General features: G+C 46.0%; 1 protein-coding gene across 1 annotated transcript; it reads right to left on the bottom strand.

Annotated features, from left to right (window-relative positions):
* Nucleotides 1–62,848: 62,848 nt before the first annotated feature.
* On the bottom strand, nucleotides 62,849–141,893 carry CILP2 (cartilage intermediate layer protein 2). The gene is made up of 8 exons (XM_089670838.1): nucleotides 141,673–141,893; nucleotides 113,274–113,543; nucleotides 111,004–111,186; nucleotides 109,492–109,641; nucleotides 104,238–104,516; nucleotides 96,836–96,944; nucleotides 67,340–67,497; nucleotides 62,849–67,261 (listed from the first exon to the last, which is right to left on the bottom strand). Exons 1-8 carry the CDS (start codon nucleotides 141,725–141,727, stop codon nucleotides 64,893–64,895), a joined length of 3,573 nt encoding a protein of 1,190 aa, XP_089526964.1. The 5' UTR covers nucleotides 141,728–141,893; the 3' UTR covers nucleotides 62,849–64,892.
* Nucleotides 141,894–144,179: the final 2,286 nt, after the last annotated feature.

Genomic DNA, 144,179 nt, shown 5'->3' with positions numbered 1-144,179 from the left:
ACACTTCACATGTTCAGTCCAGCATCAAAGCTTTTGGAACAAGTGAGGTAAACACATAGAAACCGCAAAGCAATGAAGTGTAAGTTATTTCCATGGCAAGGCATTGAGGGTCCATCTGTTAACTATTAGAAACCTATTCATAACCACTTCTAAAATGGTAAAACAATAGAAGTGCTTTTGAGCCATATTTCTTTGTATATGAAAACATCTTTCCAAATAATGAGATAGTAGTATAGGTTCAATGTTAGTGATCCCTAGAGGAGTAATGATTCATAGTTAAATAGTTACGTAGTTAGTCTGGCTGAAAAAAGACAAAAGTCCATCCAGTTGAATCGTTAAAAAAAAAGTTATAATCTTATACCCACAGTTAATCCAGAGGATGGCAAAAAAACCCAGCAAAGCATGATCCAATTTGCTCCTGCAGGGCAAAAAACTCCTTCCTGATCCCCTGAGAGGCAATTGGATATTACTTGGATCAACTTTACCTATAAATGTTAGTATCCAGTTATATTCTGTGCATCTAGGAAAGAATCCAGACCTTTTTTAAAGCAATCCACTGAGCTGGCCAGAACCAACTCTTGAGGGAGTCTATTCCACATTTTCACAGCTCACACTGTGAAGAAACCTTTCTGTGTTTGGAGATTACATTTTTTTTCCTGCAGACGTAAAGAGTGCCCCCTTGTCCTCTGTGATGACCTCAGGGTGAATAACTCTACACCGAGTTCACAATATGAACCACTGATGTATTTATACATGTTGATCATATCCCCCCTTAATCTCCTCTTCTCAAGAGAGAATACATTCCTCTAATCTTTCCTTATAGCTGAGCTCCTCCATGCATTTTATTAGTTTGGTTGCCCTTCATAACTGTAATACAACAAACACAACCTGTATGTGGCTCAGTGCATATGAGATTTGAAAGGGATCTTCTACTCCAAATGTAAGATGGATATACAGTTTTATTGCTGCTTTCCTACCTTCCTAGAATATGTAGTCCATCTTCTGGTTGACTCTAGTTTCTGAGAAGCAGCATGTGTATTTTTCAAAACCTGGGGTTAATCCCCTGTGTCTGCCTGTTTGTAAGACCAGTGGCTTCTATGCCTTGTATTCCCCCAGTCACTGGTGTTGGCACATCTCTCCTGTAGTTCTTATCTAAACAAGCAGTGATGTAACTCCTGCTGGCTGTAGTGGGCGGACCAGACTGAGACTCCTGATCTAAACCACCCACAGAGGCAGTGTACCCTTCCTCCTCCCATCCAATAGTAACAGCTGTCAGCAAGCCTGGAGCTGCAAGCATTTAACTCCATACATGTCTAATAACAAAACAGGCAGGCTGGGGTAAAGGATTTCACTGGGGATTCAGAAGGTGCTGTGACAGCCCAGCAGGGGGACAGACATCAGTCATCACTATTAACGGTGCTATAACCCCCCCCCCCACACACACACATAACCCCCCCCCCCCACACACACACACACACACACACAGGGAGAGAAAAGGGAATTTTTTGGCCACTCTGTATAAGCAGAGGAGAACAGGGGAGGGAGCTGAGCTGCTACACAGACTTAACCCTATAGCTGCTGGGGAGGGAGCTGAGCCCGTGGCTAACAGTTAACCCCTTTACATTGTACTATTAAATGCACCACCTGATTAACTTAAAGCAGATCTCCAGTCAAAACATTTATTTTCTCATGCATTAGGGCTGTGCCCACACTGCTCGGGTTAAGTGCTTGTTTTGTCCAGAGGTTTAGGGAAAGGCTATACTTAACCCATCCTCTGATCCTCCAGAAAACTGCGCTCCCCCACTGTTCCTGCTGTCCTCTCATCTGGTCTATCAGCCTGGTGATATCAGGAACAGTCCTTTCACAAGACTGCTAGAGTGTGGGGGGCAGGAGCGGAACGGTCTTGTGTTTGGAGGATCGGTGGATTAGGTAAGTAAATCTTTGCTTTCTGAACCCCTAGACAAAAATGAGCATTTAACCCATACAGTGCAGCCACCAATTGTGCCTGGAATTCTATTTTAACTGTCTGGCAATTGAGGGGGTTAACTGTTAGCCACAGACTCAGCTTCTTCCCTGGGATGGTATGGGATGGTACATGTGTGCAAAGAGAGTAAAGCGATGGAACATGCGTGCAGAGAGAGTACAAGGATGAGACATGCGTGCTGAGGGGACGCAGCGATGGAACACGTGTACAGAGAGAGTACAGTAATGGAACATGGAAGGAAAGAAAGAAAGAAAGAAAGAAAGAAAGAGAAAGAAAGAAAGAAAGAAAGAAAGATGCCCCACAGCGCTGGAGGAGAGGAGGATGGGGGGCGCTGGAGGAGATGAGGAGGGGGGGGTGGTCACAGGTGGAGCATACAGGAGCCAATTGCATGCAGGAGATGAATAGGAGAGGCGGCACGGTCCTCTATGTGCCGCCTGGCCGCCTCTCCTATTCAGGCGGCCCCGGCCCACTGAGCAAATGTCTGGTGTGCCCTATGGCCAGTCCGGGCCTAGGTACAGCGATGGAACATGTGTACACAGGGGGTACAGCAGTGGAACATGTGTACAGAAAAAGAACAGCGTTGAAACATGTATGCAGAGGAGATACAGCGATGGAACACGTGTGCAGAGAGAGTACACCAATGAAACGTGCGCAGAGAGAGTACAGTGATGGAACATGTGTGCGGAGAGAGTACAGGGACTGAACATGTGTGCACAGGTGGTACAGGGATGGAACGTGTGCAGAAACAGAACAGCATTGGAACATGTGTGCAGAGGGGATACAGCGATGGAACATGTGTGCGGAGAGAGTACAGCGATGAAACGTGTGAAGAGAGAGTACAGCGATGGAACATGTGTGCACAAGGGGTATAGCGATGGAACATGTGTGCAGAGAGAGTACAGCGATGGAACATGTGTACAGAGGGAGTACAGCGATGGAACATGTGTGCAGAGAGAGTACAGCGATGGAACATGTGTGCAGAGAGAGTACAGCGATGGAACATGTGTGCACAGAGGGTACAGCGATGGATCATTTGTGCAGAGAGAGCACAGAGATGGAACATGTGTGCAGAGAGAGCACAGAGTTGGAACATGTGTGTAGAGAGGATACAGCGATGGAACATGTGTACAGAGGGGATGCAGGGATGGAACATATGTGCAGGGAGAGTACAGCGATGAAACATGTGAGCAGAGGGGTTACTGCAATGGAACATGCATGCAGAGGGGATACAGCAATGGAACATGTGTGCAGAGAGAGTACAGCGATGGAACGTGTGCAGAGGGGATACACGGATGGAACATGTGTGCAGAGGGGATACAGGGATGGAACATGTGTGCAGAGAGAGTACAGGGATGGAACATATGTGTGCAGAAGGGGCACATCAATGGAACATGTGTGCAGAGGGGGTACAGCAGTGGAACATGTGTGCAGAGGGGGTACAGCGGTGGAAATGTGTGCAGAGGGGGTACAGTGGTGGAACATGTGTGCAGAGGGGGTACAGTGGTGGAACACGTGTGCAGAGGGGGTACAGTGGTGGAACACGTGTGCAGAGGGGGTACAGTGGTAGAACATGTGTGCAGAGGGGGTACAGTGGTGGAAATGTGTGCAGAGGGGGTACAGTGGTGGAACATGTGTGCTGATAGTGTAGTGGTAGCAGAACAGATGTACAGTAGTAATGGAACTTGTTTGCAGGGAGGGTACAGTAATGCTGGAACAGGGACATTTTTCCCACTGACCACCAGTGTAAGGGGGACATTCTTCCCACTTACACCAGAGAAGAACTGCTTTAAAATTTATAAGTGATGTAGCATAGAACAGCTGCCTCTCCAGCTACCGTAGAACTGCAAGTCAAGCTGACCCTGCCACCTTATACCGTCTACCAACTACTGGTACCTAAAACAGTCTTTATTGACCCCACTGGAGAGAGACTTTCTGTTTCGGTGACCCCCACTGGAGGGAGACTTCCTGTTTATTTGACCCCACTGGAGGGAGACTTCTCACTTCCTATCCCTGTGACACCACTGGAAGGAGACTTCCTGTCCCTGTGACCCCACTGGAGGGAGATTTTCTGTTTCTGTGACACTACTAGAGGGAGACTTCCCATCACTTCCTGTCCCTGTGAACCCACTGGAGGGAGATTTTCTGTTTCTGTGACCCTATAAGTGGGAGACTTTCCCTCACTTTATGATCTGTGACCCCACTGGAGGGAGACTCCCTGTTTCTTTAACCCCAGTGGAGGGAGACTTCCCCTCACTTCCTGTCCCTGTGACACCACTGGAAGGAGACTTCCTGTTTCTGTGACCCCACTGGAGGAAGACCTCCCCTCACTTCCTGTCCCTGTGACACCACTGGAGGGAGATTTTCTGTTTCTGTGACACTACTAGAGGGAGACTTCCCATCACTTCCTGTCCCTGTGAGGCCACTGGAGGGAGATTTTCTGTTTCTGTGACCCTATAAGTGGGAGACTTTCCCTCACTTTATGGTCTGTGACCCCCCTGGAGGGAAACTCTCTGTTTCTTTAACCCCACTGGAGGGAGACATCCCCTCTCTTCCTGTCCCTGTGACCCCACTGTTGGGAGACTTCCTGTTTCTTCAACCTCACTGGTGGGAGACTGGTTGTATCTGTGACCCCATTGGAGGGAGACTTCCTGTTTCTGTGACACCACTGGAGAAAGTCAAGAGGCACCCTTTAAAATCACTGACAGTCTTGAGGCACCCCATTCTATAATGTGAAAACCTATTCTAATAGTTTTATATAATGCAGCAACATCCACACAATAGGCCATCCAACATTAGAGGTGATTTATTCTTCCAAAGCAAATACACTTTTGCACACTGCTACTGACTAGTATTCCAATGTTTCTCTTCTCCCTCAGTTTTTCTCCATCACTGAGCTAGTGTGACCCCAGTACTGATGGAAAGGGGCAGGGGAGAGTCAAACAAGAATGCTGTGCAGGCAGCTGACATCCACCTCACCAACTGAAGATGTCATTGGTTGTCAGGACTCCAGCAACTAGAAGGTCAAAATGGTGCATGATGGAAACCTGTGGCTTTGTATAACTAAAAGGCGACATTCTTACACCCACTGGCTTGTATACAAGTTTTGGGCAATTTTTAGACATTTTTCCAAGGCACCCCTGAAGAAACATCAAGGCACCCCAGGGTGCCTGGGCACCCTTATTGAGAAAGGCTGCTCTAAAACAACAGAGTCTTGTGTCCCTTCGAGATACAGTTTTGTGTTTCATAGTCTTGTGTCTCAAGCTACAGGGAGTCTTGTGTCCCTACAAGATACAGAGAATTTTTGTTCCATATTGCTGCAGGGAGTCTTGTGTCTAGAGATGAGCGGATCGAACATGGCGAAGTGGAATTCGTTTCGAAGATTGGGAAATATTCGATTCGCGCCGAATCCGAAAATTTGCCAACTTCGGATGCGTGAATCGAATTTTCCCAAAAATGGCGGCGACATGTGTGGCGACGGAGCGGGGATCTCTGGGAAGGCGCGCAGACAAGGCGCGCTGACCCATAATGCATTCATTCATGACATGTGATCGCATTAGCCAATCAGCAGCCAGCCAGCCAGCACTGTGTAATGGTGGAGCTATAAATCGCGGCCATCTTAGAATTCTCCATTAGCCTCCGGTCATTCAAGAGAGACAGACCTGTCTGTATGAAGGGACAGAGTTAGGGCCACAGAGACTTTAGGGCCACAGAATCGTTACTCAGGGACACAGAATCGTTACTTAGGGACACAGAATCGTTACTTAGGGACACAGAATCGTTACTCAGGGACACAGAATTGTTACTCAGGGACACAGAATTGTTACTCAGGGACACAGAATCGTTACTCAGGGACAGACACAGAATTGTTACTCAGGGACACAGAATTGTTACTCAGGGACACAGAATCGTTACTCAGGGACACAGAATTGTTACTCAGGGACACAGAATCGTTACTCAAGGACACAGAATTGTTACTCAGGGACACAGAATTCTTACTCAGGGACAGACACAGAATTGTTACTCAGGGACACAGAATTGTTACTGAGGGACACAGAATCGTTACTCAGGGACACAGAATTGTTACTCAGGGACACAGAATTGTTACTCAGGGACACAGAATTGTTACTGAGGGACACAGAATCGTTACTCAGGGACACAGAATTGTTACTCAGGGACACAGAATTGTTACTCAGGGACACAGAATCGTTACTCAGGGACACAGAATTGTTACTCAGGGACACAGAATTGTTACTGAGGGACACAGAATCGTTACTCAGGGACACAAAATCGTTACTCAGGGACACAGAATTGTTACTCAGGGACACAGAATCGTTACTCAGGGACAGACACAGAATTGTTACTCAGGGACACAGAATTGTTACTCAGGGACACAGAATCGTTACTCAGGGACACAGAATTGTTACTCAGGGACACAGAATCGTTACTCAGGGACACAGAATCGTTACTCAGGGACACAGAATTGTTACTGAGGGACACAGAATCGTTACTGAGGGACACAGAATCGTTACTGAGGGACACAGAATTGTTACTCAGGGACACAGAATTGTTACTCAGGGACACAGAATCGTTACTAAGGGACAGACACAGAATTGTTACTCAGGGACACAGAATTGTTACTCAGGGACACAGAATCGTTACTCAGGGACACAGAATTGTTACTCAGGGACACAGAATTGTTACTAAGGGACACAGAATCGTTACTCAGGGACACAGAATCGTTACTCAGGGACACAGAATCGTTACTCAGGGACACAGAATCGTTACTGAGGGACACAGAATCGTTACTCAGGGACACAGAATCGTTACTCAGGGACACAGAATCGTTACTCAGGGACACAGAATCGTTACTCAGGGACACAGAATCGTTACTGAGGGACACAGAATCGTTACTGAGGGACACAGAATCGTTACTCAGGGACACAGAATCGTTACTCAGGGACACAGAATTGTTACTCAGGGACACAGAATTGTTACTCAGGGACAGACACAGAATTGTTACTCAGGGACACAGAATTGTTACTCAGGGACACAGAATTGTTACTGAGGGACACAGAATCGTTACTGAGGGACACAGAATCGTTACTCAGGGACACAGAATTGTTACTCAGGGACACAGAATTGTTACTCAGGGACAGACAGAATTGTTACTCAGGGACACAGAATTGTTACTCAGGGACACAGAATTGTTACTGAGGGACACAGAATCGTTACTGAGGGACACAGAATCGTTACTCAGGGACACAGAATCGTTACTGAGGGACACAGAATCGTTACTCAGGGACACAGAATCGTTACTCAGGGACACAGAATCGTTACTCAGGGACACAGAATCGTTACTGAGGGACACAGAATCATTACTCAGGGACACAGAATCGTTACTCAGGGACACAGAATCGTTACTCAGGGACACAGAATCGTTACTGAGGGACACAGAATCGTTCATCAGGGACACAGAATCGTTACTCAGGGACACAGAATCGTTACTGAGGGACACAGAATCGTTACTCAGGGACACAGAATCGTTACTCAGGGACACAGAATCGTTACTGAGGGACACAGAATCGTTACTCAGGGACACAGAATTGTTACTCAGGGACACAGAATCGTTACTGAGGGACACAGAATCGTTACTCAGGGACACAGAATTGTTACTCAGGGACACAGAATCGTTACTCAGGGACACAGAATTGTTACTCAGGGACAGACACAGAATTGTTACTCAGGGACACAGAATTGTTACTCAGGGACACAGAATTGTTACTGAGGGACACAGAATCGTTACTGAGGGACACAGAATTGTTACTCAGGGACACAGAATTGTTACTCAGGGACAGACACAGAGTTGTTACTCAGGGACACAGAATTGTTACTCAGGGACACAGAATTGTTACTGAGGGACACAGAATCGTTACTCAGGGACACAGAATTGTTACTCAGGGACACAGAATTGTTACTCAGGGACACAGAATTGTTACTCAGGGACACAGAATTGTTACGTTATTTTTGGGGTGCTTATTGAATTAAAGAGTATGTCAGACAACACGCAGAGGAGTGGCAGAGGAGGCAATGTTTCAGGAGCGAGCAGACGTGGCAGCAGAGGAAGGGGTCGAGGCAGCACTAGTTGCAGCCAGAGGCAAGTGCTCCTGGTGTCATCCAGCGGTCCTGTCTCCACCGACAACCCTGCCGTCATCGATTGGTTGGCTCGGTCGTCTTCCTCTTCCCAGGTCACCTCTGACACCTACAGCCAACGGTCCGTGGGTACGTCAGACACAACCGTTAGTTGGCATGGCCCGGGAGCAAGCCCACTGAAATCACGTGTCCTCTACCTGCCCCTGTCCTTTGGTGTTCCCTCACCAAGCGAAGTATCGCATGCTGTGGGCTCAGCCCCACTGTACAGTGAGGAAGAGCTAACAGAGGGCGGTCAGGAACGGGGGGAGACATCCGCCTCTTCAGCAGCCAGGCGAAGAAGTACTGGCGAGGAGAGTGGCTCGGTAGCCGGTCTAGAGACAGGTCTGTCTCCTGACCCACACGCAGCCGAGGGGGCTAGTAGTGAGGCGGATACCCTAATTGATGATGATGAGGCTGATCGCACTTGGCAGCCTCGTCGTCATCAGGCTATTGCTTCCGCATCATCAGGAGAAGAGGTTGCCAGCTTGGCAGCGAGCAAAACAGTCGGTGGGTTGCCCAGGAGGCAGCAGGGTCGCAGCAGTGTCAGTGGAGGCAAACGGCCACGGAGTAGAGCACCAGCTCCACTGCAGCCTACCACCACGGCCAGTAGTGGTGCCGGTGTGCACGGAGGAAGTAGCAGTCAGCCAGTGAGGAGTAGCGGGGGCAAAGTTTCCTACTCGGCGGTGTGGCAATTTTTCGTCAAGCCGCCCGAGGAAGTAAACGTAGCCGTATGTCGACTATGTGGCCAGAAAGTCAAGCGTGGCCAGGGGGCCCATGTTGGGACTACAGCGTTGCGTCAGCATACGTAGCGTCGCCATTCGGTGGCCTGGGAAAACCGTGATAAAGATACGGCGGTTCTGCCTGCCCCAGCCTCCGCTCCATCACCCGCTCCGTTACTTGCTCCGTCACCCGACGTCAATCGCCCTCTATCAGCCAGTCAAGGCTCCAACACCTCTGCTGAGGGGAGTTGTCGCTCGTTGGCATCTTCCGCTCGTTCAGATGCTCCTTCTTCTGCTACTCCTCTTCACGGATTCCGTCAGCAGTCTTTCTTGGAATCCGTTTCCAAGAGACAACAGTTTGCGAGCACGCACCCGACGGTGCAGAAGCTGAACGTCCTCCTGTCCAAGTTGCTGGTGCTGCAGTCCCTCCCTTTCCAAGTGGTGGACTCAGCACCTTTCCGAGAAATGATGGCTTGTGCCGAGCCGCGGTGGAGAGTGCCAAGCCGGCATTTCTTCGCCAAAAAGGCAGTGCCAGCCCTGCATTCACATGTAGAAGAGATGGTGGGCCAGTCTTTGAGCATGTCGGTCTCTGCCAAAGTGCACGGCAGCGCCGACGTGTGGAGCTGTAACTACGGTCAGGGACAGTACATGTCATTTACAGCCCACTGGGTGAACGTGGTGCCGGCACAGCCGCACCAGCAACTTGGACAGGTCACGCCGCTTTTGCCTCCACGTTTGCACGTCCTTGGTCCAGCAAAGATGTCCGCCTCTACCACCTCTTCTTCCGCCGTGTCCTCAGCCGCCACCCCCGTGCCAAGTCCCTTTACCCGACCGGCATATCACATGTGCAGGGCGCAACGGTGTCACGCTGTGCTGCACCTGGTATGCCTTGGCGAACGTAGTCACACAGGGGAGGAACTTCTGAGTGTAATGAACAGAGAAATCGACAGATGGCTGTCTCCTCGCAAACTGAAAATCGGAACCATGTTGACCGACAACGGAAAGAACATGGTGTCTGCTCTGCGTCAAGGAAGGTTGTGCCATGCGCCATGCATGGCTCACGTGTTCAATCTGGTTGTCAAGCGGTTCCTAAAATCCACCATCCCACTGCAAGACATCCTTAAAATGTCACGTAAACTTTGCATGCATTTCAGCCATTCCTACACCGCAAAGCACACCCTCCTTGAGCTGCAGCGGCAGAACGGAATTCCACAGCATCGCCTGATCTGCGACGTTGCAACAAGGTGGAATTCAACCCTACATATGTTAGACCGCCTTTACGAACAGCGAAAGGCCATCACCGATTTCCTGATGTTACAAGCGGATAAAGGTACTCCCCTGTGTAACTTAGATGTCAGCCATTGGCAGCTCATGCGTGACACCTGCCGCTTGCTCAGGCCCTTTGAGGAGGCCACGCTATTCGTGAGTCGGCAGGACTATGGGATGAACGACGTCATTCCTCTGTTGCACGTCCTGGAACAAATGCTGTTAACAATGGCTGGTCAGGGTGCGGTAGACGTGGCGCACAGATCTCAACGCCACCTGACCCCTGTGGGGGCAGGACAGGAAGAAGAGGAGGAGGTAGAGGGGGACATTGGTGCTCAGGAATTATTGAGTGAAATGGGTGGTTTTTCCACTCAGCGGACAGGAGTGGAGGAGCAGGAGCATCTGGTAGAGGAGGAGGAGGAGGAGACAGAGGACCCAGACGCACCGTGGCAGTATGCTGTGGAGATGGAGGCAGGGAGTCCCTCGCATTCCTTGGCACAAATGGCCCATAGCATGCTCGGTTGCTTGCGTAGCGACAGCCGAATAATAACCATCAGACAGAGGGATGACTTTTGGCTGTCCACCTTGTTGGACCCTCGCTACCGTTCAAAAATGGTGGCCTTTTTCACACCTGCTGAGAGGGAGGCCAAAATAAAGTACTATAAAAACCACCTATGTAGTCAGTTGGTCTCTGCCTTTCTGCGCCAACGTCCATCCTCAGACACTGTGGGCCCTGTGCGCTCGCGTTCCGCTGCCATGGCAGCAGGGGAGGGGTGGGGTGGTAGGAGCAGTGGCAGCTCCACCAGCAGCGGCTGCCTCAGTCTGCAGTCGATGATGAGTAGCTTTCTTCACCAGCGCAGTGAGGAAACTACTAACCAGCCGCAGCAGCAGCAGCATCAGGTGGACCTGGAGCAGGACCTCAAACAACAGGCTCTGGCCTACTTGGACAGCACCCTGCCAACCGAGGTAGACAATCCCCTTGACTACTGGGCAACAAAACTTGACCTTTGGCCCCAACTAGCTGAATTTGCCCTTGAAAGGCTGTCATGCCCGGCCAGTAGCGTGGCATCGGAGCGCGTGTTTAGTGCGGCAGGAGGTATTGTAACTCCGCGGAGGACACGACTGTCCACCCAAAGTGTGGAGAGACTCATGTTTGTGAAAATGAATCAGGCGTGGATTAGTCTGGATTTCAAACCACCAGTTCATGACACAACTGACTAAATCCGCCATGAATCATGTCCCAAACATGTTATTATTTTTAACATAGGCCTCTGTATGGCCTTCAATTTAAGCTGCTTACGCTTCGCCACTCTGCCATGGGCCCCTGTACCGCCACCTCTTGCTGCTGCCAGGTCCAGAGTGTGTCATGGGTCCCTGTACGGCCTCCCATTGCTGCTGACTTCATCGCCAGACTCTGCCATGTGCCACTTTCAGGTCTCCTTACACTGTTGGTGTGTTCCATTTTGTGATAGGGTGCTGTATGGCCTTCCATTGCTGCTGCCTCCACCGCCACCCTGCACCATGTGCCTCTGTCGTCTGCTCACGCTGCTGACGGCTTCCGCTTTTTAACCGAGGCCTGTGTTTGGCTTCCGAATACTGCTGCATCCACCGCCACCCTGCGCCATGTGTCTCTGTCGTCTGCTCACGCTGCTGACGGCTTCCGCTTTTTAACCTAGGCCTGTGTATGGCTTCAGAATAATGCTGCCTACACCGCCACCCTGCGCCATGTGCCTCTGTCGTCTGCTCACGCTGCTGCCAGGTCCATACTGATTCATGGCCCCCTGTACCGGCTCCTCACGAACGTGGTTCAGCGGGTTTGCATCACTTAACGGCAAATCGTTGACAAACGCTGGGACGTTCAGTGTTGTGCGCATTAAGCCAGACACCAAAGGGCAGCACAGACCTGTTATTACTCGCTCAAGCATGGCTGAACAAAACCAGTCTCTACCACAAATTGGACCCAGACCTGCCCAGGGTCTCGTAAGTAGATTGCACGGAGGAGTAGAGTTCGTTATTGGAATTAACTGTGAGGGACTTTTTAACCTAGGCCTGTGTATGGCCTTCAATTGAAGCTGCTTCTGCTCCGCCACTCTGCCATTGGACTCTTGATAGTCGTCTCCCCACGCTGCTGCTGGGGGGACTTTTTAACATAGGCCTGTGTATGGCCTTCAATTGAAGCTGCTTCTGCTCCGCCACTCTGCCATTGGACTCTTGATAGTCGACGACTATCAAGAGTCCAATGGCAGAGTGGCGGAGCAGAAGCAGCTTCAATTGAAGGCCATACACAGGCCTAGGTTTAAAAGTCCCTCACAGTTCATTCCAATAACGAACTCTACTCCTCCGTGCAATCTACTTACGAGACCCTGGGCAGGTCTGGGTCCAATTTGTGGTAGAGCCTGGTTTTGTTCAGCCATGCTTGAGCGAGTAATAACAGGTCTGTGCAGCCCTTTGGTGTCTGGCTTAATGCGCACAACACTGAACGTCCCAGCGTTTGTCAACGATTTGCCGTTAAGTGATGCAAACCCGCTGAACCACGTTCATGAGGAGCCGGTACAGGGGGCCATGAATCAGTATGGACCTGGCAGCAGCGTGAGCAGACGACAGAGGCACATGGCGCAGGGTGGCGGTGGAGGCAGCAGTATTCGGAAGCCATACACAGGCCTAGGTTAAAAAGCGGAAGCCGTCAGCAGCGTGAGCAGACGACAGAGGCACATGGCGCAGGGTGGCGGTGGATGCAGCAGTATTCGGAAGCCAAACACAGGCCTCGGTTAAAAAGCGGAAGCCGTCAGCAGCGTGAGCAGACGACAGAGGCACATGGCGCAGGGTGGCGGTGGAGGCAGCAGCAATGGAAGGCCATACAGCACCCTATCACAAAATGGAACCCACCAACAGTGTAAGGAGACCTGAAGTGGCACATGGCAGAGTCTGGCGATGAAGTCAGCAGCAATGGGAGGCCGTACAGGGACCCATGACACACTCTGGACCTGGCAGCAGCAAGAGGAGGCGGTACAGGGGCCCATGGCAGAGTGGCGAAGCGTAAGCAGCTTAAATTGAAGGCCATACAGAGGCCTATGTTAAAAAGTCCCCCCAGCAGCAGCGCGGGGAGACGACTATTAGCCTCCTCATGCTGCTGCCAGGTCCAGAGTGTGTCATGGGTCCCTGTACGGCCTCCCATTGCTGCTGTCTCCATCGCCACACTCTGCCATGTGCCACTTTCAGGTCTCCTCACACTGCTGGTGGGTTCCATTTTGTCATAGGGTGCTGTATGGCCTCCCATTGCTGCTGCCAGGCCCGTAATCTGCCATGGGCCCCCGTACCGACTCCTCATGCTGCTGCCAGGCCCGTAATCTGCCATGGGCCCCTGTACCGCCTCCTCATGCTGCTGCCAGGCCCGTAATCTGTCATGGGCCCCTGTACCGCCTCCTCATGCTGCTGCCAGGTCCAGAGTGTGTCATGGGTCCCTGTACGGCCTCCCATTGCTGCTGTCTCCATCGCCACACTCTGCCATGTGCCACTTTCAGGTCTCCTCACACTGCTGGTGGATTCCATTTTGTCATAGGGTGCTGTATGGCCTCCCATTGCTGCTGCCAGGCCCGTAATCTGCCATGGGCCCCCGTACCGACTCCTCATGCTGCTGCCAGGCCCGTAATCTGTCATGGGCCCCTGTACCGCCTCCTCATGCTGCTGCCAGGTCCAGAGTGTGTCATGGGTCCCTGTACGGCCTCCCATTGCTGCTGTCTCCATCGCCACACTCTGCCATGTGCCACTTTCAGGTCTCCTCACACTGCTGGTGGGTTCCATTTTGTCATAGGGTGCTGTATGGCCTCCCATTGCTGCTGCCAGGCCCGTAATCTGCCATGGGCCCCCGTACCGACTCCTCATGCTGCTGCCAGGCCCGTAATCTGTCATGGGCCCCTGTACTACCTCCTCATGCTGCTGCCAGGTCCAGAGTGTGTCATGGGTCCCTGTACGGCCTCCCATTGCTGCTGTCTCCATCGCCACACTCTGCCATGTGCCACTTTCAGGTCTCCTCACACTGCTGGTGGGTTCCATTTTGTCATAGGGTGCTGTATGGCCTCCCATTGCTGCTGCCAGGCCCGTAATCTGCCATGGGCCCCCGTACCGACTCCTCATGCTGCTGCCAGGCCCGTAATCTGTCATGGGCCCCTGTACCGCCTCCTCATGCTGCTGCCAGGTCCAGAGTGTGTCATGGGTCCCTGTATGGCCTCCCATTGCTGCTGTCTCCATCGCCACACTCTGCCATGTGCCACTTTCAGGTCTCCTCACACTGCTGGTGGGTTCCATTTTGTCATAGGGTGCTGTATGGCCTCCCATTGCTGCTGCCAGGCCCGTAATCTGCCATGGTCCCCCGTACCGACTCCTCATGCTGCTGCCAGGCCCGTAATCTGTCATGGGCCCCTGTACCGCCTCCTCATGCTGCTGCCAGGTCCAGAGTGTGTCATGGGTCCCTGTACGGCCTCCCATTGCTGCTGTCTCCATCGCCACACTCTGCCATGTGCCACTTTCAGGTCTCCTCACACTGCTGGTGGGTTCCATTTTGTCATAGGGTGCTGTATGGCCTCCCATTGCTGCTGCCTCCACCGCCACACTGTGGCTCCACACTCTGGTTTTGGCCCCGTGACTGCCCAAATGAGTGAAGTGTGCGGTGATTCTAAGATCGACGGCACTCATCTGCATGTCATACTGACTGACAGTATTATTTCTCTTCCCCAGCAGACTCCAAGGGCATTTAAATTAAAGGTACAGTGTTCTGCACTAATATAAAGGCTCTCTGAAGCCTAGAAACACCCTTTTTATAAGTTGAATTCGCAGCGAATATATTTGACTCGAATCGAATTTATTCTGCGAATTCGGCGAATCAGCCGAATCGAATTTTTGAATACTTCGCTCATCTCTACTTGTGTCCCTTAGAGCTATAGGGAGTCTTGTGTACCCAGAACTACAGAAAGACTTGCGTCTCAAGCTACAGGGAGTTTTGTGTGCTCTAGAGACTGTGGGCTGAAATGTAGCCCTTTGCTTGCTTTTGTCTGGCCCTTGAGGCACTATTCCTTCTATTGACACCAACAGCTTTCACTGACACCAACAGTGGGAGAACTGTTTTTGCCACTAATACCAGTGATGGGGCACTATTCTTCTCACTAATACCAATGATGGGGCACTCCTCCTCCTACTGACCACATTTTTTAAATCCCACTGACGACCAAGCCTGAGGCATTGTGGACTCCCATTGATGCTGGGGCATTTTCTACTTTCACTGGCCACAGTCCGGCGCCCCTAAAGTCTGAAAAGCAATAAAATAGCCATTTGTTTAGGAAGTTTGGAGACCCCTGCTCTAGAGCTACAGAGAGTCTTGTATCTCCATGAGCAACAGAGAGTCTTGTTCCGCCTCAGGTTACAAAGGAGGAGTAGAGGGGGAACAAGACTCTGCATATCATACTCATCATGCATATTTTAGAGCACAGTACTACAGGACATTGTTCCTCAACCTTTTCCCAGTCACTGCACCTTTTAAAAGTTTGCAAAATCTTGAGGCACCCAATCAAAAATGTGAATTTAAAAAGAATAAATGTTACTTATCAATGGGAAACCTGAGTTTGAAATGATGCACACAACAGCCTTGATGATATTAACATCAGAAGCCCCCCTTCACATCGGAGGTCCTCCCATCACATCAGAGATCATCCCCATAGGTCAGAACCCCCCTTAATAACAGAGGTCATCCCATCACATCAGAGGTTCCCCTATTATGTCAGAGTACCCCCTTCACATTAGAGGTTCCCTCATCATGTCAGAGCCCCCCCCCCATTATGACAGCGTCCCCTAGAGCGTTATTGGATGTTATAGTGCTGATGGTTCACCCCAGCTCATGACAGTTATCCAAGGGGAAACCGGGTCCTGTGTTCACAGCACCCTGGGGGAACCTAAATGGTGCCCAGTTGAGGAACACTGCCACAGGATCTAAATGCGGTCTTGTCCCAGGAATTATACTGCAGTGAGATTGCCAGCCTTTCTAAATTGGATATATTTTTTCATTGTATTTCATACGGGATTTCAATAAAATTTTGATTCCATTCAGCCTCAGTGGAGCTAATTAGCTACTTTCTGTAAAAGGCACCAACATTATTTCAGACCTGAGAGAATTTATAAAGTGAACATTTCAATACAATTGACAATATATCAGCCTATTGTGCAATGCTGTGATCATTCATCATTTAGGATAGATATGCTTTAAAAACACAAATGAATCCAATGTGAAAGTGGCAACATGTTAGAACATGCTACAGATCTTACTTTTTAGTTTGTAAAAGGTCAGACAGCTAAGCTTGCAATACTTACTGTTCTTGAGCAGTGTTGTCTTACTTGACTTGAAGATGAGGGACAGAAAAAATTTTTTATGTTATCTTTTTTTTTACCACCCCATCTTTCTCTACTGTTTGTTGGATAAATAGAGAGTAGAGTACATAGCTCAATCACATACAGTTGCAAGAAAAAGTATGTGAACTCCTTGGGATTACGTGGAGTTTTGCATGAATTGGGCATAAAATGTGCTCTGAACGTCATCTAAGTCACAACAATAGAAGAACACAGTCTGCTGAACATAATACTACACAAACAGTAGATGTTGCCATGGTTTAATTGCACATAACATGTAAACATTCACAGTGCAGGGAGGAAAAAGTATGTGAACCTTTGGACTTAATAACTGGTTGACCCTCCTTTGGCAGCAATAACCTCAACCAAACGTTTCCTGTAGTTGCAGATCAGACCTGCACAATGATCTGGAGTAATTTTGGACCACTCCTCTTCACAAAACTGTTTCAGTGTAGCAATATTCTTGGGATGTCTGGTGTGAATCGCTCTCTTAAGGTCATGCCACAGCATTTCAATCGGGTTGAGGTCAGGACTCTGACTGGGCCACTCCAGAAGGCGTATTCTGTGCTGTTGCAGCCATTGTTTTGTTGAATTACTTGTATGCTTTGGGTCATTGTCCTGTTGCATCACCCATCCTCTGCGGAGCTTCAGTTGGCGGACAGATGGTTGTACGTTTTCCTGCAAAATGTCTTGATAAACTCTGGAATTCATTTTCCCATCAATGACAACAATCCGTCTAAGCCCTGAGGCAGCAAAGCAGCCATAAACCATGATGCTCCCTCTGCCATGTTTTACAGTGGGGATGAGGTTTTGATGTTGGTGTGCTGCGCCTTTTTTTCTCCACACATAGTGTTGTGTGTTCTTCCCAAACAACTCAATCTTGGTTTCATCTGTCCACAGTATATTTTGCCAGTAGTGCTGTGGAACATCCAGGTGCTCTTTTGAAAACTTCAAACGTGCCGCAATATTCTTTTTGGACAGCAATGGCTTCCTCCGTGGTGTCCTCCCATGTACTCCATTCTTGTTTAATGTTTTCCTTATTGTAGATGTGTCAACAAAAATGTTAGCATGTGCCAGAGATTTCTGTAGGTCTTTAGCTGACACTCTGGGATTCTTCTTTACCTCATGCAGCATTCTGCGCTGTGCTCTTGCAGTCATTTTTACAGGACCACCACGCCTAGGGAGAGTAGCAACAGTGCTAAACTTTCTCCATTTGTAGACAGTCTGTCTTACCGTGGACACATGAACATCAAGGCTTTTGGAGATACTTTTGTAACCCTTTCCAGCTTCATGCAAGTCAACAATTCTTGATCGTAGGTCTTCTGAGAGCTCTTTTCTGCGAGGCATGGTTCACATCAGACAGTGCTTCTTGAAACCAGTAAACCCAAAACAGGTGTGTGTTTTTTAAGGGCAGGGCAGCTGTCAGCAACACATCCAATATCATCACACTGATTGGAGTCAAGTTTGGCTCACTCCTGGCTCCAATTAGCTCTGGGAGAAGTCATTAAGCTAGGGCCTCACATACTTTTTCCTCCCTGCACTGTGAATGTTTACATGTTATGTGCAATTAAACCATGGCAACATCTAATGTTTGTGTAGTATTATGTTCAGCAGACTGTGTTCTTCTATTGTTGTGACTTAGATGACGTTCAGAGCACATTTTATGCCCAATTCATGCAAGGCCCACTTTCATTTGCCCAGGGCACTATTCTGCTTAAATTGGCCCTATTGGCCTTGAAGTGGTACAGGACTTGGATAACTTTCCACAGAATGTTGCCTTTGCTTGGCCTTACGATATCAAGTACCTGGGCTTTAACTGTTGGAAGGTGACACTGGAGAGAATATGTTGGGCAATCTGCAGCTTTATTCTACTTGGGATAACATGACTATGTTTATTGTAGTTCCAAATTATGTAAAAAATGATCATATCAAGCAATGGCATGGACACACTTTTAGTTTAAAACAGACATATCTTTGAAGACTTCATCAGGTATTTTTTGATCAGGCAATTTTTCATGAGTTTCCTGGTCTTATACATTCTCCAGTATCTCAATAGTTGGCAACTTGCAGACATCCTTCTGTGAGTTCAATAAACTGCCAGTAACATCAGATCTTCCACATTAAACATATTGTCTATAGGGATAGTTAAAAACGATTTGCAGAGAGTACAGCAGTAATAGGGGCAGTGACAAGAAAATAGCAGTGAAAAAAAAAGTGAAAACTTTCATATGTCTTACATTTTTAAAATGAAAAAAAAAATGTATGTGCATCACTGCTCAAAATGTGTTGTGAATTTTAGTGATTATCTTTCAGAGGCCTATATTTTTTGTCCAAACCACCAATTTGGAACTTAGAAAAAAGGCTGTTGCATTTTAATGAAATCTGTTTTGCGAGAAATATTGAAGCTACTTTTGCTGACCACCCTGGCTGTCTACCTGTCTACAACCAGTGAAGCCAGGGGAAATTTAGAACTTGTGATCTAAATTCTTGTTCCCATTCAGTAACTCAGGAAGCATTTAAGTCTTTGGATTAGCATAACAAACCATCAAACCTGTTTGAGCTTGATGGACATCCAATTCCAAAACCACATCAGTATGTAGTTGTCTCACTCCTGTCCCAACTTTGCAGTCTGAACTCTTCTGGGAAGGCTTTGCAAAAAGTTTTAAAGTGTGTCTGTGTGCATTTGTGCCCATTCAGCCAAAGGACCATGTGTAAGGTCAGGTGCTGATTTTGAAAGGGAAAACCTGACTCGCAATCTGCATTACAATTCATCCCAAAGAGTTTAGTGGCATTAAGATCAGAGCTTTGTGCAGGCCACTCAAAAACTTTCACATTTTTCACAGCCATGTCTTAAAGGTTCATGCTTTGTGCACAAGGACACTGTCCTGCTGGAACAGAAAAGGAGCTTCCCCAAGCAGTTGCCCCAAGTCTGAAAATCCACAATTATCCTAAATCTCTTTAGTGTAGGTATGATCACCGGTTGTCCACAATTTTTTAGCCATATAGGATAAATAGCCAGGGCTATATTTTCCATAAGGCATTAACTTCTATGACTGGGGAAGCAGGGTTCAATGAGGCAATACAAGCACTTTTTTTGTTAATTTGTCCCCTTGTCTGTCAACCTTTGGAATTCTGCAGAATTTATTGAAAGGATTAACAAGATTCTGCAGATCCAACCACCCATCCTTCTTATTTTGTTTGGTGTAAAATACAGTTAGATTAAATTCTGTCTCTGCAAATAAATTGGAAAGCACAAATATTTATCCTCTCAAAAGAAACAATGGTAATGATAAATTATAAAAATGGTGGGCCTTGGGCAAACAGCAATCTAAATCATGTATGCCTTGGACAGAATGATGTCTAAATTCCACCATGATTACATCATTTTCAAAAGAAGAGATTTCCAAAGGCAGCCTGCAGACTTTTTTTTCATATAAAGGTTTCCTTTAATGAGACGACTCCTTTAGTTGCGCCCCAAAGCTACCAAAAGAAGCCTAGCCTACCACATCTGTAAGAAGTGCTGTTTAATATCTCAGCATACTTAGCTTTGATGCCAAGACACAGGAGAAATCTGGAATGTCTGCTTGGCTTCTGCACACAACCAGTGAAATAGATTTTCACAGTTCAGTCATTAAATACTTCTAAGCTCATTTCCTGATGTCTTTTTGAGACAAGTACAAGGCTGTTGTCATTTATCTCAGAGGAAATGCCTTGCCATAGCCAGATGATCAGGTAATGAATATTAAACAAAGAAATGAATACGAGAAATCCTACTGAAAGAATATATATATATATATATATATATAAGTAATCACACTATATTGCCAAAAGTATTGGGACACCTGTCTTTGCACGCACATGAACTTTAATGGCATCCCAGTCTTAGTCCGTAAGGTTCAATATTGAGTTGGCCCGCCCTTTGCAGCTATAGCAGCTTCAACTCTTCTGGGAATGCTGTCCACGAAGTTTAGGAGTCTAAAGGTCAGAGGTCAGGACTCTGTGCAGGTCAGTCAAGTTCCTCCACCCCAAACTCGCTCATCCATGTCTTTATGGACCTTGCTTTGTGCACTGGTGCGCAATCATGTTGGAACAGGAAGGGACCATCCCCAAACTGGTCCCACAAAGTCGGGAGCATGAAATTGTCCAAAAAGTCTTGGTATGCTGACACCTTAAGAGTTATCTTCACTGGAGCTAAGGGGCCAAGCCAAACTTCTGAAAAACAAACCCACACCATAATCCCCCCTCCACCAAACTTTACACTTGGCACAATGCAGTCAGGCAAGTACCATACTCCTGGCAACCGCCAAACCCAGGCAAGGCCATTAGGTTGCGAGACAGAGAAGCAGGATTCGTCACTGCAGAGAACACTTCTCCACTGCTCTAGAGTCCAGTGGCAGCGTGCTTTACACACTGCATTCGACGCTTTGCACTTGGTGATGTAAGGCTTGAATGCAGCTGCTCGGCCATGGAAACCAATTCCATGAAGCTCTCAATGCACTGTTGTTGTGCTAATCTGAAGGCCACAAAAAGTTTGGAGGTCTCTAGCTATTGACTCTGCAGACAGTTGGCCACTTCTGCACACTGTGCACTTCAGCACACGCTGACCCTACTCTGTCATTTTATGTGGCTTACTACTTCGTGGCTGAGTTGCTGTTGTTCCCAGTTGCTTCCACTTCATTTAAATACCACTAACAGTTAACCGTGGAATATTTATTATCAAGGAAATTTCATGGATGGACTTATTGCAGAGGTGGCAACCTATCACGGTACCATGCCTGCATTCACTGAGCACCTGAGAGCAACCCATTCTTTCACAAATGTTTGCAGAAGCAGTCTGCATGCCTAGGTGCTTGATTTTATACACCTGTGGCCATGGAGGTGATTGGAACACCTTATTTGGAGGGGTGCCCCAATACGTTTGGCAGTATAGTGTATGTATTTATATATATATATATATATATATATATATATATATATATATATATATATATACCATATGAATCCATTTATTATCACATAGTTGTTTGGCTCCTTTTTGATTACCCAATAGCCTTGATCAAAAGTTTACATATTCTGAAATGTTTGGCCTTTGCACAGACACACAAAGGAAATACACACAGGTAAAAATGGCAATTAAAGGTAAATTTTCCACATATGTGGCTTTTTGAACTGCAATTAGTTTATGTGTATAAATAGTCAATTAATTTTTGTTGGCTTTTCTGTGGATGCACTGAGCAGGCTAGATACTGAACCATGGGGAGCAAAAAAGAACTGTCAAAAGACCTGCGTAACAAGGTAATGGATTTTTATAAAGATGAAAAATTAAAAAAGATATCTAAAGCCTTGAATTTGCCAGTCAGTGCTATTCGATCACTTATTAAGAAATGGAAAACTCAGGGATCTCTTGATACCAAGCAAAGGTCAGGTAGACCAAGAAAGATTGCAGCCACAACTGCCAGAAGAATTGTTCAGGATACATAGAAAATCCCACAGGTACCCTTGGGGGAAATATAGGTTGCTCTGGAAAAAAATGGTGTGGTTGTTTTGAATGAGTGCAATACGATAATACTTGAACAAAAATGAGCTACATGGTCGAGTTGCCAGAAAGAAGCCATTACTGCGCCAATGCCACAAAAAAACCTGGTGTGGCGTATCATGGTGTTGTTGAGCATTTTGTAACCGGGCTTTTTTGTGGCATTGACACAGTAAAGGCTTCTTTCATACGATCACTATCCTTAAATAAAAGACAGTTTTTTGGCATGATCAGTCATATTTTCAATATCAATGGCAACATTTCACAATTTCTGCCAGGGTATGCAAACCTTTGAACTGTATGTATATATATATATATATATATATATATATATATAGTATATATTATATACTGTATACAGTATAGTACACTATAAACATAGAATTTTTGTTTCATGATTAGGTGCCTTAGAAATGTCATTGTGCATAACTAAAAGAACAATTTGCTTGTCATATTTGCCTCTAAAATGTGGGCGCTCCCCAGAGTTACCAGTCATGTTGTAATCATGTCATCACTACTGTCACTACTGTATGACAGCTTGAGAATAAAGCACAAACAAAAGTACATGCATCATATATCATAGGTCAGAAGAATTCATTAGTCCCATGTGATTTTCTTGAATACTGACCATGTTCAATGCAGTTTTTTAATCACTGATGTTTGCTTCACAAATCCATTCAATGCATATGAAAAAGTCACAGTACTGTATTTGCTGTGCAGCAATCATTGTCTCAGTTAATTCATGTATATATGTTTTTTAAAATAAAAGATAATATGAATTTACAAGAATTGCTTGTTGATTGCTGGGTGACAAATATTACCTGCGTTTGTATGTACAGTTTGTGCAACGTGTATGTATATGTGTATATATTTTATCCTTATGTTGTTTTAACATCTCCACCCAGGCAATTCGAAAATTCACAACTTCGGTCATGTAAATCAAAGGATTAACCCCTTTGCAGACTTGCTGACATCAAGGATGGGATTATGTAACTAGAACAGGGTGGTTCCACAATTTCCACACCTCTCCTTCTGTTCTTGGACACTCAACATTGACCTTGATGTAATCCATGATACATAATTGAATTTTCTGTGCTACTTATGTTGATATAAAGGCTTTGTTGTATTCCAGACACTCATTAGAACTGAAAAAGTGCCTTCGGTAAACTATAAAACGTCTTCAACATTAAAGAACAAGTCCAGTTTAATGTTATTAATTAGAAAACCAATATAGTTTCCTTTAAGAAATATACTCACCTTAGCTGAGGGTATAAAGCAACTTTTCTATTAGCAAGACTTCATGCATTGCAAGTACAATTGTAGACAACAGAAACCAAGTATAACCTTATTTAGGACATATACGTTGACTTATTACAAGGCTTATAAATTTTCAGTATACACCGCGTTCCAAATTATTATGCAAATTCTATTTAAGTGTCACAAAGATTAAATATTTTGTTTTTCAGTTTAACTCATGGATGGCATTGTGTCTCAGGGCTCTTTTGATCACTGAAAACAATCTCGGACACCTGTGATAATTAGATTGGCCGGTGAGCCCAATTTAAGGAAAAACTACTAAAGGACGGTGTTCCACATTATTAAGCAGAGCACCATTTTCAAGCAATATGGGGAAGAAAAAGGATCTCTCTGCTGCCGAAAAGAGTGAAATAGTTCAATGCCTTGGACGAGGTATGAAAACATTAGATATTTCACAAAAACTTAAGTGTGATCATCGCACTATTAAGAGATTTGTGACTGATTCAGAGCACAGACAGGTTCGTGCAGATAAAGGCACATTGAGGAATATTTCTGCCAGATCCATGCATCGGATCAAGAGAGCAGCTGCTAAAATACCATTACATAGCAGCAAACAGATATTTGAAGCTGCTGGTGCCTCTGGAGTCCCACGGACATCAACGTGTAGAGTCCTCCAGAGTCTTGCAACTGTGCATAAACCTTCTATTTGGCCACCACTAACCAATGCTCACAAGCAAAAATGGCTGCATTGGGCAGAAAAATACATGAAGACTAATTTTCAAACAGTCCTGTTTACTGATGAGTGCTGTGCAACCCTGGATGGTCCAGATGGATAGAGTAGTGGATGGTTGGTGGACGGACACCCTGTTCCAACAAGGCTGCAATGTCAGCAAGGCGGTGCTGGAGTCATGTTTTGGGCCGGAATCATGGGAACAGAGCTGGTCGGCCCCTTTAGGGTCCCCGAAGGTGTAAAGATGACCTCTGCAAAGTATGTGGAGTGTATGACTGACCACTTTCTTCCCTGGTACAGAAGGAAGAACTATGCTTTCCGTACTAAAATCATCTTCATGCATGACAATGCACCATCTCATGCTGCAAAGAATACCTTTGCATCAATGGCTGTTATGGGGATAAAAGGAGAGAAAGTCATGGTGTGGCCTCCATCCTACCCTGACCTCAATCCTATTGAGAACCTTTGGAGCATCCTCAAGCAAAAGATCTATGAGGGTGGGAGGCAGTTTACATCCAAACAGCAGCTCTGGGAGGCTATTCTGACATCTTGCAAACAAATTCAAGCAGAAACTGTCCAAAAACTCACAAGTTCAAAGGATGCAAGACTTGTGAAGCTGCTATCAAATAAGGGGTCCTATGTTACAATTAGAGATGAGCGAATCGAAGTATCCGAAGTGGAATTCGAGTCGAATATCGGAAAAATTTCGATTCGTGCCGAATCCGAAAAACAGCCTAATTCGGACGCGCGAATCGAAATTTTTCCGAAAATGGCGGCTGACATGTGCGGCGACGGAGCGGGGATGTCGGGGAAGGCGCGCAGACAAGGCGCGCTGCCCCATAATGCATTCCTCAACGACATGTGATCGCATCAGCCAATCAGCAGCCAGCCAGCCAGCACTGTGTAATGGTCGAGGTATATATAGCGGCCATTTTGGAAATCTTCATTTGCCTGCAGTCATTGAACAGAGGCAGACCGCTCTGTACTAGGGACAGGGACAGAGTTAGGGCCACAGAAACGAGAATTGGGGACAGAGAGAAGTTACTTAGGGACAGAGAACCATTACTCAGGGACACAGACTTGTTAATGAGGGCCACAGAATCGTTATTTAGGGACAAAGAAACGCTAGTTAGGGCCACAGAATTCATACTCAGGGACAGACAGAATTTTCACTCAGTGCCAGAGAATTGTTACTTAGGGCCACAGAAACGTTATTAGGGCCACAGAATTTTTACTCAGGGACAGACAGAATTGTTACTGAGTGCCAGAGAATTGTTACTCAGGGCCACAGAATTCATACTCAGGGACAGACAGAATTGTTACTCAGGGACAGACAGAATTGTTACTGAGTGCCAGAGAATTGTTACTCAGGGACAGACAGAATTGTTACTGAGTGCCAGAGAATTCTTACTCAGGGCCACAGAATTCATACTCAGGGACAGACAGAATTGTTACTCAGGGACAGACAGAATTGTTACTGAGTGCCAGAGAATTGTTACTCAGGGACAGACAGAATTGTTACTGAGTGCCAGAGAATTGTTACTCAGGGACAGACAGAATTGTTACTGAGTGCCAGAGAATTGTTACTCAGGGACAGACAGAATTGTTACTGAGTGCCAGAGAATTGTTACTCAGGGACAGACAGAATTGTTACTGAGTGCCAGAGAATTGTTACTCAGGGACAGACAGAATTGTTACTGAGTGCCAGAGAATTGTTACTCGCACAGACACAAAATTGTTACTTGCACAGACACAGAATTGTTACTCGCACAGACAGAATTGTTACTCAGGGCCACAGAATTCATACTCAGGGACAGACAGAATTGTTACTGAGTGCCAGAGAATTGTTACTCAGGGACAGACAGAATTGTTACTGAGTGCCAGAGAATTGTTACTCAGGGACAGACAGAATTGTTACTGAGTGCCAGAGAATTGTTACTCGCACAGACACAAAATTGTTACTTGCACAGACACAGAATTGTTACTCGCACAGACACAGAATTGTTACTCAGGGCCACAGAATTCATACTCAGGGACAGACAGAATTGTTACTGAGTGCCAGAGAATTGTTACTCAGGGACAGACAGAATTGTTACTGAGTGCCAGAGAATTGTTACTCAGGGACAGACAGAATTGTTACTGAGTGCCAGAGAATTGTTACTCAGGGACAGACAGAATTGTTACTGAGTGCCAGAGAATTGTTACTCGCACAGACACAAAATTGTTACTTGCACAGACACAGAATTGTTACTCGCACAGACACAGAATTGTTACTCAGGGCCACAGAATTCATACTCAGGGACAGACAGAATTGTTACTGAGTGCCAGAGAATTGTTACTCAGGGACAGACAGAATTGTTACTGAGTGCCAGAGAATTGTTACTCAGGGACAGACAGAATTGTTACTGAGTGCCAGAGAATTGTTACTCGCACAGACACAAAATTGTTACTTGCACAGACACAGAATTGTTACTGGCACAGACACAGAATTGTTACTCAGGGCCACAGAATTCATACTCAGGGACAGACAGAATTGTTACTGAGTGCCAGAGAATTGTTACTCAGGGACAGACAGAATTGTTACTGAGTGCCAGAGAATTGTTACTCAGGGACAGACAGAATTGTTACTGAGTGCCAGAGAATTGTTACTCGCACAGACACAAAATTGTTACTTGCACAGACACAGAATTGTTACTGGCACAGACACAGAATTGTTACTCAGGGCCACAGAATTCATACTCAGGGACAGACAGAATTGTTACTGAGTGCCAGAGAATTGTTACTCAGGGACAGACAGAATTGTTACTGAGTGCCAGAGAATTGTTACTCAGGGACAGACAGAATTGTTACTGAGTGCCAGAGAATTGTTACTCAGGGACAGACAGAATTGTTACTGAGTGCCAGAGAATTGTTACTCAGGGACAGACAGAATTGTTACTGAGTGCCAGAGAATTGTTACTCGCACAGACACAAAATTGTTACTTGCACAGACACAGAATTGTTACTCGCACAGACACAGAATTGTTACTCAGGGCCACAGAATTCATACTCAGGGACAGACAGAATTGTTACTGAGTGCCAGAGAATTGTTACTCAGGGACAGACAGAATTGTTACTGAGTGCCAGAGAATTGTTACTCAGGGACAGACAGAATTGTTACTGAGTGCCAGAGAATTGTTACTCGCACAGACACAAAATTGTTACTTGCACAGACACAGAATTGTTACTCGCACAGACACAGAATTGTTACTCAGGGCCACAGAATTCATACTCAGGGACAGACAGAATTGTTACTGAGTGCCAGAGAATTGTTACTCAGGGACAGACAGAATTGTTACTGAGTGCCAGAGAATTGTTACTCAGGGACAGACAGAATTGTTACTGAGTGCCAGAGAATTGTTACTCGCACAGACACAAAATTGTTACTTGCACAGACACAGAATTGTTACTCGCACAGACACAGAATTGTTACTCAGGGCCACAGAATTCATACTCAGGGACAGACAGAATTGTTACTGAGTGCCAGAGAATTGTTACTCAGGGACAGACAGAATTGTTACTGAGTGCCAGAGAATTGTTACTCAGGGACAGACAGAATTGTTACTGAGTGCCAGAGAATTGTTACTCGCACAGACACAAAATTGTTACTTGCACAGACACAGAATTGTTACTCGCACAGACACAGAATTGTTACTCAGGGCCACAGAATTCATACTCAGGGACAGACAGAATTGTTACTGAGTGCCAGAGAATTGTTACTCAGGGACAGACAGAATTGTTACTGAGTGCCAGAGAATTGTTACTCAGGGACAGACAGAATTGTTACTGAGTGCCAGAGAATTGTTACTCGCACAGACACAAAATTGTTACTTGCACAGACACAGAATTGTTACTCGCACAGACACAGAATTGTTACTCAGGGCCACAGAATTCATACTCAGGGACAGACAGAATTGTTACTGAGTGCCAGAGAATTGTTACTCAGGGACAGACAGAATTGTTACTGAGTGCCAGAGAATTGTTACTCAGGGACAGACAGAATTGTTACTGAGTGCCAGAGAATTGTTACTCAGGGACAGACAGAATTGTTACTGAGTGCCAGAGAATTGTTACTCGCACAGACACAAAATTGTTACTTGCACAGACACAGAATTGTTACTCGCACAGACACAGAATTGTTACTCAGGGCCACAGAATTCATACTCAGGGACAGACAGAATTGTTACTGAGTGCCAGAGAATTGTTACTCAGGGACAGACAGAATTGTTACTGAGTGCCAGAGAATTGTTACTCAGGGACAGACAGAATTGTTACTGAGTGCCAGAGAATTGTTACTCGCACAGACACAAAATTGTTACTTGCACAGACACAGAATTGTTACTGGCACAGACACAGAATTGTTACTCAGGGCCACAGAATTCATACTCAGGGACAGACAGAATTGTTACTGAGTGCCAGAGAATTGTTACTCAGGGACAGACAGAATTGTTACTGAGTGCCAGAGAATTGTTACTCAGGGACAGACAGAATTGTTACTGAGTGCCAGAGAATTGTTACTCGCACAGACACAAAATTGTTACTTGCACAGACACAGAATTGTTACTCGCACAGACACAGAATTGTTACTCGCACAGACACAGAATTGTTACTCAGGGCCACAGAATTCATACTCAGGGACAGACAGAATTGTTACTGAGTGCCAGAGAATTGTTACTCAGGGACACCTAATCGTTGAATTAAATAGTATGTCAGACAACATGCAGAGGAGTGGCAGAGGAGGCAATGTTTTAGGAGCGAGCAGACGTGGCAGCAGAGGAAGGGGTCGAGGCAGCAGTATTCGCAGCCAGAGGCCAGTGCTCCCGGTGTCATCCAGCGGTCGTGTCTCCACCGACAACCCTGCCGTCATTGATTGGTTGGCTCGGTCGTCTTCCTCTTCCCAGGTCACCTCTGACACCTACAGCCAACGGTCGGTGGGTACGTCAGACACAACCGTTAGTTGGCATGGCCCGGGAGCAAGCCCACTGAAATCACGTGTCCTCTACCTGCCCCTGTCCTTTGCTGTTCCCTCACCAAGCGAAGTATCGCATGCTGTGGGCTCAGCCCCACTGTACAGTGAGGAAGAGCTAACAGAGGGCGGTCAGGAACGGGGGGAGACATCGGCCTTTTCAGCAGCCAAGCGAACAAGTACTGGCGAGGAGAGTGGCTCGGTAGCCGGTCTAGAGACAGGTCTGTCTCCTGACCCAGACGCAGCCGAGGGGGCTAGTAGTGAGGCGGAGACCGTACTTGATGATGAGGAGGTTGATCGCACTTGGCTGCCTCGTCGTCATCAGGCAATTTCTTCCGCATCATCAGGAGAAGAGGGTGCCAGCTTGGCAGCGAGCGAAACAGTCGGTGGGTTGCCCAGGAGGCAGCAGGGTCGCATCAGTGTCAGTGGAGCCAAACGTCCACGGAGTAGAGCACCAGCTCCACTGCAGCCTACCACCACGGCCAGTAGTGGTGCCGGTGCGCACGGAGGAAGTAGCAGTCAGCCAGTGAAGAGTAGCGGGGGCAAAGTTTCCTACTCGGTGGTGTGGCAATTTTTCCTCAAGCCGCCCGAGGAAGTAAACGTAGCCGTATGTCGACTATGTGGCCAGAAATGCAAGCGTGGCCAGGGGGCCCATGTTGGGACTACAGCGTTGCGTCAGCATATGCAGCGTCACCATTCGGTGGCCTGGGAAAACCGTGATAAAGATACGGCGGTTCTGCCTGCCCCAGCCCCCGCTCCATCACCCGCTCCGTTACTTGCTCCGTCACCCGACGTCGTCAATCGCCCTCTATCAGCCAGTCAAGGCTCCAACACCTCTGCTGAGGGGAGTTGTCGCTCGTTGGCATCTTCCGCTCGTTCAGATGCTCCTTCTCCTGCTACTCCTCTTCTCGGATTCCGTCAACAGTCTTTCTTGGAATCCGTATCCAAGAGACAACAGTTTGCGAGCACGCACCCGACGGTGCAAAAGCTGAACGTCCTCCTGTCCAAGTTGCTGGTGCTGCAGTCCCTCCCTTTCCAACTGGTGGACTCAGCACCTTTCCGAGAAATGATGGCTTGTGCCGCGCCGCGGTGGAGAGTGCCAAGCCGTCATTTCTTTGCCCAAAAGGCAGTGCCAGCCCTGCATTCACATGTAGAAGAGATGGTGGGCCAGTCTTTGAGCATGTCGGTCTCTGCCAAAGTGCACGGCAGCGCCGACGTGTGGAGCTGTAACTACGGTCAGGGACAGTACATGTCATTTACGGCCCACTGGGTGAACGTGGTGCCGGCACAGCCGCACCAGCAACTTGGACAGGTCACGACGCTTTTGCCTCCACGTTTGCACGTCCTTGGTCCAGCAAGCATGTCCGCCTCTACCACCTCTTTTTCCGCCGTGTCCTCAGCCGCCACCCCCGTGCCAAGTCCCATTACCCGACCGGCATATCACATGTGCAGGGCGCAACGGTGTCACGCTGTGCTGCACCTGGTATGCCTTGGCGAACGTAGTCACACAGGGGAGGAACTGCTGAGTGTAATGAACAGAGAAATCGACAGATGGCTGTCTCCGCGCAAACTAAAAATCGGAACCATGTTGACTGACAACGGAAAGAACATGGTGTCTGCTCTGCGTCAAGGAAGGTTGTGCCATGCGCCATGCATGGCTCACGTGTTCAATCTGGTTGTCAAGCGGTTTCTAAAATCCACCATCCCACTGCAAGACATCCTTAAAATGTCACGTAAACTGTGCATGCATTTCAGCCATTCCTACACCGCAAAGAACACCCTCATTGAGCTGCAGTGGCAGAACGGAATTCCACAGCATCGCCTGATCTGCGACGTTGCAACAAGGTGGAATTCAACCCTACACATGTTAGACCGCCTTTACGAGCAGCGAAAGGCCATCACCGATTTCCTGATGTTACAAGCGGATAAAGGTACTCCCCTGTGTAACTTAGATGTCAGCCATTGGCAGCTCATGCGTGACACCTGCCGCTTGCTCAGGCCCTTTGAGGAGGCCACGCTATTCGTGAGTCGGCAGGACTATGGGATGAACGACGTCATTCCTCTGTTGCACGTCCTGGAACAAATGCTGTTAACAATGGCTGGTCAGGGTGCGGTAGACGTGGCGCACAGATGTCAACGCCACATGACCCCTGTGGGGGCAGGACAGGAAGAAGAGGAGGAGGTAGAGGAGGACATTTGTGCTCAGGAATTATTGAGTGAAATGGGTGGTTTTTCCACTCAGCGGACAGGAGTGGAGGAGCAGGAGCATCTGGTAGAGGAGGAGGAGGAGGAGACAGAGGACCCAGACGCACCGTGGCAGTATGCTGTGGAGATGGAGGCAGGGAGTCCCTCGCATTCCTTGGCACAAATGGCCCATAGCATGCTCGGTTGCTTGCGTAGCGACAGCCGAATAATAACCATCAGACAGAGGGATGACTTTTGGCTGTCCACCTTGTTGGACCCTCGCTACCGGTCCAAAATGGTGGCCTTTTTCACACCTGCTGAGAGGGAGGCCAAAATTACGTACTATAAAAACCACCTATGTAGTCAGTTGGTCTCTGCCTTTGTGCGCCAACGTCCATCCTCAGACACTGTGGGCCCTGTGCGCTCGCGTTCCGCTGGCATGGCAGCAGGGGAGGGGTGGGGTGGTAGGAGCAGTGGCAGCTCCACCAGCAGCGGCTGCCTCAGTCTGCAGTCGATGATGAGTAGCTTTCTTCACCAGCGCAGTGAGGAAACTACTAACCAGCCGCAGCAGCAGCAGCAGCATCAGGTGGACCTGGAGCAGGAGCTCAAACAACAGGCTTGGGCCTACTTGGACAGCACCCTGCCAACCGAGGTAGACAATCCCCTTGACTACTGGGCAACGAAACTTGACCTTTGGCCCCAACTAGCTGAATTTGCCCTTGAAAGGCTGTCATGCCCGGCCAGTAGCGTGGCATCGGAGCGCGTGTTTAGTGCGGCAGGAGGTATTGTAACTCCGCGGAGGACACGACTGTCCACCCAAAGTGTGGAGAGACTCACGTTTGTGAAAATGAATCAGGCGTGGATTAGTCTGGATTTCAAACCACCAGTTCCTGACACAACTGACTAAATCCGCCATGAATCATGCCTCAAACATGTGCCACTTTCAGGTCTCCTCACACTGCTGGTGTGTTGAATTTTTTGACATAGGGTGCTGGCAGATTACGGGCCTCCTATAGCTGCTGCCAGGCCCCTAATCTGCCATAGGCCCCTATATACCGCCTCCTCATGCTGCTGCTAGGTCCAGAGTCTCTCATGGGTCCCTGTACGGCCTCCCATTGCTGCTGTCTCCATCGCCACACTCTGCTGCCATGTGCCACTTTCAGGTCTCTTCACACTGCTGGTGTGTTAAATTTTTTGACATAGGGTGCAGGCAGATTACGGGCCTCACATAGCTGCTACCAGGCCCCTAATCTGCCATGGGCCCCTATATACCGCCTCCTCATGCTGCTGCCAAGTCTAGAGTCTCTCATGGGTCCCTGTACGGCCTCCCATTGCTGCTGTCTCCATCGCCACACTCTGCTGCCATGTGCCACTTTCAGGTCTCTTCACACTGCTGGTGTGTTAAATTTTTTGACATAGGGTGCAGGCAGATTACGGGCCTCACATAGCTGCTGCCAGGCCCCTAATCTGCCATGGGCCCCTATATACCGCCTCCTCATGCTGCTGCCAAGTCCAGAGTCTCTCATGGGTCCCTGTACGGCCTCCCATTGCTGCTGTCTCCATCGCCACACTCTGCTGCCATGTGCCACTTTCAGGTCTCTTCACACTGCTGGTGTGTTAAATTTTTTGACATAGGGTGCAGGCAGATTACGGGCCTCACATAGCTGCTGCCAGGCCCCTAATCTGCCATGGGCCCCTATATACCGCCTCCTCATGCTGCTGCCAAGTCTAGAGTCTCTCATGGGTCCCTGTACGGCCTCCCATTGCTGCTGTCTCCATCGCCACACTCTGCTGCCATGTGCCACTTTCAGGTCTCTTCACACTGCTGGTGTGTTTAATTTTTTGACATAGGGTGCTGCAAGATAACGGGCCTCACATAGCTGCTGCCAGGCCCCTAATCTGCCATGGGCCCCTATATACCGCCTCCTCATGCTGCTGCCAAGTCCAGAGTCTCTCATGGGTCCCTGTACGGCCTCCCATTGCTGCTGTCTCCATCGCCACACTCTGCTGCCATGTGCCACTTTCAGGTCTCTTCACACTGCTGGTGTGTTAAATTTTTTGACATAGGGTGCAGGCAGATTACGGGCCTCACATAGCTGCTGCCAGGCCCCTAATCTGCCATGGGCCCCTATATACCGCCTCCTCATGCTGCTGCCAAGTCTAGAGTCTCTCATGGGTCCCTGTACGGCCTCCCATTGCTGCTGTCTCCATCGCCACACTCTGCTGCCATGTGCCACTTTCAGGTCTCTTCACACTGCTGGTGTGTTAAATTTTTTGACATAGGGTGCAGGCAGATTACGGGCCTCACATAGCTGCTGCCAGGCCCCTAATCTGCCATGGGCCCCTATATACCGCCTCCTCATGCTGCTGCCAAGTCCAGAGTCTCTCATGGGTCCCTGTACGGCCTCCCATTGCTGCTGTCTCCATCGCCACACTCTGCTGCCATGTGCCACTTTCAGGTCTCTTCACACTGCTGGTGTGTTAAATTTTTTGACATAGGGTGCAGGCAGATTACGGGCCTCACATAGCTGCTGCCAGGCCCCTAATCTGCCATGGGCCCCTATATACCGCCTCCTCATGCTGCTGCCAAGTCTAGAGTCTCTCATGGGTCCCTGTACGGCCTCCCATTGCTGCTGTCTCCATCGCCACACTCTGCTGCCATGTGCCACTTTCAGGTCTCTTCACACTGCTGGTGTGTTTAATTTTTTGACATAGGGTGCTGCAAGATAACGGGCCTCACATAGCTGCTGCCAGGCCCCTAATCTGCCATGGGCCCCTATATACCGCCTCCTCATGCTGCTGCCAAGTCTAGAGTCTCTCATGGGTCCCTGTACGGCCTCCCATTGCTGCTGTCTCCATCGCCACACTCTGCTGCCATGTGCCACTTTCAGGTCTCTTCACACTGCTGGTGTGTTTAATTTTTTGACATAGGGTGCTGCAAGATAACGGGCCTCACATAGCTGCTGCCAGGCCCCTAATCTGCCATGGGCCCCTATATACCGCCTCCTCATGCTGCTGCCAAGTCCAGAGTCTCTCATGGGTCCCTGTACGGCCTCCCATTGCTGCTGTCTCCATCGCCACACTCTGCTGCCATGTGCCACTTTCAGGTCTCTTCACACTGCTGGTGTGTTAAATTTTTTGACATAGGGTGCAGGCAGATTACGGGCCTCACATAGCTGCTGCCAGGCCCCTAATCTGCCATGGGCCCCTATATACCGCCTCCTCATGCTGCTGCCAAGTCTAGAGTCTCTCATGGGTCCCTGTACGGCCTCCCATTGCTGCTGTCTCCATCGCCACACTCTGCTGCCATGTGCCACTTTCAGGTCTCTTCACACTGCTGGTGTGTTAAATTTTTTGACATAGGGTGCAGGCAGATTACGGGCCTCACATAGCTGCTGCCAGGCCCCTAATCTGCCATGGGCCCCTATATACCGCCTCCTCATGCTGCTGCCAAGTCCAGAGTCTCTCATGGGTCCCTGTACGGCCTCCCATTGCTGCTGTCTCCATCGCCACACTCTGCTGCCATGTGCCACTTTCAGGTCTCTTCACACTGCTGGTGTGTTAAATTTTTTGACATAGGGTGCAGGCAGATTACGGGCCTCACATAGCTGCTGCCAGGCCCCTAATCTGCCATGGGCCCCTATATACCGCCTCCTCATGCTGCTGCCAAGTCTAGAGTCTCTCATGGGTCCCTGTACGGCCTCCCATTGCTGCTGTCTCCATCGCCACACTCTGCTGCCATGTGCCACTTTCAGGTCTCTTCACACTGCTGGTGTGTTTAATTTTTTGACATAGGGTGCTGCAAGATAACGGGCCTCACATAGCTGCTGCCAGGCCCCTAATCTGCCATGGGCCCCTATATACCGCCTCCTCATGATGCTGCCAAGTCTAGAGTCTCTCATGGGTCCCTGTACGGCCTCCCATTGCTGCTGTCTCCATCGCCACACTCTGCTGCCATGTGCCACTTTCAGGTCTCTTCACACTGCTGGTGTGTTTAATTTTTTGACATAGGGTGCTGCAAGATAACGGGCCTCACATAGCTGCTGCCAGGCCCCTAATCTGCCATGGGCCCCTATATACCGCCTCCTCATGCTGCTGCCAAGTCCAGAGTCTCTCATGGGTCCCTGTACGGCCTCCCATTGCTGCTGTCTCCATCGCCACACTCTGCTGCCATGTGCCACTTTCAGGTCTCTTCACACTGCTGGTGTGTTAAATTTTTTGACATAGGGTGCAGGCAGATTACGGGCCTCACATAGCTGCTGCCAGGCCCCTAATCTGCCATGGGCCCCTATATACCGCCTCCTCATGCTGCTGCCAAGTCCAGAGTCTCTCATGGGTCCCTGTACGGCCTCCCATTGCTGCTGTCTCCATCGCCACACTCTGCTGCCATGTGCCACTTTCAGGTCTCTTCACACTGCTGGTGTGTTAAATTTTTTGACATAGGGTGCAGGCAGATTACGGGCCTCACATAGCTGCTGCCAGGCCCCTAATCTGCCATGGGCCCCTATATACCGCCTCCTCATGCTGCTGCCAAGTCTAGAGTCTCTCATGGGTCCCTGTACGGCCTCCCATTGCTGCTGTCTCCATCGCCACACTCTGCTGCCATGTGCCACTTTCAGGTCTCTTCACACTGCTGGTGTGTTTAATTTTTTGACATAGGGTGCTGCAAGATAACGGGCCTCACATAGCTGCTGCCAGGCCCCTAATCTGCCATGGGCCCCTATATACCGCCTCCTCATGCTGCTGCCAAGTCTAGAGTCTCTCATGGGTCCCTGTACGGCCTCCCATTGCTGCTGTCTCCATCGCCACACTCTGCTGCCATGTGCCACTTTCAGGTCTCTTCACACTGCTGGTGTGTTTAATTTTTTGACATAGGGTGCTGCAAGATAACGGGCCTCACATAGCTGCTGCCAGGCCCCTAATCTGCCATGGGCCCCTATATACCGCCTCCTCATGCTGCTGCCAAGTCCAGAGTCTCTCATGGGTCCCTGTACGGCCTCCCATTGCTGCTGTCTCCATCGCCACACTCTGCTGCCATGTGCCACTTTCAGGTCTCTTCACACTGCTGGTGTGTTAAATTTTTTGACATAGGGTGCTGCAAGATAACGGGCCTCACATAGCTGCTGCCAGGCCCCTAATCTGCCATGGGCCCCTATATACCGCCTCCTCATGCTGCTGCCAAGTCCAGAGTCTCTCATGGGTCCCTGTACGGCCTCCCATTGCTGCTGTCTCCATCGCCACACTCTGCTGCCATGTGCCACTTTCAGGTCTCTTCACACTGCTGGTGTGTTAAATTTTTTGACATAGGGTGCAGGCAGATTACGGGCCTCACATAGCTGCTGCCAGGCCCCTAATCTGCCATGGGCCCCTATATACCGCCTCCTCATGCTGCTGCCAAGTCTAGAGTCTCTCATGGGTCCCTGTACGGCCTCCCATTGCTGCTGTCTCCATCGCCACACTCTGCTGCCATGTGCCACTTTCAGGTCTCTTCACACTGCTGGTGTGTTAAATTTTTTGACATAGGGTGCAGGCAGATTACGGGCCTCACATAGCTGCTGCCAGGCCCCTAATCTGCCATGGGCCCCTATATACCGCCTCCTCATGCTGCTGCCAAGTCCAGAGTCTCTCATGGGTCCCTGTACGGCCTCCCATTGCTGCTGTCTCCATCGCCACACTCTGCTGCCATGTGCCACTTTCAGGTCTCTTCACACTGCTGGTGTGTTAAATTTTTTGACATAGGGTGCAGGCAGATTACGGGCCTCACATAGCTGCTGCCAGGCCCCTAATCTGCCATGGGCCCCTATATACCGCCTCCTCATGCTGCTGCCAAGTCTAGAGTCTCTCATGGGTCCCTGTACGGCCTCCCATTGCTGCTGTCTCCATCGCCACACTCTGCTGCCATGTGCCACTTTCAGGTCTCTTCACACTGCTGGTGTGTTTAATTTTTTGACATAGGGTGCTGCAAGATAACGGGCCTCACATAGCTGCTGCCAGGCCCCTAATCTGCCATGGGCCCCTATATACCGCCTCCTCATGCTGCTGCCAAGTCCAGAGTCTCTCATGGGTCCCTGTACGGCCTCCCATTGCTGCTGTCTCCATCGCCACACTCTGCTGCCATGTGCCACTTTCAGGTCTCTTCACACTGCTGGTGTGTTAAATTTTTTGACATAGGGTGCAGGCAGATTACGGGCCTCACATAGCTGCTGCCAGGCCCCTAATCTGCCATGGGCCCCTATATACCGCCTCCTCATGCTGCTGCCAAGTCTAGAGTCTCTCATGGGTCCCTGTACGGCCTCCCATTGCTGCTGTCTCCATCGCCACACTCTGCTGCCATGTGCCACTTTCAGGTCTCTTCACACTGCTGGTGTGTTAAATTTTTTGACATAGGGTGCAGGCAGATTACGGGCCTCACATAGCTGCTGCCAGGCCCCTAATCTGCCATGGGCCCCTATATACCGCCTCCTCATGCTGCTGCCAAGTCCAGAGTCTCTCATGGGTCCCTGTACGGCCTCCCATTGCTGCTGTCTCCATCGCCACACTCTGCTGCCATGTGCCACTTTCAGGTCTCTTCACACTGCTGGTGTGTTAAATTTTTTGACATAGGGTGCAGGCAGATTATGGGCCTCACATAGCTGCTGCCAGGCCCCTAATCTGCCATGGGCCCCTATATACCGCCTCCTCATGCTGCTGCCAAGTCTAGAGTCTCTCATGGGTCCCTGTACGGCCTCCCATTGCTGCTGTCTCCATCGCCACACTCTGCTGCCATGTGCCACTTTCAGGTCTCTTCACACTGCTGGTGTGTTTAATTTTTTGACATAGGGTGCTGCAAGATAACGGGCCTCACATAGCTGCTGCCAGGCCCCTAATCTGCCATGGGCCCCTATATACCGCCTCCTCATGCTGCTGCCAAGTCTAGAGTCTCTCATGGGTCCCTGTACGGCCTCCCATTGCTGCTGTCTCCATCGCCACACTCTGCTGCCATGTGCCACTTTCAGGTCTCTTCACACTGCTGGTGTGTTTAATTTTTTGACATAGGGTGCTGCAAGATAACGGGCCTCACATAGCTGCTGCCAGGCCCCTAATCTGCCATGGGCCCCTATATACCGCCTCCTCATGCTGCTGCCAAGTCTAGAGTCTCTCATGGGTCCCTGTACGGCCTCCCATTGCTGCTGTCTCCATCGCCACACTCTGCTGCCATGTGCCACTTTCAGGTCTCTTCACACTGCTGGTGTGTTTAATTTTTTGACATAGGGTGCTGCAAGATAACGGGCCTCACATAGCTGCTGCCAGGCCCCTAATCTGCCATGGGCCCCTATATACCGCCTCCTCATGCTGCTGCCAAGTCTAGAGTCTCTCATGGGTCCCTGTACGGCCTCCCATTGCTGCTGTCTCCATCGCCACACTCTGCTGCCATGTGCCACTTTCAGGTCTCTTCACACTGCTGGTGTGTTAAATTTTTTGACATAGGGTGCTGCAAGATAACGGGCCTCACATAGCTGCTGCCAGGCCCCTAATCTGCCATGGGCCCCTATATACCGCCTCCTCATGCTGCTGCCAAGTCCAGAGTCTCTCATGGGTCCCTGTACGGCCTCCCATTGCTGCTGTCTCCATCGCCACACTCTGCTGCCATGTGCCACTTTCAGGTCTCTTCACACTGCTGGTGTGTTAAATTTTTTGACATAGGGTGCAGGCAGATTACGGGCCTCACATAGCTGCTGCCAGGCCCCTAATCTGCCATGGGCCCCTATATACCGCCTCCTCATGCTGCTGCCAAGTCTAGAGTCTCTCATGGGTCCCTGTACGGCCTCCCATTGCTGCTGTCTCCATCGCCACACTCTGCTGCCATGTGCCACTTTCAGGTCTCTTCACACTGCTGGTGTGTTTAATTTTTTGACATAGGGTGCTGCAAGATAACGGGGCTCACATAGCTGCTGCCAGGCCCCTAATCTGCCATGGGCCCCTATATACCGCCTCCTCATGCTGCTGCCAAGTCTAGAGTCTCTCATGGGTCCCTGTACGGCCTCCCATTGCTGCTGTCTCCATCGCCACACTCTGCTGCCATGTGCCACTTTCAGGTCTCTTCACACTGCTGGTGTGTTAAATTTTTTGACATAGGGTGCAGGCAGATTACGGGCCTCCCATAGCTGCTGCCAGGCCCCTAATCTGCCATAGGCCCCTATATACCGCCTCCTCATGCTGCTGCTAGGTCCAGAGTCTCTCATGGGTCCCTGTACGGCCTCCCATTGCTGCTGTCTCCATCGCCACACTCTGCCATGTGCCACTTTCAGGTCTCCTCACACTGCTGGTGTGTTTAATTTTTTGACATAGGGTGCTGGCAGATTACGGGCCTCCCATAGCTGCTGCCAGGCCCCTAATCTGCCATAGGCCCCTATATACCGCCTCCTCATGCTGCTGCTAGGTCCAGAGTCTCTCATGGGTCCCTGTACGGCCTCCCATTGCTGCTGTCTCCATCGCCACACTCTGCCATGTGCCACTTTCAGGTCTCCTCACACTGCTGGTGTGTTGAATTTTTTGACATAGGGTGCTGGCAGATTACGGGCCTCCCATTGCTGCTGCCAGACATGTAATCTGCCATGGGCCCCCGTACCGACTCCTCATGCTGTGACGTTGCAACAAGGTGTAATTCAACCCTACATATGTTAGACCGCCTTTACGAACAGCTAAAGGCCATCACAGATTTCCTGATGTTAAAAGCGGATAAAGGTACTCCCTGTGTAACTTAGATGTCAGCCATTGTCAGCTCATGTGTGACACCTGCGCTTGCTCAGGCCCTTTGAGGAGGCCACGCTATTCGTGAGTCGGCAGGACTATGGGATGAATGAGGTCAAATCGGCCATGGGCCCCCGTACCGCCTGTTCACGCTGATGCTGGTCCCACAGTGTGACCTGGGTCCCTGTACGGCCTCCCATTGCTTCCACTCTGCCATGTACCTCTTTGAAATCTCCTCACACTCCTGCGGTTGTCCATTTTGTCATAGGTTGCTGGCAGATTAGCGGCCTCCCATAGGTGCCGCCAGGCCCCATATCGGCCATGGGCCCCCGTACCGCCTGGTCACGCTGCTGCTGGGCCCACAGTGTGACCTGGGTCCCTGTACGGCCTCCCATTGCTGCTGCCAGGAGGCAGCAGGGTCGCAGCTGTGTCAGTGGAGGCAAACGACCACGGAGTAGAGCAGCAGCTCCACTGCAGCCTACCACCACAGCCAGTAGTGGTGCCGGTGTGCACGGAGGAAGTAGCAGTCAGCCAGTGAGGAGTAGCGTGTGCAAAGTTTCCTACTCGGCGGTGTGGCAAGTTTTCGTCAAGCCGCCCGAGGAAGTAAACGTAGCCGTATGTCGACTATGTGGCCAGAAAGTCAAGCGTGGCCAGGGGGCCCATGTTGGGACTACAGCGTTGCGTCAGCATATGCAGCGTCGCCATTCGGTGGCCTGTGAAAAACGTGATAAAGATACGGCGGTTCTGCCTGCCCCAGCCCAGGGTTCCATTTTGTCATAGGGTGCTGGCAGATTAGCGGCCTTCCATAGGTTACGCCAGGCCCCATATCGGCCATGGGCCCCCGTACCTCCTGGTCACGCTGCTGCTGGTCCCACAGTGTGACCTGGGTCCCTGTACGGCCTCCCATTGCTTCCACTCTGCCATGTGCCACTTTGAGGTCTCCTTACACTCCTGCGGTTTTCCATTTTGTCATAGGTTGCTGGCAGATTAGCGGCCTTCCATAGGTGCCGCCAGGCCCCATATCGGCCATGGGCCCCCGTACCTCCTGGTCACGCTGCTGCTGGTCCCACAGTGTGACCTGGGTCCCTGTACGGCCTCCCATTGCTTCCACTCTGCCATGTGCCACTTTGAGGTCTCCTTACACTCCTGCGGTTTTCCATTTTGTCATAGGTTGCTGGCAGATTAGCGGCCTTCCATAGGTGCCGCCAGGCCCCATATCGACCATGGGCCCCCGTACCTCCTGGTCACGCTGCTGCTGAGCCCACAGTGTGACCTGGGTCCCTGTACGGCCTCCCATTGCTTCCACTCTGCCATGTGCCACTTTGAAATCTCCTCACACTCCTGCGGTTGTCCATTTTGTCATAGGTTGCTGGCAGATTACAGGCCTTCCATAGGTGCCACCAAGCCCCATATCGGCCATGGGCCCCCGTACCGCCTGGTCACGCTGCTGCTGGGCCCACAGTGTGACCTGGGTCCCTGTACCGCCTCCCATTGCTCCCACTCTGCCATGTGCCACTTTCAGGTCTCCTCACGCTCCTGCTGGTTTCCATTTTGTCATAGGTTGCTGTATGGCCTCCCATTGCTGCTGCCTCCACCGCCACACTGTGGCTCCAAACACTGGTTTTGGCCCCGTGACTGGCCAAAGGAGTGAAGTGTGCAGTGATTCTAAGATCGACGGCACTCATCTGCATGTCATACTGACAGACAGTATTATTTCTCTTCCCCAGCAGACTCCAAGGGCATTTAAATTAAAGGTACAGTGTTCTGCACTAATATTAAGTCTCTCTGAAGCCTAGAAACACCCTTTTTTAAGTTAAATTCACAGCGAATTTATTCGACTCGAATCGAATATTGTCCACGAATTCGCCGAATCAGTCGAATCGAATTTTTCATTTCTTCGCTCATCTCTAGTTACAATGTAACGTGACCTGTTAAAATGTTTAAAAAGTTAAAATGTTGTTAAAAAGTCTGATTGAAATAGCTTTTGATTTCAGTAAATATGCTGCAAACACAACAAATGACCATTTTCAGTTTTTTACAACCTATAAAGTGTTTTGAAACTTACTGTGCGTAATAATTTGGAACAGTGCATTGTAAGTGTTTTATGTTTAAAAAAAATCCTGTTATCATTAGGAGATTTGTTCAATAAAATTTGAATTGTACTCGTAATAGTTGATAACATGAGAATTATGCTGACTGTTATTTACATCAATTATTTAGGTAAATGAGAAAATTATCATTTGCATAATAATTTGGAACACGGTGTAAATGATTCTTTTGATTTTGAAATATAGTATTTCAATGTTTCTTTTCATGTGTATTTTAACTATGGCCAGGGCCGGCGTCACCAGCACAGGCAGCCACCTTAGGGCACTGAAAGGAATTGGCTCCTCTCGTTCCTTCCTGTAGCTACCGACTCCCGTCAGTCCCCTGGCCCTGATCAATGTCTGTCTACAGGCCTGGAGTCCCCTTTGAGATACAGGAAATTGCACACAGACACAAGGTGGTATCTCAGAAGGAACTGAATTTATTCTTCCGTGTTCAAACTTATATATGAAACTTAAAACAATACATGGAAATATAAGAACCAATCAATTGACAGGTATGCATTGACCAATCAGAATATTATATACGTCAGTAATGCCCAATCATTTAGCATTTATGTTAATTATTATTATATGCGTCAAACATTAATATAGAAAGTAGACAACTTCCCTTTTAGCGCTGGCTATAGTTTATTAATACTCTTGCAACAGGAAAAAGCCCACCGCAGACTTTCAGTCTTGTGCTCGGTAGAGGAAAAAAGGAAGTTACATCTGAAGGGAAAAGAGGAACCTCAGACTCTTATCGAAAGTAAGAAACAGTCTTAAAACACAAATTCATCTTTAAGTACTGACATAAATCTCAAAATGGATTCTTATCTTAAAATGGCAGATCTCAGGTCAAGAGACAATATGGCGGTATGGTAATGCTGAAAGGCTAATTCCTTCAAACCCCCTCTTAGGTCACGCACGTGACCTTACACCTTTTTTACAGGTTGGTACCTGGGGCCCTTAGTAGGTCCTTTATCAAGATACTGATTCCACATGGTTCTAGTAATGGTGGCGTCAATAAGTTTCTGCATTAAACCTCGGATGCAGGGGATACAACAGCAACCACACAGAGTTAATACTGCAGCAGCCATTACTATAGAAATCAGCATAGTTTTCATCAGAGTTCCCCATCTACCAAACCAATTTTCAAAAAAACCAGCTAGTGGATTTTCTACTCCTGAGTTTTCAGCCAATTCTTCAGACAACATTTGGAGGCCTTGAAGGGCTCTAGTAATGCTTCCATCAGGAGCGGTGTTATTGGGGATAAAAGTACAGCAGTAGGAACCAAACATTTTACATACTCCTCCTTTCTCAGCTAATAACATATCAAGAGCAATGCGGTTTTGCCAAGCAGTAAGGGATGTTGCATCAAGTTGGGCAGAGACCCCCTTTAGAGCATCTCTAGTATAGTTAACAAACCTTTGTTGATTATAATAAATGTAATTAATCCAATCCACATTTTTGTTAGGCTGTACCCATATAGCAATAGAGGCAAACCCTGCAGCAATCTGGTCCTGAGCTTTAAACTCATCAGGGACTCCTCTTGGTACACCTATAGCATCTATGTAAACTCTATTATCAAAGGAACCACGGGGTGCATTTCTTTTATACCTTCTAGATCTGGATTTTTCCAAGATGGGCAAGCTTCTTATCCCATCTTCTACCTTGATCATAAAGAAAGGCATGAGAAGATGGGTCAGAGCGCAGCTTCCCTTCCATCTGCTGGGGAGTCTGGCTCTGAGTCTCATATCTCCACACAGCCACCACACATCTGACAGTTGCTGCCGGTGGTCCTGAAACCATTCCTTCCGGTAGCCTTCTGCGGAGGTGCGGATGGTCTTAACACAGTAATTAGGTGGGAATGTACCTAAATCTTTACCCTTAGCATCATCATGTTCAAAGCAGGTAAAATTTCCTGGTACCGGTTTAGAGGCCAAAGGTAAATTTCGTAATCCGGTAACAGGGAACTTCTTAACAAAATCAGAACATTCCTTCTCAGTGATGTTATCTTTATACATTCTAATTAGGCAGGACATATTAGTTTCTTCTTCTAACAAAGGAACTGTGGCAAGTAGGGGGCGGGGATTGGCACATGAAACACAGTCTCCCTGTCCCTTACTTTTAGTGGTCCATCTCACCCATTCAATCCATTCATTTTTGTCAGAGTAACCAGTTTCAATGCTTAATCTGTCTTCTGATTGCATCACTACTCCTGTCACCTCATTATCCAGTCGATTCCTAACTTTGGGGAATGAATTGTCTATGGTATTGACATGGACTCTTGGGGAGGGTTTTACCTGTAATATGAGGTTGGCCCAGGGGTCTGTTCCTGACACAGTTATTCCCAACCTATATTCCCCACTATCTCTGACCTGTGGGTTCCTTATTGTGAAAATGATATTCCCTTGGCCTTTTGCTATAGAGATTCTTTGATAGGTGCCTATGTCCTCTAGGGGAATTCTAGCTGATTGGGTCTCCCATTTATGAGGGTCTGTTGTCCACCATATATTCTCCCAGTAACCACAGGGCTTATTCCTCCCACACATGTACACATTATAAGGTCCAATATCATAAGTAACTTTAGTCGGGTCAAACACCTGGTTTTTAGTCAGAGTAAACACTATGGTCTGATTTACATCCTCAGTAGTCAAGACTGGTGTTTCCTGTAACCCCCATCCCTTATCTTGTACAAAGGACATTCTTCTCATCCTTCTCTTAGTGCGGGTTAGACTTCGTTTCTTTCTGACACTAGAATGTTGTGTACTATGGTTTTGTGTGTGCACTGGTTCTGCATTATCTGGGTCACTAGCTTGTATGGAGGTATTACATATACTCTTAATCACTCCATAATCATCTGGGTGATAAATACAGTTAGTTATTGTCCATACTGGGAGGAACACAGTCAGGGCTGCTAGTATGAGGAAGCAAAATGTCTGCCCAGAGTTCTGTGAGAGCATCAGAAAGGTCATCTTCTTCAAAGACTTTTACACCGGCTTCACTTCCTTTTTCTTCTTCTGTATCTGTGTCTTTGCCTTTGTCTTGCTTCTTAGGGGCTTGGTTCACCCTTTTTACACGGCTGGCATGGATCCAGGCCTTGGAATCCTCAGTCAGGACAGCGGTCCTGGTGACAGCGATCACAGAAGTGGGGGGCCCAAAGGGATACTCTTGCTTCCGATTCCTATGGAGGGCTTGTATCACCACACGGTCCCCGACTTGGAAAGAGTGAGTTGGTTCCTGTGAAGAAAGAGGAAAAGTGCGAGCAACATCTCTTTCAACCTTGTCCAAAGTTTCAATAAGTTTTCTCACATATTCCTCCTGAATCAATTCCAAATCCCCTCTTTCTACCATGAGTGGCTGTCTAGCCCAGGGAGTGGGAAAGGGCCTACCCATTAGAACCTCAAAGGGGGAGTAACCTGTCTTTTTAGAAGGAGTCATCCTTACCTCTGCCAAGACTGCAGGCAGTATTTTCTTCCAGTTTGCAAAGGTACCTCCAGTAGCTTTCCTAATTTTATCCTTGAGGGTCCTATTCATCCTTTCCACTATACCTGAGCTCTGAGGGTGGTAAGGAATGTGAAACTTCCACTCAATTTTGAGTGTTTTCACCAAATCCTGACATACCTTGGCCACAAATGCTGGACCGTTGTCAGAATTAATCTGGAGTGGACATCCCCACCTGGGAATAATTTCCCGTGTAAGGATCCTCACTACAGTTTGGGCATCTTCTTTTGTGGTTACAAAGCTTTCTACCCAGCGGCTAAACATGTCCACAATTACCAAAAGATATTCTTGTCTTTTTCCTTCCTTTGGCATGTGTGTAAAGTCTACCTGTAGGTGAGTAAAAGGTGTTGATGGGTATGTCAGGTGTTCATGTCTTGCCTTGTGAGGATTGTTTGGGTTATTCCTTATGCATGTAATGCATCTAGACACATATGATTTTACCAAAGAGGGAAGGCCAGGAATGAAAAAATCATTATCCAGCAGTTCACATGTAACCTGCCATCCCCTGTGACCTACTCCATGATACTGTGAGATGAACAGAGGTGCACTGGCCTTTGGAATGCATGGTCTCCCCTCTGTGACACAAAGTCCAGTTTGTGGACTCTTTGTCACACCAGCTGCATTCCACTGCTCAATATCTTCTGAGGTAGCATATGTCTGTAAATCCTGCAATGTTTGATCCAACAGTGGCATTTCAGGGGTGAGCATTGGCATTTGGATCATGGCAGGCTGGGTAAGGGCCGCCTCTTTTGCTACTTTGTCAGCTAAAGCATTTCCCTTTGCAATATCAGTTTGTTCATTTGTGTGTGCCCTACAGTGTAGGATAGCAAGGGATCTTGGCAGTTGTATGGCTTTGAGTAAAGCCTTCACCAGAGATGAATGTGAGATGGATTTTCCATCTGCTGCAATAAATCCTCTCTTTTCCCAAATTATTCCAAAATCGTGGCACACGCCAAACGCATATCTGGAATCTGTGTAAATATTTACATCCTGACCCTCAAAAAGCTGACATGCTCTTGTAAGGGCTATCAGTTCAGCGGCCTGAGCTGACTGGTATGGGATGGGTTTTGCTTCAAGTACTTTATCTGGCAACTGCACCACCGCATATCCTGCATGGTAAACAGTGTCAGTGGGTCTCGAGCAAGAGCCATCTACAAAAACATTCTGTGCCTCTGGAAGAGCCACAGAAGACATATCCTGTCTTGGGGAGGTGTCCTGATGAATCAATTCCAGGCAATCATGCTGTGGAACAACTTCATCCTGCTCTCCCTTTAAGCCTAATAAGGCATTTAAAATTGGAGCTGGACCTGAAGTGGGAGAGGTATATTTTATTCTCAACTTAGGGTTTGACAACAGTATAACCTCATATCCACTAAGTCTCTGGGCTGACATGTGTTGGGTATGTATATTCTTGAGTAGAATAGACACATTGTGGGTGGTATGTAAGGTGGTCTCATGTCCCAGAGTGAGTGACGTAGCCATTTGGACCACCATAGCGCTTGATGCTAGTGCTCTGAGACACGCAGGCATGCCTTGGACCTGTACTGGAACCATTTTTGAGAAAAAAGCAACAGGGCGGAGTTTTCCTCCATGCTCCTGGGCCAGGACCCCTGCCATAGTTTTACAATTTTCCCTAGCATACAGATGAAACATTTGATTATATGCGGGCAGACCAAGACCAGGGGCTATTACCATAGCATTTTTCAGATACACAAAAGCATTGCACATATCATCTGACCATTTCACAAGATCTGACATTTCTGAACCTGTGGCTTGTCTCAAAATGTTGTCATAGTAGGAACAGTCAGGTATCCATTGGCGGCAGTAACCAATCATACCAAGAAAGGTGAGCATGTCTTTCTTGGTCAATGGGCGGGGCAGACCCATAAGAGCCGCAGCTCTTTTGTGGCTGACTTTCCTTTCACCTTTTGTGAGAACAAAACCAAGGTATTCAACAGTTTTCTGACACCATTGTAGCTTTTTCTTAGACACTTTATGACCACATTCACATAACCAGTTCATGAGATCTACACTATCCCCTTGGCTGGCTGCCCGATTAACACTACAGAGAAGCAAATCATCTGCGTATTGAACCAAAACTGAACCATGGCAAGGAGTCCATGGCTTTAAGGTAGCCTGGAGGACAACAGAGTAGACCACAGGCGAATCTACATACCCTTGCGGTAATTTACACCAAGTAAGGGTCTTTCTCCTGTAATGAAACGCAAAAATTGGGCGTGTCTCCTTGGCAACAGGGATTGAAAAAAATGCATTTGTCAGATCAATCACTGTGAAAAACTCAGCATCAGCTGGGATGGAGGAAATGAGTGTTGGTACATCAGGCACTATTGGGGCAATGGGAATCACAAGATCATTAATGGCCCTCAGGTCCTGCACAAATCTGTAAGAGCCGTCCGGCTTCTTAACTGGATTTATTGGGCTGTTGTATGGTGAAATCACCTCTTCAAGGACTCCTTCCTTGAGAAAGTGTTCCACCATGGGCGCTATTCCTTCCTCCTTTTCTTTTGACAAAGGGTATTGTTTGTGAAACACAGGTTGAGCCCATGGCTTCAGTGTGGCCTTATATGGAGTGCAGGAAATGAATCCCACATCCAAGGCACTTTTTGCCCAAACTTTGTCATTAATTGTTCCAGCAGGAAATGAGGGGTCTTCTTTAGTAATCATTGTCATGGCAGGGATGATTGGCATTTTGGCAGAATGAGCCACTATACCACCTCTCCTTGTGGATTTCAAGTTGATGTTCAACTCTCCCATGAGGTCTCTCCCTAACAAATTAACTGGACAATTGGGTATGATTCTGAATGAGTGATCTAGCAGAGTGATTCCCTGTATGGGGTCAAAAATTGGAAGAGGCGGTGTTTTATAAGTCTTGGTCAGTATCCCATTTATTCCCATGGAAGGTTCAGCATTCATTACCTCTCCCTTATAATAATCCTCACTCAGACTCGAACGAGTCGCGCCTGAGTCCAACAAGAATGGGGTTAATTTGCCCTGTATATGCAAGGATACAAGGGGTTGTTCCTTATAAGAGTGAGAGACAAGCGGGAATGCTGGGATACCACCTTCTGGGCACCTTCATTTATTTTGTGATTGTGTCTGCCAAGAGATAGGAAACCTCACATTCTGCTGTGGGAGGTCCCTTTGTGGTTGGCCTGGGGAGGGGCTATGCTGGGCGTGGTCCTGAGTTTCATATGGACATTGATTTCTCCAATGATCCTCAGCCCCACAGTTAAAACAACCCGTGTCCCGTCCCCTATTATTCCTCCCTCTTCCCCTAAACCGGCCTCTGCCTCGGTTATTGAAACCCCCCCTTCTCTTGTACGGTGGGATTGTGTGGGGAAAGGGATCTTCCTGAAAATGAGTGGCCACCGCCTTGGGTATCTCTAGACATCCGGCAGCATCTTTCTCAGTCAATTTCAATTGAAATTGTTCTCTGGTACAAGTGGGCCATTCAGAAATCATCTGTTTTACAGTTAACATGACACTGGGTTTTAGATTGGACAGGAAAGTCTGAATCAGTAGACTATGCATGGTGTCTTGCAATGTCAGTCCTGCCTCTTGTGTCCATGTCTCATTAAATCTTTTCCAAAAATCTAACACAGTTTCTCCTGACTTTTGCTTGCAGGCTACTGCGGTAGGAAGGGAGGATCTAGATTGGAAAGCTCGTTCCATTTCTTCTGAGACCTCTCTCCACATATTGTCCCTACCATCTTCTGTGTTTAATTTATAATTTGTGGCAGTAATGTTGCCTGCTTCTAGGATGGATATGGTCCCAACATTACCCCAATTCCAAGGGGAAGTTTGTCCCAATATTCCATCGAGGATAAGGCGCATATCCTCTTGTGTGTAATTTCTACCTTTACATGCTTTCTTCAAATAGCTCACAGTAGCCGTTGAAGAAACAGTGGGTCTTGGACAATGTTTGACAATCCTATTTATGTCTTCTATCTCAATGGGTTTCTTTAATAGATTGTCTCCTATTGTCATGAAGGGCATCTGTTGTGTATTGGAATCAATACCATATTGGGTATTATGGCGTGTGTGTGATGGACTTAGCATGTCCACTATACCTAGACTATTAGCTGCTCTGAACAGCAGAGAGCCTGAACTAGCGGATTCATCAACAAGTGAGTCATCTGCTTCAGTAGTTGAAGAAACAGCTATTCCCCCTGTCGCTCCCTGTGTGGTAGGACTTTGAACCACACCCTGGGAGGGCGCGGGAGTTTGAACTGTACTAGGCTGTGTGGTAGAAATGTGAACAGCACTAGGTATTTGAGGGGTCTGTGGAAGTGTTGGTGCTGGAGGTGCTGGAGGTGCAGTGGGGTGTTGGACTGCATAATGTCCGGCTAAAAAATCAATATCTTCTTCAGTAAGAGATGGATAAAGTTTTGTGGGCTGTGGGACAGATGGGACATATGGGGGAGGGAATGGCATGAGAGGGTGTGTGGGTCTGTCTATTTCTGACTCTAATGCATGTATTTTAGTGGCATCTACATTTCTAGCTTTGGCTTTATTTTGTTTCCCAGTTTGTCTATGAAACCAGAGAGGGGCAAATTCTAACCAATTTTGTCCACCTTTGGTCATGTATTTCTGATCCCACACAGGATCTCCCTTATACCATGGGAAAGCCTGTTTATCCCCCAGACAGAGACCCCTAATCATATCCATATGAAAAATATTATTGCTCCCATCACGGGGGAACGGGTCAACACTTCCCATGAATTCACTCCAGTCTGCTAATTTATCCACCCAGGGGTTAACTAGATAGTAATCTGTCCCACAGATACGGGCTACATAATCTTTACATGTCTCACCAACATTTGGGGGAGGGAGTTTATCCTTACTTTGACCACTTCCCATTTTTACACTTACAAAGGTCTGTGTTACAAATCTGTCCTATAGGCTGTCCCAAAAAACAGGGGTCAACTTCCAAATGACAATTTACTTTATAAAAATGTCTGGACTTAAGATATTTATTGGGTCTTTCTCTAGTGGTTGACCAAAAGTGGAGATTATAACCTGGATATACAATACTTCTAATAATATCCTGACTCTGACTAACTCCCACTTTTCTAACAATAAGCCTACAACACAATTTGAACAAGACATTTACATAGGCACCCAACTCCGTGTCACCATGCTATCACCTTCTCTAGGTCATCAGCCAATAAGGCCTAGCTAAAGGGGTGGTGCGTCTTACAACGGAAGTTGACAATACCTTCAGTGACCTCTGGCCCATACACTTACCAACTGGGCACTTGTGTCACACAAACAAATTATCTTATACTTCTATGCGATAGGAAGAAAAGCAAAGAGTTGCAGGACAGAATTGATCAGCCCCGGACTTTTCCTGGTTTCTTCTCAGAGAAACTCTTTTCAGCCCCTTCTCATAAGAGACTGTGCAGTTCCCAAAACTGCTCCTGGTCTTTTCCAAAAGACCTTGTGCTCCCCACAGCACTTTGCGCCTGGCCACTAGCGTCTTTAGACGCGAAGCCCGGTGCTACCTAAGGGCATGAGATTTTAATCAGAGCCCTTCCGGCAAGACAGACTAATTGACAGAATGACAAAAAATCTTACCTACCGAAAAGGATGATTATCTCATCCCGGACACGAGCCCCCAATTGAAAGGAATTGGCTCCTCTCGTTCCTTCCTGTAGCTACCGACTCCCGTCAGTCCCCTGGCCCTGATCAATGTCTGTCTACAGGCCTGGAGTCCCCTTTGAGATACAGGAAATTGCACACAGACACAAGGTGGTATCTCAGAAGGAACTGAATTTATTCTTCCGTGTTCAAACTTATATATGAAACTTAAAACAATACATGGAAATATAAGAACCAATCAATTGACAGGTATGCATTGACCAATCAGAATATTATATACGTCAGTAATGCCCAATCATTTAGCATTTATGTTAATTATTATTATATGCGTCAAACATTAATATAGAAAGTAGACAACTTCCCTTTTAGCGCTGGCTATAGTTTATTAATACTCTTGCAACAGGAAAAAGCCCACCGCAGACTTTCAGTCTTGTGCTCGGTAGAGGAAAAAAGGAAGTTACATCTGAAGGGAAAAGAGGAACCTCAGACTCTTATCGAAAGTAAGAAACAGTCTTAAAACACAAATTCATCTTTAAGTACTGACATAAATCTCAAAATGGATTCTTATCTTAAAATGGCAGATCTCAGGTCAAGAGACAATATGGCGGTATGGTAATGCTGAAAGGCTAATTCCTTCAGGCACCAGGTTAGGGGGGTGGTAAAATGCCCCTTCGCCTGTATAGACAGACCCCGGTGCTCCATTTGTCCCCTCCATGCCCCCATTCCCAGTCTGCTCAGATTTCCCTGGTGCCTCTTTTGCTTATCTATAGTGTTTAGCCCTTTCCTCCCCCAAAATTCCGGTCCAGCTTTTCCCTCAGCCTGTGCTTCCAGCACTGTCATGTTCTCTCACTTTACAGTGCTGGCTGTGCAGGAGCTCCTTGTGGGATCAGAGGGCTTCCACTGCTTACATCCTCTGCTGAGCCCAGCCTGCTTGTCGGCACTGCAGCCCTAGCAGCAGCGAGAGCAGGAGGGGACAGAGGCAGGAGAAAGAGCAGCCAAATGGCTTGCAGCAGCATGAGATGGGTAACTGGGGCGGCTGGGGCATGCTTACCGCGGTGTCTGGAAGCACAGCACCTACAGTTTAGATGCCTTTTAAGCAATCGTATCTGTTTGTTAAAAACCCAGCGAACTAGCAACCCAATCAAAGGAAATTTATAAGATCAAAAACAATAAAATTGTTGATGTCTATGAGTCTTGGAGGGTTGTTTTACTGACCAGAGTACATGGTCATTCATTAAAATGATTTTGAAGGCTGAAGTTTTTTTTTTACCTTCATACATTCTATGCACAGAGGTAAAAAAAAAAACTTCTGTATCCAGTTCCCCTGCAAAGTTACCCCTTATACTTACCTGAGGCAGTCTCAATTCAGGAATGTGAATGAGAGCAGCGGCTCTCCTGGGTCTCTCTCTTCTCATTTGCTCTGACACAGCAGTGAGCGCTATTGGCTGGAGTACACAAGAAGAGGAGGATCATGGCTGCTTTATGCAAAATCATTACACAGAGCATGTAAGTGTAGCAGGAGAGATTAATCCTGTTTCATGGCTGTGATCTGCTGACTGGCCTCTCCTGTGTAACCTGACACTTGCCCTGACACAGACAAAGCAGTGAGGGATTTCAGCCCCCCCTTTCTCCTCTCAGACTGTAAGAGAGAGAGAGCCAATTATGAGAGCCATTAAAGGAGCCAATGACAAGGGCTCTTTCAAGCAGGAAGTGCAGCTGCAAAGCATTGTGGACGATGGAGTTTTGAACAGAAACGGCCTTATAGGCTAATATGGAGATAGAATTAAAAAAGAACCACGAAAGCCATCATGCTTAGAGAGAGCAGAGTGAAGGGGCCATCTTGGGTTTTCTCCTGAGGGAGAGGGAGATTGCATGTGGCAGGAGAGAGATTGGACCTGGCAAAGAAGTGCTGATGGGCAGTGCACTGCATGCTTGGTGATCTGCATCAGACAAAGGAACATCCAAACTGAGAGAAGTGGTCTACAGTACAGTGCCTACACTGACAGTGTGAAGTGCTCATCGTGAGGTGACCAGAGGAACCTGTCATTTCCAAGACGATCGTTTGGGCCTTTGTCACAGGATCTGGTGAGAGGGATTTCTCCCACTGTCAGATGACAGGAACATTGCACACATACAGAGACATCATACCTTGCTCATATTCACCAGGCACTGGGTTGTGTAGATGGCCCTGCTGAACAGACACCGTGTTCACTTTGCTATACAAATACTGCCACAGGATTACAATTACACTTTAAGTGTTTAAGGAGTTTAAGTGCACCAACGAAAGTGGCTAGCTGAAGATCCCAACATTCATCCAGTTACAAAGAGACTGAAGTTACTGGTGCCATACGGGCACGCGCATGCGTAGTCAGGCCTCTATATTGCATGGTGTGTGAGGGAATAGCTTTACCTTGAAAGTAGCTATTAAGCATCATTTGGGTACAGTGTTTTCCTATTGGGGTCATGGTGTCGGGGTTGAGAAGGGAGAAGTCTGACACAACAGAGAGTCATTCTTCTGCTCTCCTCCTGCTTGGACATCATGGGGCCAAATTTATGAAGAGGAGTTAAATCCACTTTGAGGTTGCCATTTAAGTGTTTGCCTCTGCTCTTGGGGTTATTCATGGTTGGAATCCCCTGAAAGCAGCCCGAGTGTAAAAGTGAGTTATATTGCTTTCCGTCACAGTATTTGTTGTTCTCTTGATTCTCCTAACATATACTGGTTGTTAATGTTTATTATTTCCCATAGAGGTCTACAGTAAAGCTGATCTCTGTGTTTTATTATAAAGTGTGTGCTTTTCATTGGTCCTTGCACTTACACTATTGCCAGGTGTGCCAGTGTGGGCTGAGACAGTTCTTGGGGTTGAAAGGAAGAGTGGCGGAGTGAACAAACTTAAGCAGCCCCTTCGGGGGTATCGCTACATGTGGGGGCTCGTCCGGGATACTTGCTGCTCAATTACCCAACAACCACTCAAGCAGTGCCCTATACCAACTCCTAAGATGGACGTCGCAGCTGCGACCAAGTGGTGCAGCATGGAAAATGCTTGCCCAGAACGGAGTGTAGTGATCGAGTTCCCCAGAGAAAAGGGGACCGAAGAACAGATTACCAAGATAGTGAATGCACTACCCACAGAGGGGAAGAAAACGTGCGTGATAGATGTGATACCCGCCTCAGACACCACCCTGGCATATGCCCTGCTAGAGTGGAAGAAGGGGATCCCTGACAGTTTCCAAGGAGCCAATATCCAAATAGAGGATGGGACAAGGCTCCAGTTACTTCAGTTGAACACCCCAGGGCCTAGTTGTGCAAAACCTGAGAGGGAAGAATCCCTGTCCCAGACACCTCTAGCCACCATAGGCCCGGAATTCCTCACTGCATTGGAGGCCATTCGCAACCTAAAACTTAGCAAACAGGATTGCACTGCTCAGGGCTATTTAGATATTTTACAAGATGTATTTGGGCGCACTGAGAAGGCTTCAGACCTCATCTATCAGCTAGAGCATACCTACCAAAATGAAGGGGAGAAACTCTCCAGTTACATGGGACGTCTAGACAAGATAATACACCAAATTCTGCTAAAAAGGGGAATAGGCCCTGAAAGAGTAGATGAGGTTCGGGCGCAACAAGTCCTACGGGGAGCCAGGCCCCTAGACCCCATTGCCATTCTATTACGAACTCGGCGAGATGGTGGCCTCCTGAACTATCCAGACTTGATCCGGACTGTGAGAGAGGAGGAAGCCATGTTGGATGACAAAGAGAGACAGTCAGACTCTGTTGTAGGGGTCCGGGTAGTCAATGTGGGAGGTGACACCCCTGAAGTTGAACTCCTTAAGACTCAGGTGTCCCAATTAATGGAGATGGTGACCTTACTAATGGCGGGACCGTCGGGTTTAGCAAGAGAGACGAGAGCAGTTTCTGAAAACCTGTCAGGAGTTGCCCCAACGCAAGCAACTAGTCCCACCATTCAAATGACCTGCTTTAATTGTGGAGGGACCGGACATGTCAGGAGAGTCTGTCCAAGCCCCAGGAAGCCTGAAGCTAAGCGCCAAAAACCGGCGGAAAACTTCAGAGGGCCCTGGTGAAGGAGCAACCCAAGGACCCCACCATCCCTTACAAACAGCCTAGGGAAGATGCCACTTCACCTCAGGGAGTCAGTGCACACCTCAAACCTGGGAGTCAACCACGGCTTAGGCCGAGTCAAAACTCCCCCAGGAGGGGAGTAAGGATAAGAACTGCAGAACAGAAGAAGACGGCTACCTGTTCACCACTCCCTGAGAATTTAGTGGGACCCTCCCCTGTCGTCCCGATTCAGGTAGAAGGGATTTATACCAGGGCTCTTCTGGACACCGGAGCCCAAGTAACCCTTCTGTATCGAGACTTCTATGACAAGCATCTGAAGCATTTGCCCTTGCAGAAGCTGGAAGATTTGGAAATATGGGGCATAGGAACCCAGAAGTTTCCCTATGATGGTTACCTATCGGTCAGACTAACTTTTGATCCTTCCATGACAGGGAAGGCTGAGACTTTCGAAGCCTTAGCCATCATCTGTCCTCGGCCGCCTGGGGCCAATAGGAGTCCCCTAATCATAGGGACCAACACCAATCTTGTCAGAAGGCTGTTGGCGCCATTGGTCGAAGAGCCCAATGATCAACCCACTTCTGTACATCCCATGCTGAGGCAAGCATATCAGCGCCTGGTACAAGAAAGGAGAACCCCAGCGGAAAGAATAGGGAAGATATGGCGCCTGGATCAACATGAGAAGGTGCTACAACCCGGAGAGGTGGCGTGTTTACAGGCATCAGTCAAATTAACCTGGAAGCAGCCAGGCCCCTTCATTGTCCTTGAGGCTGGTGGCTGTGAAGAGAACACAGGAGTGGAGATCCTCCCGGAGGTAGTGTCAACAAAAGCGCTACGGAGGAGCCACGGAAAGGTTTCGGTCAGTGTTCATAACCCAACTGCTGCCCCAGTGAAAATCCCAGCTCGGGTGCTGTTAGGACATGTGGATCCTGCAACTCCAATCTTGCCCACTGAGCTAGGGGACGGAAGAGAGAAAGAAATCCCTGTTGATGCGTTTTACCCAAGGAACACCCCCCTTTCCCCGGAATGGAGAGAGAGAGCGAAGAATCAACTCCTAGGGTGGCGGGCTGCATTCTCCAGAAGTGAGTTCGATGTGGGGTGTGCAGAGAGTGCCCATCATCGGATCCGGCTTCGAGAAGACGCTCCATTCAGGGAAAGGGTTCGACGAGTTCCATTGGGAGATTTGGAAGACCTGCGTGAGCAATTGGCAGAGTTGAAGAGGACAGGCATCATCAGAGAGTCCCGAAGCCCATACGCCTCTCCGATAGTGGTGGTCCGGAAGAAGAACGGATCTTTAAGATTGTGCATCGACTACCGGACGCTAAACCGAAGAACTGTTCCTGATCAGTATACCACCCCCAGGATAGAGGATGCTTTGCAAAGCCTATCAGGGGCAAAGTGGTTCAGTGTGCTGGACCTGAAGAATGGGTATTACCAGATCCCCATGCACCCAGAAGACCGAGAAAAGACCGCGTTCATAACCCCAATAGGGTTCTTTGAATTTGACCGGATGCCTCAAGGTTTGTGCAACTCTCCAGCCACCTTTCAAAGGCTGATGGAGAAGACGGTGGGTGACATGAATTTAATTGAAGTACTGGTATACTTGGACGACATCATTGTGTTCGGGAAGACCCTAGAGGAACATGAGGAGAGATTGGAGAAGGTACTCAAGAGACTTCATGATGAGGGACTGAAGTTGTCTTTGGAGAAGTGCCAGTTTTACCAACCCTCGGTCAATTACCTGGGTCATATCGTATCTGCCGATGGAGTGGCCACTGACCCCAAGAAGCTGGAAGCTGTTACTTCGTGGCCGAGGCCCACAAATGTCACAGAGCTCAGATCTTTCCTGGGGTTTTGCTCCTATTATCGCAGATTCGTCCAGGGCTTCGCTCGGATAGCCCGTCCACTCAATGAACTGCTCAGAAATGAAGAAGACAATGATGATGCAGATCTTTCTAGACCTGCGAAGCCAGCAGTGGGACCCAGGAGGCCTAGGGAATCTATTCAAGGACAATGGACAACCCAGTGTGAAGAGGCCTTTGAACGGCTGAAAAAGAGTCTAACCACCGCTCCAATCCTGGCCTATGCAGACCCAGCCAAGCCGTACGAATTGCATGTGGATGCAAGTAGAGATGGGTTAGGGGGAGTCCTCTATCAAGAACAGAATGGATACTTGCGACCTGTCGCCTATGTGAGTCGGGGTTTGGCGTCCGCTGAGAAGAACTACCCCACCCACAAGCTTGAATTCTTGGCCTTGAAGTGGGCAGTAGTGGACAAACTTCGAGATTACCTATATGGAGCAGAATTCGTGATAAAAACAGATAATAACCCCCTCACATACATTCTCACTACAGCTAAGCTGGATGCTACTGGCCACAGGTGGTTAGCTGCCTTATCGGAGTTCACTTTCAGCCTCAGTTATCGGCCAGGGATTGGGAATAGGGATGCAGATGCCTTATCCCGAAGACCTCACTGTTCCAAGGATTCCCCAGAAGAGTGGACTCAGGTGCCCTCTGAAGGGGTACGAGCCTTATGCCAAGGAGTGGAACACCGAACAAGAGGTGGGTCCAGGGCAGAAGACATTGGGATTTCGGCATCTGGCGTTCCCAGGTGTTATTGCAATGTCACCCAGGTTGGGGGTGAAGGCCTGCCCAAGCTTTCCAGGAAGGATCTGCGAAGAGATCAGTTGGAAGACCCCCTCTGCGGCCTAGTATTGAAGGCTTTAGAAAGCAAAAGCCCTGATTTGCTTCTTACATCGTCAAGGGAGGCCCGGCGGCTACATCATGAGTGGGATCGGCTACAGTTACGCCACGGAGTGGTCTACCGAAGGGGCCCCTCTGATGATCCTGAAGAGAAATGGCAGCTATTTTTGCCCGCAAAACACAGAGAAACGGTGCTGACTGCTCTCCATGATGACCATGGCCATCTGGGACCAGAAAGAACCTTTTGTTTGGTAAGAGACCGCTTCTACTGGCCCTGCATGCGGACAGAAGTTGAAAGTTACTGTCACTCCTGCATCCGATGTATTCAGAGGAAGACTCTGCCTCAACGAGCTGCCCCAATGGGCCACCTTCAAAGTCAGGGACCCATGGAGTTGGTGTGCATTGACTTCCTGTGCCTGGAGTCGGATCAGAGTGGACAGGGAAATATCCTGGTAGTGACTGACCATTTTACCAGGTATGCCCAGGCTTTTCCTGCTAGAGATCAGTTAGCATCAACTGTGGCAAAGATTTTAGTAGAAAGGTTCTTTGTGCATTACGGACTACCACAACGTATCCACTCAGACCAAGGGAGAGATTTCGAGAGCAATCTCATCAAGAGACTCTTGAGTCTACTAGGCATCCAAAAGTCGAGGACTACTCCATACCATCCTCAGGGAGATCCTCAGCCAGAGAGATTCAATCGTACCCTCCTGAATATGCTCGGGACTTTGACTTCAGTGCAAAAGCAACACTGGAGTAAGCATGTAGCAGCCATCGTACATGCCTACAATAGCACTGCCAACGACGCTACAGGATACTCTCCTTACCGGCTGATGTTCGGCCGGGAAGCTCGACTGCCAGTAGACTTGGCTTTTGGAACCTCTGTAGACCATACCTCTGCAGCTTCCCATAGAGGATATGTGGACCGCTTAAGGAAAAGCCTGAAGATTGCTTATGAGAAGGCTCAAGCCACCTCAGATGCCAGGGGACAGAGAAACAAAGAGAACTTTGATCTCAGAGTGCGAGTACAGGACTTACAATCTGGAGACAGAGTCTTACTGAGAAATCTGGGCATCCCTGGAAAACACAAGCTGGCGGATAGGTGGCGATCAGAGCCCTATGTCATCTGCAAACAATTGCCTGGATTGCCAGTTTACCAGATTCGACCGGAAAAGGGTGTTGGCCCACTCAAAACCTGGCACCGCAACCACCTTTTGCCTTTGTCAGATGCAGTCCGTCTACCATCACAATCTGATCCACAGTCTACCCCCTCAACTTCTCAGAGAACTAGACCTGTGACCAGGTCTCAACCCACACCACCTCCTGTAAATGAAGAGGACAGTGAGAGTGAGGAGGTAGGGACAGATTTGCTGTGGCCATCTGACATTTCCGAACCCACCACTCCTTGTTCCACTGGAGTGACTGACGTAGTTCCTCTTAGGCCAGAGGCTCCTGAATTTGTACCTCAGGCTCAACATACAGAAGATTTGCAAGAGCCTGAGCCTTCTCTACCCGAGTTAGAACCTGAAGACTCTGGGTCCATTGTTGCTGAGGGAGAAGACGTGGAGGAAGCTGAACTGGGAGAGACAGAGTGCGTCGAGCAAGAAGCAAGGGTTGATGAGTCAGTAGTGTCAAAACCAACATCGGAAGCAACGCCAGAACCATTGCTAGAGCCCAGAGAACAGAGAGAGCGTAGAGTTATTCAACCCCCAAAAAGACTGACATATGATGTGTTGGGTGAAAACTCTGAGGAAGTAGTACATGCTTCTAGAAGGAATCTCGTGACGCCTGGTTCTCCTACAGCAGTTTCGGTAGAGAACAGCCCCAACTCACCCCCTGGCACATCTGGTTGGGCCATTCCCATTAGTGTGGCCTATGGGCAGGACAACCCTCACTTTGCTACATGGTGGGAGGTTCCTCTGCCAGATTCTTATGCAAGTGTGAATAATTTAATTTCCTGTGTGTACTAATTTGTTTTCTCCGCGTGTATATATCAAGCATGTACCAGGTCAAGGATTGTTACTGCCTTTGGAGGACCAAAGGTTCTTTGGTGGGGGGAGTGTGTAGCAGGAGAGATTAATCCTGTTTCATGGCTGTGATCTGCTGACTGGCCTCTCCTGTGTAACCTGACACTTGCCCTGACACAGACAAAGCAGTGAGGGATTTCAGCCCCCCCTTTCTCCTCTCAGACTGTAAGAGAGAGAGAGCCAATTATGAGAGCCATTAAAGGAGCCAATGACAAGGGCTCTTTCAAGCAGGAAGTGCAGCTGCAAAGCATTGTGGACGATGGAGTTTTGAACAGAAACGGCCTTATAGGCTAATATGGAGATAGAATTAAAAAAGAACCACGAAAGCCATCATGCTTAGAGAGAGCAGAGTGAAGGGGCCATCTTGGGTTTTCTCCTGAGGGAGAGGGAGATTGCATGTGGCAGGAGAGAGATTGGACCTGGCAAAGAAGTGCTGATGGGCAGTGCACTGCATGCTTGGTGATCTGCATCAGACAAAGGAACATCCAAACTGAGAGAAGTGGTCTACAGTACAGTGCCTACACTGACAGTGTGAAGTGCTCATCGTGAGGTGACCAGAGGAACCTGTCATTTCCAAGACGATCGTTTGGGCCTTTGTCACAGGATCTGGTGAGAGGGATTTCTCCCACTGTCAGATGACAGGAACATTGCACACATACAGAGACATCATACCTTGCTCATATTCACCAGGCACTGGGTTGTGTAGATGGCCCTGCTGAACAGACACCGTGTTCACTTTGCTATACAAATACTGCCACAGGATTACAATTACACTTTAAGTGTTTAAGGAGTTTAAGTGCACCAACGAAAGTGGCTAGCTGAAGATCCCAACATTCATCCAGTTACAAAGAGACTGAAGTTACTGGTGCCATACGGGCACGCGCATGCGTAGTCAGGCCTCTATATTGCATGGTGTGTGAGGGAATAGCTTTACCTTGAAAGTAGCTATTAAGCATCATTTGGGTACAGTGTTTTCCTATTGGGGTCATGGTGTCGGGGTTGAGAAGGGAGAAGTCTGACACAACAGAGAGTCATTCTTCTGCTCTCCTCCTGCTTGGACATCATGGGGCCAAATTTATGAAGAGGAGTTAAATCCACTTTGAGGTTGCCATTTAAGTGTTTGCCTCTGCTCTTGGGGTTATTCATGGTTGGAATCCCCTGAAAGCAGCCCGAGTGTAAAAGTGAGTTATATTGCTTTCCGTCACAGTATTTGTTGTTCTCTTGATTCTCCTAACATATACTGGTTGTTAATGTTTATTATTTCCCATAGAGGTCTACAGTAAAGCTGATCTCTGTGTTTTATTATAAAGTGTGTGCTTTTCATTGGTCCTTGCACTTACACTATTGCCAGGTGTGCCAGTGTGGGCTGAGACAGTTCTTGGGGTTGAAAGGAAGAGTGGCGGAGTGAACAAACTTAAGCAGCCCCTTCGGGGGTATCGCTACATAAGTATGACATGTTTGTTATTTTTCTTTTTAAATATGTTTTTACCTTTCAAATCACTTTAATCCTATTTTAAAAACACCAACAAGAAACAAGCACCGGAGAATGGTCCACCAGACACTTAGGGGTTTATTTACTAAAGCTGGAGAGTCCAAAATCAGACTCCCTTCTGCATAGAAACCAATCAGCTTCCAGGTTTCATTGCCAAAGCTTCATTGAACAAGCTGAGGTTAGAAGCTGATTGGTTTCTATGCAGAAGGGAGTCTGATTTTGGACTCTCCAGCTTTAGTAAATAAACCCCTTAATGCTTCCCCCAACCACTGCTAGAGAGCTCTAAACTAGGCAGACAGGGACAGCACCCCAGGCACACACAGCATAGGAGGATTGCAGCAGGGGGAGAGGACTACATAAGGAGACATCAGGGGATAGGGAGGACAACATACGCCATCTGTCCTTGCCTAGAAATCCCACTCTATACACTCATATCCCCTCCATATACAGGAGCACAATACAGCTGCTAACCCACCACTGTATGATCATTACCAATTAGGCCTCTTTCACCCAATTGGTCTGATCGGGTCCTCCTGTCCGTTTTTCAGGTGGACTTGATTGGACCCTCCATTCTCCTATGAAGCAATGGATTTAAACAGACATGTGTCCGTTTACACCTGCCTACCTCCAATCTGATCCACTAAAAACAAACAAAGGGAATCCATTCCCCTCCAACTGGGTGGATTGGATAGGAGGGCAGTCAGGTATAAACTGACAGCGGAGTTTAATTATATCCAACCACCCATGCAGTGGAGCGGGCTGTAACCTGTCATCCACCCGCACTGCTCTGCTCACCAAGGGTTCCACAGACAGATCCCTTGCAGAGTATTCCTCCCCATGTGAAAGGGGTCTTACAGATTACTTTGCTTAATCGAAACAGCAAGGGGTTCACCAGTGCTCCTCCATCCTCTTCCAACCCCCCCCCCCCGAACCAAAGGGTGTACAATTCCTACAATAGAAACTTAATAGGTCAAAAGGAAGGGGGAAGCTTTTTTTTTCTTTGCAGGAGGGATTCGACCATAAGAATCAGCTGAGGAGCTTCACACTGCTGCCCGACCACAGACTTTTATTAGAAGTGGGGACAGTTCATGGCAGTCGGGAATATATCCAGGAAGCTTAAGGCTGCATACAGTAGGAAGCCACCTTATGGTGCCAGGATGGAACGGGGGGATGGAGCAGGATGCACCCTTGCCTGAGTAGACAAACATCCTTGCACCGGCTCTGATTATAGATGAAATATTATTAATTTCTGCAATATCTTCTCAAAGGTGTCCCTGCTTTGGCATACCAGTGAGACATGCATTGACTAGTGACAATGTCTAATGATGTACAGGAATCACAGTACCAAATTTATACCATTTTCTGGAAGCATCTTTATTTCATAATTGACAACTCCTGCTCACATCTGACATAAGTTTGTATAAACAGTGTCGGTGTATAGAGGCCTGCAAACGCCATCTCAATAACAATCAATTGGGAAATACATTTCAAGTTCTATCAAGTCTTACTCCTAGACTCGTGTTCAATTTATTGTTCTACCACTGTTTGAAAGACGTGTTTGCTTTTGGTTGCATTTTGAAGGTGGGTCCCTCAAATCCCCAGTAGAGACACAGACAGCAATAAAAACCTGTGAGGGGTGCAAACCCTTACATGCGCAGTCTAAAACAAAGAATAATGCTTATGCCATACCTATAGTTTATGCTCGTAGCTTTTAAAAGGCATTTTAAGGAAATTAGTTTTGCAAGATGTTACCATTTACAGTCCAGACTTTTTTGCAGATCTGGAGAATACTTTTGCCTGGCTGCTAGATTTAATGCTAAATCTAGGGAAGACATATCACAGCATGATACTTTAACAATCTGCTTTTACCTGCATCTTTTACTGCTTCTATGAACTGTGTAATGAATTGATCCTTTGTCCAGGACAGCTAACTGGCTTTTCACGCTTTAATATCTATTGTAGGTAAATTTTTTAAATTCAGTTTGATTACATATATAATACAAAAACAACAAACACAGTTTCAATGTTTAATATGCAGTAAATAAAAAGGTATTTTTGCCAGTTATCCAGTGGACCTTTATAACCACAACTACATTAAACTTCAATATTGGTGTTTAAAAAAGAAAACCAAAAAATCGGGAGCATACAGTGGAACCTGCACAACTAATAAAAAGTTGCATTCAATTATTCATCCTTTTAAAAGTCAGTTGAAGTCATGCGTGACACTCTGGTTATTTGTTTTCACCTGTGGAAGATCAGGAAAGCTTGTGCTGCTTATTTATGTAAGTGGAACCCTCATATCTCCTAATTTCTGTAGTTACCTAAATTTTGGCTCAGTAATATATAATAGGTTTTTCACTGCTGTTCATATTTTTTTTTCTTGGTGTGACTGTTAAATAAATCTAGATTGAGCTCAAAATTCATGAATGTGTATTTAACCTTGTAATAAATGTAATTGTATTTGCAGCCTTTAGTATCTGATATTAAATGTAATGTGTAATTATAGTGGTATATTGAATAGTCTGTCTCTGTTTTGTATAGCACTCACCTCCAGGTGCCAGAATACAGATCCAACCCTGGCATTCTAGCATGAAAACTCAATTTCCCCTACCAAATTGGGACCTGATTTACCCCCTTTCCACCTATACATTGCTGGACCAATAAAGAGAAGTAGTAGACAGGAACAGGTAGGGCCACACAACAACTTTATAGATGGGGTTAAGGTTTGCATATTAGAGTGCCCGAGTTTTTTGGAGTCCCAGGTTACTTTGGAAGAGAGCTAAGACAACATGCAAGTGACTACACATCTGAATGATAGATTACTTTTATGTGGGTACTGACCTCTTTTGAATTTCTGAAAATAAAGGATATTAGAAATTGTCTTAGCACCACTGATTCCATTCAAAATATTTACTAAGTTAAAGTGCCAGTGCACCCAAAAACTGATATTTTTTAGTTTTTAATAGTTGCTGGTCAGTTAAACCACCCAACAGTTTCTTATCCTGTGCTTTTATTCCCAGGACCAGGGGCAGACTGACCATTCGAGCATTCGGGCATTGCCCGAGGGCCCGGGGTCAGTAGGGGTCCCCATTAAATGCCCCTGGTGTGGGCAAGGACACAGGGGCCCCTGATCCCCTATTGCCCAGGGGCCCCATGAGTTGTCAGTCCGCTCCTGCTCAGGACATTAATTATAAATTTAAAAGAGACATAAAGGGTAAATCTTGATGCATAAGTCCTCAAGATGTATGAAGCCACCTACTTTTTAACTGAACAGCTCGCTTTTGGGATGCCTTAATTTATCATTGACAGTAACTTAGTACTTTTTTTAAGTTCACAAAACTTTAACTCAATCTCAGCATTGTGAACATAAGTTCATCCCGATTGTACCATTGTCTATCTTCTCTGAGTGGCAGAAGGCTTCCTGGATTGGCTAGAAGATGGAGATCGAAGAACAGGATAAGGCATAACACGTGCAGGTGTCCCTCTTTGTTCATTTTCTTGCATGCTTTGGCGGATCTCACGGAGTGTTTCACTGGGATTGTTAAGCAAGCGCTGGAAGAAGCTTTCTCGTGTGATTGGTTTCTCCTGGCAACGAAAATTAACAGCAATACCCACTTGGGATTTCATCTCCCTTGAGAATCCATCAGAGGTACCATCAAAACATCTGCCAATAGCAATTTCTTTTGCTAGTCGTGGGTTTTGATCAGTAACTGTGTAAATTCCATAGTTGTGCCCTAGTGGGTCAGCTGGAGCCAACATATTAAATGTTTCAGTATTGTTTCCTAGTGCAAGTGGTGGATGACGACTGAGATATTCTTCTAGAAGTCTGTTGACCTTTGTCACATGACAGCTTCCTTGAGGTGTTACAATGACCAATGTTCGGTCTACTAAATTTTGATCAAATAGCATTCCACTACATTTGAATTCTAGACAGGCTGCTGAACTACCTTCCACTTCCAGGTCCCTTACACTCCGGGTGTCTCTAAGTCCATATAGCTGACCTACTGTATGGGTATGAGTCCCTCCAATATTTCGTGTTCTAACCATATAATCCTGTGGTCCCTGTATTCCAATCTTTATGTAACAGGCACGAAATTCTTGTGGATTTGGCCACCAGGACAGGTAGCTACCTATCCATGAAGACAAGTCTGTCTCATCAAAGGGTAAAACATTATATTCATATTTATCTTCTTCTACTCTAAAAAAACGAAAGTGATTGTCTGAGATAGAAGCCTGCTCACAAGCTCGTAAGTTTCTGTAGGCATAAATGGGGCCACGGTTTTCTGCAAAAGTGTTTGGGTTTGGCTTGGCCAGGTTAATTTTAAAAGCTGTCTTTTTACCAGCAGAATCTTCATGGTCAGTTCGTTGATAATTTAGCTTAGATAAATAAGGCTGGGTCACTCCAACTACATTGGGGTTTAGTTTGGGAGAAGATGGGACAGCTTCAAGCTCTTCACCACCCATTGTAGCACTGACATAGGCAGAATAGGCATCTGGCTGGACAGCATCACAGAATGCAGGGAGGCATGCTCCATTTTTCCCTGTTACCACACTGTCAAACCTACCCCATGCTCTAGGGTTTGATGAAAATCCTGGCATAGGTTCTAGATTTATTAGTGTTACAACTATTCCTTTTAGCTGTTCATTAGGCATAAATTTATCATTCATGAAGGCCCGTACCTTGACAAAACATCTCCTAAATTCTGGCACATCCAAATTAAAAAGCCTTCTCTCCCGTATTTCCAATTGTCCAATTAAAAAAGACCTCTCTTCCCTTCTTCTCCTTTTATCCTCACTTGCCAATCTAAAATGGCTTTCTTCTTCCCAGAGACCAGTCTGTGGATTTAAAGACCAGAGTTTCATTTCTTTGACATGTTGAGGCATCTTAATTTGTTCTACGTCCACTCTCACCTCCACTTTACCAGTTTGAAGCAGGGAATTTGTACTGTCCTCCCTGAAGTCCAAATGAAACATTCCATAGGTCCTGAGAGGAGAAATATCTCCATCTCTGCTGACAAAATTTAAATCACTTGAAGCAGCAGTGACAGAGCTGATGTTTCTAGGGTCCAAGAAGGTTAAACGGGCCTTAACGGTACTATTGTAGGATTCTCCAGAAGTCCTACTGAAAGAATTTGGCGGTATTATAATCTCACCAATGGGGTCCTCACCAAGTAAATCTCCAAGAGAAATTATATTGGTCTTGTTAGGATTCAGATAAGTTGGGTCTTTTTTTCTCATTACTTTTACATCTTGATACACAGTATTTCCTTTTGGATCAAATGGAATAACTTTTATAGTCTCAACAAACTTTTCCTGACGATCCGTAAATGTAACCACCAATCTTTTAGTTCCCTCTGGAACTTCCAGAGTGAATTCCCCCTTGTAGCCAGTAAATCCCATGTTTTCTCCACTCAAAAAGATTTGTCCAAACCGAAGTGGTTCCCCAGTGTCATATGCAGTCACTCGTCCACGAACCATCACTTTACGTCGGGAGCACTCAGCACAGCCACATTCTACAATAACCATAAGAGGGAGAATATATCCTGGACACTTTACCTCTTGTAGCTTCATTTGTTTGACCCCACAGCAATAGTTTATTTTATCTTTACACTGGAGATCTGAACTTAGGTGGTCCACACATTGCGTGTTAGGACACTTGCCAACATTGTAGTAATAAGAGCCAGTTTTATTTTGAAAACAATCCATTGGTAGCTTGATCAAATGCTCATCTGGGGACTTGTTACAGAGGGATTCACTTTTACCTAGAACACAAAGCTTATGATTAAAAAAAACGTAAAATAGTTAGAAAATATATGACAATATATTCATTGGTCACTTACTTATGACTTTCAGATGGGCTACAGAAGACCTGATAACCCCCACTCCATTGCTTGTTTTGCATTGATATATCCCTGCATGCGTGGTTTTAATGTTTCTTAAAGTTAAACTTTTGTCATACTTGAGTTTATGTTTGTCCAGCAATGTTCCATTGTGATACCTGTAACAGAAAGCAGAATATTCAGTAACATAAATAGGAAGATTTACTTTTAGTTACTGTGCGTTGAGTGAACCTAGAAGACTTGATCATGTCAACGGAATGATCACAAGAAGTTGGATATACCAATTACTCATTTAACACATAATACATCCCTGGCAAAAATCCAGTCATTATCCTTATTAAATGTTAATATTTTTGTGGCCATGCAGCTGTTTGAGGCAGATTGATGCCTTATTTTGTCTTTTTGCATGTTTTTTTTATATGGCTGCGGCATAGTGAAAGCAGAATTACAATATGTGATTTTAAAGTGCAAACAGTTTTGACATACAGTAATACCCAAAATGAACTGAGGGTACACAGAAACAGCAAATGGCTTATTTACACAGCAAATGTTTTGGTGAAGTGAGCTTTTACGTTCAGATCTCTGCGGGTACAGGAGTGTGTGTAAATCGCGCACATGAATGGGCTGCTGTGCCGGAAACGCAGCTGCAGGAAAACCGCGCATTTGTGCACCTAGCCTTAGAGAAACAAACTGAAAAGGAAGAGTTATCATCTAATTATCATTTAATATAATCCAAGGACAACAAATGTGTTCTTCGTATCACCTTTCCGTAGATGATAATGTAATTCTACAGCCTTCCCTATGTTGTAGATTACCTTAAAATGACAAGCGGAACTAAACTTTTGTAATGAACATTCATTAATTTTAATCCGTATGCTGCTAACATTAGTAAAGTAGTTATGTAAACAGCGATTGCACCAAACGTGACATATTGAACCAGAGCAATAATTCTAAAGCCATCATTTATAATAAACTGATGAGCTGTAAAAGCTTTTAAAGCATCACCTATGAAACTTTGTAGGTACCGAAGTTTGTCGCCATTTCATTGGCACACACAAATTTGAGTCTGGAAATTTTTGGTATCTATTTATAATTAGAGATGAGCGAAGTATTCAAAAATTCGATTCGACTGATTCGGCGAATTCGTGGACAATATTCGATTCGAGTCGAATATATTCGCTGTGAATTTAACTTAAAAAAGGGTGTTTCTAGGCTTCAGAGAGACTTAATATTAGTGCAGAACACTGTACCTTTAATTTAAATGCCCTTGGAGTCTGCTGGGGAAGAGAAATAATACTGTCAGTCAGTATGACATGCAGATGAGTGCCGTCGATCTTAGAATCACCGCACACTTCACTCATTTGGCCAGTCACGGGGCCAAAACCAGTGTTTGGAGCCACAGTGTGGCGGTGGAGGCAGCAGCAATGGGAGGCCATACAGCAACCTATGACAAAATGGAAACCAGCAGGAGTGTGAGGAGACCTCAAAGTGGCACATGGCAGAGTGGGAGCAATGGGAGGCGGTACAGGGACCCATGTCACACTGTGGACCCAGCAGCAGCGTGACGAGGCGGTACGGGGGCCCATGGCAGATTTGGGGCCTGGCAGCACCTATGGGAGGCCTGTAATCTGCCAGCAACCTATGACAAAATGGAAAACAGCAGGAGTATGAGGAGACCTCAAAGTGGCACATGGCAGAGTGGGAGCAATGGGAGGCGGTACAGGGACCCATGTCACACTGTGGACCCAGCAGCAGCGTGACCAGGCGGTACGGGGGCCCATGGCAGATTACAGGCCTGGCAGCAGCAATGGGAGGCCCATAATCTGTCAGCACCCTATGACAAAAAATGGAACACACCAGCAGTGTGTGAGGAGACCTGAAAGTGGCACATGGCAGAGTGTGGCGATGGAGACAGCAGCAATGGGAGGCCGTACAGGGACCCATGAGAGACTCTGGACCTGGCAGCAGCATGAGGAGGCGGTATAGGGGCCCATGGCAGATTAGGGGCCTGGCAGCAGCTATGGGAGGCCCGTAATCTGCCAGCACCCTATGTCAAAAAATTCAACACACCAGCAGTGTGAAGAGACCTGAATGTGGCACATGGCAGAGTGTGGCGATGGAGACAGCAGCAATGGGAGGCCGTACAGGGACCCATGAGAGACTCTGGACCTGGCAGCAGCATGAGGAGGCGGTATATAGGGGCCTATGGCAGATTAGGGGCCTGGCAGCAGCTATAGGAGGCCCGTAATCTGCCAGCACCCTATGTCAAAAAATTCAACACACCAGCAGTGTGAGGAGACCTGAAAGTGGCACATGGCAGAGTGTGGCGATGGAGACAGCAGCAATGGGAGGCCGTACAGGGACCCATGACAGACTCTGGACTTGGCAGCAGCATGAGGAGGCGGTATATAGGGGCCCATGGCAGATTAGGGGCCTGGCAGCAGCTATGGGAGGCCCGTAATCTGCCAGCACCCTATGTCAAAAAATTCAACACACCAGCAGTGTGAGGAGACCTGAAAGTGGCACATGGCATGAGAGACTGTGGACCTGGCAGCAGCATGAGGAGGCGGTATAGGGGCCCATGGCAGATTAGGGGCCTGGCAGCAGCTATGGGAGGCCCGTAATCTGCCAGCACCCTATGTCAAAAAATTCAACACACCAGCAGTGTGTGAGGAGACCTGAAAGTGGCACATGGCAGAGTGTGGCGATGGAGACAGCAGCAATGGGAGGCCGTACAGGGACCCATGACAGACTCTGGACCTGGCAGCAGCATGAGGAGGCGGTACAGGGGCCCATGGCAGATTAAGGCCTGGCAGCAGCAATGGGATGCCCGTAATCTGCCAGCACACTATGACAAAATGGAACCCTGGGCTGGGGCAGGCAGAACCGCCGTATCTTTATCACGGTTTTCCCAGGCCACCGAATGGCGACGCTGCATATGCCGACGCAACGCTGTAGTCCCAACATGGGCCCCCTGGCCACGCTTGACTTTCTGGCCACATAGTCGACATACGGCTTCGTTTACTTCCTCGGGCGGCTTGACGAAAAATTGCCACACCGCCGAGTAGGAAACTTTGCCCCCGCTACTCCTCACTGGCTGACTGCTACTTCCTCCGTGCACACCGGCACCACTACTGGCCGTGGTGGTAGGCTGCAGTGGAGCTGGTGCTCTACTCCGTGGCCGTTTGCCTCCAATGACACTGCTGCGACCCTGCTGCCTCCTGGCAGCAGCAATGGGAGGCCGTACAGGGACCCATGACACACTCTGGACCTGGCAGCAGCATGAAGAGGCGGTACAGGGGCCCATGGCAGATTACGGGCCTGGCAGCAGCAATGGGAGGCCCGTAATCTGCCAGCACCCTATGTCAAAAAATTCAACACACCAGCAGTGTGTGAGGAGACCTGAAAGTGGCACATGGCAGAGTGTGGCGATGGAGACAGCAGCAATGGGAGGCCGTACAGGGACCCATGAGAGACTCTGGACCTGGCAGCAGCATGAGGAGGCGGTATATAGGGACCTATGGCAGATTAGGGGCCTGGCAGCAGCTATGGGAGGCCCGTAATCTGCCAGCACCCTATGTCAAAAAATTGAACACAACAGCAGTGTGTGAGGAGACCTGAAAGTGGCACATGGCAGAGTGTGGCGATGGAGACAGCAGCAATGGGAGGCCGTACAGGGACCCATGACAGACTCTGGACTTGGCAGCAGCATGAGGAGGCGGTATAGGGGCCCATGGCAGATTAGGGGCCTGGCAGCAGCTATGGGAGGCCCGTAATCTGCCAGCACCCTATGTCAAAAAATTCAACACACCAGCAGTGTGAAGAGACCTGAATGTGGCACATGGCAGAGTGTGGCGATGGAGACAGCAGCAATGGGAGGCCGTACAGGGACCCATGACAGACTCTGGACTTGGCAGCAGCATGAGGAGGCGGTATAGGGGCCCATGGCAGATTAGGGGCCTGGCAGCAGCTATGGGAGGCCCGTAATCTGCCAGCACCCTATGTCAAAAAATTCAACACACCAGCAGTGTGTGAGGAGACCTGAAAGTGGCACATGGCAGAGTGTGGCGATGGAGACAGCAGCAATGGGAGGCCGTACAGGGACCCATGACAGACTCTGGACCTGGCAGCAGCATGAGGAGGCGGTATATAGGGGCCTATGGCAGATTAGGGGCCTGGCAGCAGCTATAGGAGGCCCGTAATCTGCCAGCACCCTATGTCAAAAAATTCAACACACCAGCAGTGTGTGAGGAGACCTGAAAGTGGCACATGGCAGAGTGTGGCGATGGAGACAGCAGCAATGGGAGGCCGTACAGGGACCCATGAGAGACTCTGGACTTGGCAGCAGCATGAGGAGGCGGTATATAGGGGCCCATGGCAGATTAGGGGCCTGGCAGCAGCTTTGGGAGGCCCGTAATCTGCCAGCACCCTATGTCAAAAAATTCAACACACCAGCAGTGTGAGGAGACCTGAAAGTGGCACATGGCATGAGAGACTGTGGACCTGGCAGCAGCATGAGGAGGCGGTATAGGGGCCCATGGCAGATTAGGGGCCTGGCAGCAGCTATGGGAGGCCCGTAATCTGCCAGCACCCTATGTCAAAAAATTCAACACACCAGCAGTGTGTGAGGAGACCTGAAAGTGGCACATGGCAGAGTGTGGCGATGGAGACAACCCACCGACTGTTTTGCTCGCTGCCAAGCTGCCACCCTCTTCTCCTGATGATGCGGAAGCAATAGCCTGATGACGACGAGGCTGCCAAGTGCGATCAGCCTCATCATCATCAATTAGGGTCTCCGCCTCACTACTAGCCCCCTCGGCTGCGTGTGGGTCAGGAGACAGACCTGTCTCTACACCGGCTACCGAGCCACTCTCCTCGCCACTACTTCTTCGCCTGGCTGCTGAAGAGGCGGATGTCTCCCCCCGTTCCTGACCGCCCTCTGTTAGCTCTTCCTCACTGTACTGGATGACACCGGGAGCACTAGCCTCTGGCTGCGAATAGTGCTGCCTCGACCCCTTCCTCTGCTGCCACGTCTGCTCGCTCCTAAAACATTGCTTCCTCTGCCACTCCTCTGCATGTTGTCTGACATACTCTTTAATTAAACGATTCTGTGTCCCTGAGTAACAATTCTGTGTCCCTGAGTAATGTTTCTGTGGCCCTAAGTAACAGTTCTGTGGCCCTAAGTAACAGTTCTGTGGCCCTCAGTAACAATTCTGTGTCTGTCCCTGAGTAACAATTCTGTGTCCCTCAGTAACAATTCTGTGTCCCTCAGTAACAATTCTGTGTCCCTGAGTAACAATTCTGTTTCCCTGAGTAACGTTTCTGTGGCCCTAAGTAACAGTTCTGTGGCCCTAAGTAACAGTTCTGTGGCCCTCAGTAACAATTCTGTGTCTGTCCCTGAGTAACAATTCTGTGTCCCTCAGTAACAATTCTGTGTCCCTCAGTAACAATTCTGTGTCCCTGAGTAACAATTCTGTGGCCCTCAGTAACAATTCTGTGTCCCTCAGTAACAATTCTGTGTCCCTGAGTAACAATTCTGTGTCTGTCCCTGAGTAAGAATTCTGTGTCTGTCCCTGAGTAACGTTTCTGTGGCCCTAAGTAACGGTTCTGTGGCCCTCAGTAACAATTCTGTGTCCCTGAGTAACAATTCTGTGTCTGTCTCTGAGTAACAATTCTGTGGCCCTAAGTAACGGTTCTGTGGCCCTCAGTAACAATTCTGTGTCCCTGAGTAACAATTCTGTGTCCCTCAGTAACAATTCTGTGTCCCTCAGTAACAATTCTGTGTCCCTCAGTAACAATTCTGTGTCTGTCCCTGAGTAACAATTCTGTGTCTGTCCCTGAGTAACATTTCTGTGGCCCTAAGTAACGGTTCTGTGGCCCTCAGTAACAATTCTGTGTCCCTGAGTAACAATTCTGTGTCTGTCCCTGAGTAACAATTCTGTGGCCCTAAGTAACGGTTCTGTGTCCCTCAGTAACAGTTCTGTGTCCCTGAGTAACAATTCTGTGGCCCTAAGTAACGGTTCTGTGGCCCTCAGTAACAAATCTGTGTCCCTGAGTAACAATTATGTGTCTGTCCCTGAGTAACAATTCTGTGGCCCTAAGTAACGGTTCTGTGGCCCTCAGTAACAATTCTGTGTCCCTGAGTAACAATTCTGTGTCTGTCCCTGAGTAACAATTCTGTGGCCCTAAGTAACGGTTCTGTGGCCCTCAGTAACAATTCTGTGTCCCTGAGTAACGTTTCTGTGGCCCTAAGTAACGGTTCTGTGGCCCTCAGTAACAATTCTGTGTCCCTCAGTAACAATTCTGTGTCTGTCCCTGAGTAACAATTCTGTGGCCCTAAGTAACGGTTCTGTGGTCCTCAGTAACAATTCTGTGTCCCTGAGTAACGTTTCTGTGGCCCTAAGTAACGGTTCTGTGGCCCTCAGTAACAATTCTGTGTCCCTGAGTAACAATTCTGTGTCTGTCCCTGAGTAACAATTCTGTGGCCCTAAGTAACGGTTCTGTGGCCCTCAGTAACAATTCTGTGTCCCTCAGTAACAATTCTGTGTCTGTCCCTGAGTAACAATTCTGTGGCCCTAAGTAACGGTTCTGTGGCCCTCAGTAACAATTCTGTGTCCCTCAGTAATAATTCTGTGTCTGTCCCTGAGTAACAATTCTGTGGCCCTAAGTAACAGTTCTGTGGCCCTCAGTAACAATTCTGTGTCCCTGAGTAACGTTTCTGTGGCCCTAAGTAACAATTCTGTGGCCCTCAGTAACAATTCTGTGTCTGTCCCTGAGTAACAATTCTGTGGCCCTAAGTAACAGTTCTGTGGCCCTCAGTAACAATTCTGTGTCCCTGAGTAACGTTTCTGTGGCCCTAAGTAACAATTCTGTGGCCCTCAGTAACAATTCTGTGTCTGTCCCTGAGTAACAATTCTGTGGCCCTAAGTAACGGTTCTGTGGCCCTCAGTAACAATTCTGTGTCCCTCAGTAACAATTCTGTGTCTGTCCCTGAGTAACAATTCTGTGGCCCTAAGTAACGGTTCTGTGGCCCTCAGTAACAATTCTGTGTCCCTCAGTAACAATTCTGTGGCCCTAAGTAACGGTTCTGTGGCCCTCAGTAACAATTCTGTGTCCCTGAGTAACAATTATGTGGCCCTAAGTAACAGTTCTGTGTCCCTCAGTAACAATTCTGTGTCCCTCAGTAACAATTCTGTGTCTGTCCCTGAGTAACAATTCTGTGGCCCTAACTAACATTTCTGTGGCCCTAAGTAACAGTTCTGTGGCCCTCAGTAACAATTCTGTGTCCCTGAATAACATTTATGTGGACCTAAGTAACGGTTCTGTGGCCCTCAGTAACAATTCTGTGTCCCTGATTAACGTTTCTGTGGCCCTAAGTAACGGTTCTGTGGCCCTCAGTAACAATTCTGTGTCCCTCAGTAACAATTCTGTGTCTGTCCCTGAGTAACAATTCTGTGACCCTAAGTAACGGTTCTGTGGCCCTCAGTAACAATTCTGTGTCCCTGAGTAACGTTTCTGTGGCCCTAAGTAACGGTTCTGTGGCCCTCAGTAACAATTCTGTGTCCCTGAGTAACAATTCTGTGTCTGTCCCTGAGTAACAATTCTGTGGCCCTAAGTAACGGTTCTGTGGCCCTCAGTAACAATTCTGTGTCCCTGAGTAACGTTTCTGTGGCCCTAAGTAACAATGCTGTGGCCCTCAGTAACAATTCTGTGTCTGTCCCTGAGTAACAATTCTGTGTCCCTAACTAACGTTTCTGTGGCCCTAAGTAACAGCTCTGTGGCCCTCAGTAACAATTCTGTATCCCTGAGTAACGTTTCTGTGGCCCTAAGTAACAATTCTGTGTCCCTGAGTAACAATTCTGTGGCCCTAAGTAACGGTTCTGTGGCCCTCAGTAACAATTCTGTGTCCCTGAGTAACAATTCTGTGGCCCTAAGTAACGGTTCTGTGGCCCTCATTAACAATTCTGTGTCCCTGAGTAACAATTCTGTGTCTGTCCCTGAGTAACAATTCTGTGGCCCTAAGTAACGGTTCTGTGGCCCTCAGTAACAATTCTGTGTCCCTGAGTAACAATTCTGTGTCTGTCCCTGAGTAACAATTCTGTGGCCCTAAGTAACGGTTCTGTGGCCCTCACTAACAATTCTGTGTCCCTGAGTAACAATTCTGTGGCCCTAAGTAACGGTTCTGTGGCCCTCAGTAACAATTCTGTGGCCCTCAGTAACAATTCTGTGTCTGTCCGAGTAACAATTCTGTGGCCCTAACTAACGTTTCTGTGGCCCTAAGTAACAGTTCTGTGGCCCTCAGTAACAATTCTGTGTCCCTGAGTAACGTTTCTGTGGCCCTAAGTAACAATTCTGTGGCCCTCAGTAACAATTCTGTGTCTGTCCCTGAGTAACAATTCTGTGGCCCTAACTAACGTTTCTGTGGCCCTAAGTAACAGTTCTGTGGCCCTCAGTAACAATTCTGTGTCTGTCCCTGAGTAACAATTCTGTGGCCCTAACTAACGTTTCTGTGGCCCTAAGTAACAATTCTCTGGCACTCAGTAACAATTCTGTCTGTCCCTGAGTAACAATTCTGTGGCCCTAACTAACGTTTCTGTGGCCCTAAGTAACAGTTCTGTTGCCCTCAGTAACAATTCTGTGTCTGTCCCTGAGTAACAATTCTGTGGCCCTAACTAACGTTTCTGTGGCCCTAAGTAACAATTCTCTGGCACTCAGTAACAATTCTGTCTGTCCCTGAGTAACAATTCTGTGGCCCTAATAACGTTTCTGTGGCCCTAAGTAACAGTTCTGTGGCCCTCATTAACAATTCTCTGGCACTCAGTAACAATTCTGTCTGTCCCTGAGTAACAATTCTGTGGCCCTAACTAGCGTTTCTTTGGCCCTAAGTAACGATTCTGTGGCCCTCATTAACAATTCTGTGTCCCTGAGTAATGCTTCTCTGTCCCTAAGTAACGTTTCTCTGTCCCCAAGTAACGTTTCTGTGGCCCTAACTCTGTCCCTAATACAGAGCGGTCTGCCTCTCTTGAATGACTGGAGGCAAATGAAGAATTCTAAAATGGCCGCTATTTATAGCTCGACCATTACACAGTGCTGGCTGGCTGGCTGCTGATTGGCTAATGCGATCACATGTCATTAAGGAATGCATTATGGGTCAGCGCGCCTTGTCTGCACGCCTTCCCAGACATCCCCGCTCCGTCGCCGCACATGTCCGCCGCCATTTTAGGAAAAATTTTCCAATATTCGACTCGAATTCCACTTCGCCTACTTCGATTCGCTCATCTCTATTTATAATGCAACATAAATCTTTTATGTTATCAAAACACTGGGAATTTAGTGCGTGTGTGCACTAAAATTAATATTAGTGTATTAAACTTGCGTTTGATAAATGGCTGCACAGAATAATGTGGGAAATAAAAAGTTCCATTAGCCAACATTTAATTCTTGAGGGCCTCTGCTTTCAGAAAATATATAGATTTATAAATGTTTGGGATTCTAAATAATTATTAAGCAAAAAAATGCTGATTTTAACGTGTGTGAAAAATTTTACAATTCTGAAATGCATGTATGTACTGTATGTATTCAAAAAAAAGATAGGATATTCTATTGCTTTCAGCCTCCTAAAAATCTCTATATATTTTTTTCTGCTGTGATCTGACTTCCAGTTAGAGGGTGGCTATGTTTGTTCTCCATGATCCCACTGTATGAAACATGTAGTCACCCTCTCTTGCTCACTCTCGAGATGAATTAACCACTTGCCCTCCTGAAGCTTTACCCCCCTCCCTGACCAGGCCATTTTTTGCGTTACGGCGCTGTGTTACTTTAACTGACAATTGTGCGGTCATGCAACACTGCACCCAAATTAATTTTACATTCTTTTTTTTCCCACGAATAGACCTTTCTTTCGGTGGTATTTTACTGTGAATTTTTTGCTTTTTGCACTATAGAAAAAACAATTTTGAGAAAAAAACAATATTTTTGACTTTTTGCTATTAAACATGTACAGTAAACAAAGTATTCTGCTCCATGTCTTTGCTAAAAAAAATCCCAATATGTGTAAATGAATTGGTTTATGTGAAAGTTATAGCGTTTACAAATGGCTGTATCGATACTGGAATTTTTTCTTTCTACTAGTAATGGTGGCGATCAGCGACTTATAGCGGGACTGCAGCGGTCATTTTGACACTGGGGGGAACTGACTTGGTGTCACTGACATCCCAGTGACACCAATACAGTGATGAGTGCTAAAAAAAAGCACGGACACTGCGCTAATGGCACTGGGCAGGAAGGGGTTAACATGGGGGTGATCAAAGGGTTAACTGTATGCAGGGTGTGTTTTACTAGGGGGTGGTGTGTTGGTGCTTCACTGTAAGCACACTGCTCTGGATGGCTGTGCTGTGCACAGCCATCCAGAGCAGTATACCCAAGCTGACAGGAAGGAGGACTGTTAGTAAATAAAACAGTCCTCCTCCCCATCGGTGATCACCGGGCACCGGCGAGTAATTATCGGCCGGGACCTGTTGAATTGCAGCTGTGGCCGCGAATGGAAGGCCCAGAAATGCAAAATCACGTATATATACGTGATTTTGCACACCCATGCCACCCTGTAGCAGTATTTCTGCTATAGGGCGGTCGGGAAGTGGTTAAGGACTACATACTATGGCAGTGGAGGAATATGGATTACCTTTTGTAGAAAAAGGTCACTTTAATAGGATGTAAGTGAAGAAATGTCACCAGCACACCAAGGATTCCTCAAAATAGGTCCAAAGCATTACTTCGTAGTCACATGGTAAACACAAGACAACATTACGAAGCCACGCAGCGCCGCTTCATCAAACAAGTGACGAAGGGTCACCTGCCTGACAAAGAGGTCCTGAGAGGCTCTGAAACATTGCCTTGTGTTTACCATGTGACCACAAAATAAAGCTTTGGACCCATTTTGAGGAATCCTTGGTGTGCTGGTGACATTTAATCACGTGGATTGTCTACGGTTCCCAGCTTGTGGTCACTACAGTACCCAGCAATACTGAATAGCAATCTACATCTACTGTCTGTTCCATGTACGTTGGAAATATTGCGCTTTAACAGAATGTAAAACCAGCAAAACGCAGATATGTGTAACAGCATAAAGGCAATGTCCGGTGATTCTTGTTATCATGGTAATCCTAAGCAAATCACAAACAGGGGTTTATTAAGTGTTCTTGCATGGCAAGACCACTTACTGTTATCTCACATATATATTCTTATTATTATAGCCAAATTTACCACCCTAACTCCTGCCACAGTTTTTACACTACATAGACAGTAATTAGAGATGAGCGAAGTATTCAAAAATTCGATTCGACTGATTCGGCGAATTCGTGGAAAAATTTTGATTCGAGTCGAATATATTCGCTGCGAATTTAACTTATAAAAGGGTGTTTCTAGGCTTCAAAGAGACTTTATATTAGTGCAGAACACTGTACCTTTAATTTAAATGCCCTTGGAGTCTGCTGGGGAAGAGAAATAATACTGACAGTCAGTATGACATGCAGATGAGTGCCGTCGATCTTAGAATCACCACACACTTCACTCATTTGGGCAGTCACGGGGCCAAAACCAGAGTGTGGAGCCACAGTGTGGCGGTGGAGGCAGCAGCAATGGGAGGCCATACAGCACCCTATGACAAAAATGGAAACCACCAGCAGTGTGAGGAGACCTGAAAGTGGCACATGGCAGAGTGTGGCGATGGAGACAGCAGCAATGGGAGGCCGTACAGGGACCCATGACACACTCTGGACCTGGCAGCAGCATGAGGAGGCGGTACAGGGGCCCATGACAGATTACGGGCCTGGCAGCAGCATGAGGAGTCGGTACGGGGGCCCATGGCAGATTACGGGCCTGGCAGCAGCAATGGGAGGCCGTACAGGGACCCATGACACACTCTGGACCTGGCAGCAGCATGAGGAGGCGGTACAGGGGCGCATGACAGATTACGAGCCTGGCAGCAGCAACTTGGACAGGAGGACGTTCAGCTTCTGCACCGTCGGGTGCGTGCTCGCAAACTGTTGTCTCTTGGAAACGGATTCCAAGAAAGACTGCTGACGGAATCCGTGAAGAGGAGTAGCAGGAGAAGGAGCATCTGAACGAGCAGAATATGCCAACAAGCGACAACAGGGGCCCATGACAGATTACGGGCCTGGCAGCAGCATGAGGAGTCGGTACGGGGGCCCATGGCAGATTAGGGGCATGGCAGCAGCTATGGGAGGCCCGTAATCTGCCAGCACCCTATGACAAAAAATGGAACCCACCAGCAGTGTGAGGAGACCTGAAAGTGGCACATGGCAGAGTGTGGCGATGGAGACAGCAGCAATGGGAGGCCGTACAGGGACCCATGAGAGACTCTGGACCTGGCAGCAGCATGAGGAGGCGGTATAAGGGCCCATGGCAGATTAGGGGCCTGGCAGCAGCTATGGGAGGCCCGTAATGTGCCAGCACCCTATGACAAAAAATGGAACCCACCAGCAGTGTGAGGAGACCTGAAAGTGGCACATGGCAGAGTGTGGCGATGGAGACAGCAGCAATGGGAGGCCGTACAGGGACCCATGACAGACTCTGGACTTGGCAGCAGCATGAGGAGGCGGTATAGGGGCCCATGGCAGATTAGGGGCCTGGCAGCAGCTATGGGAGGCCCGTAATCTGCCAGCACCCTATGACAAAAAATGGAACACACCAGCAGTGTGAGGAGACCTGAAAGTGGCACATGTTTGGGGCATGATTCATGGCGGATTTAGTCAGTTGTGTCAGGAACTGGTGGTTTGAAATCCAGACTAATCCACGCCTGATTCATTTTCACAAATGTGAGTCTCTCCACACTTTGGGTGGACAGTCGTGTCCTCCGCGGAGTTACAATACCTCCTGCCGCACTAAACACGCGCTCCGATGCCACGCTACTGGCCGGGCATGACAGCCTTTCAAGGGCAAATTCAGCTAGTTGGGGCCAAAGGTCAAGTTTCGTTGCCCAGTAGTCAAGGGGATTGTCTACCTCGGTTGGCAGGGTGCTGTCCAAGTAGGCCTAAGCCTGTTGTTTGAGGTCCTGCTCCAGGTCCACCTGATGCTGCTGCTGCTGCTGCTGCTGCGGCTGGTTAGTAGTTTCCTCACTGCGCTGGTGAAGAAAGCTACTCATCATCGACTGCAGACTGAGGCAGCTGCTGCTGGTGGAGCTGCCACTGCTCCTACCACCCCACCCCTCCCCTGCTGCCATGGCAGCGGAACGCGAGCGCACAGGGCCCACAGTGTCTGAGGATGGACGTTGGCGCAGACAGGCAGAGACCAGCTGACTACGTAGGTGGTTTTTATAGTACGTTATTTTGGCCTCCCTCTCAGCAGGTGTGAAAAAGGCCACCATTTTTGAACGGTAGCGAGGGTCCAACAAGGTGGACAGCCAAAAGTCATCCCTCTGTCTGATGGTTATTATTCGGCTGTCGGTACGCAAACAAGCGAGCATGCTATGGGCCATTTGTGCCAAGGAATGCGAGGGACTCCCTGCCTCCATCTCCACAGCATACTGCCACGGTGCGTCTGGGTCCTCTGTCTCCTCTTCCTCCTCCTCTACCAGATGCTCCTGCTCCTCCACTCCTGTCCGCTGAGTGGAAAAACCACACATTTCACTCAATAATTCCTGAGCACCAATGTCCTCCTCTACTCCCTCCTCTTCTTCCTGTCCTGCCCCCACAGGGGTCATGTGGCGTTGAGATCTGTGCGCCATGTCTACCGCACCCTGACCAGCCATTGTTAACAGCATTTGTTCCAGGACGTGCAACAGAGGAATGACGTCGTTCATCCCATAGTCCTGCCGACTCACGAATAGCGTGGCCTCCTCAAAGGGCCTGAGCAAGCGCAGGTGTCACGCATGAGCTGCCAATGGCTGACATCTAAGTTACACAGGGAGTACCTTTATCCGCTTTTAACATCAGGAAATCTGTGATGGCCTTTTGCTGTTCGTAAAGGCGGTCTAACATATGTAGGGTTGAATTCCACCTTGTTGCAACGTCACAGCATGAGGAGTCGATACGGGGGCCCATGGCAGATTACGGGCCTGGCAGCAGCAATGGGAGGCCCGTAATCTGCCAGCACCCTATGTCAAAAAATTCAACACACCAGCAGTGTGTGAGGAGACCTGAAAGTGGCACATGGCAGAGTGTGGCGATGGAGACAGCAGCAATGGGAGGCCGTACAGGGACCCATGAGAGACTCTGGACCTGGCAGCAGCATGAGGAGGCGGTATAGGGGCCCATGGCAGATTAGGGGCCTGGCAGCAGCTATGGGAGGCCCGTAATCTGCCAGCACCCTATGTCAAAAAATTCAACACACCAGCAGTGTGAGGAGACCTGAAAGTGGCACATGGCATGAGAACTGTGGACCTGGCAGCAGCATGAGGAGGCGGTACAGGGGCCCATGGCAGATTATGGGCCTGGCAGCAGCTATGGGAGGCCCGTAATCTGCCAGCACCCAATGTCAAAAAATTCAACACACCAGCAGTGTGAGGAGACCTGAAAGTGGCACATGGCAGAGTGTGGCGATGGAGACAGCAGCAATGGGAGGCCGTACAGGGACCCATGAGAGACTCTGGACCTGGGAGCAGCATGAGGAGGCGGTACAGGGGCCCATGGCAGATTAGGGGCCTGGCAGCAGCTATGGGAGGCCCGTAATCTGCCAGCACCCTATGTCAAAAAATTGAACACACCATAGTGTGAGGAGACCTGAAACTGGCACATGGCAGAGTGTGGCGATGGAGACAGCAGCAATGGGAGGCCGTACAGGGACCCATGAGAGACTCTGGACCTGGCAGCAGCATGAGGAGGCGGTATAGGGGCCCATGGCAGATTAGGGGCCTGGCAGCAGCTATGGGAGCCCGTAATCTGCCAGCACCCTATGTCAAAAAATTCAAAACACCAGCAGTGTGTGAGGAGACCTGAAAGTGGCACATGGCACAGTGTGGCGATGGAGACAGCAGCAATGGGAGGCCGTACAGGGACCCATGAGAGACTCTGGACCTGGCAGCAGCATGAGGAGGCGGTATTGGGGCCCATGGCAGATTAGGGGCCTGGCAGCAGCTATAGGAGGCCCGTAATCTGCCAGTACCCTATGTCAAAAAATTCAACACACCAGCAGTGTGAGGAGACCTGAAAGTGGCACATGGCATGAGACACTGTGGACCTGGCAGCAGCATGAGGAGGCGGTACAGGGGCCCATGGCAGATTAGGGGCCTGGCAGCAGCTATAGGAGGCCCGTAATCTGCCAGCACCCTATGACAAAAAATGGAACACACCAGCAGTGTGAGGAGACCTGAAAGTGGCACATGGCAGAGTGTGGCGATGGAGACAGCAGCAATGGGAGGCCGTACAGGGACCCATGAGAGACTCTGGACCTGGCAGCAGCATGAAGAGGCGGTATAGGGGCCCATGGCAGATTAGGGGCCTGGCAGCAGCTATGGGAGGCCCGTAATCTGCCAGCACCCTATGTCAAAAAATTCAACACACCAGCAGTGTGTGAGGAGACCTGAAAGTGGCACATGGCACAGTGTGGCGATGGAGACAGCAGCAATGGGAGGCCGTACAGGGACCCATGAGAGACTCTGGACCTGGCAGCAGCATGAGGAGGCGGTATAGGGGCCCATGGCAGATTAGGGGCCTGGCAGCAGTTATGGGAGGCCCGTAATCTGCCAGCACCCTATGTCAAAAAATTGAACACACCAGCAGTGTGTGAGGAGACCTGAAAGTGGCACATGGCAGAGTGTGGCGATGGAGACAGCAGCAATGGGAGGCCGTACAGGGACCCATGAGAGACTCTGGACCTGGCAGCAGCATGAGGAAGCGGTATAGGGGCCCATGGCAGATTAGGGGCCTGGCAGCAGCTATGGGAGGCCCGTAATCTGCCAGCACCCTATGTCAAAAAATGGAACACACCAGCAGTGTGTGAGAAGACCTGAAAGTGGCACATGGCAGAGTGTGGCGATGGAGACAGCAGCAATGGGAGGCCGTACAGGGACCCATGAGAGACTCTGGACCTGGCAGCAGCATGAGGAGGCGGTATAGGGGCCCATGGCAGATTAGGGGCCTGGCAGCAGCTATGGGAGGCCCGTAATCTGCCAGCACCCTATGTCAAAAAATTCAACACACCAGCAGTGTGAGGAGACCTGAAACTGGCACATGGCAGAGTGTGGCGATGGAGACAGCAGCAATGGGAGGCCGTACAGGGACCCATGAGAGACTCTGGACCTGGCAGCAGCATGAGGAGGCGGTATAGGGGCCCATGGCAGATTAGGGGCCTGGCAGCAGCTATGGGAGGCCCGTAATCTGCCAGCAACCTATGTCAAAAAATTCAACACACCAGCAGTGTGTGAGGAGACCTGAAAGTGGCACATGGCAGAGTGTGGCGATGGAGACAGCAGCAATGGGAGTCCGTACAGGGACCCATGAGAGACTCTGGACCTGGCAGCAGCATGAGGAGGCGGTATAGGGGCCCATGGCAGATTAGGGGCCTGGCAGCAGCTATAGGAGGCCCGTAATCTGCCAGCACCCTATGTCAAAAAATTCAACACACCAGCAGTGTGAGGAGACCTGAAAGTGGCACATGGCATGAGACACTGTGGACCTGGCAGCAGCATGAGGAGGCAGTACAGGGGCCCATGGCAGATTAGGGGCCTGGCAGCAGCTATGGGAGGCCCGTAATCTGCCAGCACCCTATGTCAAAAAATTGAACACACCAGCAGTGTGAGGAGACCTGAAAGTGGCACATGGCATGAGACACTGTGGACCTGGCAGCAGCATGAGGAGGCGGTACAGGGGCCCATGGCAGATTAGGGGCCTGGCAGCAGCTCTAGGAGGCCCGTAATCTGCCAGCACCCTATGACAAAAAATGGAACACACCAGCAGTGTGAGGAGACCTGAAAGTGGCACATGGCAGAGTGTGGCGATGGAGACAGCAGCAATGGGAGGCCGTACAGGGACCCATGAGAGACTCTGGACCTGGCAGCAGCATGAGGAGGCGGTATAGGGGCCCATGGCAGATTAGGGGCCTGGCAGCAGCTATGGGAGGCCCGTAATCTGCCAGCACCCTATGTCAAAAAATTCAACACACCAGCAGTGTGTGAGGAGACCTGAAAGTGGCACATGGCACAGTGTGGCGATGGAGACAGCAGCAATGGGAGGCCGTACAGGGACCCATGAGAGACTCTGGACCTGGCAGCAGCATGAGGAGGCGGTATAGGGGCCCATGGCAGATTAGGGGCCTGGCAGCAGTTATGGGAGGCCCGTAATCTGCCAGCACCCTATGTCAAAAAATTGAACACACCAGCAGTGTGTGAGGAGACCTGAAAGTGGCACATGGCAGAGTGTGGCGATGGAGACAGCAGCAATGGGAGGCCGTACAGGGACCCATGAGAGACTCTGGACCTGGCAGCAGCATGAGGAGGCGGTATAGGGGCCCATGGCAGATTAGGGGCCTGGCAGCAGCTATGGGAGGCCCGTAATCTGCCAGCACCCTATGTCAAAAAATTGAACACACCAGCAGCGTGTGAGGAGACCTGAAAGTGGCACATGGCAGAGTGTGGCGATGGAGACAGCAGCAATGGGAGGCCGTACAGGGACCCATGAGAGACTCTGGACCTGGCAGCAGCATGAGGAGGCGGTATAGGGGCCCATGGCAGATTAGGGGCCTGGCAGCAGTTATGGGAGGCCCGTAATCTGCCAGCACCCTATGTCAAAAAATTGAACACACCAGCAGTGTGTGAGGAGACCTGAAAGTGGCACATGGCAGAGTGTGGCGATGGAGACAGCAGCAATGGGAGGCCGTACAGGGACCCATGAGAGACTCTGGACCTGGCAGCAGCATGAGGAGGCGGTATAGGGGCCCATGGCAGATTAGGGGCCTGGCAGCAGCTATGGGAGGCCCGTAATCTGCCAGCACCCTATGTCAAAAAATGGAACACACCAGCAGTGTGTGAGAAGACCTGAAAGTGGCACATGGCAGAGTGTGGCGATGGAGACAGCAGCAATGGGAGGCCGTACAGGGACCCATGAGAGACTCTGGACCTGGCAGCAGCATGAGGAGGCGGTATAGGGGCCCATGGCAGATTAGGGGCCTGGCAGCAGCTATGGGAGGCCCGTAATCTGCCAGCACCCTATGTCAAAAAATTCAACACACCAGCACTTTGAGGAGACCTGAAACTGGCACATGGCAGAGTGTGGCGATGGAGACAGCAGCAATGGGAGGCCGTACAGGGACCCATGAGAGACTCTGGACCTGGCAGCAGCATGAGGAGGCGGTATAGGGGCCCATGGCAGATTAGGGGCCTGGCAGCAGCTATGGGAGGCCCGTAATCTGCCAGCACCCTATGTCAAAAAATTCAACACACCAGCAGTGTGTGAGGAGACCTGAAAGTGGCACATGGCACAGTGTGGCGATGGAGACAGCAGCAATGGGAGGCCGTACAGGGACCCATGAGAGACTCTGGACCTGGCAGCAGCATGAGGAGGCGGTATAGGGGCCCATGGCAGATTAGGGGCCTGGCAGCAGCTATGGGAGGCCCGTAATCTGCCAGCACCCTATGTCAAAAAATTGAACACACCAGCAGCGTGTGAGGAGACCTGAAAGTGGCACATGGCAGAGTGTGGCGATGGAGACAGCAGCAATGGGAGGCCGTACAGGGACCCATGAGAGACTCTGGACCTGGCAGCAGCATGAGGAGGCGGTATAGGGGCCCATGGCAGATTAGGGGCCTGGCAGCAGCTATGGGAGGCCCGTAATCTGCCAGCAACCTATGTCAAAAAATTCAACACACCAGCAGTGTGTGAGGAGACCTGAAAGTGGCACATGGCAGAGTGTGGCGATGGAGACAGCAGCAATGGGAGGCCGTACAGGGACCCATGAGAGACTCTGGACCTGGCAGCAGCATGAGGAGGCGGTATAGGGGCCCATGGCAGATTAGGGGCCTGGCAGCAGCTATAGGAGGCCCGTAATCTGCCAGCACCCTATGTCAAAAAATTCAACACACCAGCAGTGTGAGGAGACCTGAAAGTGGCACATGGCATGAGACACTGTGGACCTGGCAGCAGCATGAGGAGGCAGTACAGGGGCCCATGGCAGATTAGGGGCCTGGCAGCAGCTATGGGAGGCCCGTAATCTGCCAGCACCCTATGTCAAAAAATTGAACACACCAGCAGTGTGAGGAGACCTGAAAGTGGCACATGGCATGAGACACTGTGGACCTGGCAGCAGCATGAGGAGGCGGTACAGGGGCCCATGGCAGATTAGGGGCCTGGCAGCAGCTCTAGGAGGCCCGTAATCTGCCAGCACCCTATGACAAAAAATGGAACACACCAGCAGTGTGAGGAGACCTGAAAGTGGCACATGGCACAGTGTGGCGATGGAGACAGCAGCAATGGGAGGCCGTACAGGGACCCATGAGAGACTCTGGACTTGGCAACAGCATGAGGAGGCGGTATAGGGGCCCATGGCAGATTAGGGGCCTGGCAGCAGCTATGGGAGGCCCGTAATCTGCCAGCACCCTATGACAAAAAATGGAACACACCAGCAGTGTGAGTAGACCTGAAAGTGGCACATGGCAGGGGCATGATTCATGGCGGATTTAATCAGTTGTGTCAGGAACTGGTGGTTTGAAATCCAGACTAATCCACGCCTGATTCATTTTCACAAACGTGAGTCTCTCCACACTTTGGGTGGACAGTCGTGTCCTCCGCGGAGTTACAATACCTCCTGCCGCACTAAACACGCGCTCCGATGCCACGCTACTGGCCGGGCATGACAGCCTTTCAAGGGCAAATTCAGCTAGTTGGGGCCAAAGGTCAAGTTTCGTTGCCCAGTAGTCAAGGGGATTGTCTACCTCGGTTGGCAGGGTGCTGTCCAAGTAGGCCCAAGCCTGTTGTTTGAGGTCCTGCTCCAGGTCCACCTGATGCTGCTGCTGCTGCGGCTGGTTAGTAGTTTCCTCACTGCGCTGGTGAAGAAAGCTACTCATCATCGACTGCAGACTGAGGCAGCCGCTGCTGGTGGAGCTACCACTGCTCCTACCACCCCACCCCTCCCCTGCTGCCATGGCAGCGGAACGCGAGCGCACAGGGCCCACAGTGTCTGAGGATGGACGTTGGCGCAGACAGGCAGAGACCAGCTGACTACGTAGGTGGTTTTTATAGTACGTTATTTTGGCCTCCCTCTCAGCAGGTGTGAAAAAGGCCACCATTTTTGAACGGTAGCGAGGGTCCAACAAGGTGGACAGCCAAAAGTCATCCCTCTGTCTGATGGTTATTATTCGGCTGTCGGTACGCAAACAAGCGAGCATGCTATGGGCCATTTGTGCCAAGGAATGCGAGGGACTCCCTGCCTCCATCTCCACAGCATACTGCCACGGTGCGTCTGGGTCCTCTGTCTCCTCCTCCTCTACCACATGCTCCTGCTCCTCCACTCCTGTCCGCTGAGTGGAAAAACCACCCATTTCACTCAATAATTCCTGAGCACAAATGTCCTCCTCTACCTCCTCCTCTTCTTCCTGTCCTGCCCCCACAGGGGTCATGTGGCGTTGAGATCTGTGCGCCACGTCTACCGCACCCTGACCAGCCATTGTTAACAGCATTTGTTCCAGGACGTGCAACAGAGGAATGACGTCGTTCATCCCATAGTCCTGGCGACTCACGAATAGCGTGGCCTCCTCAAAGGGCCTGAGCAAGCGGCAGGTGTCACGCATGAGCTGCCAATGGCTGACATCGAAGTTACACAGGGGAGTACCTTTATCCGCTTGTAACATCAGGAAATCGGTGATGGCCTTTCGCTGTTCGTAAAGGCGGTCTAACATGTGTAGGGTTGAATTCCACCTTGTTGCAACGTCGCAGATCAGGCGATGCTGTGGAATTCCGTTCTGCCGCTGCAGCTCAAGGAGGGTGTGCTTTGCGGTGTAGGAATGGCTGAAATGCATGCAAAGTTTACGTGACATTTTAAGGATGTCTTGCAGTGGGATGGTGGATTTTAGGAACCGCTTGACAACCAGATTGAACACGTGAGCCATGCATGGCGCATGGCACAACCTTCCTTGACGCAGAGCAGACACCATGTTCTTTCCGTTGTCGGTCAACATGGTTCCGATTTTCAGTTTGCGCGGAGACAGCCATCTGTCGATTTCTCTGTTCATTACACTGAGAAGTTCCTCCCCTGTGTGACTACGTTCGCCAAGGCATACCAGGTGCAGCACAGCGTGACACCGTTGCGCCCTGCACATGTGATATGCCGGTCGGGTAATGGGACTTGGCACGGGGGTGGCGGCTGAGGACACGAAGGAAGAAGAGGTGGTAGAGGCGGACATGTTTTGTGGACCAAGGACGTGCAAACGTGGAGGCAAAAGCGGCGTGACCTGTCCAAGTTGCTGGTGCGGCTGTGACGGCACCACGTTCACCCAGTGGGCCGTAAATGACATGTACTGTCCCTGACCGTAGTTACAGCTCCTCACGTCGGCACTGCCGTGCACTTTGGCAGAGACCGACATGCTTAAAGACTGGCCCACCATCTCTTCTACATGTGAATGCAGGGCTGGCACTGCCTTTTTGGCGAAGAAATGACGGCTTGGCACTCTCCACCGCGGCGCGGCACAAGCCATCATTTCTCGGAAAGGTGCTGAGTCCACCACTTGGAAAGGGAGGGACTGCAGCACCAGCAACTTGGACAGGAGGACGTTCAGCTTTTGCACCGTCGGGTGCGTGCTCGCAAACTGTTGTCTCTTGGAAACGGATTCCAAGAAAGACTGCTGACGGAATCCGTGAACAGGAGTAGCAGGAGAAGGAGCATCTGAACGAGCGGAAGATGGCAACGAGCAACAACTCCCCTCAGCAGAGGTGTTGGAGCCTTGACTGGCTGATAGAGGGCGATTGACGTCGGGTGACGGAGCAAGTAACGGAGCGGGTGATGGAGCGGGGGCTGGGGCGGGCAGAACCGCCGTATCTTTATCACGGTTTTCCCAGGCCACCAAATGGCGACGCTGCATATGCTGCCGCAACGCTGTAGTCCCAACATGGGCCCCCTGGCCACGCTTGACTTTCTGGCCACATAGTCGACATACGGCTACGTTTACTTCCTCGGGCGGCTTGACAAAAAATTGCCACACCGCCGAGTAGGAAACTTTGCCCCCGATACTCCTCACTGGCTGACTGCTGCTTCCTCCGTGCACACCGGCACCACTACTGGCCGTGGTGGTAGGCTGCAGTGGAGCTGGTGCTGTACTCCGTGGCCGTTTGCCTCCACTGACACTGCTGCGACCCTGCTGCCTCCTGGGCAACCCACCGACTGTTTTGCTCGCTGCCAAGCTGCCACCCTCTTCTCCTGATGATGCGGAAGCAATAGCCTGATGACGACGAGGCTGCCAAGTGCGATCAGCCTCCTCATCATCAATTAGGGTCTCCGCCTCACTACTAGCCCCCTCGGCTGCGTGTGGGTCAGGAGACAGACCTGTCTCTAGACCGGCTACCGAGCCACTCTCCTCGCCACTACTTCTTCGCCTGGCTGCTGAAGAGGCGGATGTCTCCCCCCGTTCCTGACCGCCCTCTGTTTGCTCTTCCTCACTGTACAGTGGGGCTGAGCCCACATCATGCGATACTTCGCTTGGTGAGGGAACACCAAAGGACAGGGGCAGGTAGAGGACACGTGATTTCAGTGGGCTTGGTCCCGGGCCATGCCAACTAATGGTTGTGTCTGACGTACCCACCGACCGTTGGCTGTAGGTGTCAGAGGTGACCTGGGAAGAGGAAGACGTCCGAGCCAACCAATCAATGACGGCAGGGTTGTCAGTGGAGACACGACCGCTGGATGACACCAGGAGCACTGGCCTCTGGCTGCGAATAGTGCTGCCTCGACCCCTTCCTCTGCTGCCACGTCTGCTCGCTCCTAAAACATTGCCTCCTCTGCCACTCCTCTGCATGTTGTCTGACATACTCTTTAATTAAACGATTCTGTGTTCCTGAGTAACAATTCTGTGTCTGTCCCTGAGTAACAATTCTGTGTCCCTGAGTAACGTTTCTGTGGCCCTAAGTAACAGTTCTGTGGCCCTCAGTAACAATTCTGTGTCCCTGAGTAACAATTCTGTGTCCCTCAGTAACAATTCTGTGTCCCTCAGTAACAATTCTGTGTCCCTCAGTAACAATTCTGTGTCCCTGAGTAACAATTCTGTGTCCCTAAGTAACGTTTCTGTGGCCCTAAGTAACGGTTCTGTGGCCCTAAGTAACTGTTCTGTGTCCCTCAGTAACAAATCTGTGTCCCTCAGTAACAATTCTGTGTCCCTCAGTAACAATTCTGTGTCTGTCCCTGAGTAACAATTCTGTGTCTGTCCCTGAGTAACAATTCTGTGTCCCTGAGTAACAATTCTGTGTCCCTCAGTAACAATTCTGTGTCCCTCAGTAACAATTCTGTGTCCCTGAGTAACAATTCTGTGTCCCTGAGTAACAATTCTGTGTCCCTCAGTAACAATTCTGTGTCCCTCAGTAACAATTCTGTGTCCCTGAGTAACAATTCTGTGTCTGTCCCTGAGTAACAATTCTGTGGCCCTAAGTAATGTTTCTGTGGCCCTAAGTAACGGTTCTGTGGCCCTCAGTAACAAATCTGTGTCCCTCAGTAACAATTCTGTGTCTGTCCCTGAGTAACAATTCTGTGTCCCTAAATAACGTTTCTGTGTCCCTAAGTAACGTTTCTGTGGCCCTAAGTAACGTTTCTGTGACCCTAAGTAACGATTCTGTGGCCCTAAGTAACGTTTCTGTAGCCCTAAGTAACGTTTCTGTGGCCCTAAGTAACGTTTCTGTGGCCCTAAGTAACAGTTCTGTGGCCCTCAGTAACAATTCTGTGTCCCTCAGTAACAATTCTGTGTCTGTCCCTGAGTAACAATTCTGTGTCCCTAAGTAACGTTTCTGTGGCCCTAAGTAACGGTTCTGTGGCCCTCAGTAACAATTCTGTGTCCCTCAGTAACAATTCTGTGTCTGTCCCTAAGTAACAATTCTGTGGCCCTAAGTAACGTTTCTGTGGCCCTAAGTAACGTTTCTGTGGCCCTAAGTAACGTTTCTGTGTCCCTCAGTAACAATTCTGTGTCTGTCCCTGAGTAACAATTCTGTGTCTGTCCCTGAGTAACAATTCTGTGTCCCTGAGTAACAATTCTGTGTCCCTCAGTAACAATTCTGTGTCCCTGAGTAACAATTCTGTGTCCCTGAGTAACAATTCTGTGTCCCTCAGTAACAATTCTGTGTCCCTCAGTAACAATTCTGTGTCCCTGAGTAACAATTCTGTGTCTGTCCCTGAGTAACAATTCTGTGGCCCTAAGTAATGTTTCTGTGGCCCTAAGTAACGGTTCTGTGGCCCTCAGTAACAAATCTGTGTCCCTCAGTAACAATTCTGTGTCTGTCCCTGAGTAACAATTCTGTGTCCCTAAATAACGTTTCTGTGTCCCTAAGTAACGTTTCTGTGGCCCTAAGTAACGTTTCTGTGACCCTAAGTAACGATTCTGTGGCCCTATGTAACGTTTCTGTAGCCCTAAGTAACGTTTCTGTGGCCCTAAGTAACGTTTCTGTGGCCCTACGTAACAGTTCTGTGGCCCTCAGTAACAATTCTGTGTCCCTCAGTAACAATTCTGTGTCTGTCCCTGAGTAACAATTCTGTGTCCCTAAGTAACGTTTCTGTGGCCGTAAGTAACGGTTCTGTGGCCCTCAGTAACAATTCTGTGTCCCTCAGTAACAATTCTGTGTCTGTCCCTAAATAACAATTCTGTGGCCCTAAGTAACGTTTCTGTGGCCCTAAGTAACGTTTCTGTGGCCCTCAGTAACAATTCTGTATCCCTCAGTAACAATTCTGTGTCTGTCCCTGAGTAACAATTCTGTGTCCCTAAGTAACAATTCTGTGGCCCTAAGTAAAGTTTCTGTGGCCCTAAGTAACGTTTCTGTGGCCCTAAGTAACGATTCTGTGGCCCTAAGTAACGTTTCTGTGGCCCTAAGTAACGTTTCTGTGGCCCTCAGTAACAAATCTGTGTCCCTCAGTAACAATTCTGTGTCTGTCCCTAAGTAACAATTCTGTGGCCCTAAGTAACGATTCTGTGGCCCTCAGTAACAAATCTGTGTCCCTCAGTAACAATTCTGTGTCTGTCCCTAAGTAACAATTCTGTGGCCCTAAGTAACGGTTCTGTGGCCCTCAGTAACAATTCTGTGTCCCTCAATAGCAATTCTGTGTCTGTCCCTAAGTAACAATTCTGTGGCCCTAAGTAACGTTTCTGTGGCCCTAAGTAACGATTCTGTGGCCTTCAGTAACAAATCTGTGTCCCTCACTAACAATTCTGTGTCTGTCCCTAAGTAACAATTCTGTGGCCCTAAGTAACGATTCTGTGGCCCTCAGTAACAAATCTGTGTCCCTCAGTAACAATTCTGTGTCTGTTCCTAAGTATCAATTCTGTGGCCCTAAGTAACGTTTCTGTGGCCCTAAGTAACGGTTCTGTGGCCCTCAGTAACAATTCTGTGTCCCTCAATAACAATTCTGTGTCTGTCCCTAAGTAACAATTCTGTGGCCCTAAGTAACGTTTCTGTGGCCCTAAGTAACGATTCTGTGGCCCTCAGTAACAAATCTGTGTCCCTCAGTAACAATTCTGTGTCTGTCCCTAAGTAACAATTCTGTGGCCCTAAGTAACGATTCTGTGGCCCTCAGTAACAAATCTGTGTCCCTCAGTAACAATTCTGTCTGTCCCTAAGTAACAATTCTGTGGCCCTAAGTAACGTTTCTGTGGCCCTAAGTAACGATTCTGTGGCCCTCAGTAACAATTCTGTATCCCTCAGTAACAATTCTGTCTGTCCCTGAGTAACAATTCTGTGTCCCTAAGTAACGTTTCTGTGGCCCTAAGTAACGATTCTGTGGCCCTAAGTAACGATTCTGTGGCCCTAAGTAACGTTTCTGTGGCCCTAAGTAACGGTTCTGTGGCCCTCAGTAACAATTCTGTGTCCCTCAATAACAATTCTGTGTCTGTCCCTAAGTAACAATTCTGTCGCCCTAAGTAACGTTTCTGTGGCCCTAAGTAACGATTCTGTGGCCCTAAGTAACGTTTCTGTGGCCCTAAGTAACGTTTCTGTGGCCCTTAGTAACAATTCTGTGTCCCTCAATAACAATTCTGTGTCTGTCCCTAAGTAACGTTTCTGTGGCCCTAAGTAACGTTTCTGTGGCCCTCAGTAACAATTCTGTGTCCCTCAATAACAATTCTGTGTCTGTCCCTAAGTAACAATTCTGTGGCCCTAAGTAACGATTCTGTGGCCCTCAGTAACAAATCTGTGTTACTCAGTAACAATTCTGTGTCTGTCCCTAAGTAACAATTCTGTGGCCCTAAGTAACGTTTCTGTGGCCCTAAGTAACGATTCTGTGGCCCTCAGTAACAAATCTGTGTCCCTCAGTAACAATTCTGTGTCTGTCCCTCAGTAACAATTCTGTGGCCCTAAGTAACGTTTCTGTGGCCCTAAGTAACGATTCTGTGGCCTTCAGTAACAAATCTGTGTCCCTCACTAACAATTCTGTGTCTGTCCCTAAGTAACAATTCTGTGGCCCTAAGTAACGTTTCTGTGGCCCTAAGTAACGATTCTGTGACCCTCAGTAACAAATCTGTGTCCCTCAGTAACAATTCTGTGTCTGTCCCTAAGTAACAATTCTGTGGCCCTAAGTAACGATTCTGTGGCCCTCAGTAACAAATCTGTGTCCCTCAGTAACAATTCTGTGTCTGTCCCTAAGTAACAATTCTGTGGCCCTAAGTAACGTTTCTGTGGCCCTAAGTAACGATTCTGTGGCCCTCAGTAACAATTCTGTATCCCTCAGTAACAATTCTGTCTGTCCCTGAGTAACAATTCTGTGTCCCTAAGTAACGTTTCTGTGGCCCTAACTAACGATTCTGTGGCCCTAAGTAAACGTTTCTGTGGCCCTAAGTAACGATTCTGTGGCCCTAACTAACGTTTCTCGGTCCCTAAGTAACGTTTCTGTGTCCCTAACTCTCTCCCTGCATACAGCCAGGTCTGCCTCTGTTGAATGACTGGAGGCAAATGGAGAATTCTAAAATGGCCGCTATTTATAGCTCGACCATTACACTGTGCTGGCTGGCTGGCTGCTGATTGGCTAATGCGATCACATGTCATGAATGAATGCATTATGGGTCAGCGCGCCTTGTCTGCGCGCCTTCCCAGACATCCCCGCTCCGTCGTCGCACATGTCGCCGCCATTTTAGGAAAAATTTCCTAAATTTTCCTAATATTCGAAACGAATTCCACTTCGCCTACTTCGATTCGCTCATCTCTAACAGTAATATACCGAAACGTGCGGATTGTTCCCGATTGGTGTGCTATTACTTTGTGGAACGTTTCGCCGAATGGTTCACAAAATATCGGCGTTTTTGTGGTGAAATTGGTCCCATAGGAATGAATGGCGGAATGTTCAAAACTAGAGTGGGAGCTGACAAAAGCTAGAGTGTGAGCTGAAAAATCAGGACATGATTTCTAAACTGCCATCACTCCCTCATTTTCAAGCCCACCTACACAAATCTTATATCAAAACGTTCAGCTATCCCTGCTGCCACTAAAAATGTCCACGGCTAAGCCATAGTCCTGTTAGTTTTCACAATATGACCATTTGTTTGCAACTCACGCTGCCCATTGACATTCATTGAAACTCCACTCTAGCCACCTCAAATTTGAAGGGCAATTTCTAAACTGCGACTGTGCCTTCATTTTTAATATTTCAGAGACATACTATACATCAAAATGTAGGTCCGGGTCTTATGATTCTCACAATATAAAGATATTCGGTATAGGATTTATAATTTTTAAACTACAACCGTTTGAAGATGGCAACTGCCGGTGAAGTGAGCAAGTTGGAGCAGTTTGTTTTTAACCGCTCTTCTCTGACCTTGCTGTAGAGTGAGTTGCATGAGTTTTTAACCCACTCCATAAAGTTACTCTGCCCAGTCCAACCTTTTCACAGTTACTCCAGCCACTCCAACCACACAACAGTTACTCAAGCCACTCCACCCAGTTACTCCGCCCACTCCAGTTGTAGACTACTGATGGAGGCAAGAACACTTCACACAATTTCCCCAGAACCTGTAGCTTTTCTAGTTTACCAAAGCTGGTTCACTCAGTAGGTGCACTTCTGCGTGGAAACCAATCAGCTTCCAGGTTTTATTACTAACGGTTAATTGAACAAGCTGAGGTTAGAAGCAGAGTGGCTACAATGCACAGGTGCACCAGATTCTGAGTGAACCAGCTGTGTTGTCTTACACCCCGTTCACATCAAGCCCAACTTTGAAATTGTGCTACTTACAGTGAAGTCGCACGATTACAAAGTCAGGGGACATGTTGATTTCAGGTGCGATTTGAAAGACATAAATCGCATGCCACGTCGCACCCAGTGCGACCGGGTTCTTATTCTGCCTAGATAAGACCTTTAACCGCCTCCTGCCCACCATATAGGGAAATGACGGGTGCAAGGCGGTTCTCTCGTTCTGGGAGGATGTCATATCACGTCCTCCCACTCTAACCGTGCATGCGTGCCCCCCGGTGTCGTGCAGTGCGGCGATCGCTGGTGCGCTGTGTCTCTGGGCACAGCGGATCACCAGTCATTGGAAAGAGCCAAAGACCTCGGCTCTGTCATGTGATCAGCTGTGTCCAATCACAACTGAACACATGTAAATGAGGAAATGCCAGTTATCATGCTGACAGCTCGTGAGGAGAGGAGAGCCGGTAATCAGCATTCCTCAGAGGGGACATATACAGTGATCATCAGGGCACTGATGATCAGTGTGCCCTGATGATCAGTGTAGCCCCAGCAGTGCCACCTGTCAGTGCCCATCAATGCCACCTGTCAGTGCCACATCAATGCCACATATCAGTGCCTACAGGTGCACATCAATGCCACATATCAGTGCCCATCTGAGCTGCCTTTCAGTGCCACCTATCAATGCCAGTCAGTGCCACTTATCAGTGTCAGTAAGTGCCGCCTATCAGTGCCAGTATGTGCAGCCTATCAGTGCGCATCAGTGCCGCCTATCAGTGCCCGTCAGTGCTGCCTATCAGTGTCCATCAGTGATACTTGGACCAGCATCTGGCTCAGTCTCTCAGCAGCGCCGCTGAGAGCCCAAGCCAGCCGCTCCAGCACCCTCCACAGCCCAGTGCTCCAGTGAGAGCTGGAGGAGCAGAGCAGAGAGCCTGGTGACTAACAGTCACCAATTTTTGCTCAGAGAAGAGGAGGAGAACTGAGTGAGCAGTGATCTTTGATCGCTCAATTCTCAGTGCAGAGGCGGCGGGGGGCAGATGCAGCTTTGGATCGGGATATAGTTTTTTTTTTTGTGAGCCTCAAACTATTAATTTAATTTACTTTTATAGGCATATATTATATGTGCACTATTGTGCAGCAGTGTCAAGACTACAGCTGCTCTGTAGCAATTTAACAAAGACATTTTTTTCTTACCAGTAGTATTTAGTGGGAACTGGATTTCCAGTTGCTTCACAGCACAGGGTCACTTTATGTCCTATTCTTCTGATTTTTGAGTAGGGATTTTGTACTATGTATGGTTTTTCTGGAAAAAAAATGTAAAACAAATTAATATAAGTACTATAACACAGTTACATCAACTGTAAGTCAACAATAAATAGTTTCCTCTTAAATTCCAATAACGTGTTACTAATAATCCTCTGCATTGTGTAAAAAGGATGTTTTATCCTGTCTTCTCTGATTTTCCCTTCTTCCACTGTCCCGAATCATATCCTGATAGAACAGAGCCTTGGGGCAACATGCTCAGTTTGGTGTGTATTGCTAAAGAGGTTTTTTTTTCCTGGCAGAATGCATGTGATCAGCACAGGGCAAATTAGCACTAACCAGACAGAGGGTCAGAGGATATAGCCTCATAGTACAATCAGGGGAGAGTGAAAACTCCTCCTACAAGCTTTAACCAGTGCTCTGCTGGCCACTGATAGAAGTCACAACACTGCTATATACTGCTGATAAGAAGAGGTATTTAGCAATTTATATTTACTAAAATAATTGCATTTCCATGTTCTGTGTACTGTGGGAGATCCGATATAGTGAATGCAGGGTCCTGGGTTTAGTAACACTTTAAAGTTATCTGTGTAAGGGATTTACATAGTATATCTATTATTATTATGTATTTTCAGCTAGTGTCTGTTTTAAATCCTTTTGATCCTCTACCCATTCATTAATTGCAAAGTAAAAAAATATCAACACTGGTTTATTGAAAATATGTATAAACTCCCCCCTACCCACTCAATTACCACTCTTTTGCTGGTCTATCTGAATAATGTTTTACCCTATCTGAAAAGTTAAAGGTTCAGTAGCAAAACCTCCATACATTTTCACTCAAGGACATCAAACCCTTCAAGGAATAGAGCATGCCTAATTTTCACTTAGTGAATGAGGTAAAGCTGTGCTGACCTTATCTTCTCCTGATATACTAAGCTTAAAGTAGAACTATATGCAAAACATTTTTTTTATTTTGGATAGAGTAAGGGAGGGTTATATAAAAATTATTTGGCACTGCACTAATAGTGATTATATATATCACATAATCAAGAAAAAAATAAGATAAAAAAAACTTCACAAATCGAACATATAAAATGGAATCACCAAAAATAGAATAGAATGCACATGAAAAATCCAAAAATAATGGATAACAGTAAAAATACACCCAAAATAATTTTTTCACCTTATTCCCCAATTAGGGGTCACTGTTATATGGTTCACTTTAATCTAACCAGTTTATATTTTGGTTTGAGTTTTTGGCTGATCAATTTTTCAGCAACTGCGTTGCATCATATTAGCTTTGTGGTTTTTCACTATTCACCACTTTTTTAATAGATTTTTCTTTATTTTTATTTATGTGCACTATGTGTGTTTTTATTCTGATAATTTTATAGCCACTATTAGTTGGCACACAGTATACCTGAAGGTATATTTTCACACCATAGCACTATTTTAGAGCATATTTAGCACTGCCATGTTGGGATCCCATTTGTGGAATTATCACTCTTTATGCTGGCACCATTTATGGTTACTAAGAGTTGTCAACTATAGTCAGCTATTTATCATTAATGGTGTACCTAGGTTACACCTTAGATTTATTATTTTGGGTGTATTTTCACTGTTATTCATTATTTTTGGATTTTTCATGTGCATTCTATTCTATTTTTGATGATTCCATTTTATATGTTCGATTTGTGAAGTTTTTTTTTTTTATTTTTTTCTTGATTACCGTATGTGATATATATAATTACTATAAGCGCAGCACCAAATAATTTTTATTTAGAAATTTTCCATTGTGGTATATGGTAAGGTGTTGGCAGCTTTATATAGAGATTGGCAATTTAGAGCGTGGGAGGACTATATAGATATATAAGGGAGGGTTATAACCCATGTAAGGTTTATTTTTTACATCTGTGTCCTGTTGGGGAGATTTACCTACACTTCCTGTCCCATAGCAAAACAGAAAGTGAGAGGAAATCCCTGCAAATTAAGGGAATCTCTTTGGGCCCCCAGGTCACCTCTTTTACTTTTCTGGGGACAATTCAAAATTTGGGATTTTTTCTTACTTTCAATTTCAATGATTTTGGTAAAAAGGACAAATAGAGAGGGTGTTCCAATCCCTCTTCCCTCTATACAAACTGAAAAAAAAAAGTTTTTCCTTTAGTTATACTTTAAGAGAAAATCTTTTTTTTAAAAATGTGAACATTCCTTTAGTAAATCAACCCAAATGGCTTGAATTCGAACATACACTATATTGCCAAAAGTATTGGTCCACCTCTCCAAATCATTGGATTCAGATGTTCCAATCACCATGGCCACAGGTGTGTAAAATCAAGTACCTAGGCATGCAGACTGCTTCTACAAACATTTGTGAAAGAATGGGTCGCTCTCAGGAGCTCAGTGAATTCAAGTGTGGTACCGTGATAGGTTGCCACTTGTGCAATAAAGCCATCCATGAAATTTCCTTGCTACTAAATATTCCACAGTCAACTGTTAGTGGTATTATAACAAAGTGGAAGCAACTGGGAACAACAACCACGTAAAATGACAGAGCGGGGTCAGCGCATGCTGAAGTGCACAGTGCGCAGAAGTTGCCAACTGTCTGCAGAGTCAATAGCTAAAGACCTGCAAACTTGATATGGCCTTCAGATTAGCACAACAGTGTGTAGAGAGCTTCATGGAATGGGTTTCCATGGCCGAGCAGCTGCATCCAGGCCTTACATCACCAAGTGCAATGCAAAGTGTCGGATACAGTGGTGTAAAGCACACCGACCAGAGTGATGAATCACGCTTCTCTGTCTGGCAATCCGATGGCCCTGTCTGGGTTTGCAGTTGCCAGGAGAACAGTAATTGCATGACTGCATTGTGTCAAGTATAAAGTTTGGTGGAGGGGGGGTTATGGTGGGGGGTTGTTTTTCAGCGGTTGGGCTTGGCCTCTTATTTCCAGTAAAGGGAACTCTTAAGGCATCAGCATACCAAGATATTTTGGATAATTTCATGCTTTCAACTTTGTGGGAACAGTTTGGGGATGGCCCCTTCCTGTTCCAACATGACTGTGCACCAGTGCATAAAGCAAGGTCCATAAAGACATGGATGAGCAAATTTGGGGTGGAGGAACATGACTGGCCTGCACTCAACCCAATAGAACTCCTTTGTGATGAATTATAGCGGAGACTTTGAGCCAGGCCTTCTCTTCCGACATCAGTGCCTGACCTCACAAATGCGCTTCTAGAAGAATGGTCAAACATTCCCATAGACACACTCTTAACCTTGTGGGCAGCCTTCCCAGAAGAGTTGAAGCTGTTTGAGCTGCAAAGGGCGGGCCAACTCAATACTGAACCCTACGGACTAATGCAGGCCATAGATGGGGAGAAAAACTGCAGATTTTTCTTTTAAAAAACGAAAAATCGGTTGTTCAAGTGGCCGACGTTACCATCAATGGTAAAAAAAATCGGTCGATTTTCTACCCGTCTAGAGCCGGCAAAAAGTGTCCCTGCAGAGAGCTCTGCTATTTCTTTGACAGTTCTCTGACAGTTCCTTGACATTTATAGAAGTTGCAACAATGTATCTATTTGTTTCCATTTAGGATACAGATGTTTTTATTCGGAAACAAATAGATACAATGTTTCAACCGCTGTAAATGTCAAGGAACTGTCAGAGAACTGTCAGAAATAGCGGAGCTCTCTGCAGAGACACTTTATGCTGGACTGGAATTCTTCTTATTTTCATCCTACTTCTTCTTCTTCATCATCCTCATCCTCATCCTCTTCTTCTTCTTCTTCTTCTTCATCCTCATCTTCTTCTTCTTCATCCTCATCCTCATCCTCTTCTTCTTCTTCTTCATCCTCATCCTCTTCTTCTTCTTCTTCTTCTTCTTCCTCATCCTCATCCTCTTCTTCTTCTTCTTCTTCTTCTTCATCCTCATCCTCTTCTTCTTCCTCATCCTCTTCTTCTTCCTCATCCTCATACTCTGCTTCTTCATCATCCTCATCCTCTTCTTCATCATCATCCTCATCCTCTTCTTCTTCATCATCCTCATCATCCTCTTCTTCTTCTTCTTCTTCATCATCCTCATCCTCTTCTTCATCCTCACCCTCTTCTTCTTCATCATCATCCTCATCCTCTTCTTCTTCTTCTTCTTCATCCTCATCCTCTTCTTCTTCCTCATCCTCTTCTTCTTCCTCATCCTCATACTCTTCTTCTTCATCATCCTCATCCTCTTCTTCATCATCATCCTCATCCTCTTCTTCTTCATCATCCTCTTCTTCTTCTTCTTCTTCATCCTCATCCTCTTCTTCATCCTCATCCTCTTCTTCTTCATCATCATCATCCTCATCCTCTTCTTCATCCTCATCCTCTTCTTCTTCATCATCATCCTCATCCTCTTCTTCTTCATCCTCTTCTTCTTCCTCTTCTTCTTCTTCATCCTCTTCTTCATCGTCTTCCTCTTCTTCTTTTTCTTCTTTTTGTCTTCCTCTTGCAGGTCACTGCTCATGCGCAGATTTTTTATCGGTAAAAAATCGGCCGATTTACCCACTAATTGCCGCGAAAATCGGCCGATCGGCAAAATCGGCCGATTTTTTTCCAACTTTACCGAAAAACAAAAACGGCCAAAATACCGAAAAACGGCCGACCAAATCGCCCACTAACGATCCGAAAATCGGGCGATTTTATTTTCGGCCGAAAAATCGGCCGATTTTCGACCCGTCTATGGCCTGCATAAGACTGGGATGCCAATAAAGTTCATGTGTGTGTAAAGGCAGGCGTCCCAATACTTTTGGCAATATAGTGTACAGTATATCCATAGCAGGATCTGCTGCACAGGAAATTAGCAGATCCACACAGATCCTTACCCAGATATGACCGAATATCTAACCCAATCCATACTCTATCTAAAACGAAAAAGATTAAGTTAAAGTGGTTTTAAAGGTTCAGTTTCTAAAAAAAAATAACAAGCATGTCATACTTACCTGCTCCGTGCAGTGGTTTTGCACAGAGCAGCCCCAATCCTCTCCTTCTCAGGTCCACTGCTGTTACTCCTGGCTCCTCTTGTTGACCAGTGCCCCCAATAGCAAGCCACTTGCTATGGTGGTGCTGGTGCTGGTGCATGCTCGCTCTTGAGCCTGACTTTATGCATCCTTAAGACAAATAGAGCTGCAGCTCGGACCCGCCCTGCTCTCTCCTGATTGGCTCACTGGCTGTGATTAACAGCAGTAGAAGTCAATGGCTTCTGCTGCTGTCTCAGCCAATGAGGAGAGGAAGTCCAGGCACAGCCAAGGCTCCCATGCACATCGCTGGATCGAGATGGGGCTCAGGGAAGCCTACCCCACCCTCACCTAACTGCCGATCTCCTCCACTCCTCTTACTGTCCCCCACTATAATGTACAGCGCTGAGCAAACCTTTTGGTGCTATATAAATACTGTATAATAATAATAATAGTGTTGGGGAAGTAACACAGATGAGTTTTCACCTTAATGCATAGAATTCATGAAGGTAAAAACCCTTTTGCCTTTACAACTGCTTTAATCATTGTGAGTGAAACATGTCACAGGGGCCTGACTGATGGGTAGGGATTTGAGCCAAAGCCTTTCTTTAATTTACATCCCACAGTGTGCCGTGATAGTTGTGAGATGTGCCTGCCAGCACCTGAATGCAAAGTGTAAACCCAGGAGACTAATACTGCGGGCTTGGAGCGATGCAGATTTGTTATGGTATTTGTGAGCCCTGTCTGGAACGGTCTATTATCTGATGTCTATGGGTAGTCTCTATATTGTTTACACAGGACTAAGAATTGGGAATGCAAACAACTTAAAGCGTAACTCCACTTTTGTTGAGAAAAAACATTTCCCTCTGTGTGATCTATGTACATCGCAGGGATTTTAACAAACTTTGTTGCAGATTCCTACCATTTCTTTTTCTGAAGAAATAGATGTTTGTTTGTCTGTGTCAATGTGCAGTGTGAATCTGTATGGAAGTGATTTTATAATTATCACTCAGTTGCTGCACTTGCAGGGCTCTAATGGGGAAGTTGGCAAGGTTTGCATCCCTTTAGACATGTGGTCCTTTTTGGAGTATCTCACCAAAAATGACATTTTTGTTGCAGGGGATGCAAAAAATCTGATGTGTATCTAAGTGCAAACTTCTGGGAAAATCAGTAAGCCAATCACACAAGCAGGAAATTACATTTGTACATCTGTGTCCAGGACGCCTACCGATGGCAATATTGCATTGCATTTTACAGAAATTTACAGCACTGCACACTGAAAAGGATAGGTAATTTTTAATAACATTCAAAAACATTATGACTTGAGTTGCAATTATATATGCTCTATTGTTTTTTTTTTTATTTGTGAATTTTTACCTGTGTATAAACAACACAGATCTCTCCTCTGTCAGCTACTGCACACTGCTTTGTATGGCTCTGCACAGCAAAGCCATACAAAGCAGTGTGGTTACAGTGGAAAAGCACATACACAGCACACAGTTAACCCTTTGATCACCCCACATGTTAACCCCTTCCTGCCCAGTGTCATTAGTACAGTGTCAGTGCTTTTTATTAGCACTGATTACTGTATTGGTGTCACTGGGAATGTCAATGACACCAAGTCAGTTACCCCCAGTGTCAGAATACCCGCCGCAGTCCCGCAGTCTGGCAATCTAGTATATAAGTTGCTGATCGCCGCCATTACTAGTAAAAAAAAAAAAAAAAAATCCCAGTATATATACCGCCATTTGTAAACGCTATAACTTTCACTGTAAACCAAATAATTTACACATATTGGGAATTTTTTTAGCAAAGACATTGTAGCAGAATATATTTTGGCCTAACTTTAAGGCAAAATGTGATTTTTAAATTTTTTTTTACTGGATATGTTTAATAGCAAAAAGTCAAAAATATTGTTTTTTTCTCTAAATTGTCTGTTTTTTTGTTTATAGCGCAAAAAAAAAAAAAGTGCACAGGCAATCAAATACCACCGAAAGAAAGCTCTATTTATGGGATGAAAAGGACGTAAATTTAATTTGGATGCACTGTTGCATGATTGCGCAATTGTCAGTTAAAGTAATGCAGCGCCGTATCGCAAAAAATGGCCTGGTCAGGAAGGGGGTAAGTGGTTAAAGACTGCATTTAGTTTGATAAATCAATTCTTACAGCATTATTCAGTATGGGAATTAAACTGACCGACGGAACCATCAGAATTAATCTTTCATGCATATAGCTCAAATACTCATGTATCTGGTTGTTATAGGTTGCTGTACTATGTAGTTCAGATTTGCTCTTTGCACAACATTATTGAATACATTGTTACATTCATATCTATGCAACTGATTTACCTAATTTCTTTAAAGCAGTTTCAAAATAGAAGACATTAGGTTCTTTCCTCATGCTTTGCAAGGTTACAGATGAGAATCCATCCATCTTTACAGTGATGTTTGAGGGAATATCCATACAGACCCCTTTTAACGTAAACAAGCCATGCTGGTCTGTTGCACCCAGGATCTTCTTATTCAGGAACACCTTGGCATTGTGAAGGACAAAGCCGTGTATGCTTTGAATCTTACCCAACAAAGTGTGATTGCTGCAGTAACACCCAGGACACAATTCTGAGTTTTCTGTAAAAAAAAGGAAAAAACATTCAATAGATATCTTGTTGCTTGCTCAAGATAAGGCTAGAAAAACTTATGTTACATTTTCATCACATTTGGTCTGTTAGATCAGCAAAACTCACCAATAACTATATAGTGCAAGAACCTACCTGATTAGACACATTGCTCAGAAAAATTAAAGAAGCACTTTTTTAAATCAGAGTATAGCATCAAGTCAATTAAACTCCTGGGATATTGATCTGGTCAGCTAGGTAGCATAGGGGGTTGTTAGTCAGTTTTAGCTGCGTTGGTCTTAATAAAAATAACAACAGGTGCGCTAGATGGGCAATAATGAGATGACCCCCAAAACAGAAATGGTTTTAAAGGTGGAGGCCACTGACATTTTTTTCCATACTCATCTTATCTGACTGTTTTTCATTAGTTTTGCATTTGGCTAGGGTCATTGTCATTACTGGTAGTATGAGGCGATACCTGGACCCTACAGAGGGTGCACAGGCAGTCCAACTCCTCCAGGATGGCACATCAATAAGTGCCATTACCAGAAGGTTTGCTGTGTCTCCCAGCACAGTCTCAAGAGCAAGGAGAAGATTTCAGGAGACAGGCAGTTACGCTAGGAAAGCTGGATAGGGTCATATAAGGTCCTTAACCCATCAGCAGGACCAGTATCTGCATTTTGTGCAAGGAGGAAATCTACAAAATGACCTCTAGCAGGCCACTGGTGTGAATGTCTCTGACCAAACAATCAGAAACAGACTTCATGAGGGTGGTCTGAGGGCCCGACGTCCTCTAGTGGACCCTGTGCTCACTGCCTGGCATACAGAGCTTGATTGGCAATTGCCATTGAACACCAGAATTTGCAGGTCCACCATTGGCGCCCTGTGGTTTTCACAGATAACAGGGTCTGTAGAAGCCGTAGAGAAGTTATGCTGTCTGTAACATTGTTCAGCATGACTGTTTTGGTGGTGGGTCAGTGATGGTCTGGGAGGCATATCCATGGAGGGACCCACAGTCCTCTACAGGCTAGACAATGGCACCCTGACTACCATTAGGTATTGGAATGAAATCCTTGCACCCATTGTCAGACCCTATGCTGGTGCAGTGGGTCCTGGGTTCCTCCTGGTGCATGACAATTCCTGGGCCACATGTGGTGAGAGTATGCAGGCAGTTCTTGGTGGATGAAGGAAGTGATACCATTGAATGGCCCCCATGCTCGCTTGACCTAAATCCAATCGAACACCTTTGGAATATTATGTTTTGGTCCATCTGATGCTGCCATGTTGCACTTCAGACTGTCCAGGAGCTCAGGGATGCCCTGGTCCAGATCTGAGAGGAAATACTCCAGGAAACCATCCATCATCTCATTAGGAGCATGCCCTGACATTGTCAGGCATGCATACAAGCACATGGGGGCCATACAAACTACTGAGTACCATTTTGAGTTGCTGTAATGAAATTTCAGCAAAATGGACTAGCCTGCTGCATAATTTTTTCACTTTGATTTTCAAGGTGTTTATGAATTCAGTCCTCTGTAGGTTGATCATTTTCATTTCCTCCAAACAATGGGGCATCCTTACGTTCCTAACACCCAGTCCATATTAGTATAGATATCCAGCATGATATTTTTTCCCATTGACATGTGATGTGTTTTCAAAGTGTTCCTTTAATTTTTTTGAGCAGTGTATAATTTAGATGGAATGTTTAGGTGGTGCCCCAAATGAAATAGTGCTTTCCAATTTTTATAATCCTACAGACCAAATGAAAGGAGAATCTAATTGATTTGTGTACATACCTTTTATCTGCTTCTGCAATTGTAGTAGAGCATCCATTTACTCAACATTCTCAGAGTCAGATGCAGACCTCTTTAATTCCATTTCCCACAAGAGAAAAAGCTGTTTGTTCTACTTTGTCCTTTGAATACTGATTTTGAATGGGAGTGACTGATTTGTTATAATCATCTAGTGCACTCTTTGGGGGGTATTTACTAAAACTGGTGCACACAGTACATGGTGCAGCTGTGCATGGTGACCAATCAGCTTCTATCTTCAGCTTGCTCAGTTCAGCTTTGACAATAAAACCTGAAAGCTGATTGATTACTATGCACAGCTGTACCGGATTCTGTTTTCAACAGTTTTTGTAAATCTCACCCTTTGTGTTCTTATGAAAAAAAATCTGCATTGTATAATTCTATTTAGAAGTAGTTAAACCTTGTAAAGTATCTCCCCAAGACTAAAATTTCAATTGCAGAGGATGTCTAAAATCTGACGTAGTGATTAGTGAAGACTTACAGTCATGGCCGAAATTGTTGGCACCCTTGATATTTCTCCAGGAAATCATGTATTTCTCACGAAACGTATTGCATTAACACATGTTTTGCTATACACATGTTTATTCCCTTTGTGTGTATTGGGACAAAACAAAAAAAGGGAGGAAAGAAAGCAAATTCGACATAATGTCACACAAACCTCCAAAAATGGGCTGGACAAAAGTATTGGCACCCTTTCACAACTGCGGATAAATAAGAATGTTACAAGCATGTGATGCTCCTGTAAACTCACCTGGGGCAAGTAACAGGTGTGGGCAATATAGAAATCACACCTGAAAGCAGATAAAAAGGAGAGACGTTCACTTAACCTTTGCATTGTGTGTCTGTCTGTGCCACACTAAGCATGGACAACAGAAAGAGGAGACGAGAACTGTCTGAGGACCTGAGAACCAAAATTGTGGCAAAATATCAACAATCTCAAGGTTACAAGTCCATCTCCAGAGAACTAGATTTGCCTTTGTCCACAGTGCGCAACATTATCAAGAAGTTTGCAACCCATGGCACTGTAGCTAATCTCCCTGGTCGTGGACGGATGAGGAAAATTGATGAAAGATTGCAACGCAGAATAGTCCGGATGGTGGATAAGCAGCCCCAAACATGTTCCAAAGACATTCAAGCTGTCCTGCAGGCTCAGGGAGCATCAGTGTCAGCGCGAACTATCCGTCGACATTTAAATGAAATGAAACGCTATGGCAGGAGACCCAGGAGGACCCCACTGCTGACACAGAGACATAAAAAAGCAAGACTACAGTTTGCCAAAATGTACTTGAGTAAGCCAAAAGCCTTCTGGGAAAACGTCTTGTGGACAGATGAGACCAAGATAGAGCTTTTCGGTAAAGCACATCATTCTACTGTTTACCGAAAACGGAATGAGGCCTACAAAGAACAAAACACAGTACCTACGGTAAAATATGGTGGAGGTTCAATGATGTTTTGGGGTTGTTTTGCTGCCTCTGGCACTGGGTGCCTTGACTGTGTGCAAGGCATCATGAAATCTGAGGATTACCAAAGGATTTTGGGTCGCACTGTAGGGCCCAGTGTCAGAAAGCTGGGTTTGCGTCCAAGATCCTGGGTCTTCCAGCAGGACAATGACCCCAAACATACGTCAAAAAGCACTCAGAAATGGATGGCAAAGAAGCGCTGGAGAGTTCTGAAGTGGCCAGCAATGAGCCCAGATCTAAATCCCATTGAACACCTGTGGAGAGATCTTAAAATTGCTGTTGGGAAAAGGTGTCCTTCCAATAAGAGAGACCTGGAGCTGTTTGCAAAGGAAGAGTGGTCCAAAATTCCGGGTGAGAGGTGTCAGAAGCTTATTGATGGTTATAGGAAGCGACTGATTTCAGTTATGTTTTCCAAAGGGTGTGCAACCAAATATTAAGTTAAGGGTGCCAATACTTTTGTCCAGCCCATTTTTGGGGTTTTGTGTGACATTATGTCATATTTGCTTTTCTGCCTCTGTTTTATATTTGTTCCAATACATACAAAGGGAATAAACATGTGTATAGCAAAACATGTGTTAATGCAATACCTTTTTTGTGTGAAATACTTGATTTTCAGGAAAAATATCAAGGGTGCCAACAATTTCGGCCATGACTGTATCTTCTTATCTTAGTCAACAAGCCAATCACACAAGCAGAGAACTACATTTTCGGAGCATTCTGTACATGTACAGAATGTCCACAGGTTGCCATATTGTGTTAAATTTTACAGAAACTTACAGCAGCTGCAGACTGTAATGAAAAGGAAGTTTTAAAAATATTAAATTACAATATGGCTTTAATAGCAACTGTATATGCGAAATTATGAAGCGGTCAGATTAATTCCTAAATAAGGGATTGATTGGTTGGCCCATATAAATGGGAATTCTTTTGTGAGAAGCTGTTGAGTTTTCAGGGATTTATAATACATTTAATATGTTACTATTTTTAAGTTGAATGCATTAAACTACACTACATACAAACTGAATAAACTAAATTGAATGGAAGAAAACTGTGCATCCTAACCCCCTGGGGCCAATAAAATACCATTCCCCATTTCCTATCATTTGATACGATAATAATGAATGAAAGTGAAGCAATACAGACGCCTATTTCTAGCACATATACTGTACATGATTTAGAAGTTTTGTTGAAACACATGTCTTACATCCTCCAAAGTAGGAGGCAGTAACCTTTTAAAGCAGATTTGGGTGTTAAGTAAATAAACCCCAACTGGGAAGAAGGGGTTTGGATAACAAAAAAGGGGTACCTGCTTTCATAGTTTTTACTTTTACTTGTGGAGATGTATGAATATGTAACTGGTGGACAGATGCCGATATATACAACCAAAGGCAGCAACATGTTTTGATCTGCTTTTACATATAGCTGGTATGGCAGTTTAGTGAAGGTAGCCTTCAATTCTGTCTTTATTTGATGTAAAGCTGGTTACTAAGGAAGAGTTATGGGCATCATTAGTGTAAAGTTCAAACACTTTTTGGACATTTTTGAATACATACCAGATGCAAGCTCTTCTATTTCAGTGGCCAATACAGGGTGATAGTGGGAATACTGAAGATCTCCAATTCTACAGTAAGCACTGCATAAGCCCCACATTCTGTTGAGATTATCCTGTTTGTGTTGCTGCTTGACATAAAATTGCATTCAGCGATATTTTCCTCACCTTTACAAGGAGTTCTTCCACATTTCTGAATTTGGAAGGAACGCCCTGAACAAGTAGCTGTCTTACTGGAACAGACCCGGCGCCTCACACTTTTCCCTCCTCCACAAGTCTTTGTACAGGATGTCCATGCGCTCCAAGGAGACCATCTTCCTGTTAAAAAGATGGATATATATAATAGAATTAAATATTTAAAACAAACTTATTTACACCAGTTGTAATACAATAACAGCAAATGCTTTGTTGCAATTATTTTAGAAAAACTCGTTGGGATCTGGATAAAGCTTCACTGTAGAACAAAAAGGTATTTAAAGTGTATGAAAATACATCTCTTGTTTGCTCCAGTGTGGTCTGTTAAATATACCATTGCAATTGTTTTATTAAAGTGCAAAAAATATACCTGCTGTCCTACCAAAAATTCAGTGAGCTTGTAACATCCTGTGCACTCTACCCAGTTCTCTTCTGTGAACATGCTGTAGTCCAAATCAGGAGCAAGAACCCTAGGACAGGAAGTGTATTCCTAGCCAGATGACTAGGTGACTACAAAGCCTGAAAAAGCAAATGCATCCAACACATCTCAGGACTAGTAAGCTGCAATATATTACATTTTTATTCTTTGGTTTAGATATACAGTAGTTTAATTCCATGTTCTAGATAAAATTCAAACACTGTTAATATCATCATGCTAGTGACCTACTGTTAAATGTGTTTTAGTGTACAATGTGTTTTGCTTGGTAAAAGCCTAATCATAGCTCTGGGTCACAGGTGTGCCAACATTTACTAATTGACAATCACATAAACGTATGTATGACGTTAGCATGTTCAGCATTGGCATGTTCTCCGGTTGTTTGTCTGCCTACAGTTGCGTTCTTAAAGCTTCTACAAACTGTAGGGTTGATTTATAAAACCGAAGGGAGGCTGCAAAATCTTGTGCAACTCTACATAGAAAGCAATCAGCTTCCATTTTTTCTTAATTGACCAAGCTTAAGATAGAAGCTGATTGGCTACCATGCACAGCTGCACCAGACTTTGCATTCTCCAGTTTTAGTAAATCAACCCGTCTCTGTTGTATTGTACTGTGCTAAATCTAACAAGCTGGCTAAATGTATACAGTATGTATTATTGTCACTGAGGCAAGACCGCTACACCTTTCTTTATCATAGACAGTGTAGTAGGAGGGGTAAGGTGGGTTGTTGGGGAGAGGTTGGAAACTGGTCAGGTTAGCTCTGAACTTAAGGAGAATTGTAAGAAGTCAGTGCATGACTGAACTACCTGCAATTATACTTTATTGAACTACCAGTTTGGGTGGATTGATCATTTAAAGTAGAATTTCCAGTAAATACAATGATCTCAGGTTCTCCCAACACATATAGTTATAGTAAGTAGTTTTCTTTTCCCTTTTGGGATAAAGGTGTTGCATAAAGAAATCAAAGCTGGTCATTGTAGGCAACCCTGTTGGTGGTAAATGGGAAGGTCTTTGGATCATATAATTTTCTTAGCCCTCATGATTCTCACCAACACATGGAGAAGAAACACAAACTCTTCGCTCTGTAGCTTCTCCCAAACATTTTTCCAGGCTCAGTGTAGCTGCGGGCTGCACAGTCATACAGGAGCGTCGTCTTATCTGTATTCCCATTCCTCCACAGGTTGTTGGAGAGCAGGTGCTCCAAGGAGTCCAGTGTGACCAGTACAGCAGATCTGTCATGGTACAAAGTGACATTGGTGCAAGATGTAAATCGTGAGGTGTTGAATGGTACAGTATGTTTGGAACATCTTACATGTATAGTTATTTTTAGGCCAATAAAATGCTCAATTTATTTTTCACCTGCATGGTCTGATTGGTTTTATTTGCATTCTATTTTTCTTGACATGTCTTTATTTTTTTTTTTAATGTTTCATGGAAAGTGCCCATATATATGCAGACAGCTTTTCTCCATTATGATTCAATGACGTGTTTTAGGAAATCCACGCAATTGTGATTCAACAGTTACAAGATTTTCTTTATATTTGGCAAGCATGAAACATAAAAAGTGATATTGTTATTTTTTTTTGGATGTTTTTGGTTTTGGTTACTTTTTTGCCTGAGTATAGATCTATGCTTGTCCCAAACATGTTTGAAGCCAGTTTTTTACTTTTTTTATTTACTGTTGACTGGCTCACTACCTCTGCTGGAAGTTTGTTGCAAGCATCAAATACTCTTCCAGTAAAATAATACTTTCTGAGATTAATTTTGAACTTTCCTCCAGTTAGTTTAGGGTCGTGTCCTTGTGTTCTTGCTTTTAGTTTCATATTGAAACTAATGCCCTTCCAAACCTTAGTCACCCCCTTGATTTAGTTAAAGGTTTCAATCTTGTCTCCCCTTTCCCTTCTTTCCTCCAGACTGTACATGTTAAGTTCCTGAAGTCGCTATGAAGTTGATATGTTTTATCCCCCAGGCCTTTAACCATTTTTTAATAACCATCTCTGGACTCGTTCTATCTTATTAATATCTTTTTGTGAGTGAGGTCTCCAGAACTGGACACAATATTCTACATGAGGTCTAACTAAAGATCTATATATGTCTAAATATGGACATATAGCATATACTATCATTCAAGAGATTAAAAACATTTGAAATTTGTTGATTTCCCAAGCCACCTGTTTTTTAAACTAATTTGCTATGCATGACCAGTGACCTTTCCAAAATCAGCACTATTGGCACCCATACTAGGAAATTATTGTAATCTGAAATTTGCAGGGAATTTGTACAAATTGGGTATTTCATTACTTTTTTTGGAACTTTATTTCTTCAAATGTTTCTTTTATTTGTTTTTTCTCTTTTCATGGTGGATACATCAAGACATAAGGCCTTGTATGCAACTCTGTGGCACAAGATCATTTATAAAAGTAACCTGTCAATAAATTAACCAGCTATTAAGATCTCTGTTACAAATATTGAAGGGAGAGAACTTACACAGCTATTTGAGCTCTACCTCCTTCCAGCATAGCACAGAGACTTCTTATGAAAATGCTGATGACAGCATACAGGGGTCTTTAGGATTTCAATTGAAACACAGCAGAAAAACAGACTGTCACGTGGCTCTTATACTTAGCATTGCACTGCACATTGTAACATTTAGGAGCTAAACTGATAAGATTTGGGGTTTGCTACTGGACCCCATCTGTCACTGACAGCCAACAGTGCTAGTGCCTTAACAATGGCTGCAATCTCCTGTTTCCCGTATGATTAATTACAGCATCACAGGACATTTTATAATGTGAGGCAGTCAGAAAATATACAATTTTAGCATGTGTTTTCTTTAACCATTTAATTAGATCTTAAACCCAAACTTTTTGATTTGGATGGAGCATATATTTAAAATCCCTGTCAGTTTTTTTCTGTGGACTGTTGGGAGATTTCCCTTCACTTTCTGTCCTGGAGAAACAAGGAGAGGAAATCTCTGCACAAAGAAAGGAAATCCCCGCTAGGCATTTGACATTGGAACAGATGTCCCTGTTGGAAGATTTCTCTTTACGCCCTGTTACAATAACTATTATTTAAAATTTCCACTAGCTTTCTTTTTCAGTGACAATGGCCACCTGCAAAAAATAGTCAGAGTGAATCTCCTCAGCAGGGATACAGACAGCAATAAAAACCTTTTAACATTTTAACTATTCTTTTTGAGTAAAATGATAATATAAATGTAGATATTATGTATTATTATAGCACATTATTTGCCCTATTTATGAGAATGGCTATTCAGTGATAGAAATGGAAAAGGAAGTTTTCTACATTATCTACTTACCAAGTGGGCACTGAAACCGAACATGGTAGTTAGAGCAGTTGTAACCTTTCTGTTGTTCTTTGTTGATGCACCAGAAGCCTTTCTCTGGATCGGTGTGTACAACTTCCTTTGTGTCCTTTGGAGTAGCCCATTCTGTTGTTCTAGCCTCAATGGCAACAGGTCTGAGGCACAAACGATGTGGGTAATAGAAGCGAATAGCCTCTATGGTTTCAAAATCTCCATTACCTCCTGGGTGGTCTACATTAAACCAGGAGGTCCAGTCTGTAGCACCTGAGATTTAAGACATAGATTTCAAAAGAGTTGAAGACTGATGATTTACATATTTGAAACACGTGGACTCAATCTTTAGAATTCTGTGAAGTTAGTATTCCTTATCCTGCCAATCAGAAATGCTAAAAAGTGGTGGGCACACTATTGGAAACCAGAATACAGAGACACACTTTGTAGTAATTAAATTTAGCTGGCAGAATGAGCTAGTAATGAATTATCCAGCCAAACAGTCCTTGGTACTTAAAAAGCTGAAATGTTTAATTACATACTGGCTGTTTTTTTTTTCTTTTTTTAAGTTCAAGGTCCATTAATGTGATTTCTGCACACCCTCTCATTCATATCTTTTGCTACTTCTGAAAATGATAAACAAACTATCCTTCCCGCAAGCTCTTACTCACAAAGTTTATAACAGCATTTTCCAAGTTAAGATAAACTAGCTCAGATCTCTATATTGCTGACCTTAAGATGGCCAAATACATTAGATGACAACATGTACCCCTGGATGGGGAGCTGCTTATATAGTAATGGCCAAAATATTGGCATCCCTGCATTTCTGTCAGGTAATGCACCACTTCGACCAGAAAATTGTTGCAATTACAAATGTTTAGGCATTATTTCTTTTGTTTGTATAGGAATGACAAAAGAAAGTGGATAAACAAAAAGCTACATCTGACACATTCCACGCAAAACCCCAAAAATGGACTGGACAAAATTATTGGCACTCTCAGTTTAATATTTGGTAGCACACCCCTTGGGAAAAATAACTGAAATCAACTGCTTCCTGTAATCACCAATGAGTTTCTTACACCTCTCTGCTGGAATTTTGGACCACTCTTCTTCCGCCAACTTCTCCAGGTCTCTCAGATCGGAAGGGTTAATTTTCCCAACTGCTGTTTTGTGATTTCTCCACAGGTGCTCTATGAGATTGAGATCTGGACTCATTGCTGGCCACTTCAGTACTCTCCGGCACTTTGTCTGAAACCATTTCTGGGTGCTTTTTGACGTGTGCTTTGGGTCATTGTCTTGCTGTAAGACCCATGACCTCTGACGGAGAGCCATCTTTCTGACACTGGGCCCTACATTGCACCCTAGAATTCTTTGGTAGTCTTCAGATTTCATAATGCCATGCACACGGTCAAGACATCCAGTGCCTGAAGCAGCAAAGCAAACCCAAAACATCAGTGAACCTATATCATGTTTGACTATAGGGACTGTGCTCTTTTCTTTAAAGGCCTCATTTCTGAAAACAGTAGAATGATAGGCTTTACCAAAAAAGCTATAATTTTGTTTTGTCTGCCCACAGCACATTCTCCTAAAAGAATTTTGGCTTCCTCAGGTTTTGGCAAACTCCATTCTGGCTTTTTTATGTTTCTGTGTCAGCAGTGGGGTCCTCCTTAGTTTCCTATTATAGCATCATCCCTTTTCATACAGATTGTGATATATAGTGCGAGCTGACACAGCTGTACCCTGTGCGTGAAGGTTTGCTTGAATTTGTCTGGAGGTTCATTATCCATCATTCAAACAATCCTTGTAATCTTTGATCAATTTTTCTCTTTCATCCAAGTCCAGGTAGATTAGCTACAGTGCTGTAAATGTCTTGGCAATGTTGCACACAGTGAACACAGAAACATTACGATCTCTGAAGGTAGACATGTAACCTTGAGATTGTCCATGCTTGTCCACAATTTTTGTTCTCAAATCCTCAAACAATTATTTGCTGCTTTTTGTCTGCTATGCTCCATGTGTGGCACACAGAGACACACAACAGAAAGGTTGAGCCAATTTTTCACCATTTTAATTGGTTGCCGGTGTGATGTCTATATTGTCATCACCTGTTGATTGATACAGGTGAGTTTAATTACAAATTACAGGAGCATCACAAACTTTAAATGCAATTTCTCACAATTTTGAGAAGGTGCCAATAATTTTGTCCAGTCAATTTTTGGAGTTTTGGGTGGAATGTGTTAGATTTGGCTTTTTGTTTCTCCACTTTTTTGTGTCATACCAATACAAAACAAAAGAAATGAACATGAGAATGCCTAAATTTGTAATTGCAACAATTTTCGGACACAAATGCAGGGGTGCCAATATTTTTGGCCATGACTGTATGTTGAAAAAATCATGTCAACAGAGGTTTGATGGAGAAGAAATGAACAGACAATTTGAAAAGTCTTGTGTATTCATTAGTGTTTTCTCCTTAAAGGTTAAGTTCACCTTTCGTAACATGTTATGTTACACTCATATTCAGGGTGTAACATGTGACATGTTACATTCAGACTGCTGTGGAGTGCCGTGGTAGTTCATTGACGCTTTCTGTCAGAATATCTGCTTGCTCGTACATCCTGTATGGCAAGCAGATATTCTGACAGGTCTGCAGGAGACATGCATGTCCCTAGGTGTGCATACACATAGTATTGGTCTAAGTGTCAGTGCTGACTGGTCTTCAACTTGTTCCATGCTTCGCATATGCTCCTGTTACCGACCTAGCTTTTTTCTGACCTGATTTTGGATCCCGCTCTGTACTGTTGCTTAACTAGATTGTGACCTCAGCTTTGACCCTAACTTTGATCTGGCTTCTACTGTAGTGCTTGCTTGTCACTGACCTCAGCCTGCTCTGTTACTTTGCTACTGCCTCTGATTCTTCTCCATGCTACTGCTTACATGACTCCAAGATTTAGCTACAGTTTCAGGTATACTCCTGCTGTCTGCCTGCTAGTGTCGCTGGCCAAGCCAGAGTTCTTTTATCTTTGTGATCAACATCTCAAGTTTGGGGTTTTGCAAGCAACATCTTCCAGCACTTGTGTTCCTCCTGTTCTGTAAAACCATCTGTCTCATTATCAGGGGCAGTTAGGCAGAGGATTAAATAAAAGTCATACTCGTCATTTTGGTCTCTTATTTGGTACGTGACAAGCCACTTGTTAATAGTAGGACTGGAAGATTCAGATGCATGAGGACGGTCGGATCACGTCTATACCTTCAATCACTGTCTGATGTGCAGTGCTGCCTTTAAAATCAGACACTCAGATGACTGGTGTGTACACTGTTCTGCACAATGACTGATTTAGAATAGGGTAACTTTGAATATCTGGGACAATGGTTAATATAAAGTTAGTTTCATATTGAAATATACATCATGTAAGAAATATATGTTTAAAACTGCACAACTATTAGCAATATTTTAGCTACAAGGGAAGTCTGGTAGGATCTTCATAATTTCATCAGTGGTCCTTTGCATACTTTCTAACCATCTTAAAGTCTAATTTCTCCTGTACCAAACAAAGGGTGTTGTTGCTCCTCTTATTGCATTCTACAGTGAATTAAAATACAGATAGAGCCATAATTGCTGCTACATGTGTGCAAACCTGAGTGCTCAAATGCAGAGATCTTACCACTGCTGCCCCCTAATGTTGTGTACTGTATAAGTCTAGCTTCACACCTATGCATTTTCCGTTGTGTTTTGCAGAAACGCACAGCAGTTCATTTAACATGATTTCCTAGGGGACATGTTCACATCTCTGCATTTTCACCCGGTGCATTTCTTGGAAAGGGTCAGGGACTTTTATACCCCTGGTTCACATATCCACGTTCCTGCGGGCTGCGTCTTGCGCGGACATGAGAGCCCATTCATTTGAATGGACTCCCGTGCACCGGGACACGCAGGGAAGAAGTCCCTGTACTTCTTTTGAAAAGGCAGCCCGCACGGGAATCTCAGTTCCCAGTACGGTTGCGATTTCCAGTGCGGGTGGCGTGCCATTAGAACTAATGGCACGCACCTGTGTGTCCGCATTCTTCTGCGCGGGTGGTGTGGCTGCACGGATTTTTGTGCGAAAATGCAGCGGCACCACCCTTACATATGTGAACCTATCCTAAAACACAAAATGTTGCGTTTTTGGTTCTATAGACTTTAATGGAGATGCTGCAGAAAAGCATGTAGTGCGTTTCTAATGCGTTTTGACACATTTTTTAATGCCTTTTGTATTGTAATCTGCCCAGCAACGAGCTGAAAAAGAAAACCCGCAAAACGCATCCATAACGTGTCAAAAACATGTGCAAAAACACAAAACAAACTGAAAAAGTACTGCAGAAATGGATCAAAAGCAAATTGCATAGGTGTGAACCTAGCCTAACTAAAGACAAAACTTTCTTTTAGTTTTGGATAGAGTAGACAGGGAACATCTGTCAGTTTTTTGCTGTCTGTTACCCTGTTAGGGAGATTTACCCACTCTATTTGTGCCTTTTACTGTTAATATTGAGAGTAAAAAAAAGAAAATCACACATTTTAGATTGTTACCTTAACAGTAATAGAGGGGAAATCTTTTAATATGGACACTAATTCTGGTGAAAAGAGGGGGTTCCTCTAGCTTCCTCTTTTGGCTATGGGACAGGAAATAAAGGGAAATCTCCCCAATGGGACACAGGTGGCAAAAAAGTGGTCATAACCCTCCCTTACTCAATATAAAATTAGTAAAAAGGTTTTACCTTTAGTTCTGTTTTAACCCATGTCAAAACTATAAAAAAAAAAATGTAAAGCTCCATTCCAGGAATTAGAAACAAATCTGCCCTTGGAGAAAAAAAATCAACCCATGTGGGGACATTCCTCTGCCCCCTCCTCTTCTTTTCCCTGCACTACAAGGATTAAAAGCTTGTGATGTCCACAGGCTATAGGAACAGGCACACTTTGGGGTTGACCTACTAAAGGCAATTAGACTGTGCACTTTGCAAAAAGCAATTGCCCCAGAGCTTGGTAAACGAGCAGAAGCTCTGCTAACTTCCATCTTCCAATCACGTGCAAGCAAAAATGCTGTTTTTTTTTTAATTTTCCTTGCATGTGATTGGGTATTCTTGGCAAAGGGAAGCTTTACCTTATTTACTAAGCTCTGGAGCAATTGCACCTTGCAAAGTGCATAGTCTATTTGCCTTTAGTAAATCAACCCCTATGTGTTGTAAGTAGTTGGGGGAAGTGTGTGACTGTGTGCAATTTAGGAGGAAGCTGTGGGAGACCAGCTGCATTACTGGAAGGAGCCTGCTAGAGTGTGGTTAAGGTAAGTATTTGTCTGTATTTCATACATAATGAACATTAACCCCTGCAGTGCAAGGTTAGATTGTCTTCCAGTTCCTGGATCTTAAGTATACCCTGACTATAAAGGCATGTCATTCGGTATTTAATATGGAAGTTACACTTTATTTCTTTAAACATTTGGCATCCACATCCTTACTTTAACATATAAAAACACAGACAGCTTCTAGACCATACTCAGTTTCTAGGGATGACAGTAGATGGTCAGTTTAACCACTCCAAAAGCAAGTCATCCATGTAGAGGTAGAATGGCTTACATTAGTTTCTACCCTAAGCCCTTCAATTTACAAGCTATAGAATGACATTTCTATCAGAGCATAATGGTATGCATCAAATGCAGGAAACCAAATTGACATTCCACCATAAGTCAAATTTTTAAAAAGTGAATTAACATGAAAGAAACATCTGTTATTCCCTAACTGAATGTATACAATAGTATCCAGGATTTCTTTCTGTTTTTTCAGTACAATGAATTTTCTATAAACAACTTCTCACTTTCTGCAGTTACATATATTGCATCCTGAAAAAATGATGAACAGAGAAAAATAGTATTTTAAATGATTTTGTAGAAAAAGTATAAGCTGTTTACTATCATGATCATCCCTGTACACATCTGGCATACCAAAGTGGGGTAAAAATGATTATTATAATACAGCACTTACTGTATATTCAACAGTATTTTTCTACTGTAACACAACGCTCTTAGGAGTTGCTGAATATTTGGGTCCTACACAGTCAGGCAACACGTATTTTCCACAGTTTTGCATTCCAGAGACAGTGAACAGTCCTGGAGCATGTTTTTTATGTTTTATTAGGGGAATTGAACTTGAATGGGGTAATGGGGTGTATGGGATGCCAAATGCAACTGCAAACCGAGGACAACTTCCTGGAAACTCTATACAAGTCTTTACACAACAAAAACGTCTGGGAGAGCTCTCTAGCCTCTCTTGGTGTACCACCCCAGGCCCCAGATAATTCTAGATGCCTATACACATTATGTCATTGGGGGGGTGTAAATCTACTTATCTGTAATAAATATTCCCCACCTGACAGGTGTATCAGAGAGTGTGGTGCTATTCACAAAGTCGTGGGCACAGGAACAGGTGACCCAACACATCAAGTGGATCCGTCAGGAGTAAGTGCTACAGTGGTATTCTGCTCATTCAGGTGAGATGCAAGATGGGATCACTCAATAGAAGTTCTGACCCATGTAAACAACTTTGCAAACACTGTTTTTTTTCATCTTCCGCACAAAATAGATGGTTTGCATTTGCATGAAACAACTGTATCAGTCAGACGTCACAGTCATCCCCTCCTGTAGATTTCTACAGGCAGCCTCTAGTGGGTAGGTCTGCTGGGCCACTTCCATTGCTATACCTTCTGTACAGGCAGCACAGTGGTGATGTCACTGCTACTTTTACAAAGTGATATCTGAGTGTGCAAAGGCATTTGTGGCATACTAAAATTGATTTGTATCCTTTGTGACTATTGAAAAATATATTTAAAAGTTTGTTGAAAATTTTAATGCCTTGGGTTCAGCTTCAAAGTATATCTAAATCCAAAGCTTTTTGTTTCAGTAGGGTGGGGTTTAAATACCTGTAGTTTTGTGGCTATCTGTGTGTTATTGGGAAGATCCTAACCTATAGACACAATCAGAAATACTCTTTGGTCTGGTAGAGTTGTCAAAAGTGGAATATGCCAGTTTCGCTCACTTTCTGGTCTGTAGTGGTCACTATGATAAACAGAGAGGATGTGTGTGTGTATATATATATATATATATATATATATATATATATATATATATGGCTTTTTTTCAGCTGGTACTTGATAGAACTCAGTTCCACCACCTCTGGCTCAGGCCCACTGCTCCATGCTCACCACTACCACTTGTAAACACAGAAGTCTGGCTTCTGTGTTTACAAGTGACAGTTGGACTCCCAACAGTTCCCACAGATTTGATCTCCTGAGTGGTTCCAACTGAGTGCAGGATGGGGACAAGGGAGATGCATGTGTCTGGAGTGCAGGGAGGATACTGAAACCCCTAGTAGATGATCTCCTTTCAAGCGAGAGAGACAGAGCCATCTACATCATGCGGGGAGGTCCTAGAGCCAGCTGGGTGCTTCAGTTTAATACAGCAACAAAAGTAAGTCATGTGAAAAATGGTGGAGCTTTTAGGGGAGGGGAGAACATTTGCATGCAGAGGTCAGAGCTGAAAAAGGGTGAATGTGAGATGTGGATAGGGGATGCAGAGGTAAGCAGCACCTCTGAACTCTGCAGTCTGTATGTAGTACACCCCCAAACTCTATATGTAGAGCACCCCTGAACTCTGCTCTCCCACATTGAAATTTGACCATACTCACTATTTGATATGGTTTGGAGGGTGGTGGTGGTGGTGGGGGGGGGGGGGGGGGTGTCGTGTAGAGTTCCTGCACTTATTGTCTGAGTAAGAAAAGTAAAAAAACATACTATATATATGTATATATATATATATATATACACATACACTGCTCAAAGAAATTAAAGAAACACTTTCAGAACACATTAGATCTCAATGGGAAAATATTGTGCTGCATATCTATACTGATATGGTCTGGGTAATGTGTTAGGAACATAAGAATACCCCGTGGCTTGATGGAAATGAAAATGATCAACCTAGACACCCCGAAAGACACCACGAAAATCAAAGTGAAAAAATGATACAGCAGGCTAGTCCATTTTGCTCAAAATGGTACAAATGGTAGTTTGTATGGCCCCCACGTGCTTGTATGCATGCTTGACAACATTGGGGCATTCTCCTAATGAGACAATGGATGATGTCCTGGGGTATTTCCTCCCAGATCTCCTGGACAGTCTAAGGTGCAACCTGGTGGCGTTGGATGGACCAAAACATGATATCCCAGAGGTGTTCTATTGGATTTAGGTCAGGAGAGTGTGGGGGCCATTCAATGGTATAAATTCCTTCATCCTCCAGCAACTGCCTGCATACTCTCGCCACATGAGGCCGTGCATTGTTGTGCACCAGGAGGAACCCAGGACCCACTGCACCAGTGCAGGGTCTGACAATGGGTCCAAGGATTTCATCCTGATACCTAATGGCAATCAGGGTGCCTTTGTCTAGCCTGTAGAGGTCTGTGCGTCCTTCCATGGATATACCTCCCTAAACCATCACTGACCCACCACCAAAATGGTAATGCTGAACGATGATACAGGTAGCATAATGTTCTCCATGTCTTCTCCAGACCCTTTTATGTCTGTCACATGTGCTCAGGGTGAACCTGCTCTCATCTGTGAAAAGCACAGGGCACCAGTGGCAAACCTGCCAATTCTGGTGTTCAATAGTACAGTATATGCCAATCGAGCTCTATGGGGCCAGGCAGTGATCACAGGGCCCACTAGAAGAAGTCGGGCCCTCAGAACACTCTCATGAAGTCTGTTTCTGATTGTTTTGTCAGAGACATTCACACCAGTGGCCTGCTGGAGGTCATTATGTGGGGCTCTGGCAGTGCTCATTCTGTTCCTCCTTGCACAAAGGAGCAGATACTGATGGGTTAAGGACCTTCTACGGCCCTGTCCAGCTCTCCTAGAGTAACTGCCTGTCTCCTGGAATCTCCTCCGTGCTCTTGAGACTGGAAGATACAGCAAAGCTTCTGGCAATGGCACATATTGTTGTGCCATTCTGGAGGAGTTGGACTGTCTGTGCAACCTCTTTGTGGTTCAAGTATCACAGTGATCAGGTGATCGGGAACCAGGCCTCCTGGTTCCCGATCACCTGATCATGGTGATCATCAGCAGTAGGAGAATTTATTTTGAGTTGTTTATTGGTTGTAGGTCAAGGTAATGGCAAGAAATATAAATTAAATTTCAATAAATTATATTTGTTTACTATTTTGGGACAGTTTTCCTTTGATAATAAAAAAACCTAGGAGATTTTACCATTATTACCATTTACCACCAAAGCCAAATTTGTCCTACAAAAGAAGATATAAGTCACCTAGATACATTAAGTACTTTCCATGATTTGTATAGATTTACTAACATGGCAAAATGCAAAACTGGGTTCAGACATTAAGATTTATTTTACCTTTATCATGAAGGAGTTAAGGTCTGCTATTAGTGTGAGGTTAACATTACTAGCTGCTAAACATAAACTGGTATATGGTTTAATATTCATTCTTGTTTAGACATGTAGGGACCCTGCCCTAAATAGCAGTGTCTCTATCTTTGATTTAGTTCTGCCAGGCAGTAGTCAGCCTAAGCTAAATTGATAGTTCTGCTATCTGTTGGTTATCCCCTAAATTTAACTCATTGCTTGCTTTGCCTGCTACTGGGGAATGTCTCTCTAATAGTATAAAGATATCCAATGGCCTGAGTTATGAATATCCATTTCTCCCTGGCCAACCATTAGGAGCTTTATTGTCAGTGGCGCATGATGGGCGAGAATATAAATATTTGGAAGGAACCTTCTGGAGACTCTCTTGCCTCCCAAGCCCTGCCTGGGGAGGACATGTGTACTGTGAAAAGCAGACCCAAGGTTGGGCCTAAAGCTAGCACTTCCTAGCTGCAGACGTTGCATGGAGAAAGTGAAGCTGAATGTTGGAATACATTGTTCATGTATTTTGTGCAACAACAACATCAACCAGTAGTGTTTATAAGTTTGTAGCTGCATCTATGACTATACTGTTTGTCTTCTTCCTGAATTAAGTGCTTGTTACCTGTTTGTAGAGAAGCAGCAGATAAACATATGTGGACTGTGCACTGTCTATTCTGTCGGGCTATATACAGAATCTCTGACAGGTTATGGGCAGACACCCACCCAAACACCCAGTCATAACCAGCTACAGAAGAAGAAGTGCAATGAACAGTAACGGAAAGAAGACTGCAAAAGAAAAACAGAAAATGGTCAGTAACACAGCTGCAAGAAATCTTTCATTTGCAAACCTGACAAACCAGAACTACCAGTCTTGGAAATTCAAGATGAAAATGCAACTAATAAGAGAATGTACATGGAAATGTATAAATGAAGTCAGGGCAGAACACCCTTCATATGAGTGGATAGAGAAAGATCAGAAAGCTCAGAGCACAATCTCTCTTAGCATAGAAGATGATCAAATCATACATATACACTATATTTCCAAAAGCATTGGGATGTCTGCCTTTACATTCACATGCACTTTGATGACATCCCAGTCTTAGTACACAGGGTTCAATATTGAGTTGGCCCATCCTTTGCCGCTATAACAGCTTCATATCTTCTGGGAAGGCTGTCCACAAGGTTTAGGAGTGTGTCTATGGGAATGTTTGACCATTCTTCCAGAAGCACATTTGTGAGGTCAGGCACTGATGTCTGCTGAGAAGGCCTGGCTAGCAATCTGCACTGTTTTTCATCCCAAAGGTGTTCTATCAGGTTGAGGTCAAGACTCTGTGCAGGCCATTCAAGTTCCTCCACCCCAAAATCATTCATCCATGTCTTTTTGGACCTTGCTTTGTGCACTGGTGTGCAATCATGTTGGAAGAGGAAGGGGCCATCCCCACACTGTTCCCACAATGTTGGGAGCATAAATTGTCCAAAATGTCTTGGTATGCTGATATTTTAAGAGTTCCCTTCACTGGAACTAAGGGGCCAATGCCAACTCCTCAAAGACAACCCCACAATATAATCCCCCTCCACCAGTGGTGTCCCAAGGCAGGTGTGGGGGGTGCGGTCCACACCGGGTGACACCTACCGCACGGGGTGACACCGGACCCACTAAACAAAAAAGTAAGTTGTAAAGCAAGCTGACGATCCCTGCAGGATGGATCGGATCTGCGGATTGAGCATAATGGATTGGAGTCCGATCCATTATGCTCAATCCGCAGATCCAATCCATTCTGCGGGGATCGTCGTAAGGGGTGTCACCAAGTGTTACCGCACCGAGTGACCCCAACCCTAGGGACGCCTCTGCCCTCCACCAAACTTTACACTTTGCACAACGCAGTCAGACAAGTACTGTTCTCCTGGGAACCGCCAAACCCAGATACGTGTGATTCATCCCTCCAGAGAACACATCTTGTCTACTCTAGAGTCCAGTGGCAGCATGTTTTACACCACTGCATCCAACGCTTTGCATTGCTTTTGGTGATGTAAGGCTTGGATGCATTAAACAAATAGTGCAGCGCTCATACAAAAAAATAATAATAATACTAAGTGTAATTCATAAACTATAAAGTGCAAGGCAGATAAAGTGTCAGAAACAAATGATAGCAATATATAAATATGAATCAATGTAATGTGCCACTAACAGGTTCTTGTTCAAGGCTTGGATGCAGCTGCTCGGCCATGAAAACCCATTCCATGAAGCTCTCTTTGCACTGTTGTTGTGCTAATCTGAAGGCCACATGCAGTTTGGAGGTCTTTATCTGTTGACTCTGCAGACAGTTGGCGACTTCATGTGCTGACCCTGCTCTGTAGTTTTACTAGTTGCTGTTGTTTCCAGTTGCTTCCACTTGGTTACAATACCACTAACAGTTGACCATGGAATATTTAGTAGCAAGGAAATTTTACCAATGGACTTATTGCACAGGTATATAATATAGTGTATGTAAGTTTGAAACTGCTAAAGAAATGTGGGAAGGATTACAAAAGGCGCATGAAAGAGCTAATCTAAGCAATAAACTGTACTTGATTATAAAGCTATACCAAACCAAGCTAATAAAAGGATAGAATATGCAAGATTACATAAGGCACACCTTGGAAATGGTTGAATGCCTGAGAGATACAGGAGAAAAAATAAAAGATTTTCATGTCACATTACTTAGTGGTTTACCAGAAAGTTATCAATCACTTGTCACAGCACTTGATGCATGTCCAGATGAAAACACTGACACTGGAATATGTTAAAGGAAACATTATGGATGAACATAAGCGTAAAACAGAAAGCATTATTAGTGACGGTGCTTCTGTCACAGAGTCTGCTTTAAAGACAAAAAAATAGGAATAAAAACAGTAATATGCAACAAGAAACACGTGAATGGTTTGTGTACAAAGTCATGTAAAAGCAGACTGCAAAATCTGAAAAGCTAGAGTGCAAAAACAAACTAAACTACAAAAGGCCAAAAGTGTGAAGGAAGAAACTGATTTTTCTTCAGATAATTAATATGTTTTTCGATCCAAAAGCTGCACCTCATCTTTCCAGGCATAGTGTCTTGGTTCAGGAGCTAAGAGTCACATTGCAAAAGGCAGAAATGTCCTTTATTCACCTCCATCAGAGTAAAACAGAAAAAAAACCTGATGCAATCCAAAAACTGACAAACGAAACCAGCGCTCAAATCTTCATGCAAACTAGAAGGATTTCAGAATGCCAAACGGGGAGTTGCAGCCCTTCAAAGATCGGGAAATCTGGATATAAGATGAACAAAAGCAAAAGGGGCTCACTCTCATCGTGCATTACCATGGTACACCACGTGTTTATTGTGAAATCAAATAGATATATACTCACAAACCAAAGGAAAATGCAAGCAGAATAAGTGGTCCGCAATGGCAGTCCAATACAATGCTGTGCCCTAAAAAGGGATAAGCTGACACGTTTCGGGATACGAACCCCCTAGCTCTGAAGAAGTTTAAACAGAACAGGATCGAGCAAGAAGCTTTGTGGTACATTATTAGTTATTGGTCCGGGTTCTAAATGTTGTCATTAAGATAGGCTGTATCCATAGCACCACCATTGTCCAAAACATACTCAAACAATGAATCAAATTAGTCCAAAATTATGGGTTCTCAGTATTGCCATGCTGTTTTGGTTGTGTGTTTTTAAAATGATCATTGACCTGTCTTTATAGGCAAACTGCTTAACACAGCAGAGAGAACTCTCTGATACGAGGAGAGGCTGGTCACATGACTTTAACAGATCACATCATGGGGCTTTCCTTCTGGCTTTTTAAAAAAACCTTCCAATCATTCAATCACATTTGTAAAGCTCACACCTGAGCTTAATAAATGTCTAGTATTTTTTTTTTTTATTAAAGCGGTGATATTGTCTTGGTAAGACCATACTGCTGCTTTATAATTGTCCTATTTATTGTACTATATATTTCACTCTGGCTTGTTATAATTTGGAAGTTACAATTTTCTTAACAGTTTCCACAATCTTTAATACCTAAGCTCTTTCCCATAAGCTGTTTTACAAATCATGAAACTGAAGAGATTTTTGCGGTTCTTATTTTATATGTATTTGGCCAGAATATAATATAAACTAATAATCCTATGTCTTTTCCTTAAAGTGTATGCCAAGCCAAAAGCTTATTTTTTATTTCAATTTTGGACAGAGTGAGTAAGAATTAGAACCCCTGTCTGATTTTTTTTTAAGTATATCTTGGAGACAGAGAGATGTTTTCTCTTATCTTCTGTCAGTAATAATGGTTTTATCATGAGGGAAAATCTGCACCAAGATCACATACAGAAATAAAAATCTGTCAGCAGGCCTGGATAGTAGTAAAAACAATATAGACTTTAATTTTTTGTCCATTCTATGCAAACGTCCACTAGTGTTCCAGGACCAATAGAGACATTTAAAAGTAAATGGGTGTGGAATCATCTTTTGGTTTCTGGAGCCAGAAAACTCTTGGGCAAAATGTCAAGGAAAGCTCCTGAAGAGTTTGTTAGAGGATGTTAGGTCTCCATAAGGCTAGTCCCACTTTGTGGATACCAAGCAACAGTCCTATCTATCTCTATCACTGGTCTTAGGTAGTGATGGGCCAAACATGCCCCTGTTCAGTTTGTGGTTGAACATTTGAACCTACCCAAAGTTCGATCGGAAACTTCAAACAGGGACAATTCACTAAGCGGTATACCACACAACTACTAAAAAACCTCATGAGTTATATGATTAAGTCATGCGGTATTTCAGTAGTGAAAACATTCTTTAATGTTGAATGTTGACAGCTGAATGTAAAAAGAATTGTTGGCATTGCCCAGCAATTAAATTTTTTTTTTAAACCATGAGGGATCCCCCCCCCCATTCATACCAAGCCCTTTGAGTCTGGTATAGATTTTGAGGGGAACCCCCACGCCAAAATGTTTTCTAAAATGGAGTGTGGGTCCCCCCCCAAAATCCATACCAGACCATTATCCGAGCATGCAGCCTGGCAGGTCAGGAAAGGGGGGGATGAGCTAGCGCCCCCCCCAGAACCATATAAGGCCACATGCCCTCAATATGGGGGGGTAATTAGGGGCAGGGGGGTCTCCCCTCAAAATCACCTTGTCCCCATGTTGATGGGAACAAGGGCCTTTTCCCCATAACCGTGGCTGGTTGTTATGGGGGTCTGCAGGCAGGGGGTTTATAGCGCTGAGCAAACTGTTGGCGCTATATAAGTCCTGTATTATAATAATAATCTGGAAGCCCACTTTAATAAGGGGGCCCCCTGATCCCAGCCCCCCCATGTAAATGAGTATGGGATACATGATACCGCTGCCCATTCACAAAAATAAAAAGTGTAGTGTAAAAATGACAGGAGACAGTCTTTGACAAGTCTTTTATCAAAAACAAAAACAAAGTAGATCCAATGTCAATCATGATACCTGCCGCTACCACCAACCTGAAAAAAAAAATGCTCTGCTCTCGAAGCTGGCTTTCGCCATCTGACAGCTGTGCTGGGTGATGGTTCTTGAATACTGTGATGATGTCACAAGGAGGTGGGGTCACCCCCACCCCCTTGTGATGTAATCGTGCGCTGTGATTGGCCAAAGCATTGCACCTGGCTTATGATCAGGTGCATTGCTTTGGCCAAACACAATGCACTGTCAGGGCACGGTGCATTGTGGGGCATGGCGGGCGAACCACCTGCCAAACACCCTTACCGTTCGTGTGTTCGACCAACACACAAATGGCCCATGTTCGAGTCGAACTTATGTTTGACTCAAACATGAAACCCAACTCTAGTTTTAGGTTATAAAAGGGCAGGTCAGTAGACCTGGAAAAGAGGAATGCGACCCGCAGAACGTGTGGCATGAGCTGTGAGCACATTTCAAATATGTACAGTATATCCTTGTACAATTACAGTATGTATACTCTGTATACTGTGACATTACTTACTCTGGGAATGCAAGTTGTTCAGACTGGTTTTAACTAGTTTTCTAGTCTATATATTGTATATGGCTGCAAGACAAAAGAGGGGAGAGTTCATCCTGGGCCAGATCTGAGGACAGTATGCCACACACGGCTAGATCTGAGGACAGTGTGCCTGGCATTGATGTGGCACTGATGGGCACTGGCACGTGGCACTGATGACCACAGACACAAGGCACTGATGGACACTGACAGGTGGCACTGCTGGGCTACACTGATCATCAGTGCCCTGATGATCAGTGTACATGTCCCCTCCGTGGAAAGCTGATTACCGGCTCTCCTCTCCTCTCGAGCTGTCAGCGTGACAGCTCGAGAGGAGAGAAATGCTGATAACTGGCATTTCCCTGTTTACATGTGATCAGCTGTGATTGGACACAGCTGATCACATGACCGAGCCAACATCTTCGGCTCTTTCCGTGGATCGGTGATCTGCTGTGTCCGAGGGACACAGCGCACCGCCGATCGCTGCGCTGCGTGCTCCTGGAGCTGCGCATGCACGGTGAGAATGGGAGGATGTCATATGGCGTCCTCCCAGAACAAGAGAACCACCTTGCGTCCGTCATATTACTACATGGTGGGTGGGAGGTGGTTAAACAATATTTTAGCTAAAAATTACACAAAAATCCTTATTTGCGGACACAAGCAAAGAAAACTTACAAAATTTGCGCTAAATTCCTACTAAATATTAAAGCTAAACTGGATTAGTTAATAAATACCAAATATTTGTACATTATAAATTGCATCTTTTTGTGAAACGATGAAAACTGAAGGTGATCAAAACTGTAAATACACACAATTTACTCTAAAAATCTGACACTACCATTAATCACATACAGCTTTCACAATTTGTAAAAAGAACCCCCAAACCATATATTTTCAGGTGAATGGTTCTGATCGGCGGATTGTCATCTGCTGATCAGAGTTATTGTTTTTTTTAGACGTGTCTACTGAACAGTTTTGGTATAAGCTCATGGTCACTAAAGTGGAGGAGGAATGCATGTTGGTACGGAGTACAGACCTGGCCAGCTGGAAGCAGTTCTGTAGGTCCGTACACCGTACAGACCCGGCAGTGAGAGAGTTAAACCAAGCTAAGTAAATTCCTTTTGTTATTATACTTTTGAGTTGTTTGAATTATTGCACGGCATCCACATATCTAAACGGTTACATATAGGAACCTGGAAGTAATGAAGTTTAACCCTTTATTACAAGAGGGAACCAGGGGGAGTCATCTTCTGGGCAGTAAGGTTGTCCTTGGGAATGTGCTCCCTTCCAGAAACTGTACCTTTGTGTGAGTTGCAGTAGTGGGTCCTTGACTATTTGCAACCAGACAGAACACATTACCACCGATGTAGTAATCTAGTTTCCTGGCACAAGTGAGAGCCTACCACCTGTCCAACAGTTGGTCTGCAATAACAGAAGGGATACCAAGAGCTGTACAAAAGCTAATGAGAAAAGCTGCATTTTCATACAACCACTGTATCTCAGATATTGTGCTGTTTCTGGAAATGTTGTATATTTTAGTCTTGACTTTATTAAATCCAGCCACTTTGTGTTAGTTCATCTAGTTCAGGGGTCTCCAAACTTTCTAAACATAGGGATAGTTTACTGTCCATCAGACTTTTGGGGGACCAGACTGTGGCCATTGAGAGTAGAAATTGTCCTGGCATCAGTGGGAGTAAACAAAGCATCTTTGGTATTAGGGGGGGAATAGTGCCCCTTCGTTCGTGTAAGTGGGAGGAGTAGTGCCCAACTGTTGGTTCCAGCAGGAGGAAGAGTGCCCAGTTGTGTCAGTGGGAGGAATAATGCCCCATGATTGGTGTCAGATTGAGGAATAGTGTCCTATTGTTGGTGTCATGGGGGGGGGGAACAGTGCCCCATTGTTGGTATCAGTGGCAGGAATAGTGCCCCATTGTTGGTATCGGTGGCAGGAATAGTACCCCATCACTTGTATCAGTGGGAGGAATAATGTCCTATTGTTGGTGTTAGTGGGGGGAAATAGTGCCCCATCAATGGTGTTAGTGGGAGGAATAGTGCCCCATCGTTGATGTCAGTGGGAGGAATAGTACACCATCATTGATGTTAGTTTGAGGAATAGTGTCCTATTGTTGGTGTCATTGGGGGGGGGGGACAGTGCCCCATTGTTGGTATCAGTGGCAGGAATAGTGCCCCATTGTTGGTATCGGTGGCAGGAATAGTGCCCCATCACTTGTATCAGTGGGAGGAATAGTGTCCTATTGTTGGTGTTAGTGGGGGGAAATAGTGCCCCATCAATGGTGTTAGTGGGAGGAATAGTGCCCCATCGTTGATGTCAGTGGGAGGAATAGTACACCATCATTGGTGTTAGTTTGAGGAATAGCGTCCTATTGTTGGTGTCACGGGGGGAAATAGTACCCCATCGTTGGTGTCAGTTGCAGGAATAGTGCCCCATCATTGGTGTCAGTGGGAGGAATAGTGTCCTATTGTTGGTGTCATTGGGGAAAATAGTGCCCCAGCGTTGGTATCAGTGGCAGGAATAGTGTCCCATCCTTGGTGTCAATGGGAGAAATAGTGCCTCTTTGTTGAGGTCAGTAGCAGTAATTATGTCCTATTGTTAGTGGGAGGAAAGGAATAGTGTCTTGTATTAGTGGGTGGAGAAGTGCCCCCAAGGCCGGATAAAGGCAAGCAAAGGACTGGGCCGCAGTTTGGAGACCACTGATCTAAGTCATCAACGGACTATAGCAATGTGCCTTGAACTAAGGAAGAGTTGGCATAGTCATTGCTGAGTGTCAATACCTTGAAGGGATAGCAAGCTGTTTAGCAGTACGGACTGCAGCTATATTAATATAACAACTTGTTTTGAAAGAAGAATACCTTTTACACCTAACAAATAATAAAACCTTTATATCAAAAGGTAATAGAATTCAGACATAATCTCTTTAGGTTTCACTGCAGTGTGTGAAGCACCTGGCACTCTGCAACAATGAGAAAAATATTCCTCTTTATTATGACAGAGAAGTAGGATCACTATCATGTAAAACCTTGTAGTAAAACTTTTGTTGTCAGTGCCCTAAAGCAAGAAAATTACAGACTTGCATGAAGTAACATAATCGGATGTCATGTTCAAACATCACTTCTTTGGAAATACCTCTCAGACATTTATGACTCTTGTCAGTGCAAATATAAGATTCAAGCTTGCAAGCATCTCTCAGGATAACCATAACTTGGGCCAGTCTGTCTATATGCAAAATGTTATAGTGGAAAGATACCAGATGGCTGTCTGAAAGGTGTATTTCTTATTTTTATTTTTTATGTATTGTACTATCCGTTACTTTTTGTTTTTTCCCTCCCTTTTCTGGATTTTCTTGTCTTCCTTGATTTTACTTTTCCTTTATATTTCATTCTCTCCTGTTGTTATTTCCCTCATACTGTAAAGAATTAAGTGGATTAATGATGGTGCTGTGTTCTTTGTGAAAATCTGCCATATATGGATGTTTACCATGGCTATTGGTCTGCTGCTGTAAATTAGCTGCTGAGACTTGGTTTAACCGGGCATATATAATACTTACAGACATTACATTGGGATGATTTACAGGTTTGCTGCTACTATGGGTTTGAAGCGACTCCTGTGCGTTCAAGATTTACAATAGAAGTATATTTATGTGCAACTTTACCGAAACATTTTAAACCATAATGCGCAGCATTATCTTTGGTACATGGCCAGCAAGCTTACATAACACTATGCATTGTTACTGAGAATGCAGAACTTTATTCAAAATGGCAGTGAAGCTTAACTTAAACTACACAACCCATGAGTAATCAGGGGCGGGAGGATATATAAGAAAAAGCCAGGAAGACGTCCGGAAGTTGGGGAGAGACTTTGCAAGTGAAGGAGTATGTAAGAGTATATGCGCAGCCACGCTATCTCGGACTGGACTGGAGTGTAGAGAGTAGTTGAGAAAGTTGAGAAGATGTCTGTTAAGCCGAACTTTGGGTAGAAAGAGCTGCTCCGGGGAGAACTTCCAGATGCAGGAGTGTGAATCGCAGCCCCCACAGCCCCATCTTCAACTAAAGGGAGCCTCCCACCACAGGATGCCTGTCGCTTCTCTAAATGTCCCAAAAGGACTGGGTGATAGTGTCGCTGACCCACGCGTCCTTGATACTAGTTACAGTTAGTGTGTTGCCAGCCTGGTTTTCCAAGGTTATAAACATTATACAGCATTAGCCTTTATCACAGACAAATTCACCAGCATCCTTTATTGCTGCAAATTGCCATTCCTTAGCTGCCATTGTGATCACCGCCCACAGTTTGCTGAACTGGTTCCCTACTAGGCAGAAACGTTCCCATGTGTCTGTCTCTGCTTCAGCTCAGGCCATTTCAAAGAAGGCTTTTGCTGTTTAAGTCCAAACTTGCCTCTTAAAGTGAACCATACCTACAAATCCACCCTCTTCAAGTAATCCTTGCCAACAATTCCATATCTTAAAGTGAACTGTGCCCATAACCTCATCTCCTAAAGTGGTCTGTGCCAACAACTTTAATTCAAAAGCGGATCTATCCTGTTCATTCCACATCCTAAAGGGACAGCACCATACATTGTGTGCCAACATAAGGGCCAAAACTGAACAGGCAGAAGAACCAAATTTTAGACTGCCTCATACTCAGGGTTATTCCTGTTAGCAATGCTGGTTTTCAGGCAGCTTAACAGATTGTCATGATTTAACCTAGACTCTCCTGATTAAGGGCCTACAAGTGAGCTAGCTGATTTGTTTCCTTGTATATCTATATACTTCTCACCCGGGGATTGATCTCCCAGTCAGAGGACTACTGTTTATGCCCTTGGTCCTGCAGGACATAGGTTGCCACATTCTACTGTATTACTTCTCTGTTGATTCTCCATGTCTATTTTATAATCTCTGAACTACTGCATTGCTTTACCATTTTGTTGCTGCCAATACAACCTGGTCTTTGTTTTTTTCACAGCTGCTGTCTATATTTCTTGTGTAACTACCGGGAGACTCTCCGGCCAAGGTGGTATCAGTAGGAGTGTGGCTCCAGCTATGGCCCATGAAAGAGCAGAGGACCCAAATCTACCAACAGCTTCTTTGAGGGTAGCGCTACATATAGAATGGCCATTAAGGGGGCTTTTGAATACGTCAGCCTCTCACTATAAAGGAAAGGGGCTCAAAAAGAAGCTGTAATTTGATTGTGTTGGAAGTTCAACTTGCTCGAAACAAAATTCCCTTCCTGCTCCTTCAAATTTTTTCATTACCGCAGTTGAAAACGAACACCGATTTGACCCCACTAATGATTAGAAAAACAATTGAACTTTCTTAGATCATTCTTTTTCTAAGAATCTTTGTTCAAAATTCTATCTATGGCCAGCTTAAAGTGATTGTAAACCCTCACCTTTAAAAGCAACCCATTCAGTTTAAAATAGAAATAAAAAGCAAAATGTGTGAATAGTTATAGAAAGAAAAAATAATAAAAATATATTTTTTCCCTTTTTTTATAAGTGATCAGATATCCTCTGTTCTCAGCTGCATAAGAGCTAGGGGAGGAGAAACAGTATACACAGAAACAGAACTTACCAGTGAATGGCTGTGCGGGTGGGGGGGCATTATCTGACAAGTCTAATAATTGAAAGAGAGCAGGCTGAGTTCTCAGCACAGCTAGAAAACTGACCACCATATGTTTTCCTACTTAGTGTGGTCAGTTTTTCATACGAAAGCAGGGAGATTGGCAGGATTACCAGTGATTTTAACACAAAGGAAGCAATACAAAAAGAAAAGGATACTTTTTCATACAAGTTACATGGTATGTTTACATATGTTGGGTTTACATATGTTGGGTTTACATATTCTTTAAATCAGATAGGATGCCTCCCACAAGGGCCACAAGTTTAGGTTAATTTATCCTGCTTTAATACCTGTGGTCTCCTAATTCATGACAGTTTGATAGAAATTGGATAGTGGAAGGACAATTTTGTATCAGCGAGAACAGTGACAGCCTCCCTAAACCACTAGCCAATTTCTACCTAATGGTCAAGGCAGACCTATCACAACTTAATAAAAAAGCTAAAACTACCCAAGAAACAAAATGAAATTAATCAGATTGGGGTGCTGTTGTATGTAAGCCAAGTTTCTTGTGTAAGAAAAAAAATGAATTCCACAGCCAAATATATGCTGCCTGTGTACAAAGCCATTCATGAAAATTGTACTGTTCTATAACATCATATACAGCTTTAAAGGCACCCCAAGCATGTATTGGAACAATTTGTGCATTTTTAATGTTGCAAAGCTGAAGCCGCATGAAAAGACATTCTTAACAATGTGCAATTTTTAGTTATTTTTGCATTTGGACACAACCATCAGATTTCCAGACAGAGAAGCTTAATTCATCACTCCAGAGAACACGTCTCCACTGCTCTAGAGTCGAGTCCAGTAGTTACACCACTGCACCTGACGCTTTGCATTGCACTTGGTTGTGAAAGGCATGAAGCTCTCTATGCACTTTTGTTGTGCTAATCTGAAGGCCACATGAAATTTGGAGGTCTTTATTGACTCTGCAGACAGTTGGCGACTTCTGCGCACTGTGCGCTTCAGCATGCGCTGACCCCGCTCGGTCATTTTACATGGCCTACCACTTCATGGCTGAGTTGCTGTTGTTCGCAGTTGCTTCTACTTTGTTATAATATCACTAACAGTTGACCATGGAATATTTAGTAGCAAGGAAATTGCTATGCTTACTTGCAGCATTGTCACGCATTGCTGTATACTCCCAAGTTGGACTAAAAGTATCTGTGCCAACACACAGTAAATCTGTGATGTTAATCCACCTCTGGAATGTGCAGAAAATTCATACATGGGGGTTATTTACTAAAACTGGAGCGTGCAAAATCTGGTGCAATGCTGCATAGAAACCAATTCGCTTCCAGGCATTATTGTCAAGGCCTAAGTGAACAAGCTGAAGTTAGAAGCTGATTGGCTACCATGCACAGTTGCACCAGATTTTGAGTGCACCAGTTTTAGCAGGAAACAGTTTGGGAATGACCCCTTCTTGTTCCAACATGACTGCGCACCAGTGCACAAAGCAAGGTCCATAAAAACATGGATGACTGAGTTTGGGGTGGAGGAACTTGACTGGCCTACACAGAGTCTGACCTCAACCCAATAGAACACCTTTGGGATGAATTAGATCGGAGACTGCGAGCCAGGCATTCTCATCCGACATCAGTGCCTGACCTCACAAATGCACTTCTGGAAGAATGGTCAAACATTCCCATAGACACACTCCTAAACCTTGTGGACAGCCTTCCCAGATGAGTTGAAGCTGTTATATCTGCAAAGGGTGGGCCAACTCAATATTGAACCCTACGGACTAAGACTGGGATGCCATTGAAGTTCATGTGCATGTAAAGGCAAACGTCCCAGTATGTGTTTAGACACACTTTAAATCAAGTGTTAAAACATTTTTACAAGTATATCAAATCTAGGAGATATAATAAAGCAATGTTTGCCAAAGTGATCTTCAAATCCCACCAATGGTAACAACCTCACACATGGACAGATGAGGCAGTTGGTGTCTCATCAGTATGACTCAAGTAGTTTTAGAGATGCAAGTTTTTTTATCTTTATGCATAATATGCATGAAGGTAAAATAAAAACCTTCAGTGTGCAGCAGTCCACGCATCCCCCCCCCCTCAATACTTACCTGAGCCCTATCATGATTCAGTGATGTGTATGAGAGCCTCGGCTCTCTGGAGACTCTCCATCCTCATTGGCTGAGACAGCAGCAGAAGCCATTGGCTCCCGCTGCTATTAATCACAGCCTATGAGTCAATGAGGAGTGAGAGGGGGCAGGATTGAGCTGCGGCTCTTTGTGTGAAGGACACACAGAGCAGCCGTTCGGGAGTGAACCTGCTTGGGTGCCCCCATAGCAAGTTGATTGCTCTGGGGCCACTTCGCAGGAGGGAGGGGTTAGGAGCTTCAGCAGGGAACACAAGAAGAGTAGGTTGCTCTGTGCAAAGCCACTGCACAGAGCAGGTAAGTATGACATGTTTGTTATTATTTTTTTTTAAATTGCCTTTAATATCACTTTTAGTACTCCTGACGACTGAATTAGGCTACATTCACACCAGTGATTAGGGCTGCGGTGCAGGGATTACGTGTGGTGATCGCTGTTGGACGCATACAAAGTGGCAGTGTATATTTGTTTCAACTTAGTTAATGTAATTGGCATATTAGTCTAAGACAACTGGAACTCTATTGTATATTTTCCATAAAGATTACCTGTTCTATTCATAATCTTTGCCAAAATATGACAAAACACAACAATACAACAAGATAGAGTTTGAATTCACCAAATATTTAAGTATAGGGTAAATCAACATTGTATTTCTAGCACATAATGGCAATGTGACTGACCATAAAACAGTTGTCTTTACATGTGCTAAGGGAAAAATATACACATACACTATTTCCCTTTGTCCTAATATATTCCACAGTACCATAACCTTGACCCTCGTAAAGTAAAAAATAGAATTGAATAACAGTTGAAAAAGCAATAGTCTGTGTCAAGCCATAAAGAAAAATAAATCATGGATCAGTCACTTGGCTCACTGCTGTAACCTAATAGTGGATTATGGTGTCCTATTAGAAAATAGCATTACACCTTACTACCTGACTTATTACCCATTGACACACAATAAAGCATGATTCACCTCTGTATCCTTTTTGTACTTACACAGTGGTGAAGGATAGTGCTTTTTTCTTGTGTGGCAACCCTCAAAGCTACAATAGTGTGCTGCAATGTTATGTGAAATGTCATGTCAGGCTGTCATGCATTTAACAATAACTTCCTACTCACTAGAACCCTACATGTTCTGTGTCACATTTTTTTCTGTGTTGTATTGAATAGTATCAGGCTGCCTTTGTTTGATGTATGCTGACATCTAGGGGATGTTTTGGTGCACTACAACTTGTTTGCTATGTGATTTGGTTTCTCCTTCTATCCTACCCTGCTGTTTAGTGCTAGTTAGTTCAATGTTCCTTCAGTCAGTGTTAGTACTTAGTAGTTAGTACAGAAACAAGGCTTAGAGAAGTCTCGGTATTTGTACACTTCAAAATACTGGAAAAATATTTACTGTAGTACAATTACCTGGAATAGAATTGAGTTGGATTTGACTTCTGTGTCTTATTGAAGAGTTAAATGACCTGTGGATGGTGCCAATTCAGCAATTAACCACAATGCCCAGATAGATTAGGTCTATGGAATGTAAACACAGTGGCAGTCCTACTTTTTTTCAGTGGGCAGGTGTGATGGCTTAGAGCAGTGGCAGTGACATTGACAATGGCTGGGGCATCTGAATGCAGTAGTAGTAAACAGTGGTTGGCAGTTGGCAGAGCTTGGTGTGGTGTTTGGCAGCTTTGACAATGACAAGACTGAATGTAGTTTCAAGACATAGAATAAAGGCTGCCCTGCACATGTCATCAATTGGTACAAGCAGGATTTTAACTAAAATGAAAGAACACGACCTTGATTTAAGTACTGCATACTTTTATCACCACAGATATTTTGTGTGACAAGATTTTGCTATTGATAAAAAAAATAGATAAATCTGCTAAAAAAGTAATGGACTAATGTGAGGTCTATATTCCTTCTAAAGGAGAAGTAACAGGAACTGAATGCAGTTGGCCTGTGTGCATGATCATGAATTGGAACCTTGTAGCTCTCCCCATTGTGTCTTCTCCCCTATGCTAGCATTGTGTCCACAGTAGCATTTGCGCAAGTAGGGCAGAGTAGGACTGGCCATAGAGGGATTACTTTGACGAAGTTGGCCAGCTTAAGCAAGTATTGCAATATGTGTGAACTAAATATCCCTATTTATTGCATAGTCTGCTTGAAAGGGTATATACCAGTGTGCAGAGGGTCCTTCAGAATTTCTCATGATCATGAATTGGGACTCCTGTCCCTTCCTTTGTCCAGGTTCATTTCATACAATATTTGAACAGTATAAACAATATGTAAAAGTATCAATACCCATAAGGGTAATCCGCCTGGCTTTACAGCTAAAAAGTCAAAACAGTGTGACAAAATGTGAGCATGACTAGAATAATGAAAGACCTGGGGCACCCACAGTCCTTATACCCACAAAATACAGCTAACAGTGGCAAAAGAAGAAATGCCCTGGCATCAATAGTAGGAAAATTCCCCTGTGTTGGTGTCAGTGGGAGGAAATAATGCCTCATGCATCTGTGTCGGTGGGAGGAAAAAATCAGTAAACGTAGATAGGGAACAGTTGACGGTTGGGACAGCAGCACAGAGGGGGCAGTTAAAGGTGTGTACGGGCAGTACAGAGGAGGGGCAGTTGATGCTGGAGCAAGTAGTATAGAGGGTGGCAGCTGATAGAGGGAACATGCAGTGCAGAGGGGGATAGTTGATGTTAAAGACAGGCAGAACAGAAGAAGGCAGTTGATGGTGGGGACAGTCAGCGCAGAGAGGGCAGTTGATGGTGGATATCAGCCAGTACTTATGTTGGGGGAGACCATACTCACAGGTTCCATCCCTCTAAGTCTCCTCCATCAGTGCCCCTACACTAACCTCAGAGCCCTCCAGCATGTGACAGCTGATTTGAGCTCCATTCCCAGGCTCTGTGGTTACTGTCTTCCCCTAGCCATTGTTCATGTAGATCCAGGGGCTGGCCTAGAGTCATTGTTGCCAATCCAGCAAACAACACTGCAATTTCCTCTCTTCTCTCCTTTTCCAGTCTGAGCAAACAAGCAGCAGATGGGGGAAGGGATCCAGTGCCAGAGCCACTATGGCCATAGACCTATTTTCTTAAGCTACAGCCAGTGCACAGTGGGCCCCATCCCATTTGGAACCTGTAAGCCTTGCACACATGGAGGATATGCCACTGAATAAGGATTTATCGGCCCAAACTCAGCAGCAAATACTATTGAACTTTATGAAGGTGAATCCTGTTAGTAAATACCAAGACCTTTTTTTAACAATTTCATGCTCCCAACTGGCCAGTTACTGGTGTGCAGTCATGTTGGACCAGGAACGGGCCATCCCCAAATAGTTCCCACAAAGATGGGAACATGAAATTGTCCAAAATGTCTTGGTATGTTGACACCTTAAGAGTTCCCCTCACTGCAACTAAGGGTCCAAGTCCAACCCCTGAAAAACAGAACTCCAACTTCATAAGCCATTATTTACATAATTCTGCAGAATTAGGCTGGATGCGCATGGGTGATTTTTTTGGAGTAGTGATCATCGCCTATGATTGCTTCATAATTAATAGATGGTGGTTGCTTCACAGTCAGTGGCATGCAGTGCCAATTAATAGCAAAAATTTTGAGCATTATTTTACTATTAACAATTAATCACTACTACATGCTACACTCCATTGGTCCCTATGTGGACCTATCACTAGTACTGATGAATTGTGGAGTAATCACAGGGAATGTTGAGTTACTTTGGCTTTGAGGATTTAATTTGCTAATGTACATTTTTTATTTTACTGTTTTACCAGATCTTTAAAGAGGAACTTCACCAGTCTTTGGGTACCCAGCACCACCATCTTGCTTGTGGGAAGTCGGCTGTGACTTCCTGCGGCTTCACAGCCAGATCCCCACTGTGCATGAGCTATTTGAATGGACCCACAGCCTCCTAGGAAGTGTGATGTGTCCCAGGAGATTGCAAGTGGGGAGGGTGCATATTGGGCAAGCAGAGCCGAAGTTGGAAATAAGTACAGTACTCAATCCCAGGGAAAAAAAGTATTCCTCCACAACAAAAGCTTCCAGATACTTACTGCCCCTGTTGCATTGTTATTAGTTAGTATTGTTCCTGGTTGCCTTGTAGACTACAGAAAATTTGCCCTACATGTTATGCAGATGAGGAGGTGTTCTGTAGGACAGGTAAACAGGAAACAAATGCAGCCACCAAGGACTGGAAAGGTGCAATATATTCAATGTTTGTTCTCACAACATATTCCTTGTAGGTGAATATTTATGATGCATCCATAGCTCAGTGTACATTACCGCTGATAGGCAGCGGGGAGCATTAATAGCCCTGCCTGTCAGCATATTTTTAATTTTTGAATTTAATACCTATTTAAGTAGCAACTTGCTCTGCCCAAAATTTCAGTAGGAAACTGGGATGTTAGTTGGGTCTTTAAAAACCTAAACTCTTTAATCTATCCCTATGTTTATGCCACCTACTTGGCATATAAGAAAAAAAAATAAAGCCATTTATTATTTTTCCTGTATTTATATACTATTATTATACCATTTAGACGTTTAATAGTAGCAGTGGTACTTGGGCTTGCAGTTATACAGCCATTGCTACAAATAACTTTTTTTGTACAGTATTACCATAAACATTGCTGTTGTTAAATATGTAATTAGCTTTTTAACAGATAATATACAGTATATTAAAAATTGCTAACCATATCTCACATAGAACAGGTTTTTTTTTTTACTTCAAAATCATGCCCAAATAATTACTAACCTGACAATACAAAATACCACTGAATACTGGACACTGCATTTGGAAATTACCGGTATGTAAAGAAAAACTAGAGTGACAATAACAAAATCTCCAAAGTGGTAGAGAAATATAAACAGTATAAACAATACCAACTTTGATGCTCACCAACTATAATATACTGAAAGGAAAGCAGACATGTTTTAAAAAAGCATATGTTGCATTATAATAAGAACATGCGCATATATATATATAGAGAGAGGGGGGGAGAGAGAGAGAGAGGGAGAGAGGGAGAGAGAGGGAGAGAGGGGAGAGAGGGAGAGAGGGGGAGAGGGAGAGAGAGAGTAATATATATTAAATTTAAACTATAAACTAATCTTCACAGTTATATATGATGTTATTCACATCAGTGAATTTTATATATATATATATATATATATATATATATATATATATACAACAAATATATATTTAAATTATTTCACTTACCTAATGTAGAAGCAAAAAGGACAGACAGCAGCAGTGCAGAATGGCAAGCTAGCATTCTGCCCAGTATAGAGTGGATGAATTTGCCTCTTGCTCTGTCTGGTAATGGTTGGCAGTAAGCTTTACACGGTAGCTGAATATAAAGCTTTATCCAGACCCAAGCTGAAGGGTCTCCAAGCAGGGGTGAAATAGGAGAACAGCAAAGGTATGAGCGGAACTGGAGGCAACTCAAAATACAAAAAAAGTAAAAAAAAAAAAAACCACTTATGTGTCTGTGTCACACTCTTTGCTATTCACATTCATTTTTTTTTCTTTTAATTATTTTCTTTGCTTTTTCTTTCGGGAACAAATGTTTTTTTTAATTCTTTCTACATACTCTTTCCTCTGAATAATTCTTTTTTGTACAAGATGAAAAGTTCACTGACTTTTGTCAAACACCTAAGAAAATTACTGCCTCCTCTCTTGCATACTTTTATCCACTGTCACTCGAGACTTGGCCGTATACTTTTGTATAATTCCACCCATGGATGCAGCTACCAGTTTCAATTCAATCCAAAAATACCTTTAAAAACTCCTATTTTAATGCAGTTGTCTCTAAGCACTAAGCAATATTTATTTGAAATTGGAACCCTCAGTTTGCTAGTGTGCACTGATAAATCCCTGACATCTACAGGCTGAGCTGATGCTGTCAGTCTGCTGCAGGCAGAGGGATGCATTTGTTCAGTCTTCTCTTCTCTCTCTCTGCAACACTGTATAGCTGTACCAAGCTGCAAGATGAGAGGCTGCAGCAAAGTTTGTTCTGTGTCAGACGTTTGTCAACACAGCCAAGAACTGCTCAGTCACAGCCAAGAACTGCTCAGTCAGTGAAATTACAAGATTGTTCCATCTTGGAGACAGCCTCACACTATTAAAAAAGTTGGAACAATTGGAAAAATAAAACCATGTAAAAAATGATGTGGGTGAAATGTGCGGAAGGACTCTGCTCTAACCGCTCGTGGAATCCTATGTGAAAATGGCCTCAGTCGTTGCTCCGGCCATGCCTACTGACGCGTTTTGCCCCACCCACCAAGGCTTGGTCACAGAGGAGTGAAAGATAATGAGTTGTAAGGTGGGTATAAGTGAGCGCTAAAGGTAAGACAGCTGCTGGACACAAAAGGTACCAAAAAAACAACCTCCAAAATTCACATAAAGATAAGAGTGCAGCGCTTATAAAAAATAAAACACACAAAATTACATATCAAAGTGCAAAGGTGTATAACTGCAAAAACGCAGGTATATTAAAGTTCTATACTGTCACTAATAGAGTGACTCGATATGGTATAGGTGCTCAGTTCACAATCTCCTCAGTAGGTGGAGTGAAGTGGGGGATCAGTTGGATCCCTGTTGGTATATGGTGATGACCAAAAAACGATATGTGGCAATATCCAAAATTGGTATAGGATTGTGCACTCACCAGATGCACAATCAATATGCGCATGTAAGAGATAACCCCTCTTAAGGTATGACTCCAGGACTCATCTGAAGCAAGGTCTGGTCTAATTCTGCGTTGTGGACCCTCAGCTGTCATGCATGGCTCTGTCTCCTATTGCTCTTGACTCTGTAGGTAGTTGGAAGCTCACCAAAGAGCCCCAGAGAGAAAAGGAGGCCAGAATAGCGTGATACCGTTTGAACATGCGTGTGTTTATTCCATCCAGCAAAAAGGGTATAAAAACACAATACTGACCAGACAAGAAAGTAAGTTGGCCGCCGGGACCCCAGTGGGGCCAGTGGCAGTAAAACGTCCCTGTGCCGCAGTTCCCTCCCTGACGCGTTTCGTGCAACCGCACTTACTCATAGGGGGTATGCTCTCTGAGGGTCCACTCTCTGATGAAGATGAAGTCACGAAGTGGGCGTGACGCAACTAGTCGGTACGTGGGGAGGAACTTCCGGTAATCGCGGTGACGTCATTTCCGGCGTGGGGGCCATATTGGAACACCCTGTGTATTACCCATGCAGTACACCCATAGCATGTGGTAGGAGGCTGGAAGATTCATTGTTTTGTGAGTGGAAATCTACTTTTTATACCTATTACCAATAAAATTACTGGTTGCACTATGGAGGGTCTCTGCTTGTGTCTTACTATGACCCTGGGAGGAGCTGGCTGCTAAACTGGTGGACGCTGGAGGAGGAAGATATTTTCTAGAGAGTGATCCATACTGATAGGATCGTGTAATCCTGAAAGCGTGCTGGCCCCTTGGGGTCTAAGGAAGGAGGTGAGGGGGCATTTTGGCTGTTAAGGATTGTCACGTGTGCATCACGTACACTGCACATAATTTTGCATGAAGAGTGGAGTGTGAAGTTCATCATTAAGCACAGCATCATCAGTATTATTATTATTAACTTTGGACTTTTCTCGTATTTGAACTATCGTTTATTCCTTTGTGCACTTTTTGTGTGGCACTGTTTATTATTAGTATATATGTTATTATAGTATATATTACTTTATTTTCACGTTTTTGCACGAGATATTC

Source organism: Staurois parvus, unplaced genomic scaffold (genome assembly GCF_062004578.1).
Source record: "Staurois parvus isolate SC_StPar_1 unplaced genomic scaffold, SC_StPar_1.0 ptg000096l, whole genome shotgun sequence".
Lineage (NCBI taxonomy): Eukaryota > Metazoa > Chordata > Amphibia > Anura > Ranidae > Staurois > Staurois parvus.
This window is presented reverse-complemented; position numbering and strand designations above follow the sequence as displayed.

Coding starts and splice junctions, on each gene's coding strand:
- CILP2 (XM_089670838.1), bottom strand. CDS start 141,727: ATGCTAGCTTGCCATTCTGCACTGCTGCTGTCTGTCCTTTTTGCTTCT. Junction 67,498..96,835: donor GTTCCCACTAAATACTACTG/GTAAGAAAAAAA, acceptor TTTCTGTTACAG/GTATCACAATGGAACATTGC. Junction 67,262..67,339: donor AGCCCATCTGAAAGTCATAA/GTAAGTGACCAA, acceptor TTTGTGTTCTAG/GTAAAAGTGAATCCCTCTGT.